The sequence below is a fragment of the Lissotriton helveticus genome, chromosome 12 (assembly GCF_964261635.1).
Source record: "Lissotriton helveticus chromosome 12, aLisHel1.1, whole genome shotgun sequence".
NCBI classification, from domain to species: Eukaryota; Metazoa; Chordata; class Amphibia; order Caudata; family Salamandridae; genus Lissotriton; species Lissotriton helveticus.
Window position 1 is genome coordinate 156696354 of NC_136073.1, and position 144179 is coordinate 156840532.

At 45.0% G+C, this 144179-nt stretch overlaps 1 protein-coding gene across 1 annotated transcript; it reads right to left on the reverse strand.

The window, feature by feature from the left end:
- Positions 1-99017: 99017 nt before the first annotated feature.
- Positions 99018-99893, reverse strand: LOC144798342 (dicarboxylate carrier UCP2-like). The gene is made up of 2 exons (XM_078669177.1): positions 99325-99893; positions 99018-99223 (listed from the first exon to the last, which is right to left on the reverse strand). Exons 1-2 carry the CDS (start codon positions 99866-99868, stop codon positions 99018-99020), a joined length of 750 nt encoding a protein of 249 aa, XP_078525303.1. The 5' UTR covers positions 99869-99893.
- Positions 99894-144179: the final 44286 nt, after the last annotated feature.

Here is a 144179-nt window from a genome sequence, read left to right on the forward strand (position 1 = left end):
TTTCTTTGATGGAGATCTTTAATGATGGGTAAGAAGTAAGGGAAAAAGCACACAGGAGAATAATTTTATCTGAAAAATATTGTATTGAATAAATCATGAAAGAAATATACGGGGATATAATGCACAAATCAGTAAAAGCAAAAAATGTTATGGACAGATGTATGTACAAAACAACAGGTCAGTTCATAACAGTTCATCAGCTCCTTGAATTCATAGGCAATAACCAAGTCAAGCAATGTACGATGATTAATTCTTGGTGCAGGAAAATTGCTTTTGGAGATGATGAAGAGGTCGACGTTTCGGTCTTGGTTACAGATGTCTAAAAGACCATCATCAGGACAGAAATGTTTTTGCAATGAGTGCCCCCTAAGTAAGAACAATATATTGTAATTACTTGTAATGTCAACTGAGAAGAATCAAAGCATGGGCACATGCAATATTTTTAAAAATTAGACAGAAAAAACCGTGTACTACACATCCTAGCAATGTGACCTATACTATTTACATTCCCATTTGATTAAACAATTCTAAATCAATAAAGGCTAATCCTTCAAAGGCCATTGTTACTATGACACGACATAAATCAAGTTTATCAGCTTGAAACCTTACAGTTTTATCCTTAAATTCTGACATTTAATACAAGACTAGCATTGTTTAATGCTGAATCATGGTTGTTTGAGCAAGGTATAAAGCAAGTTGATGGACTAACAATCTTGACGTAGTATTTCATACAAAGCCAAACAGATTTTTTAGATGGCTAATAGTAAATCAATCAGATATCAGTATCAGTTTGATATGAATGTCACCAGCATTCCTTTGAAAAGTCAACAAATTATAGACTTACTCAAAAATCAGAGGACATATATTCAAAGGGATGAGTCACTTTGGATGGATCACAGCAGGGCTCTAGTCTGAAAAATAGAGCAGCTCATTATCTCAATGCTGTGTGTGAAACCTGGCGACTGTTTGTGGTTAATAGGTGCTTGCACTAGTCATACCTGTGGCATAGGATTACACAGATCCAATGTTTAAGTCTATGACCGGCAAAAATGTCATGTCAGAGGAGGGCGCGATCTCTGTGGAGAAAGAGGGGGGTACATAGTATAAGTTGTAATCCACCTCGTGAGTCAGGCACAATCTACGGATCACGAGAAATGTAGTCGCTCACGTGCGTTAAGGTGTGTGGCTAGGTTACTTGCCAGAAAAGTTTCAACACGTGCAAAAACATGAAAAAACGGGTGCCCTGGTGAATCGAAAACCAAGCAATGGTCCTGCCAGTGGTCAGGGAGTTACTAACAGGGAGCCTCGGTGATTTATGTCGTATTGGCTGCCAACCGGCAATTGGTAAAATATCAACGGATTTGAAATAAACAATAAAATTGCTTAAATTATATTAACAAAAAGCTAGGCTCAATCGGCGTTTAGAAATAGCACTAGCTTGGGTCTAGGTCGCCAGAATCAGCGAAGTTCTGGGGGGCTTCTAACAACCTGTCTTTTTGTGAACCACAAGCAGAGTGTGAGGTAACTCATAGTACCGAAGCTGTCGCCTACATCGTTCTAAGCCAGAGATTTACGCTGCCGCTTCAATCAGTATGGGCACCGCACTCGATTTACTTACGTGGTTCAGCAAGCGCTTATGCAAAGTGGCGTGTTCCGTGTTCGGGCTGTATAGCATCGGTCCACAGTGGATAAACAAGGGATGACACCTGACTGGATTTTAAATACAGCCACCCGGAAGTAAATTATGGTCGGGCTAGGGACAGAGAGGAAGGACTTGGCCCCTATGTTTATCTACAAGCTAAGGAAACGTCGGCCATCTTAGAGTGTCTCAAACACTCCAATGGGTCAATGTGGTAGGAATGCTGGTGACAGTCACAATTCTTTGTCAATGAAGCCCGACAAAAGTATTTACACACAAGATGTTTTACTTTTAAGAAGTTTCTATAGGCAAGTTATACATTTAATGTAAACGTTAAAAATAGCAAATATAATTGCTGCAGTCACACTTATATGCTAGAAAAACGGTAAACAAAACTCCAATCAATAAACATAATCAGCAATCCAATGAATAATTGTATATACAAATTGCATATCTATGTAGGAGTTAAAATTAACATTAACAAATATGGTCGCTGCCACATTTATAGATGTAGGGGGGTACACCACACCACTATAATTGTTGTGCCACCATACCTTCATAACATGTCTGGGTAGGGTACTGATGCTGTGAGATGTATCTAAGGTCATACTTGTAAATTGAAATCTGTATTTGAAATGATCTGTAGCTTCAGTTGTGTTCACATTTCATGGTCTGTTTGTCTCTAAGAATGTTGCTTTGTGCATTGTGACCTGACACCAACTGTGTTTACACTCTACACATAGGTATCGCAGACTATCTGCAATCTACAGGCCCTTTCCAGACCTGGCAAACATGGAAGAACGTGACACCATCAGGTAGTACCAATTCATAAGGCCAATCATTGAACAGTTGACTGCGCAGTTGTCACCTCATCTGCAGCCTGGTCGGCCATATCCAACTGCACTGATGCCCACAGTGAAGGTTATGGCTGCTTTACATTTATTTGTCACAGGTACATTTCAATACGCAGTGGCAACATCTAGTGGAATGTCCCAAACGATGTTCAGCCATGTTCTGCAAAATGTGTTTGTGGCATTGCTGCGTTACCTGTGCCAATATATTAAGTTCCTAACACCTGGAGAATTGGCAGACCTCAAGGGGGAATTCTATGCATTGGGACAGATATCCCATATAATTGGCTTCATTGACTGCACCCACATTGCATTGGTGCCACCACAGGCTAATGAGGTTGTGTATTGCAACCTCAAACATAACCACTCGATTAATGCCCAGGTGGTATGTTTGGCTGACATGTCCATCTCCCACGTCTGTGCATGTTAATCTGGATCTGCACATGGCGCAGACATCATGAGGAACAGCGCCATCCCCGTTTGATATCCCAGCTACAACCTGACTATGCCTGGCTTGTTGGTAGGTGATGTGGCATGTGCGAGCTGTGTTGTCTTTAGATTGTATGTCAGATAATGCTCTGTCAACCAACAACTGAATCTATTTTCTCTTTTCAATGTCGGAGACTCTGGGTACCCCAACCAACCTTGGGTACAGACAACACTTCGTAACACAGTCACCCCGACCAAAAGGAAAGATAATGAGGCACATTGTAGGAGGCAGCAAGTCATTGAGCGGACCTTTGGCCTCCTGAAGACGAGATTCCGCAGTCTTGATCGGAGGGGAGGAGCCTGACAATATGCACCATTGAAGGTGTGCAATATTATCACCATTTGCGGCATGCTCAACAACCTGGCTATATGGCGGGAAATACCACTTATAAAGGACGATGAAGACCAGCAGTCACCAGCGAGTGAGGATCCTGGACTGGGACATGACATCAGTGGGGATGATGTTGATGGAGTGGATTTGAGACAACAGCTCATCCCGAACTTGTTCACAAGTGTAGGTATGTAGGTGAATAGCCCCAAGTGTTTTTTGGTGTGTTGCTGGTGCACAATGAGTATGTATGCTTTGAGAGTATGAACATTGCCATGATGTTAGTTGTATGATAGGTTTTTGTGAGATGGAAAAGTTGATATGTACAGTGTTACCATGAATCTTGGGTAATGTCCACACTAAAAATCTTGTGCTTCAGATGACATTGTTTGCTAAATTGAAGATGTTTAGTCCTGTGTGCCTAACTCTGCTCCATGTTTCTCCTTACAGGGTACTTTGCCATGGCAACCATGCAAGTTTTGATTTCACCAGGGCCTGATTCTGTGACTTAGTCTAACATTGAACTTGTTTGTAAATCCATGGCACCCACTTACTATTGGACTGATGGACTTTTTTCTTCACTTCAGAGCATTTTCTTACTGTATGATGACCTTTGGAATTGGGTTAAGACACCAGATTGTATCAGGAAAATAAGCCTAGGCTACACAATGACTGTTTTCACACATCCACAGGTTATTTTAAAAGTAATCGTACTCCATGATTTACTGGTTTGCTAAAAATGTTTGTTTATTGTGCTTTAAAATGGTGCTAGTATTTTAAGCAATAGACTTGCATTGTATCTGTAATATGTCTTATGCGTTGTGCATGACGTGATTGTGTCTATCTATCATGCTGTGACAATGTTCATATACACACAAGCCAGTAATGTACTTTTTCAAAGTGATGTGTTACCAATGTTGTGGACACTTTCTTCATTGACTTTTTCAACATCATTACAGTGATTACATTTGTTATTCAAAGTAACAACATGACCACATTTTTTGTGCAGAGTGATTTATTTTGGTACATAACGTGATGATATCAGTCCACAGCATGGTCGTGTACTAAACAAAAACACACTTAGATAAGTGCAGATAGGAGTTAGTGTTTGTAGATGATGTATTCCAAAATAGATCTACTGTTATTTGAGTCCATAGTCCAACGTACACCCTCCAGCCAATGTGGGAGAGTTCAGTGCCAGTCAACAAAGTGAATGCTTGGCACACAATGTAGGATATCGGGATCAGGTAGTCACTTCATATGGATGATGCGTAGACATCTGTCTCTCACCGTTTCTTCTTTGGATGACCAACTCCACGTTTTCCGGGGGACCCTCAGGTGCAGGCAGCGACGGTACAGGGTGCTATCTGACAGAGTTCACATCCCTCCCTTTGGCTGGTACAGACGTTGTTGCACTGGATGTGGTAGGCACACAGGGTGGTGTGGAGATGTTGGTGGCAATCTGGTGGAGGCAGGTGACAATGTCCCTGTACACCACAGTCTGTTTATCCATTTTGTCCATAAACCTGTCCATTTTGCTCTTCCTGCCGATGTTGCATGGTACTAAGGATCCTTTGACCTGGTCCATCGCTCCTTGTGAATCCTCATACGCATGGAGGATTTTGGAGAGGTGTTGGGTCTCCAAATCAACAGCACCAGCTACATGATGGTGCCGGTCCCCATGTTGGGCAACTCAAGAGTGCCAATTGTAGCTGTGCTGTTGATGCTGTCTTGGGCTGCTGTGTCCGTGTGGGTAGGGGTCAGGTGGGTATTGGCAGCGGGAGTGGTCACAGAGGATCCGGATGTTGCTGCCACTGGTGCTCTGGGGTGACCCACTCATGAAGGGCCAGTTCTATTGTCCTTGTCCAGAGAATGATAAGAGTCATCAACGCTGGAGGGATCCTGCTCAACCAGAGTCTGGGCCTGGCTGTCCTGGATGGTTCCAGTGGTGTCCTCAGCTTGCCCTGCAGGTACAAACATAACACAAAGACGTCTATGGATGTCCACTGCCCCTCAAATCATGTACATTACATAGGCAACAAAAGTTCATGATGAGTTACTGTAGAAGGATTGGACTCATTCATCCATGATGCAGGCCTATTTTCTGGGATGACTATGTTTTTGGGACAAGAGGGGGATTGATTGACATGTGCAGGTGTATGCATTAATGGGCCTGTTGTGTTTAGTTCACATTCCATGTCAGAAGACATTGACTGGGTCCTGACTCCCTGTGAATGACACAGGTGTGTTTAGGTTGTCCACATCTTTACTCTCACAGTGAGATACATACCTTTTCTCTCCCTATGTGTGTATTTTGTGTGCCTATGTACTGGTCTTAGTGCATGTCTTTACCAGTCAGATTGGTGTGGGTGACTACACACTCACATTATATTACCTTACCCAGCAAGTTGTGGGAATTGAGTGAGGGAGGTGCTTCTTGTTATTATCTCAATCTACACATGTGAATGGCTGTAAGTAGCAAAATTGTGTGACTGTTTAACTTTTTGGCTACACAGATCCATGTACTTTGTACATTTAGTCCATGGTCAAATGATTTCATAAACTCAGATTTGTGCCATTTTGTGGCAAAGAACTAGTACAAACTGTTGCTTGAATGCTTGTTCTCTATTTGTAAAATATATACCCCTCCTCCCACCCAGCCCAATAAGTCCACCAGGGAGAGTGTTGTCCAGACAATATATGTAAGTGTATTTGAAAGATTTTTGTCTATGTTAGCTGGTCTTTGTAGCACATAGGCAAATGTGTCAGTCATGATAGGTTCATACAGCATTCCTCAGTGTTTGCCATCTTGCTAGTACACATGAACTCACTGTGAGATAGACATAGTAGTTGTGGTGTGTTTGTAGCAGTGTGTGCTGTTCTTCTGACTCCCATCAGGGCCAGTCCGACATACACCTTCCTGCTCAGCGCAAACAGGCTAACAGGGAATAAGCTTATCTCACAGTGTGTCAGAATGTCCCTACCGGCTGATTGGCACTGGGAACTGGTGTCCGACTTGAAGACAACTCGATCATCGCGCGCACCTGGTGCCTCTTCCCGCCCCCTCCTCCTCCTACTTAGCTTTGCTATCTGACGCGAACGCGGGACGAGCGCGGACAAAGCCCGGGCAAAGGGCGGGCCCTCTGAGGCCCTATGAGGCCGAAGTAGGCCGTGCTGTGCCCTCATCTCTTTGAAGGATATTACAAACATTACTAAGTCTGTTTGTTTTATATTTGATAAATTGTGGTTTTTCTCGCTATTTGCTTTTCGCTTATTAACGCCCTAGATCTTTTATTGTTCATTTAATAACAAATGACGGCCAAAAAGCTTCGGTCTGGCAGAATCTTGGTTGGTAAGGCCTGTTCTAAAACAAAATCTAATCCCCTTCGAAACAAGGATAATCATGTTAAACAACTGAAAGGCAATTGTCAATTGTTTAATCTTTGGGAAAGGGGAAAGAATAAAGTGGCCATGGCTGATTCTGCACATACGCCTCTGGTAAAAGCTCCTCCCGCTCAAATGGGATTGAGTCTTATGGGTTCAGGGTTTGAAAATAACATGGAGAAGGAAGTAACTCCTGTAGTTGTACAGGATTCCACTCTTATTCCTTCCTCTACGCATATTCCCTTTGAAGACAATCCACAAGCGGTGGGAGGCTGGGATCCAATCTCTTCGCTCAAAACCGGAGAGCGACCTCCTGAACATTATTCATCATCCCTACTTTCCGCCTCCAGGGAAGCTCAAAATAACGACTTTGTTTTATCCGCTTCGGATTTGGAGGTTTGTAAAAGATATATCGAGGTTGATCCTGTTAAGAGCAGGGAGTCTGTAAAAACACCTTCTACATCAATGCCACCGATTTTTCACTTATATAATAGCACTCCCTCAAATATTTCTCATTCACATATCTCAATGAGTCCCACTCTCAACATATCAGGTATTGACTCCTTACTCCCATCCCGGAGGGACAAATCGGATAAACCTGTCTCTGACTTTTTATCTTCCCTGGAACATCTGCTGTCGTCCATTTTAGTATTATTAGAGAAATTTGTTGGGGGATCAGATTGCGTAATGGACACAGTTACCCAAATACTAAAAGTTTTAGTTCACGGTAAATTAGAGAGGGAGTCTGCTTCCAATCTTGATGTGGTTGCAGAAAAGTTTTTAGGCCACAAAAAGGTTGAGATAAAGACTGGGACTGTTAATATTTCCCATCCCCTAAGCGCTGAAGAACAATCAGTTCACCTTGTGGAACAACAACCCTCCTCCAACTGTGTAATACATTTAGTTCCATTAGTAGAGGTGTTACAAGAAGGAGCAGTTAAGGAAGATATAGTTCCTCCCCCATTGAAAATGGATTCATTAATATTGGATCCGTCAATAGTGGTCCCTTATGTAATAGACCCTAAGGACGATAGGGAACTTTTTCCTATTTTCAATAAACAGCAGGGTGTGGGTGACAAGGAGGCCCCCGATCCAGTTGGTGTTGGAAATAAGGAGAAGCCTGGGAAAATTAAAAAACTTGGGGCAAAAAAGAGGCGTTTAATCAGAAGAATTGAAAAAAATAGACGGCGGAAAATTTGTTGGAAGGAAAATTTGGAATTAGTTTGTATTCAAGAATCTCATCAGTCCCCTCTGACGGTACAAAATGATGAAATTCAGACTTTAGTTCCTCATCCTTTGAATTCATGCCCCCTGGAGGGGCCCCCAAATACTATAGGGGTCCAGCAAAATTTGAAGCCGAAGAAAAACGAAACCATCATCATAAACTCTGGCTCCCCTAGGCTTAACCCCTTGGCTAGCCCTTTCTCTGATAAAAGGGATATTGCAGCAGTCTGTCTAAATTCCCCTGAAACATTTATGGATGAGAGTGTAGACACTCTTATCCTAGATTTTCTTCCTCTGTTTGATGCAGATTGCATCCTAAATAGATCACTGCTTCTTAAATATTTTCAAGAGTCTGCAAACTTGAAATTGTTACTTACCTCGGACATAGACTTAGTACGGATTCTGAAGATCGAGGGGGGTAGCTTAACGAGGGTGAGATTCTACTCAAAATTAGTGGTGAATCTTATTCTACAACGGTCGGAATACTTTCAGAGTAGAGGGATCGATGTGACGCCCTTTTGGGGAGATTTTTCCTTTGATAAACCCTCTAAATCTTTAGGGCCCTTAAGATCCTCCACCCCCCTTCCGAAGGCAGTACTAGGAAATAAAGAACAAGATAGAGGTTTTAATGATCTTAAAATTCAACTATCAAAAGATCTCCGTTCAGTGTCTTACCCTAAGCCATCAACATTCCATTCACAGGATAAAGCAGAAGATGCTTCTGTCCGTTGGGACTGGCTGCCTGGCGTTCTGTCAAAGAACTTGACAATCGTTTATCCCCCTAATTCTCATCTTTAGCGAAAATATAACGCTACTATCATGGAATTGTGCAGGGTTAAAGAACTGTCCAGAAAAAAACAATTTCCTCTTGTCATTAAAAGCTAGTGTGATTTGTCTCCAAGAGACTTGGTGCTCGGAGAAAATCCTTTTAGGAAGGGACTATTTTGTTCTTGATGGTCAGGCGGTTCCCTCCAGGAGAGGACACGCAAAGGGGGGAATTGCCTGTCTCCTATCCACTGAGATAAAATGGAATTTCTCCCACTATATGGATTCTAGTAATCTCTTTCAAGCTATAACGCTGTTTAGTTATGAGAACGTAAAAATAGCTAAACCTCTAGTATTGATCAACGCATATATTCCCCCTGAAGTTAGTTTTAATGTAATCTTAAAAAGAGTTTTTGTGTATATTCAGAGCCTATGGGAGAATTTTTCTTCCCCTAATATTATTTTCGTAGGGGACTTGAATTGTAAAATTTCCAATACAAGTATGTCTTTGTTTCAAGATAAAGACAAAGAAGAATCTTATCATATCCCACAAGCTGTTCTTCCCGAGAAATCTAAAACAAATAAGCGCGGGAAGATGCTCCTCAAAGAACTTTTTGAAATGGAAGGGATTATAGTGAACGGAAGACTCCCCTCTGACTCTCCCGCAAATTTTACTCATAAGTCCCACCAGGGAGAATCCATATTAGATTACGTTATAGTCGAGAATTCTTCATTTTTTTTATTTAAAGATCTTAGGGTCATTGATACGGTTTTCAGCGACCACAAATTACTCCTCTCTACCATGAACATAACTCCTCAGAGACCTGATCAATGGTCTGTAAATAGTGATCATGTAAGTTTTGAAGTAAAATCAGGAAGGTGTCATTGGAACCCTCAAGCTGAACTAAATCTGGAGAGTGTCCTTGATACTGCAATTGATGATCTCGCCAATTGGCAGGGTTCAGAAATGACGTGCTTCCAAGATTTTATGAGGTTAATAACTTCACTTACTAAAAAAACGAATAGGAATAGGCGCTCTGCAACTACCTCTTGGCCCTTACGAGCCATTAATATAGAAAGAAATAAACTTGTAAGGAAACAATATCTGAATAGAACTACCGAAAGAGCTAGTGAAGTAACCTTATTAAAAAGAAGGAGGAAAAGGTTGAAGGAAAAACTACGGAAGGATGAGGAGGATGAAATTTGGATCAAATTAAGAGAGGCTACTTTTAAAGGGGATATGAGAAAATTCTGGTCACTTATAGGTGATGGGTGTGGATCAAGAACTCGCCCACTCCCTATTCCCATAGATGAGCTTGTATGGGTGAAGTATGTCACATCCCTCTATGCAATAAACGGATTGTTATCACCTAATGTAGCAGTTAATGATAAGCATCAGCCTTTGATTCCCCTATCGGAAAAAGATATTAGAACAGCTATAAGGGAAATGCGTTCATCTGGCGCAATGGGGCCAGACGAATTACCTATTTCGGTTATAAAACATAATAGTGAAAAATGGAGCAAGTTGTTATGCCCAGTGTTTAATGCTTGTCTTTGTAGCGGAAAGATAGTTTCCTCATGGAAAGGTAGTATTTTAGTACCCCTTTTTAAAAAGGGTGATCGATTAGTCCCCCAAAATTATCGCCAAATAGCTCTGCTTGACGCTATTGGCAAGGTTTTCGCTAGATGCCTCCTGAAACAAGTTAATGACTGGGTAGTCCAGGCAAATATTCTCCCTCTAGAACAAACGGGATTCCGTAGAAATCATGGCACCCTCACAATTTAACCGCTCTCCAGGTAATAACGGATAAATACGTCAAGGTTAGAGGTGGGGGAGTCTATGCGGCTTTCATAGACTTCTCCACGGCCTTTGACAGAGTTGATCGCCCACTATTGTGGAGGAAATTATTTGCTCTGGGTATGCCAGTCAAGCTTTTGCATCTAGTTCGGGAACTTCACTCTGAGACTTGGTGTAGAGTGTTGTTGGGGGGGGAAAGAGGCCTCTCCCAAGTAATTCCGACAGCCAATGGTCTTAAACAGGGCTGTTTATTGGCACCCTTGCTATTTTCCCTTTATGGTTCCGATCTCCCACAGATCCTTTCCTTGAGTGAAGGAATTGCCCCCTCTTTAGGAGACAAACAGGTAGCATGTTTAATGTATGCAGACGACATACTTCTTCTTGATCTTACGCCTAAGGGCCTTAATAGTCGCCTGCACGCTTTGCATTTATTTTCGAAAGATCATCATTTGAAAATTAACATGTCTAAAAGCAAAGTACTGTGTTTCACGGGGAAGAAAAAAACTAAATTATGCAATTTCTGTTGGCTCTTAGGGAATGAGAAGTTGGAGGTTGTAAAGAGTTATGTTTTCCTGGGAAAAATAGTGTGTGGCAATTTAAGTGACAAAGCACATATAGATGGTAACTCCAGGAAAGCCATGTCCCAGGGGAAGGGACTGGGCGCTCTTTATAAATCCACCGGTAGAAGACACTTTGCAATTCTCTTGGAGGCTTTTCGAGCGAAAATTCCTGCTTCCCTGCTCTATGGCACTGAACTGATAGATCTAAGTCAATGGGGTTTTTTGGATACCATTGAGGGTAGACTTTTACGTTGTTTATTGTCACTCAACAATGCGTGCACAGTTGAAACCCTTAGACTTGAATTAGGCCTACGAAGCAGTTGGGTTCAGGCACTGGCAGGAGTAATACGTTGGGTTTTTCATTTAGCCAAGTGCAACCCCGACACATTAAGATGCCTAATCAAAAAAGAACTATTGGGCCCTATGAATGAATATTCTTTACTTATAAAGAATTTTAGAAGGGCAGTTACGTTATTAAAATTGGAGGAATCATCGCTCTTTTTATTATCTTTGCATCAGCTAAAGCTGACTTTAAAACGGGCAACATGGGAGTTAAGTTTTAAGAGGGACAGAGATATTTTTTGTACAAAGAAAGGTGTTACTAAGGTTGTTAATTCTTACATATTTAAAAAGTCACAACCCTACGCATCTTGGTCCTTGGTCCCTCCCCCACGGCTTACGCCGCTTTTGGTTTCTTTTAAGATATGACCTTCTCCCTTTAAACAAATTATTAGCCAGATGGCACGGTTGTTCCGATAAATGTAATTTATGTAGCGTTGATTCCTCAATCCAGGATATCACTCATATCCTTTTTATATGTCCTGCCCTAAGGGCTCAGCGTCGAAAGTGGTTGAGACCAATATGTTTAAAGTTATGCATTTCTTCCTCTAAATCCCTATTGGACGCTATGTGTAATCCGCCTAATGAAATGTTTTGTCACAGAATTTTTAACTTTTTCAAATGTTTTTTGGCTTTATATTAATTGAAATGATTGTATGGAAAAAAAAATTCGCTGTAATTGTATGTTTTTATCTTTGTAAATATGTGGATCTCTGTTGAGTTCCAAATCATATGCAAATAAATTGAATTGAAAATTGAATTGAAGACAACTGCCCTCATGGCCTTCTGCTCCATACACCAGGCCCCAGTCTCTGCCATTTTATAGTTGGATGTCCACTTACTGTTAGGATTATTGTTCTTAGTGGTCTTGTATGGCTATGTGTGAGGAGTGTTTGCAATGGCCAGGCATCCTATCAGGCCCTGTACTACATGCACTCTTTTTTTCGTGCAAAAATGGCATCCCTGGAATTACGCTTTCCTGTGAGGGAGGGAGTGAGTGAGTGAGTGAGTGAGTGGATATGTACTGACAAGGATGGCTGACACTGGTGCCTGGTGTTAAACACGAATCCAAATCACAGCAAGATCTTGTGACCAAAACACCATGCACCAGTGTCAGGCATCTTGCTATTTCACTTTGATTCACTGTCAGGTAGGCACAGGCCCAGATGAAGTGGTTGTTCATGGTGGGTGAAGTAGTGTTTGCCATTAGTCCAGCTCACATCAGGCTCTGTCCTTCACACACTCTTCCAACCCAGAGACAACTCACAACATGTCATAATGGTTTGTGAGAGTGATTGATAAGGCATTATGAAGATGTGTGAAACTTGTGCCTGGTGTCGGATTTGACCACACATCCCAACAGTGCTTTATGGTCCACACAGAAGTCCCCAATGTCATCTATCTTACCAGTACATATCCACTCACTGTCAGGTATGCTTAGGTACAAGGTGGCTCTTTGTGCTTGGTGAATAGAGTGTGTGCAGAACAGGGCCTGCTGGGAGATGTAGTGAATGCTCACACTCCTCCTCCCACCCATCCAAACAGCCCACAAGGAACCATGCTTACCTGACAATGAGTGTAAATGTACTTTCAAACTGACTGACACTGGTGGCTGTTTGACTTTGGCTGCAACACACAACAAGGCCTTGTGCTCCAGACACCACACAGCTGTGTCAGCGACCTTGCTAGTCCACTTCCCCTCACTGTGAGGTAAGCATGGGCCCAGAGTAGTTAGCATGGCTGGGTGTGAGGATGAGGATTATGCAATGTCTACAAGTCACATCAGGCCTTGTTCCACACACACCTTCCCAGCCAACAGCAAAAGCCTACCTGTAACTCAGCTTCCCTGACTGTGAGTGTGAATGTACTCGCAAGTTGTCAGACACTGATGCTGGTGACTGGGGCTTATTTGTCGACGACTCCCAGCAGGGCGTAGTTGTTCAGACAGAATTCCCCAGTGTCAGCTATTTTTTCTGAAGATTTCCACTCACTATCAGGTTAGCATAGTTCTTGGTGATCTGTTTGTGCTGGTTGGGAGGAGAAGTGTTTGCCCTGACTCCAGCTCCCATCAGGCTTTGTCCTCCACACACCTTCCCAAACATCCTAAATACCTTATCTGTGAGTCTACCTTTCTGACTGTGATCCAGTGGTAATTTCAAGGTAATTTCTCAATGCAAACCCTAATTTACCTCTATTTTACTGGTGTATAGGTGAATGGACCTTTGCCACCGTGTATCACCTACAGGAGACTTTACATAAACATGAAAAATCAAAATGCAGTTAATATTTAAGCCAATAAAGAGAATTGTGAGTATTTGAAAGGGTTTTATTTTGTAGTTACAAGTTAAGTTTCTCTGACCCTTTATTCATTAATCAAATATCAATCAGGTTACAGAATTGAAAATAGGAAAAATACAATTAATACTGAACATATTACAGACTGGAGACAAGGCATTCCATGAAGGAAGGAAATGAGGCATCAAATGTCATTCAGAATACTTTAAAGAGTTCGGGAAAATATAATTCAAGAGTGAGTTATTCAAGGCTAATCAATAATAAAAATTGGCAAACATCTCCCATAAAGAGAAAAAAATGCATAAGACAAATAAATCTTTTCAAAACGAGTTAGTTAGTCAAAGCATAAACTTAGAGTTTTAGCATCTAAATCTAAACCTGTTCCATCAGCTGCACTCTCTGCCCTGGCATGTTCATCTGAGAGAGGCTGCCCCTCCCTTCACAACACCACAGAGGACTGTGATCTGCCTTGCCAAAAATATGACATGCAATGCTAGCCTAGGCCTCTCTGCCCCCTCCTCCATCTATCTCGGACGCAATCTCGTCCCAGGCTGCACCCCGACGTTCACATACCTAACCTATATGATTTCTGGTCTCATCTGCTTCTTATCCTCCCCTCCCTCTAAGACTAAAGCTTAAGGCTGACACGCCCCCATGGGGTCATTTTTTATACTCTAATTCTTGGCTGGCTATACTAATAATGTTGCAGTTTCAGTAGAAACTTGCACTGTGATTGGTTAGCATAGATGACATGAGGGTCTCCCCATCCTATTCTCATTGCAAATCCAACCCTCACCGGTTCTGACAATAGGGGCTTAATGCTAAGAAAAAAATACATAACATGTATAAGTAAGAAACATTTCTTGCAACTAAATGTATCACTCAATTTCCTGTCTCTCTTTCACATCGCACACAGGGATGACACTTTCCCACAAACACTGGTACATTGGCATGATGACAGGAGTGTACTGTTCACTGTGGCCTTGACCCATGTGTCTTCACTTGAGGCAGCTGGCATAATCTTCTGCACTTGTCTCTCATTCAGCACAATTCTCAGCCATGCTGAATTCCCAGGCAGCCATTTTATGGTGGGCCCAAAAACAAAACAATCACAAAAGAGTATACATTTAATAAATAAAACCCATTATGTTTACATTCCCCATACTAGTACCCTGCATTAGTTATCACATAGCAAAAACTATTAGTTTGAAGCAGCTTTTCTATTAAAGACTAAATATGCAACAAAGCCAAAGTCACCTGAGACGGGAACAGGGAGTGTAGATTACAAGGAAAAGGAGCTGGGAGGTAAGAACAGACATTCCATTTTATCTTCAAAGCTTAAAGAGGAAACTGAAATCACAAGTTTTTCCACACAGCAAAATCACATGTTAATTGAGCACAATTATCTAAACTCAACACATTAACAATCATGAATAATTAATTAAACATGGTTTTAAATGAAAGCATTTCAGACTGAAAGCATTTTGACCAGGCCTCATTTCATGTCTTTCACTTTGCATGCACCAAAAGTGCCACTTTTAAAAAGCATTTGACTAGGCCTCATTTCATATTTCATGTGCCATGTTTTTTCACTAGCACCAAAATCTGCTTGCCAATTTAAATGCAGTCTGTCTGAAACACAAAACAGAGCAATGCTTAATCTTGACGAAATCTAGCTCTATCCTAAATACCTTACATGTGAGTCTACCTTTCTGACTGACCGTGAATGGCAATGTGCTTCAGAGTTGTCTGACACTGGTGACTGGTGTCTGATTCGTCCACAACTCATCAGCAGTGCCTTGAGCTCCAAACAGCAGTCCACAGTGACAGCCATCTTGCCAGTAAATTCTCATTGACTGGCAGAGAAGCTCAATTATATGTAGTCTTGTTGGGCTGTGTGTGAGGATGAGTGTTTGCACTGACTTCAACTCCCATCATGCCCTGACCTACACACACATTCACAGCCAGCACAGACAGCAAACCTGTGACTATGCTTATCCTTGCTAGTGAATGGAAATGTGCTATCAAGAAGGCTGACACTGGGGACTGGTGTGAGGAGCACAAGGCCATGATGGGAGTTGTGGTCAACTCTGACACCATGCACAAGTGTCAGACATCTTGCAAATATACTTCCTATCATTGTCAGGACTAAGTCTGGGTGGTAAACTCCGCTCCGCTTGTGGTGTTTGCAGAGTTTTCCACACTCCACGTTACACATCAAGTTGGTGAATGCGAGCTAGGAAAATATACCTCCCAGCAAGATTTTTCCTTGTTCCTGATCGTCAACATCATGTTGGCAAGTGTGAGCATGGAAAATCAACCTCCTGGTGAGATTTCACAACACATGTGGTCAGATTTGTCATTGCGAGTGATTGTGTTGAAAAACTGCTGCTCGAGTAAAAATCTACTGTAGTGGCAGAAAGTAAGCAGCGCCCGCTTGCGCTGTGCATGGTGCAGTTTGCAATGATTGCACAGTGCGGACAAGCAACTGGTGCTGGAAATCAGAGCGAACAGCTTTTATCTAATGCACTCCGACACTTGCGGAGCTCAACGTAGTGCAGGGGAGTCTTTATTGCACTTCATGGACTCCGTGAACTCCACACAGGATAAGTCAGGACGCCACGCTCCCTGGTGGCCTAGTTGGGCTGTGTGGGAAGGTGTATGTAGAATGGAGCCTGATAGGAGATGTTGTCAGTGGAAACAATTCACCTTCCACAGTACCCAACCAGGTCATCTGGGTCTATGGCTACCTGACAGTGAAAGGAAGTCTACTATGAGATGTCTACCACTGGTGCATGTTGTTTGATTTTACTACAACTCCCCCAGGCTTTGTGCTCCTGACACCATGCGGCTGTGTCAGCCATCTTACTAGTACATTTCCACTGACTGTGCGGCTCACATAGTCCCAGTGTCTGTGTGAGCTGTTGATCTGTGTGTGAGGAGATGTCTTTGCAGTAACTACAAATCATGAGGCCTGTGCCCACACCCACCTTCCCAGCCATCCAAAACATCCTACCTTGATCTGAGCTTTCCTGTGAGTGATTGGAAAAGTACAGGGCCAAAATGTGTGCCAGCGGTGCATGTTTGACTTGACTACAACTCCCCTTAGGCCTTGTGCTCCTGACACCATGCCGCAGTGTCTGCAATCTTGCTAGTAAAGTTCCACTGACTGTGAGGCTTGCATGGTCCCACATATTACATCACTCATGACATAGTCAGTGACATTATTGATGACATAAACTACCTTTAGTTTGCCTCTTTTTGCTTGTTTCTCACCTTTATCATCCTTCTTGCTGCTCATTTCTGACCTCTGTTCTTCCTCTTTGAGCTTGTTTTTCACCGTTATGTTGCCTCTTTCTGCTAGTTTCTCACCTATATTTACCCTCTTTCTGCTTGTTTCCACTTTTTTTGCCTCTTTCGGCTCATTGCAGACCTTATATTTTGCCTTTATTTATTCACCTGCTTTCTGCTTCTTGCTGACCTTTATTGTGACTCTTTCTGTTAATTTCTGACATTTATTATCCCTCTTTCTGCTCATCTCTGTCCTTTTTACTGCTTGTTTCTCACCTTTATTCTACCTCTTTCTACTCCCTTCTGACCTGTATGTTGCCTCTTCCTGCTTGTTTCTGACCTTTATTCTGTTTTTCTTATCTCCTCTGACCTTTATTCTGCTGCTTTTTGCTTGTTTCTGACCTTTATTCTGCCTTTTTCTGCTTGTTTCTGACCTTTTGTCTGCCTCTTTCAATTTCTGACCTTTTACTGTGTTTTCTGATGGTTTTTTACCTTTATTCTGTCTCTTTCTGACCATTATTCTGCAATTTTCTGCTCCTTCTTTCTGACCTTTGTTCTGGCTCTTTCTGCTAGTTGTTACCTTTATTTGGCCCCTTTCTGGTCATTTTTGACTTTTTTTCTGTCTCTTGTTGCTCGCTTCAGACCTTTATTTTGCCTCTTTCTTCTCGTTTCAGTGTGATTCTGCTGGTTTCTGACCTCTATATTCTGCCTCTTTCTGCTCGGTTTGCAACTTTAGTCTGCCTCTTGCTGCTCATTTCTCACCTTTATTCTGCCTTTTTCTACTTGTTTTTGACCTTTATTCTGTTTCTTTCTGCTAATTTTGACTTTTTTATTGTGCCTCGTTCTTATCTTTACTGTCGTTTATTCTGCTTTATTCTGCCTCTCTATGTTTGTTTCTCACCTTTAATCTGCCTCTTGCTGCTCATTTCTGACCTCTATTTTGCCTCTTTGTTTTCATTTCTGACCTTTACTTCAGACCTTTATTGTGCCTCTTTCTTCTCATTTCTGACCTTTATTCTGCGAGATTCTGCTAGTTTCTGACCTCTATTTTGCCTCTCTCTGCTCATTTTGCAACTTTATTCTGCCTCTTGCTGCCCATTTCTTACCTTTATTCTGTCTCTTTCGTCTTTTTTCTGACCTTTCTTCTGCCTCTTTCTGTCGCCCCCTAGACCACTAGGGGAGCCTCAAGGTCCCCGGGGTTCCAGCCAGCTCCCTTCCTTCTGTAAGAGCTGGCATTGCTGCTGCACAAAGGAAGCTGCTGGAGAGGCAGTTCCCTCCATGTAGGACCAATCTGTTTCATCTCAGGACCTCCCCATATGTCTGTAGGCAGGAAAAGAGCTGAAACCTCCAATTCCAGTGGGTGGGAGCACTGTAACTTCTGCAACACGCTGGAACCAGAGTGTTTACCTATGTTTGGCAGGCGCTGTCAAAGCTAACGGCAAGCATAGGCATACTACGTATGTCTTGGAGCTGGGCGCCCCGGGACATAGCAGGAGCCGGCCTCAGGAGATACTTGCCCCCGGGGCCCAGAGGGGTCTGAGGAGCCCCCGGGGCCCAAATGGGCCTGAGGAGCCCCCCATTTTCTATTGTTTAGCCCCAGAGAGGTGGTGGTCCCTGGTGCATATAGAGCCCATGGAGAAGGGACCCCACAACCTCCTCCTTTTTTTATTAATTAAGCCCCTGGGGAGCTGGTCCACCAGTGAGCATTTTTTTTAAAATAAGTGCGAGAGTCCATGCGGTTAAAAAAAATGCCTTTGCTGCAAACTCACAAGGGTCACAAATTAGTTTTTTGTTTAAAATGCTGTTCTGCCATGGTGGGGTTCTTTTCTTTTTTAGACTTGGCTGAAGCCAAATCCCGAGATGGGCAGCCAACATTTCCTGGATGGTGGCAACCAATCAGAGCTCCGCATTTCCCAGCACAAACTCCTTATTTTTTGTCGAAGTCCTGGCAAATGTCACAAACGTTTTTTCTTAAATTACAACTACTGAACAGATTCACATCAAGTAACTGAAAGCATGATCTGCACAACCAAATCTTCCTTTCTGTCAAATTTGGTGTAATTCTATCCAGTGCTTCGACATATTGTCCCATGGGAATTAGCATGAGAAATGCACTTTTTTTTTGCCCCCCTTTTTTTTGGCCCCCTCTTGACGGATCGACCCGAAACTTATCATGCACAACAAAATTCATGGGGCACTATTTTTGAAAAATGTAGTGAAAATTTGTCAAAGATATAGAAAAGTCAGAAACATTTTTTTTACCAGTAGGTACCATATGTATCTATATATTCTTTTTTTCTATTGCTAGAAATTCTAATTTATCTTTCATACTAAAAGCTTATGCAAACTGAGATGAAAACACAGGCGTCAACAAAATGATGTACATAAAAGATGAAAAATTATGTATTTGTTCCATTGTTTGATTAAGGGGAGTTTTAAGGTGGTACTTAACCTTGAAATAAGCTGTGTGAGAGCAACACAATGGAAAGTACCTGTACTTTACAAGCAAAAAATATAAATCCAAACAATAGAATTGTATTTTTATAAAAATATGCTCCCCTGATAGTACCCATGCAGTCCAGCAATCACCCTATCCCTCCCCGTGCAGTCCTCCAGTCACCCAGCTACTACCATCTACAAATCCAAACCCTCCGCCAATACCCAAGCACCTATAAATTCATTCAGGAACTCTCCTTGTAGTATTCTAATCTTGTATGCCCTGGTATAAGAGAATATTTAAGGCCTACCCTGCATATTACTGGTTTGGTCCACCTAAGAAAGCCATGGGATCTGCCATTCCTGGTCACAAGACAAGCGATCATCAATCACCTACCTGTTAATAGTGGTCTGATGGTTACAACAGATTGAACACCATAACAACATGGAAGCTAGGTTGATATTGTACTGCACATACATGAAACCCAACTCCTCCTAAGTAGCATATGCAGAACAAATGGCTGGCAGTCCCAAAATACTCATGCAAACTCAGGGGTGTTGATACGGATCTGTATTAAAAACTCAGCGGAGTAGCCACAATGCCCTATTTGTTGAAGGAGTTTCCCATTACATAGGGATAGAGGTCCTGTATAATTTGATGGTATCAATAACCACTTTAAAGGTCGATTAATAGTGGTTTGGAACCTCAAAGAAGCTTTAGCTGCATTAACTGATTTACTAAATAAGTATCTCCCAGTTTTCTTGGGCTGTTTATTTGATGGAACCACTGATGACCTATCGCATCACTATCAGCAATTGTGTAGTATTATTAGGAACTCCCTATTGAAACCTGTTAAACCAATAATAGTCCAACTACGTGGTTTGATAAGAATTGTTCTATATCCAACCACCATAGAAAGATGATACTAGACTCCCCCAGTGATATAAGGGCGATCGGGGAGGCCTTGCAACTCTGTAGGACAACCATTAAAGAAAAGAAGCTTTAATTGTTTCTCAAGGACAGGGAGGTCTAAGAGCAGGCTGCTAAGCATAATTGCAGTAAGGTGTTTAGGGGAACAGCACGTAGGCTTCCCTGGCAAGATACCCCCATGAACCCCATTTAAAAATGTAATATTTCTGGTCAGGATTGGGTGGAACATTTCGATGGCATTTTCTGTTTGGAGAATGACAGTGAATACGAGGTTTTATGGAAGTAGTCTTTAATCCCTCTTTCTCCTTTGCAGTTCACCATTCAGGAAGTAGACGTCGCCATTCGAGCAGGAGGCAGTGGCAAGGCACTGAGTCCCGATGGGATCACCATGAACCTGTTTAAATGTATCCCCAATCTCTAAGGTTCCCTTTTAGTGAACATCTTTAACAATTCCATGTGTTATAAGACCCTAAAGTCTTTGGCCAAGTCAATAATAGTGCCATTTTATTAGAAAGGTGACAGGGGTCTCCAAAATCCCACAGACCAAGCTCATTGGTGGATAGCTCAGTAATTGGGGAGGCTTATTTTTAATTGTTTTCAAACATTGGCTCTGGGCACCAATATGTTTTTTATCCTGGGCTGTGTACAGTGGATCATGGCCTGAACCTACATCTGATAGTAAGTATACTGTTGCCAGGTGCTGTCCACTGTACCTTGCCTTTATGGACCTCTCCACAGCATTCAATTGCATAAATAGAACTAAATAATGGGTGATGTTGCGCAGATTAGAGGATTGATATCGCACTGCTGAATTTTTTGTATGGCCTCTACAAAATTTGAGGGCTAAGGTAAGATGTAGCCAGTTAGGATAACTCTCTGATTTGTTTCTTTTAGCTATCGTTGTGCACCAAGGGTGTGTGTTGGCATTGTTGCTTTATATCTTGTACCTAAATAATTTGGAAGCTTGTTTAGCAGAATCAACTTAAGATATGCCGAAAATTGATAGCTTAGCCACCCCAGCTTTGTTGTATGCTGATGATGTAGTATTGATGGCTGGAACACCACGTGCCCTACGTAGTTTGGTTGACTCATTTGTGTCCTTCTTAAATACATTAGATATCAAAATCAATTAGAAGAAATCTCATATAATGGCATGTGGCCCTGGAAAGAAAACTCTATCAGTACTTAACTTGGAAGACAAATAGCATAGAGCAGTCACACGCTTTCGCTATTTAGGCTTGGCGTTTGATGCAAGTAATTCATAGCACACACAAGTAATTACTGCATGTTGGAAACTAGGGAGGACAGCAGGTTCTCTTTTTAATATGGCTTAGAGGGATGGTAGGTCCACTATTTCTCCTTTCTCAAATTATCCAAAATGCATTGTGCCCCTATGGCCATTTATGGCGCTAGGTGTGCGGTTTTTATAATGCTGTCCCAGTCTAGGTGGTAGAAAACAGACTCTACAGAAGATTGCGGAATCTCCCTCCATCTAGTGCAACTTTTATTTTCCATTTTGATTTAAACCTAGTACTCATACTCAATATTGTTAAATTGGCCCCCATGTTGCTCTGGGTTAATATTTGCAACAATAGGGAGGCCAATTTTATTAGGGCAGTCATCAATGATTGCCTGAGTCTGGACGAGGGGCTATTCCCCTAGTTGCGATATGTGCGAAATTCCTTGATCATATTGGCCTTTCAGAATTGTTCAGCACCCCCAATATGATCAATAAAGCTAACGTAGTGAAATAGGGATTCACTGACCATGCTTCTTATTTGTGGTTCCAGGAGATTGTAAACGTGCATATTATCTAATACTATTACACTATGTTTGCTAGGGGTTATATCTCTCTGTACCTTACATTAGAGCTAACGCTTTGGGAGAGGTCACTCCTATTTAGATTTATATCAGGGTCAGTCTGACATCTTGCTTGTTTCTATGAAACGGAAGACGCGAGGTGTAAAGAGCTTCCCCCTGCCCTTGAAATGGCTGGGAGGAACAATCTTTGTTACGCTTTATGTTTTTTCTGGGTTTTTATTGTCGGTTCTCAAAGTTATGTCTTAAACTCCTGTTGAGAAAATTAGCCTTTCGGAAATGTAAGGTGGCATTTACTTTTCTTTAAATGTTAAACAGCCCAGAAATGTATTTTAACATTTGTTAGTTTTTTTGGATGTCCATCCATAGCAGAAAATCAATGGAGGGGCTATTAGGTGTCTTTTAGTTGCTTTAGCTGTTTGTGATGGCATTTTTTATTAGTGTCAATTATGTTGAGATTGTAATGCTTTTAACACTTGTCCATTTACAACAAGGGGTGGTGATGGACAGAGTCTCTGAATTAAGCAGAGTACTCTCACCCAGTCAAGAGATCAGGGCTAGATCCAACACCGTTTTTTAGCTCATTGCACCATCCCAGTTTCAGAACCTGGCTGTATGCAAATTAGTCTGTCCCTGGCCCAGTGCATCATGGGAACAGGGCAGACCAGACTACAAAAGCCAATTCTTACACTGGGAAGGAAACAAGCTTCCGGGGACCGGTTTCTGGCATTTCAGCCGTCTTCGGCCCGGCTTGCTTGAATCCTGATGGTGCAATGAGCAAGGGACTCACATCTGAGTATACCCTTCCACGCTTAGGGTGGACAAAATTATTTACAACAAGGGGTGGTGATGGACAGAGTCTCTGAATTAAGCAGAGTACTCTCACCCAGTCAAGAGATCAGGGCTAGATCCAACACCGTTTTTTAGCTCATTGCACCATCCCAGTTTCAGAACCTGGCTGTATGCAAATTAGTCTGTCCCTGGCCCAGTGCATCATGGGAACAGGGCAGACCAGACTACAAAAGCCAATTCTTACACTGGGAAGGAAACAAGCTTCCGGGGACCGGTTTCTGGCATTTCAGCCGTCTTCGGCCCGGCTTGCTTGAATCCTGATGGTGCAATGAGCAAGGGACTCACATCTGAGTATACCCTTCCACGCTTAGGGTGGACAAAATTATTTACAACAAGGGGTGGTGATGGACAGAGTCTCTGAATTAAGCAGAGTACTCTCACCCAGTCAAGAGATCAGTAGTTTGGTCTGCCCTGTTCCCATGATGCACTGGGCCAGGGACAGACTAATTTGCATATAGCCAGGTTCTGAGCTGGGATGGGGCAGTGAGATAAATAACGGTGATGGATCAAGCCCTGATCTTTGGACTGGGTAAGAGTGGTCTGCTTAATTCAGACACTCTGTTCATCACCACCCCCTTTTCTGAATCGTTTTTGGCCACTATAGATGTGGCAGGGTATACTCAGACATGAGTCCCTTTCTCACTGCTCCATCAGGATTCAAGCAAGCCGGGCCGAAGAGGCTGAAATGCCAGAAACCGGTCCCCGGTAGCTTGTCTCCTTTCTGGTGAAGAATTGGCTTGGTAGTTTGGTCTGCCCTGTTCCCATGATGCACTGGGCCAGGGACAGACTAATTTGCATATAGCCAGGTTCTGAGCTGGGATGGGGCAGTGAGATAAATAACGGTGATGGATCAAGCCCTGATCTTTGGACTGGGTAAGAGTGGTCTGCTTAATTCAGACACTCTGTTCATCACCACCCCCTTTTCTGAATCGTTTTTGGCCACTATAGGTGTGGCAGGGTATACTCAGACATGAGTCCCTTTCTCACTGCTCCATCAGGATTCAAGCAAGCCGGGCCGAAGAGGCTGAAATGCCAGAAACCGGTCCCCAGTAGCTTGTCTCCTTTCTGGTGAAGAATTGGCTTGGTAGTTTGGTCTGCCCTGTTCCCATGATGCACTGGGCCAGGGACAGACTAATTTGCATATAGCCAGGTTCTGAGCTGGGATGGGGCAGTGAGATAAATAACGGTGATGGATCAAGCCCTGATCTTTGGACTGGGTAAGAGTGGTCTGCTTAATTCAGACACTCTGTTCATCACCACCCCCTTTTCTGAATCGTTTAACACTTGTCCTGCACTTAGTTTGGTATTTGTGATAATGAGCTATGTATGATTTTTATTGTACCATTTTGTGATTTTAATATTTTTTTAAATATCCAATAAAGAATAATTGAATTGAATTGACATCTGCAAACTCTGTTTTTCCTCAGTCTCTACAACTCTCACGTTCTTACATCCCCCAATCCTGAACCACAGGTTAAACCAGGTAGACACTTTTTCTTGTAAACTTTTCGAACCGGGATCAAATGTTTACTTGAGGGCGCAAATTAGACAGAAATAAAGCAGCATTTGAAAATATCTGTATGTTTTATGTCAAACACAGTGCCCAGCAACCCTGAGTGTCAAATATTACACCCAAGTAGGGAAACTCATGAATTCTGGCAATGGACTTACCCTGTATAGCCAGACAGAGACAATTAAGATTTCTAGGCTGACATGGCATGCAAAGGTTTTGGTCAAATTTGTTTCAAGATTCAGATAGGCCATAAAATCAAGAAAGGTGTCCAACAAGAAATTCTCGTCAGCAACATAGTGTCATCTGCATACAGTATTAAGAGCATGGTCCTGTTCTTTAAAATAGGCATATTATTTCCCAGCATAATTAAAGCTTCTTCAGGCCCATTAATGTTCAATAAAATAGCACAGGGCCGAACACACACACACCTGCCAAATCCACCCAGGACAGTTTAATCATCTTTGTACATTTGCTATTCGGCTCACATCTGTGGCTTCAAGATTGTAATGAAGGGCTGGTAAAAGAGTAGCAATGCCTTATCGATCTTCATATATTCTAAAATATCCCATAGCTTTGATCTCTCAACAGTATCAAAGGACATGACAGATCCATGAAGGCCAGGTAGATGAAACTACGCTTAGCAATTGTTTACTTACCGATCTGAAGATGTAAATTAAGACATTGTTCCATTGTACCTAGACCTGCTTAGAACCCAAACTGCACCTTTTATAAGTCTTGATTCTCATCTATCCAGGATGTGAGACAATCAAGCAACATCCTGCCCATAATCTTAAGAATGAATCTAGAAATGAGATTGGATGATAGCAACTGAGACTCCCTTTTTTCAAAGGGGTTGCAATGATCTCACAATGCCAGGAATGAGGGGCTTGATTGTTGTATTTATAAAATGAACAAGTAACAGTGCCCAAAGTTCCAGATTTGTCTCATATAGATCCACGGAGACTCCATCCCATGCAGAAGTTTGTAACAGCCCTGATGACCTCATCCAAGGTAGGAACAATATCAATGGGAAAAAAGGGAGAGAAATGATCAGTGGCCATGGTTAAAAATGTATTGGGTTATATAAGTAAAAAAACACATTTGACCCCTTATTCAGGGTCTATAGCAACACAAACACTGCTGTTACTGCCAGGGGCCAGTTTATTATGATTAAATACATGCCAAACAGAGTGCTCTTTAATCTGACACCCTAAGCAAGAAAATTAACCGGGCCATCTGTAATTCTGCTCTCCGATGTTATCAGAGTAAAATGTATCCCCTCAATATTTTTTTTTCAGAATTTTATATAGCAAACTTGACCTGAAAGTATCAGAGTGCTTTACATGAGCACCAATTGGGTTACATTAGAACACGTTCATTTGTGTTAGGCACAGTGATTTGCCCGGAATCACATGATGTTGAGCATCGTTGCCGAGACTCAAACTCGGTTCCCCAGATTGAGGTCGACTGCCCTTGCCTTTAGGCTACATCCTCTCCCCAAATTGTACAGGTACAAGGTTTTCTTTATACAATACGGTGGTTGGATTTCACCTAATAGAATCTGTTCACATGGCTGTTTAATCTTCCCTCTTCTTCCTCACAGGCTCACATCCGCCAGAAATGTTGTCTACTTAAGCAGAAATTAGTGCAGGCCCCCTGGTATTATTGTACTTTAAGAGCTACATTGTGGGCAAAGTTAGAGAATATTAGAAATAATACAAACAGTCACCTTGAAGCCGTCTTAGAAGGACTGGATTTACTAGAAATACATCAATTCTGGGAGGGCACACAATTATTGACCACATTTTAAACTGCTTTCAAACATCAATTATGTTAAAATAACTTAATTTGGAATTAAAAGTTAATTCACTAATAAAACACGTCGGTATAGTTTTAACCCATATATTTCAGGCACTCTCCAACCATACCTCAAAGAGGCAATAGCGTTAATAATTTCTTCAATCGAGGGTCTGGAAATGTGTAGAGGTGTAAGTTATAGAACGACATTTGGGAGCGACCTACAGCATCTTAGCTATAAGTCATCTGGCGCATGCGCGATCATTGCTAAAGGCAGTAAGGGCCTCTTCAGCGTTTAAAATTGAGGAAAACTATTATGTTACAACTTTTTAAGTCCATACTTCAGGGAGTAAACCCACCACCGTCTTGGTCACTAGCAAAGATCATGATCTTCCTGAAGAAAAATAAAAATCCCTTGGAAATGGGTTCGTATTGCCCAATAACTTTGATTAATGGAGACTCAAAGATCTACTCCAAACTCCTTGCAGGGCGATTGGCACCTATAATCCATAAAATGGTATCAGTCCGACAACATGGATTTATCCCCGGCAGATCAACAAGTGACCATATACAGAGAGTTATCTCTTCATTTGATTTTGCAGAAACTACAGGAGACCCTATGGCCCTTATTCTTCTGGATGCAGAAAAGGCATTCGATAGGGTCTCCTGGAAGTTTTTGTGGGCAGCAATGTCAGATCGGGGAATAACTAAGGGATTTATTAAAGCTATCCAAGGACTTTATGTCAATCCAAGTGCCAGCGTCGTGATAAACGGGAGTATGTCCGAGAGTTTCATGATCACGAGGGGAACTAGGTAGGGGTGCCCCTGCTCGCCTCTCCTATTTGCGATATACATCGATCAATTTATACGAAAACTTGATAGCCATCGTTGCGTGCCATCTATTATGATTAATAACTATGAAACCAAAGTCCTAGCTTTCGCGGACGATATTGCTCTAGTTACCACCAACCCCAAAGAGGCTATCAAGATTGTTGAGGAGGAAGCAGCACGATTCGGCACAACTTCCGGTTATAAACTGAATACGGGGAAAACTCAAATAGTTATTATTATTATTTATTATTTATCGATTTGTTGAGCGCGGTTGCTGCCCAGGGGCGTCCAAGCGCTGAATTTAAACAGAGACGAAACGGAGCAGGGAAGCAGGAACTAGAGGGGCTTGGCGAATAGTACTGTTTTCAGTTTCTTACGAAATTAGAGCAGGTCAGGTGTGGATCGAAGAGCGAGGGCCAGGGCATTCCAAAGCTTGGCGGCGTTCAGCGAGAACAGCCTACCCCCGGACCTAGCTCTCTTCACTCTGGGAACAACTGCCAGAAAGGCACCCGTGGACCGGAGGTTCCTATTAGGGTGGTAGGGGGTGACAAGGCTGTTGTTAATTGCTGCTCCGGTCTATAAATTTATAAATGACAAAGTGACAAAGGGGAAACTTCTACGGAATCTACCGGCGTTTGGAGTATTGTGTGTCTTGCTGCTGCCCTGCAACGCCTTGCCGGACCCGCTGCGTGGGTCCCGCTGCGTCGCGTGACTCTCTCTGTGTGTGGGAGGAGAGGGGAGCCTGCTTTCATCACCAAGTCTTGGACCCCTGCGGGGCTGCGAGCTGCCTAGCAGGGACTCCAGTGACCAGGAGTCCCTGCGTGCATCACCTGTGGCTGCTCTCCCTGCCGGCACCGCCCCCTGCCCTCCCCCTATTTCCATAGGGTGGTGCACCCGCTGCGCGGGAGCGACCGGGGCGAAGACCGGGCAAAGAGCGGGCCGTTTGAGGCCGTTCGAGCACGGCAGAGCCCGGCCTAGGCCCACCCCCCCTGGCCGATCGGAAGGTCTTAAGGTAGGCGGCGGGCTTTGCACTTATATCTCCTGCCTTTTGGTGTTGTTAAGACAGCCTAAAACTCTTGTAAGACTCTCCTATCCGCGCCCCTCGCAATGCCGCTACGGTCAGGCAAAGAACGATCGGTGCAAATCCACACCACCAAGGGAGTCGTCTCTGGCCCCCTTGATGCATTTATTTCACGGGCTACTGGAATCCTAGAGAAGGAAATTGCCATGGTGGAGAAAAGACTTTCAATAGATCTTATTAGTGGCAAGCGATCATCATTGGGGGCTCTAGCTACTTCTATCTCCCCTGCACCCACCGCTCCACATGCTGCCTTTAACTGTGTCCATATCTCTTCCACGGACGCTATTGTCCATCAAGAAAGTGTAGGGGTGAGTCCAACAGCCTGCATCTCGAAGGAAGAAAGGCACAGTATAGATGTCTCTCAATGTAGCCAGGGGGATGATTCACGGAATAGTGGGGGGCCCGAGCTCAGTCAGCTCTCCGGATACCTTCTCCTTAATCACTCAAACAACTCTAATCCTGCCGAAATTACAAACCACCCCGCACCCAATCCTGGTCCTAACGTTAAAAAGAGAAAGCTGGATTCCAGAGTGTCGGGGGAGAGAGACCGGAAAATCCCTAAAACAAATGATGCCCAAGACGAAGGGAGTCAGGGGTCTGAGTTTCCTCCGGACCCTCTAAACCCTTCTGTATTCGCCAATATGCTATGTCCTTCCCTCTCGGCCTTGGGTTCCTCTAGCACTTGCCCCATGTGCCTTAATAGTGACGAAGTTTTGTTAGCAAAAATGGAGGCCATGTTCAAAACCTTATTACTACCTGTTTTGGAGCGGACAAGGCTCATGACCTCAAAAATTGATAGCATGGAGGCTATGACTAACTTAAACCATGCTATGTTACAAACCTTACTTGGCACTAACCATACGGGTGCCAGCAAAATACAAATAGCCACTAAGGCCCCTGTTAGTAATAACATGGCAAGGGGTAATCCACCATCTAACAAAACTTTAGGGCCAAACACCATCACATCTAAAGGGGGAGAAAAATTAAATAACACATCTTCCAAACCAGGCACTAGCACCCTTATTCAGACTCCCAAGCCAAAGCCAAAATCTATGGATAAGCAAAATACTGGTGGGCATCAAAGCGCGGGACCTCTCCCACAATCTTTTACAAACCCTGCCCCCCCCAGCACACAAAGAGACCAACGCACTATCCACAATAATCACAGGGAGGGGGGACGTAAAAGAATATCTACCCCTCGTGCTGACTTACCACCCGAAGCAGCTCAACACACTATTGTCCTGACAGGTGTAGCCCCGTTAAAACCAGGCAGCAAGGAGTCATATGGGGACCTTCGTAATAAAGTCATTTTCTGGCTAAATAAAAATCGCCCTTTACCACCCTCCTCTCCTACGGAGATTCTATTTGTGAGAAGAGTAGATTGGGTGGGTCATGGGACCAAAGACTTGGAGGGAGATTGCATTTTATTCTCGTTCAAAGATATATGGGTGGTAGATGCCATCCGAAGGGAACCTAGGTTTGCAATCAATCAATCAATCAGGACATTTATGTAGCGCACTACTCACCCGTAGGGTCTCAAGGCGCTAGGAGGGGGGGTGCCGTTACTGCTCGAACAGCCAGGTCTTGAGCTTCTTTCTGAAGGCGAGGTGGTCTTGGGTCAGGCGCAGGTCGGCCGGGAGGGAGTTCCAGGTCTTGGCGGCTAGGTAGGAGAAGGACTTCCTCCTGTTGTCGCTCTTCGGATGCGCGGGACATCGGCGAGGGCGTGGCTGATTGATCTGAGGTGGCGCTTGGGAGCGTAGAAGTTGATTCGGTTGTTGAGGTAGCTCGGGCCTTGGTCGTGTAGGGCTTTGTGTGCGTGGGTGAGGAGACGGAAGGTGATTCTTTTCTTGACGGGGAGCCAGTGCAGGTCTCTCAGATGTCCGGAGATGTGGCTGTTTCGTGGGAGATCGAGGATGAGTCTGGCTGAGGCGTTCTGTATCCGCTGGAGTCTCTTCTGGAGCTTGGCGGTGGTTCCGGCGTAGAGGGCGTTGCCGTAGTCCAGTCGGCTGGTGACGAGGGCCTGGGTGACGGTCTTCCTGGTCTCGGTGGGGATCCACCAGAAGATCTTCCGTAGCATGCGTAGGATGTTGAAGCATGATGAGGAGACGGCGTTGACTTGTCTGGTCATGGAGAGGGAGGAGTCCAGGATGAAGCCCAGGTTGCGTGCGTGGTCCGTCGGTTTGGGTGCGGTGCCCAGGGCGGGGGGCCACCAGGAGTCGTCCCAGGCGGAGGGCGAGGAGCCCAGGATGAGGACCTCCGTCTTGTCTGAGTTCAGTTTCAGGCGGCTGGTCGTCATCCACTCGGCTACATTTCTCATCCCTTCGTGCAGGTTGGTTCTGGCGGCGTCGGGGTCGTTGGTCAGGGAGAGGATCAGCTGGGTGTCGTTGGCGTAGGAGATTATGTTGAGGTTGTGTTTGCGTGCGATGGCCGCGAGGGGGCTCATGTAGGCGTTGAAGAGGGTGGGGCTCAACGAGGATCCTTGGGGGACGCCGCAGATGACTTCGGTGGCCTCTGACTTGTACGGTGGTAGGCGGACTCTCTGTGTTCTTCCTTCTAGGAAGGAGGTGATCCATTCCAGTGCCTTCTCCTGGATTCCGATGTTGCCGAGGCGCTGTACTAGGGTGCGGTGGCAGACAGTGTCGAACGCCGTGGAGAGGTCTAGGAGGATGAGGGCCGCTGTTTCTCCGTTGTCCATCAGGGTTCGGATGTCATCGGTGGCAGCGATGAGGGCGGTCTCGGTGCTGTGGTTGGCTCGGAAGCCAGACTGTGATGGGTCGAGGGATCCATTCGTCTCGAGGAAGGCGGCCAGCTGGTTGTTGACGGTCTTTTCGATGACTTTGGCCGGGAACGGGAGGAGCGAGATGGGACGGTAGTTCTTGAGTTCGGTGAGGTCTGCTGTGGGTTTCTTGAGTAGAGCGCTGAGTTCCGCGTGCTTCCAGCTCTCCGGGAAGGTGGCGGTGTCGAAGGAGGTGTTGATGATGTCCCGCAGGTGGGGTGCGATGACCACGTCGGCCTTGTTGAAGACGTGATGAGGGCAGGGGTCGGTTGGAGATCCGGAGTGGATGGAGTTCATAGTGCGGATGGTGTCTTCGGTGCTGATCGGGGTCCAGGCGCGGAGGGTGGTGGTGGGTGGCGTTGCTGTGGTCGTGGCGTGCATCGGTTGGGTGTTGAAACTGTTGTGTATGTCCGCGATCTTGTTGTGGAAGAATGAGGCGAGGGAGTTGCAGAGGTCTTGCGACGGGGTGATGTCGTTGTTTCCGGCGTTGGGGTTGGAGAGCTCCTTTACGATGTTGAAGAGTTCCTTGCAATTGTGTGCGTTGTTGTCTAGCCGGTCCTTGTAGGCATTTTTCTTGGTGGCGCGGATCAGTTGGTGGTGTTTCCGGGTGGCGAGCTTGAGGTTGGCCATGTTGTCCATTGTTGGTTCCCTTCTCCACACTTTCTCGAGGGCTCGGCAGTTCTTCTTGGAGCTCTTGAGTTCGTCGGTGAACCATGGGGCTTTTCTGCTGCCGGGTCTGCTGGGCGGGGTCCTCAGAGGGGCGAGTTCGTCGGCGCAGTTGCTGATCCACTTCGTGAAGTTGTCGGCGGCCTGGCTGGGGTTCGTTGAGCCGGCGGGAGGGTGCTGGCTCAGGGAGGTGGAGAGCTGGTCGGCTGTGATCTTGTTCCAGCTTCTTCGGGCAGCCTGTTGCTGGTGGTGGTGGATCGTCGTTCTTTTGAAGGTGAAGTGGACGCAGCTGTGGTCCGTCCAGTGGAGTCCTGTGGCGTGGCTGAAGGCGATGTCTTTGCTGGATGAGAAGACGGCGTCGAGTGTGTGTCCGGCGAGGTGGGTGGGGGTGGATACCAGCTGTTTGAGTCCGAGGTTGGAGAGGTTGTCGAGCAGGGTGCTGGTGTTGCGGTCGCTGTTGTTCTCCAGGTGAAAGTTGAGGTCTCCCAGGAGGATGTAGTCGGCGGAGGGGAGGGCATGCGGGCTAATGAAGTCGGCGATGTCTTCGCTGAATTGTGTGCGTGGTCCCGGGGGTCGGTAGATCAGGGTGCCTCTGAGGGTTGTTCTGGGGTCCGTGTGGATCTGGAAGTGCAGGTGTTCGGCGGTGGTTAGGGTGTCGTCGGTGTTGGTCGTGATGCGGATGGTGTCTCTGTGGATGATGGCGATGCCTCCTCCCGTCTGGTTGGCGGTGCGGTCACTCCGGGTGATCTTGTAGCCCTCTGGGATGGCGATGGCGATGTCGGGCACTGAGGAGGCGTTCATCCAGGTCTCAGTGAGGAAGGCGACGTCAGGGGCTGTGGTGTCGAGGAGGTTCCAGAGTTCGATGGCGTGTCTGTGGACGGAGCGGGTGTTGAGCAGGATGCACTTGAGGTGGTTGCTGCTGGTGTTCGTCTTGGCGGGTGTTGGTGCGGGGTAGGTCCGGATGCAGGTGAACTTGCAGGCGTGTCAGCTGAAGGGTCCGTGGGTGTGCTTCGGGGTGGCTCGGTGACATCCCGGGATGCCGCCGGTATTGAGTGCGAGGAGGTCGGCGGCGTTGTAGGTTCTTCGGGTCGGCTTCCGTCGGTGGGGCCAGGGGTCCTGGCGCTGGGCGCGGTCCGGTCGCGGACGGGCGCAGACGGGCTTACCTTTGGCGCGCCTTCGGCGCACAATCGGCGCGCCCGCTGCGCGTCAACGCTGCGCGTTCGCACGGTCGCCATATATGGCGAAGTGCGCGGGTGGGCGGAGCAGCTGGGAGGCGGGAGCGGGGAGGGTACAGAAAGAAAAGGGGCGGGGTCAGTGGTGGAGGCGGGAAGCGGGAGGGATGATACGGCGGCAGAAACTAGGCTAAACAGGCAGAAATTGGGGGACAAAAGTGCTAAATAGACAACAAAACTAATCAGATACACAGTACAGTCAGAAACAGTGATACAGCGCAAGCAGCGAGCACAGACCACGCCGCTCGATGTTAGGGGGCGTGGTCACGCGGCGGAGCCGGGGCAGCAAGGCAGAAGGCGGGGAAGCACTGCAGCAGCTGGTGGCCGTGCGGCGCGGGGGTGTCCCAGGACTGGGTCACACTCACCTGCGTCGCACGGTCGCCATATATGGCCAAGTGCGCGGGTGGGCGGAGCAGCTGGGAGGCGGGAGCGGGGAGGGTACAGAAAGAAAAGGGGCGGGGTCAGTGGTGGAGGCGGGAAGCGGGAGGGATGAGACGGCGGCAGAAACTAGGCTAAACAGGCAGAAATTGGGGGACAAAAGTGCTAAATAGACAACAAAACTAATCAGATACACAGTACAGTCAGAAACAGTGATACAGCGCAAGCAGCGAGCACAGACCACGCCGCTCGATGTTAGGGGGCGTGGTCACGCGGCGGAGCCGGGGCAGCGAGGCAGAAGGCGGGGAAGCACTGCAGCAGCTGGTGGCCGTGCGGCGCGGGGATGTCCCAGGACTGGGTCACACTCACCTGCGTCGCACGGTCGCCATATATGGCCAAGTGCGCGGGTGGGCGGAGCAGCTGGGAGGCGGGAGCGGGGAGGGTACAGAAAGAAAAGGGGCGGGGTCAGTGGTGGTGGCGGGAAGCGGGAGGGATGAGACGGCGGCAGAAACTAGGCTAAACAGGCAGAAATTGGGGGACAAAAGTGCTAAATAGACAACAAAACTAATCAGATACACAGTACAGTCAGAAACAGTGATACAGCGCAAGCAGCGAGCACAGACCACGCCGCTCGATGTTAGGGGGCGTGGTCACCCGGCGGAGCCGGGGCAGCGAGGCAGAAGGCGGGGAAGCACTGCAGCAGCTGGTGGCCGTGCGGCGCGGGGGTGTCCCAGGACTGGGGGATGGACTGCAAGACAGGGGGATGTACAAACCTTAGCCCTATCATATTTCTACCCACATAGGCAAATACCCCCCCAATCCTACTCTTTATTTCGCCAGGTTCCAGCTATAAGACACCCCTTGGCACTAACGCCTCTCGACCGCCAGCGCCCTTTTCTTTTTAATCACTTTGGCCCCCTTTCTGACCTTGAGGCCATTGACTGACTCCACGATCCACCCAGTGAGCTTTCCCCTGATAAAGCAATGGCCCAAGAGCTTATTGGGCACAGTATGGTAAACCCATACCCACTCTGTAACTCAGTGGTTGTGGGCGGAGGCCCAGAGTCTAGGTTACCCAATTTACTGCTCCATAGAGATACTCAAGAGACCTCGACTAAGGATGACCCTATAGCCCCAATAGACCACGTCAGGCACATTGAGGTTAAAAAGGATAGAGGGTATCCACAGGCAGTTATGCCGTCTTTACCTTTGCAACCTCCCCCTTTGGTCCAATCGAATGACAACCTGAAAATCTTGTCTTGGAACATAGCAGGAATCAAGGCCCGCCTCGCCTCTATTGACTGGTTGAACTTTGTGGACGACTACAACATCATCTTGTTGCAAGAAACTTGGGCAACTGAGCCAGTCTACAAGTTGGGTTTCATTAACTTTTTTAAACCTGCGATTAAAGGGGGCAAAGGGCGTGCCTCAGGTGGTCTGACGATTTGGGTGAAACAGTCTCTGGGTCTCCACCCAACTGAGCTCTCTGTTCAGCATCCGGATCTCCTTCAAATTAAATTAAGCAAAGACAATCAACGACATGTGTACATTTTTAATATTTACTCTAGAAGTCTGCCCGGTGGTCGAAGTTCGCCCTTGTTGAACATTATCGACTATAAAATCTCGGAAATGGGCAGCGAGAATGTCACTATCCTAGCTGGAGATCTAAATTGCACCATAGAGCCATTGTTTGACATGGGAGACAGTTGGAGCATGGATGAGGACTCTGTTTGGGACATCCCCGATCTAAAAGTGGCCAAGAGGGCAAAAGCAACAGAGGCGGCTGTGTCCTGGATGGCATTCTGCCTAAATAGGGGCTTTCGTGCATGTAATGGCCGCTCAATTTCGGACAAAGAGGCTAATTGCACCTTCGACAATGGGCGGAGCCAGAGCCGTATTGACTATATCTTGCTAAATATGGAACATTGGCCGTTATTAATTGACATGGCAGTACTACAGCGCCCGGAAAGCGATCACAACCCGCTGTCATTGTCCGTGAAACTACCAGGCCTAAAGAGACAAGAGGAGCCTACCACCTCTCACACAGGGGACGCACTACTAACTAACGATAGGAGGAGACTGAAATGGTCCCGGGTAATGGAGGATAAATCTTTATGGGACAATGTTAATACAGTGGCAAATAACTTGTATAATGAGATGTTGCAAATTGATTTGTTGGGGACAGACACTGGTTTGGCTAACAATGTTATGAAATTACATATTAGATGCTTCGACCAGTTAAAATCCCTTCTTTCTCTCCCGTGCAGAAGTGCTTCCACTAAAACCAATCCCTTGCCCCAGAAATGGTATAACAAAAAATGCAGGGAGGCACATTCGGCTCTTATTTTGTCTATTAAATCACGGGACATGGTTGCAGTTAAGGCGGCCAGGCTCCATTATAGGAAAACCCTTCGGGAAGCTAAACGGGAGTGGGAAGATAGGTTCTGGTCTGATCTTTTGGAGGCGTCCACCTCAAACAATCAAAAAAAGTTCTGGGATCTAGTTAAATGGGGGAAAAACCCTTACTCTTCCACCCCGGCTAACAATGTGCCTTTGGAGGATTGGGTATTATTTTACTCTGCCCAATTCAGAGCCGATGACCCCAAATCTATAAATCCCTTGGGTAGGACGCTCCCGCTGGTTCCCCACGGGGAAAAAATAAAAATAATCTTTTCAGTTGCTGAGGCCGAGCTGACCCTGGCCCTGACTCTACGAGGGAAAGCCCCCGGTATGGATTTGATTCCGGCGGATTTATTTAAATCCAACCCCGCCGTGTGGCTTCCGTACATAACTATGATAGCTAACTCCCTAGCCCACGGAGCCACAGTCCCAAAATCGTGGAAGGGAGCTGAGATAGTCCCGATTTATAAAAAGGGCGACAAGTCCATACCAGGGAATTACCGCCCGATCAGTTTGATCGACTCTATTCAAAAAATCATAGCACGTATGATCTTGGGGCGGGTCCAGGGATGGATCAAAACAGAGGGCATTCTATCTCCCATGCAGGCGGGCTTCAGATCAGGAATAAGCACCATAGATCAGGTGTTTAGACTCTGCCTGATCTATTGGAAGGTGGTCTGGCTTGGCGGCGGTACCATCTTTGCTGCATTCATTGATCTGAAGTCCGCCTTCGACCTGGTACCAAGGGACAAATTGTGGGGTGTGCTGGAAAATTTGGGATGTCCATCAGAACTACTGGACCTCATCATTAGATTCCATGAGGATAACTATGCGAGGGTAAGGTGGGGCGGCCAGGGACAAGTGACGGATACATTTCCCGTAACTCGAGGTGTCCGTCAGGGGTGTGTTCTGGCCCCAACACTCTTCCTCCTTTTCATTGACCAAGTTGTTAAATTCTTCATGGATACCCCCACTGATGCCCCAATGTTGGCTGGGATGAGATTCCCCCTTCTCATCTTCGCCGACGACACTTTACTCCTCTCAAGAACACGCAGCGGACTCCAGCGGGCTTTGGACCGCTTTGAGGAGTACTGTGCTATTAACAACCTGGTGGTAAATGTGGGAAAAACGAAGTTTATGGTTTTTACTCAAAATCACCCAGTTCGGAGCTCTGTGAGGTTGAACGGAGTTAACCTCGAGCAGGTTGATACCATGACCTACTTGGGGGTCACCCTTGACAGCCGTTTGAGATGGAAAGACCAAATTAACATCCAACATCTCAAATTTGCAAGGCTGACTGGCTGCCTCGTTAAAGAGCAAAAGGAATCTACCACAAAGCGGGTTCTACCGGCCCTCAAGATCTATGACGCTAAAATCTCTACCGCCATTCTTTATGGCGCTGATCTTTGGGGCTATATGGACCTGCTCAACTTATTTAAAACCCAATGTAAGTTCTTTCGTAACTTAGTAGGTCTTCCACAGTCGTCCCCCTCGATTCCCCTCTGCCTGGACCTAGGGTCCCCTCCGATCAATGAGATGGCTAGCTTTAGGATGGTGGCCCTGTGGAGACGTATATGGACGTCTCCAGATTTATTTCTTTTTGCAAAAGAATTGGCTGAAGTTAGGTCTATCACTGGATCTGGGAAAATTCCATGGTTTTCTGCTGTAAAAACCATCCTTACTGATATGGGCTTAGAACATCTTTGGTCATCCCCCCAATCCAATGTATTTCCCTCCAAACATGAGTTTAAATCCCTGTACTGGGCCTCGATCCGTCTAAAAAGAGTTTCACTCTCTAACAATAATAGTCTTACGGGCCGGTTTTTAACATTCAAACTTGACCTATTGCGAGAGCCCTATTGGGATATAATAACCAGACCACTAGATAAAAAACTGTACCATCAGTTTAGAGTGGGTTCTTTGCCTCTGAACTCTTTCTCAAACAAATGGTCCACAGGGTCATCAACCAACTGTAAAAGTTGCCCTGGTCATAATGAATCTGAGGGACATTTTCTGTTTGCTTGTCCTAGATATGCTGTACCCCGAAAGAAATGGCTAAAACCTCTGTTTCAAAAATTACCATTTAAAACATCTGCGGAAGCCATCTGGGCGCTTAAGACCAACACCTCTGAACTTATTGTTGTAAGTCTGGCAAAATATTTGGGCTAGGCCTGGCTCTTAAGGCTAAAACAAATGTTATAGCTCCCTTGGCCACTCATACTGTCTCGTAACTTGATAGAATATGTATCAGTTTAAATCACTTGTTATTAGTACTTTCCATCTGCATCCCTTGCATATCTGGCAAGAAAGGGCTCACTGATGATGAATACGAATTGAAATGTTTCCTTTTTTTTAAAAAAAAAACATAATTCATTTCTTCTTAACTTTAATCAGGTTTTTCACTAATTGATATTTAATACTTTTTTACATATTCTCCTTTTTGGTCTGTTTCAAATGTGTTTTGTATCTGTCTTTTGATGGTTGTTTTTTCTTTCTTTTTTAGTTTGTTTAAAAATTTGATTTGTTCGATTACTCTGTATTTTAATGTGTCTTTTATGATTTGTCAAAAAATCGAAATAAAGACTTGAAACCTGAAACCTGACAAAGTAGAGATGGAGGACGTTAGAGTTGTGGAACACGCTACTTATCTAGGTGTCAATATAAGCGCCAAGATAGACAAAATTGTACAGATAAATCTTGATCCATTATTAGGGCGCACCAGAAAAGATTTAATTAGATTAGATAATTTACACTTGACTATTGGCGGCAGGTGCAATTTGATTAAAATGCTGATCCTACCTACATTTTTATACTTCTTCAGAACAATTTGTCTTGAGTTTCCCCCGTATTATTTTAAAAACATAGAATCTCTGTTTTCTAGATTTATTTGGGGATTCAAGAAACCACGAAGGGCACTAAAATGGATTATGCTACCAAAAGAAAGAGGGGGGTTAGCGATGCCAAACTTCAGGATCTACTATTGGGCAACAGTGGCCAAATATTGTACAAATCTGATAGCTATTGATTCTAGTAATCTTGCGATCCCGACCCCTCAGGAAATGGTTCTAGGAGATAGAAGCAAAGGGTGCTTATGGCGACATATTAACAACATTTTTTTAAGAAAACTAAACTCAAGACTATTTTGGGAATTTGGAACGTTTGGATCAATATCCGTAAACTCCTAGGGTTGGGACGTTCCTCATGCTATACTCCAATTAGCGGCAACTCTGATCTCCCAGAGATTTTTCATGATGGTTGTATGTCTAGGTGGGTTAGGGCAGGAATTACCCAATTAGGTTGCTTCTATATCGTAAATCGATTGAAAAGTTTTGCAGAGCTTCGAAATGATTATAATGTCAATAATAGGGATTTATTTAAGTACTTACAGGTTAGGGATTTTTTGTTAAAGAAAATGGGGGGGCGCAGTAATTTCCTAAATATCGCAGCAATAGATAAAATATGTTCGGAAACTACCCCTAGAATCGGGGAAATCTATAAGGAGTTTATTAGTACTCTCCCGGAAGATCTAGACAAACATCTTGCTAGGTGGCAGGCTAAACTATCCGTACAGCAAACAACACCGGATCGTGCGCTTGAGCTTGCACAAACATCGCTAATGTCAATAAAACTGCAAGCACAATTCTACAAAACATTTTTTGCCCTTTACTACAGTCCATATAAAATGGGCAAATGGGCCAGTGGCTCTGGAACTGCTTGTCCACGCTGTTCATTAGTGACAGCTAATGATATTCACATGTTCGCCACGTGCTCAGCACTTACCAACCTTAGGACAGAAGTATCCAATTTCATTTCGGATATATTCCAGTTAGGAATCACTATTTCCACCGAAGAAATGATCTTAGGAGTGGCTGCAACTGAGTGCCCAATATACCAACAGGGGCTGATTTTTGTAGCTATGGCGGCTCTCTGATTGTGTATAGCCTCTGCATGGCTGGACCCCCATCCGCCATCTTTCACACAATGGAGGGCTAGATTACTAGCCATATGGAGCGCGGAGGTGGCCATATATAAAAATAAGGGATCAAAAAAAAAAGGGTTGATGATTTGGGAACCGTTGCTACTCTGGATAGAAGCCTACAGCTAAGAGAAATATATTTAAGGGAATATCCCTAAGGAGAAAGCTGATGTGTGAATCTCTTTCTTCATTCTTTTCTTTTTGTTTTTTTTGTGTGTTTTTTTTGTGTTATCAAATTTTGTGAGTCTATGTATGATCTAATTTGCTCTGGAATTCTACTTCTTTAACTTATATACTTCAGGTGGTGCAATCGAATTATGTTTCTTGACCTTGGTCTGCTAGTGGGGGGAGGGGAGGTATGTACTGTATTAAAATGTCAAAATGTGAATAAAACTTTAAAAAAAAAAAAAATGAGCAAATAATTTATTTAGCTACATATTGCGAGACACATACTTGATTTAGGGTTAGCCTATTTCTCAACATTGTGTCAAAAATGACCTAAGTAATGTATGGGTCATCTTCGCCTGGTGGCACAATGCACCAAACTATAATTATTTCTAGGAATTTACATAATAGGAATTTCTTCTGTTCCGTGGAGAAATCAGTTCACCATTTTAGTCCCATCAGGGTATCAAAAAACTGTAACTTACAGAGGGCATGGAGTGAGGAAACCATTGGGTAAAATAGATTTGTAAGAGCCTGAAAAGTGTAATGTTGAAGACATTTCAGAGACAAGGAAAAACTCACCGGAGGAGATTACATGTCCGTGTTACAGCAGGATAACAGCTGTTATTAAAAGAATATATAATTATCAAGGAAAATGCAGTTTGGGGAAAATTGTAAAGGAAATAATCAAGTAACGAAAAAAGTGTCAGCAAATTGTTCTAACAGAAGAAACCATCCTCAATCTACTTAAACAAATCTCTTTGAGAACAAAATATCTCTATGGCAAGCACAGGCATTAAAGCAATTATCTTAATTGCACAAACAGATACACTGTAACTCATGTGTGACATTGAAATATATCCTTCATGTCAGTAAATGCAAAGGTGGTGTTAAAGATGCTGGTGTGAAGGGGGATAATGCCCCCCAAGATAAAGTCTCCGCTCTTGGTGTACCCCTCTCCCTTCCGGTCCTGCATCCTACATCCGGGCTCCCCAGAGGTCAGAGGGAGAGCTGCAGACAGGGCGAGGAGGACACATACAACACAGGCCATAAACCTGTCACCCCTGAAACTTCTGAAACTTCTGAGAATCATAGAAGGGTCCCACAGAGAGGTGCGCCTAGAGGGCCTACTTCTGAGCGCGCAGTAGGGTTTTTAGCATCGAACATAAACCTTCACAGAAGCTGTGCAGGGTCACTCTGCTGATTCTGCTGATTTTAGAGAAACCCTTCAAAGTCTCTGGACCTTAGCCTTCAATTGGGTGTAAAAAGGAGAACCTCTGCTCGTGACCTCGGTCTGGGGGATGCCAGTTCTCAGGCCAGAAAGCTCTCAGGGACATTTATATTCTGTCCACAATCCCTGCAGACATCCTGTCCTCCGATGGCTCGAGAAAAATAGTCATCTTTATTTTCGTCTCTAATGGCTGAAGAAAAACCTCATCATTAAATTTAATAGCAGTGCATGAAATTCCTACTGAAAGAGAACCATGCATTGTTTAGGACCCAAGATACTTCTTTGATATTGAGTAGTAGCTCAGGCTTCTGAAAAAAAATGAAACACCTGCCACAAAATCTCAAAATGGCACCAAAGTGGGTCCAGGCCTGAGTGGCAGGGAGTGTGGACGGCCCTTGGGCTAGTGATGGATAAGTACTTTTTCCAAAATAAATGACTGGCTTCAGGTTTCTATGTCCACTAGGGCCATAAAGATGCATGAGGGAGCAGACAAAAATCACCAGCGTTTTGGGATAACCACTGTTTAAGACACTGAGAAGATCTGTAGAGTTTCAGCATGTTGAGAAGAGAACTTGTTCCCTTTAGTAAGAGTCATGTATCTCCATTTAGAGTGCAAAGACCAAGAGTAATCACAATTAAACACCATCCTTCATGTTCATGCTTGTTACAAAATGGAGGCAATAAGGATCTTAAAGTGCAAGTGTAGCCTTATGAAAGAAAGAATACATATGTTGATATGCGAGCGAGTACGATACATGATTCGGTCAGCTGTATCGTCTTGGTTTTAGCAAGACAAAACGGCTGTCAGAATTGGACTTCAGGGGGCCATAGGAGGCCCCCTTTCAGCCAGAGCCCTTCAAATCGGTCTCTGGGGTGCCCATGGGTTCACCTGATCCATTCATGCACAGTGTGGTGGGCAATATGGGGTGCCCACCATAGGGTGTATGCTCTTCCCCACCCACCCCTTTTGCTATGGGAGCCTGTGTACGCGTTGGTACTGGGCTCCCATAGAGTTCAATGAGAGTCCGAGCGAACCAACTCCGTCAGCATACGGCTGCATCGTACTCGTTCGGTCAGACTTGTACCGAGTAATTTGCTTGGAAAGCCTGCCAGATCAGAGTTGTACGGAGGGCTTTCCTAGTGAGATCATAATCTGGCCCTAAGTGTGTAGACTACAGAAGACAATGCCTATCAACTTGCAGCAAAGTATTTACTAATTTTGTTTAAGCTAACTGTGGATTTTGCGAATAGAGTGAGAATTGAACTACCCCTGGATAATACCAATCCTAGAGTTATGTATTTGTAGTGTTAGTGATCTATCCTTTAAAATACACGCTAAAAAAACATGAGTCTCTATTTAAGTTTATCACGCCACTTGTCAAGTTTTCCAGATCTAAATTTGACACGCCCTGTTTACTTGCCTGGAAGTTGCAAAGACAACTTGCTCCATTGTGTCTCATCTCATGAGCCTGTGTGCCTCCTAAAATGTAGGATACCCAGCAAGCTACATAAGGGAGCACTCCAACTTTTTAATGGAGTCAAATAACCGGGACAAAAAAATAAAAATAAATCCTCTTATGTCTGTGGGAACAAGGGCAGAAGGGAAGGTAAGGCCTAATTCTTTTCAGATATGGCTTGTAAGATGTCCCCCAGGGAATAAATCTCCCCTCCCCTATTGTGTGCCCCGTCCCAAGACCTTGTGCCCTGGTCAACTGCTGTTGAGCTAACAAGTAAGACCGTAAAACTTTAACTCCACCCTCCCTGCCACACTGCACTGTGGGACATGAACTTCCCACGACCCCATTTTGGAGAGTGCCAGTCGCCCTTAACTGCAAACTAACAATCACAGGGGGTTGGCTGCCCCAGTGTAACTGCTCCGCATGCCCACTCGGCCCGCAAGTTCTTCTTGCCCATTGTTTGAGGTGCCCCCACTCCTCTCATTTCACCCCCTTCCCCCAAACCAATGTTCGTTACACATTCTGACAACTAATCAGGGTCCAGAATATCCATCAATTGTACTTATGTTCCCACCTGTCGCAGCAGGCCCACTGCCCAGTCTGCTTCTCTTACTCCTTCTTGTGGTTGCCATCAGGTGATCTCTTCATCATGCTGTTAGTCCTACCAGTGTTGGGGTTCAGGGCTTCCAGTGTTGGCCAACTCCCCTTTTTTTAATCTAGGACACAGTCGGGGACTGCTCCCTGTTCCGAATGTTGTTTCCAATTGCTTGGGAGTCTTCATCGGTTGAGGTGTGAGGGTGGGTCCTCCTCAGAACTCTTGGTTGCTTTGGCCCCTTAGTGCGCCACCCCTCCAGCCACTCCCATACCTCCTCTGGTGAAGTGAAGAACCAGGATTTCCCTTATGCTATGACTTTTAGTTTGGCTGGGAATAACACCATGTATTTGATGTCTCTTTCCCTGAGGGTTCTCTTGACCTCCTTAAAGCACCTCCTTTGTTTTTGGACCTGGTAGGATAGAATTGAGAAAAAACGATGTTGTAGAGTTTCCATATTCAAGATCTCCATGTGACCGTGCTGCCTGCAGGATTACATCTCGGTTTCTGAAATTCAGCATCCGAGCTTTGATGGTGCGTGGCTGGGCCCCCGATCTTAAATGTGGGACCGGGACCCTTTGTGCCCTTTTAACTGAGAAGAACTTTGACAGGCATTTGGGTTTCAGGTGTTTTGTAATCAAGTCCTCTACAAAGAGGTCGACACATTGGGCTTCTGCTCCCTCAGGGAATCTCACTATCCGAATGTTGTTTCCCCTGGATCTGCCTTCTTGGTCCTCGTCTCTTGCTTCAAGGTCTTTCTGTTGTTTTGTTAAATTACACACTTGCTCCTCAAGCGACTTCAACGAGGACTGGCGCTCACAGATATCTGCCTCTGCTGTGTGTACTTTTTCCGACATCTTTTGGAAGTCTGCTCAAAGGAAACCCACTTCCGTAGTTACAGAGTCTATTTTAGGCTCCACAGATGACTGGAGGGTTTGTATCACCAACATTATTGCTCCTAAGGAAGGCTCTTCTGAAGTCACTGGACTGGCAGGTCTGGTGCCCTTCTCTTCATGGGAGCTTGGGAATGCATACTTGTCCATCTTGTTGGATTGTGGTAGTATGTTCCCCTTGGGCTTCATCTTCTCTCCTGTTCTGAATTCCGTGCTGAGAGTGCCTCTGGGGAGTGGGGGGCTAGTTACATCCTGTCACGCTTCTGTGCCTGGGCACAATTGTGCTCCAGCCTCCCCGGCTCATGGACCCACCGCCTCTTCGAACAAAATCCCCGGGCAAGGCTCCCAGGCTGTATTCCACCGTCTCCATTTGGGACCCACTCACAGTGCCGGGGGGACCTGTGTCCCATGGCCTCATCTCTGAGCTGGTATCAACAAAGTTTTGGCAGCCGCGGACCGCCTCCACAAGCTCTCTGTGCTGGCCAGATGAACTCCCAGTTCCAGCCTTATTTTGATGGCTTACCCTCCCACAACCAGGGGGATGTTTGCTCCTAGGCAGCACCTGTGCCCAGTGCAGGCCTGGGGTTTGTTCCACCCACTGGGTGTCCTGCATGAGAGGTGCTTATTTCTTCTCCTCTCACATCTCCATTGTGAGTGAGGGCAGGTTTGGCTGGGACCCAAACTACGGGCTTCCAGGTCTCAGGTTCCCTTGATGCTCCACTATGGTCCCCAGGGCACTCAGGATGGGAAAGGCCCCTTCGTCCTCATTCAGGTCGTCTCCACATGTTAGGCTACGTCAGGGCTCTCCCAGGTTAACTGCGCAAGGTTATTTATCAATGCTGTTCGCAGGAAGCAAAGTGACTCCGGTACTCCTCCCGCTCATAGCAGTTTTCCCTCTGAGCTCGGACCCAGCCTACCTCTCTTAAGATGAACCTCACTGTGTCCGCTGCACTGTCAGGCGCCGATCAATCAGAAATATCCTTCCAATATGGCCACCGTTCTGGGTGTTCCGCTACAGCCCAGCTTTCATGTGTGTGCCTTGAGGGCCTTTAGGGGAGCTTGATTTAGCCTCACAGAATTATGTTTACCATCGCCGGGTCCCGGCTTCACCAGCCTCCACTATGTCGGCAGCGGGCACTCTCACCTCTGCTCCTCTGCAGGCCATGCTGCACTGGAAGTGCCTCAGCCTAGTTGCATCACCCTCCTTGCCGATCTTGTTATCTCCTGTTCTGGGGTCTCCCCGGTCCCCATGGGGCCCGGCACTGAGCCCCGATTTATCACCGTAGGTATGGCTTTCAATGCGTGCTCTTCCGAGGCTGTGAGGGTAGGATAGGGCTATGGATATTGGATTGTGGGCCAGTTATTCAGTGGAACTCTCTCGTTAGGTGGCCATTACTTTTCGCACCAAGTCATGCCCCCTGACCCTGAAGAAACTTTTTTAGGAACATTCGGTGGCATGCAACAGTGGCCATTTTAGAAATCACATACAGGGGTAAACATCTTGGAGGAATTTAACAGCAAGTTGTTTGAATGGCTGTGACCCAGAGGTCTCAGAATTGGATTTGCTGCCACGAACAATGGCAGTAACATAGTCAAGGCCATGCCAGATTGAGGCTATTTCAGGGTCCTGTGTTTGGCCCGTTGCATCAACTTGGTAGTACAAGACTTCCTCAAAAAAGAAGACATAGTCGGCAACATACTATTCACGTGTAGAAGAACCTGCACTCATTTCGGTCATTCTTTTAATGCCCTAAAGCAGTTGTGGATTATTCAGAATAATAAAAGAGAAACAGTTAATCCCTGATAAAGGTGGTGCCAACACTTTGGAACTTGACCTATTACATGTTGCAACGTCAGTTTGAGCAGTACAAACAGATCCATGACTATGACATTCTAAGATGAGGGGATGCAGTTGAGAAACGTATTACCATGGATGCTAACAAATGGGACCTAGTCAAAAGCGTGACATAGATCCTATCCCTTTTGAGGTTTTCAAACCGAATGCAAGGAGGACAGTACGATGGGCCAAGCTGTCACGTTGTTGTATTTCCTCCAGGACCATGTAGAGAAGGTGTCTGAAAGGTTTGCCCCTACAGGTGTGAATGAAAACACAGAAGCACATGCCTTGGTTGAGAGCTTCATTTGTAATACAAGGTTACAACATAACATATTTGCATTCAAAAAGCACATCTGAGTCTCACTACTTTTAACTTATAGTACAAAAAAAGTCTACCCACTTTCAATCCTTTTTCTGAAGGGGATGCTTGAAAATATAAGAGGTGATTGTATAGCAAGCCGTAGACTTGGAAGAAGTGCACCTGCAACTTTAAGTCCCACCCCGCAGTTCTGGGGTGCCATCTTCAACTTCCAGAAAGGGCATCAACCAGAACACCAAAAACAATGGCAACAAAAGGACCAGACCCAAACTCTGTATTGTATTGGTTTCAATCAGCAGGGCTTAAATCCAGGGCAGAGACAATGGCAAAACATGCTGAGCATGTGGCAGCAGCAATGACCATCAACATGATGTTCCAGGAGTATCTGGATGATCCAAAAGAAGTCTATGTGGATCACAATCTGTTGATGCATTGGAGTGGGAAGATGTGCCAAAGGCTATAGCTCTTCAGGTTGGCAATAAAGTATCTGGCTTGTCCGGTAGCCAGTGTGTCTGCTGAGCATGTGATCAGTGCAGCAGGCACAGTTTTTATACTGAGAAGGACCAGGATCTTGCATTAAAATGTTGCGAGATTGACTATGATGAAAAGGAACCAACATTTTATAACACACAATTACACTGTTCCTGAAACAGCAGAGTAGGAAAAAGAGGCAACTGAACAAGTTTGTTAGCTGATCAACCTCTGGGTGAACCACCTGAGCTTAAAGATGAACTCTACTTCCCAGACTAAGTATATCAGTTCCCCTTTATAACTTTTTAATTATTTGTAGTTGAGCATTTATCTTTGAAACAACAAAAGTAGCTAGTGGAACATTATTATTTTTTGGTCAGATATATGCTGCCCCACCATTTTTTAGTCACATGTATTTAAGAGATTGCAGTTGGACCTTTGTGCATTGAAGAAGCCTCCACAATTCCTTAATGAGACTGGAGACCAACCCCTCTTGCATGCCTATTTCCTATCCTTTTTCGCATCACTTAGCACTAGCTGGAATGCCCCAAAAGTTCGCTGAATTGCAAGAGTGCTGCCAATACCATATTCTAACATGTTGCCTACATCAAAGATGAACAACTTGTAGCTAAACTATCTGTGCTTGGTTTGGAAGAGGTAACAACAACTATTGCTAACAGTGAGGGAGTGACTGTGTGAGTGATGATGATTTATGATCCATCATGTGGTGACTGACAGTGAGGGAGGGGGTGTGTTGAACTGTAATACGGGATCTCTCTCAAGATGATTGATTAGCAAAGTTTGGGGCCTGAGTGATGGGCAGTCATTTTCCCCTGGAGGTGATTGACCTTTAGAAACGTGCTTAGCGAAAAATAATTGACCTGTATAGTCCACTCCTATGATGCTTCTGTTTTTTTCATCATCTAGGACGGATGCCCAGACAACTGTGGTATTTACAAGACTTCCAATCGGTTGCTTGCATCACAGGGGAGATAGTGTACCTACAACTGTGCCTAGATTGTAACAGGTAACCATTGCATCAATGAGTGATCTGTTTATCAAGTATCTGTGAGAGATGATTGATGTGGTGGCTGACAGTGAGGGAGGATATGTTGAACGGTAATGCAGGAACTTTCTTGAGGTTATTGATTTGCAATGTTTGGAGCATGAGTGATGGGTGACATTTTCTTCCCCTTGATCTTTCACACTTAGCCAGATTTAATAGCAGGTTCCTCTCATTCTTTCTGGTTCTTCAGAGACTAGACAGTTACTTTAGTTAACAATCAAAAACCTATGCAAAATACTGCAATTGTGTTTCTCTACTTGTTCTTCAACAGCATTGCTCTACACATCCATCTTGCTTGGGTTATGATTACTAGTCTGGGACAGAGTTACTTTGAGTCAGGAGGAGGAATGAAGAACTCTGTTTTTGAGCTGCAGACTACCTCATCAACTATTAGAAGCAAGAAGTTATTGACTTCAGTTCAAAGGTAAACCAAGGGTCTGAGGCCTAGTACTCAGCTATGTGGAATGGAGAGATGTGCCTTTATTGGTGAAATGCTGCTGTGTGTGTGTGTGTATGTGTGTGTTGGACTTGTGACAGAAGTGAAACTCTGAGTCCCCTTCTTGTTTGTTTTTTTGCTCTGCCTCTGAATCTTCTTGAGGCAATCCTCATAAAGCTTACCTTCCTTCAGGCCTTCTCCTTGACTCTAAAATACAGTTTCTGTTTTACAATCCACAAGCCTGTCTAGTCGCCTGCATGAACGAATGGCGAAAGATGGGCTCAACACTTAGTGATGGACATTCCTGAGGAGATGCACCATCTAATTTTGCAATACAGTGTAATTTTTTTTAACACTCATATTTGGAGAGCTTTGAGGGTGCGTTTACAACTGACCTAGAAGACAGAATATATATATATATCTGATAACTTAGATCTTGGGGTTATAAGGATTGTTTGCAATTCATTTACCTGTACTCTGTCATACTCATTCCTTTGTTTCTTCCACAACAAATTGATGGCGAAAGATGTGCTCCTAATTTCCTAGATTAATGTTGTCATTCTGTAGTGTTTGTCTTTGTCAAACCTTTCCCGAAATTCCCTTTCCCATCCATTCATCAATCTCATGACCCTCTTCCTCTGGGCTGCGTGATTTATTGAGATGCGGCTTAGTTTACCCCATCAATGGATCACACACTAGCGGATGTGGTGAAATCAACACCAAGTTACCATAGGATCTTCTAAGCAACAGCCCACACTGTCCCCATTTACCCACCTCTGCATTAAAATTGATCTATATTTTAGATAAAGAATGAAGGACATCAGTCGTCAACATTATCATTCAGGCCTTGTGTTGCAGAACTATAAACAGCTAGCCAAAGCGTGTCGACTCTAGACTTTGAATCCATTTTTTATGACTCAAGGATTTCGTAAGTTACTACTAGCTCCCCAAAAGCCAAAAAATACTTCTAGACTATTGCTTTTATTTGTACTTTATAATTATCTGGAATTCTTTTTGTGTCATCATGTATTATTCTGGTGCAATTCTTTGGGAAGCTTTGATATAACCATTACTCTGGTGTCAATTCTTTGTAAAGCTTGGATATAACCCACTAACTCAGTCTTTGTATTCCCATTTAGTTGCCTACAATGGATAATCAATCATTCAGATTATTCCTACAGTAAGAGCTCAACTTGGTGGTACTGGAAGTGGGGCATTGCTTGTAAAGAGGTGATTTTTTCCAATGGAGGCTCCCCCATTGGGGCGTTGGGGCATTGCCCCACTGCTTTCGCAGTGCGAGAAGGCAGAAACATAAATGGTAATAACTACCATTTAATGTTTCTGCTTCTCACACTGCGAGAAACCAGAAGTGCCTGTTTGGGGGTGGGTGGTCCTGCTCGAGAGCAGGGGGGGAGTGGCTTGCCCACTGTTGTTGGTATTGACAGTTTGGTCGGCCAGCTCCCTGGTGGGCCTCACCAATCACAACGCTGCCATTGAAGAGTTGTGATTGGCGGAGGGGACAATGAAGGCTGCCTTTCCTGAATGACAATGAGAGCTGCAGCTCGAATTGGAAAATGCAGGACGGCGGTAGTCGGGACCCATCCAGAACCTGAGGTGGCGCAGGACTGTAAGTTTTAGTTTCTATATTTTTTTGTTAAACCTCTCCCACCTCCCCATCCCCCCTGCGATTACCCCATTTCCCCCCCACCCGCCCATCCTGCCGGCCGCGACTGTTGATCGTTATTCTTTATCTTTTCGTTGGAGTTTAGTAGAGTAGATTAACTTTCATTAGACAAATTTGTTTTTCTTCCAACAAGCGTAGGGATCTGTTTCCATCATTTCCTTAGAGTTTGTGTGACATTGAATGACTTCCTATTTGAATGCATCTATATTTTGTCATCAGGTAGCTAGCTCGATGTGTGTTAAATCAAATAAATCCCAAACATCGAATTAAGCAACATGATCTACAGTAAATGTCAGTCATTTGCGTTACAAATTCTCTAAATGTACGAATCATGAGGTGAACAGTCTGAAGAATAACCAGGCATTTCCGTTGTGTGATATTCTGCAATACACACAAGGGCTATTTAAGCGGGATGGAGCGAACTTAAACACAAAAGGAGAACGTCTCCCTAAGTAAGCATGCTGATGACGAGGGATTTCGAGAGGGAGGCCAGGATAGTTCACAGGGTGGGACATGGAGTACAATACATCTGTGTATGTATTTCGAGTTCTATATTCAATTTCACTCCAATGAGATAAACGCACTAAGGTTAGCAGCATAAATGCATCCCCACCAGAGGGAAGAGAGCAAAGGATGACGGGACAGGTAGGACACTGACATTGACAGAGCTCTGGTACTGGCTAAGCAGAGGCTGTTGACCCTTCCTCGTAAGCCGGTTTGTGGTAGGGAAAAAAGGAAGTAGTCTCTTGGCTCCAGCCCTCTTTCTCTCTTTTGATTATTTTGGCATGGAATCCTGGGAAATATAATGCCTCTGTAAGGAAATTGGAGTTACAATAAACATACAGTAGTTCCCAGTGGTTTTGTGCTACGGTGGCTGAGTTCAAAAGGGTAACAGCCTGCAGTATGTGTTGTACCAACACATCGTCTACTTATAAGTGTTATTGTGGTGTTAGAAAAATATGGAGGCTGCTGCAGTTTTGTCATTTGTCATCTGTATTGATATACCACACTCTGGAAATGAGGGTGGAAAAATACAGAAGTTTCTAAACGATGTTACTGCAATTATTAATAGGCTGCGTGACTCATGAAGCCCTCGGGTCAAAGATCTTTCAGGGAGAGTGACCGTTCTAAATTTCACCCAGCCCTACTTTACGGCTTGCAAGTGGATGCGCTGCACTTTTTCTATTTGGATATTTAAATATATCTAGGATTGGCACGCGGCCTCAGAAAACTTTAATTTGCTCTTTAGAGACAGTTAAAAATGGTAACCCATAAATCCTCTATTTCAGTGACCCTCCGGCCTCCGTAGTTGTGAGGTTCTCAAGTCCAGATCAGGTGTTTTATTTTATTCATAGACAGCAGTGGGCTTTGTTTCCCTTTCTGGTAATCAGAGGGCGTGATCAGCATTTGTAATCAACATGCAGGTATGCAGTTCACTCTCCTGTTTCTGCCCCCTAAACATGTCGTCCTTCCATCCATGCTGTATCCACAGGCTGCATTGGGTTTAGACTCTGGTCTGTGAGGAGGCACCAATTTCTGTGACGTTTTGCTTCTATCTTCTATTTCAGTGTATAAATATGTGAGAGATGTCTGTGTTCAGGGTGAAAGGTGTAAACGACCTAACTCCCTTTACAAAATTGTACATACATAGATGTGTGTATCCCAGTTCTATGTGTTTGGGAAGAATATGCTATAGCTGTTGTATATTTGTATGTGTGAGAGAGAGCGAGAGAAGCTTGCACTACCGCAAGTGCTTGTGCTGTTCCTTGCTGTTGGCGATGTTTTGTCTGCGGCTGTACTCCCTGTTAGTGAATCTAGTTAAAACCCTTTGAATGATGTGGGGTTTTTGCAAATTCCTTTCCTGCTATAATTTTTAATCCTCTTAAAACTGTCCAAACCAAATGAAACTACAAGTCCCAACATGCACAGTGGTGTTTGTGCAAAGGCCAGGTCTAGTGCCATGTTATGACGTGAGGCTCTGACGGGTCTCTTGGATGATTTTTCATAGCCAAGCTATGTCTTATGTCACAACACTCTACTCATCCCTCACAGCTGCCTTTAAAATGGCCTTCCAATCACTATACTGTGCTGAATCCCTTACTGCTGCATTTAGCATATCCATCAAACGCTATACTGTGCTGTATCCCTCACAGCTGCCATAAGCATGGTCCTCATCACTATTCTGTGCTTTATCAAATGAAACTACTTTTTTGCATGGTCTTCCTCCCCCATACGGTGCCTTTTCTGTTACAGCTGCCATTAACATGGTTTACCTTTACCTTACTGTTCATTATCCCTCTCCACTGCTTTGGCATAGTCTTCCATCACCGGGAGCTTTGAGGGGCAGAGAAGGAGCTACCTCAGGCTTTAGCTCCATGTGCATCTAGTGATGATCGGCCTTGCTCCCTACGCTCCCTCACCATTGGGCACACATCCCGAACCTTTATGCCCTACCACTTTCTAATGTCACCAGCTGCCACTGATTTCTTCCCTGTTATTGCTTCATCTATATACAGGAAAGACAACTATGGAATGAGGTGAACTAGTTAACTTAGTAAGTAAGTAACTAACTGCTACTATCATTAATCTAGGTTGTTGTAGACAATATAGGTCATGGCAGCATACCCCTAATGGTCGGGATAGTTAGAGAGGTATAACTCTATAACTAAGTGCTACACTCTCTCTTACAAGCACAAGAATAGGCTGGATAAAAGCTGAAGGCAGCAAAGTAAAATTAAAACAAACTACTTCAGGCATACATTTTAATAACATAAGTTAGTTACCCCTTTATTTGTTTACAAAGAAACCAAACCTTCCCACCCACACAACATGCCCACCCCTCTACCCGAACAAAACTAACCCTAGACCCAATGTTCAAAAATTCAAAATGTCCAAAGAAAGTCAGACCCGGACCCAACTCCCTTCCCACTCTCTCCACCCAGCACCAACAAACAAGTCCCTCCCACCAAAACAACATGTTTTTAAAAGGGCAAGAAGAGGGCATTGTGGATGCCTGTCCAGACCTGGTCCAGGATTTGCTCCATCATGGTGCGCCGGCTCTCGATGGTGTCAAGCCACTGCAGGATGTGGAGCAGCCATAACCTGTTAACAGTGTGTGATGGGGTGGCAGCAGTTGATAATCTGAGCTGGCGGCAGAGCCAGGAATGGGAAGGCTGGTAGATTGGAGGCTGAGGGCCACTGGTTGCACTGGGACCTGCCTGAGAGACATTTGTTTCCTCCTCCTCTTCTTACCGGATCACCAGGCACCAGTATTCTTGTTTGATACTCTCCAGCCTCTGCCACCGCAGCAGGAGCAGCCAGAGTGAGAAAAACATAAAGAAAGAAGATGAATTGCAAATAATTTTCTGTGCGAACAATTTTTTTACATTACTGGGTGGCACAGCAATAGCACATTGCTGTTCTCCTAGGGCATAAAAAAAACTGACTGTGTGTCTGAAATATATTAAGGCAGAATAACACCAGATTTAAAAACAACAGTAATTATTTTTTTTTCTTTCAAAGGCTTTTCAAGTAACTATAAACAGACACATTGAGTGAAAAATAAATTACCTCTCAATAATGAGGATGTCATTGTGCACTATGGAGTTCAAGTAATGTGTTGTGCTAAAATAATGTAGCCATGCTTGTTGCTAGCCAGCCATCAGGTATTTAACTACTGTCTGCAGCTGGGGCAGCTGTAGTTGACAATTATCTATTTTTAATTCCAATGGCCATGCACTTCTCCAAATGCATTTGTTTTTCCACACTTTTGAGTGAGAGTTTACTTAAGTTCAGAGGCGCCGAGGGAGGTGCAGGCGTGGGCGGCTTTTGGGGCAATGCCCCAGCGCCCTTATGGACGCACCGCCCCAGTTCCTTACGCCTCTTCTTCCCCCAATTCCGTGTCCCCATCTTTACCTATTTACCACTCTGTCCTCTCCAACACTCCCTTGAGGGCCTTGGACCTAACTTCGGCCCCCAGTTCTTATTCTTGTAACCCACACCTACCTTCCTCTTCCTCCTGTGCATCCCCTATCGCTTTTGTTAAAACCACCTTGCCTTTTACTAATCCTACTCTAGGATCTGCTCAGCACCCCTTGCACCAAATCTTACTACCCTCCATGCTAATCCTCCTCCCTTTGTGGACATCGAGACCATTCTCAAACAGGATTCTATCTCCCCCCTGTAACTGTGGTAAGGGATATACTCTACTATCCAATACCCCTCTCACAATTGAGTCATACCCATTGTCTCATTCTGGACTGGCTGCGGAGGACATTAGCCTCCCTTACCTTGAAGAAAATATAGCTGACCTCAAGCAGGATCTCCTTGCTGTCAAAGAGATTATGCAGACCCTTTTACAGTTCTCCATGAAGATGGAAAAGCTCTGGAAAAAGTACCCCTCTCCGGGAACCAATCATCACAATCCACCAAAAGTTTTTTATGACAGGTACGAACAGTCCTTTATCTTCTCCCCACTTAGCTCCAGTTGGAGTTCTAGGCCTCTCCCTAACCATCATTCTAGGCTCCGTAGGTTTTAGCCTCAGTAGTCCACTGAAGACACTCTCGCTCTTTTATTCTCGTACAGTGGCTTGGGGGTTTTCTCCTCCTCTAACTCTACTATCAACATCCCTACATAACCTCGGACCCTGATAGGGAACCTAGGGTCAACCTCAGATTGGTTAATAAGTAAAACCTACTTCAAATAACTACCTCTCATCAAGAAGTGGTCACTACCAACCCTCACATCAAATCAATGCTGTTTAACTAACTCCAGATCAGCTGTGAAACATTCAGCAGCTATTTCTGAACTCATCATTTTCCAAAATGTTGACCTATTGCTTCCCACTGAAACTTGGCTCAATTATGCCTCCACCGCTGTTCTCGACATCTTAATCCCTCCTGATTATGCCATTAGCAGATGCGATCGACTCGTTAAAATGGGGTGGGGTGGGCATTGCTTGCATTCATTGCTCCAGCCTCACCATAAAACAATCTCAAAATGCTTTGCAGTCTTCGTGTGAGCAACTAGTCACCGAAATCTGGAATAAGGGCAAGATTGTTTGTGTGCTCTAAACGATTTATCATCCAGTGGGTGATAATATGCTCTTCATAGAGCAAATCATGGAGGTCATTGTCTCTTGTTCACACCAACTCTGCCATATCTTCATCGGAGACTTTAACCTCCATTGGAATGACACAAAGGATCCTTTAGTATGCTCCTTTAAGGCTTTCCTTTCCGATCTCAACTTCTCACAGGTCTGTAAGGGACCTACACATAACAAGGGCGCCACCCTCGACCTTATCATAGCTAAAGTCAATATCATACAACTGGGTAACATTGTTCCCTGTGGCTGGTCGTATCATCTTCAAACTTTCTTCCACATCCTGGAAAAGTTCACGCGAAGACAGGGCCAACCTCTTAAAGCTAAAAAACTGACATGCAATCTGAGAGACATCAACATTAATGTTCTAACTTCCATCACCAATAATAGGCTTCAGCCACCACCTAACATGACCAACCTGGACAATCTTTCTGATCACTACATTAGCTCTGTGGCTAATATTTTTGACACTACTGCGCCAAAGTAACTCAAAAGGATTCCAGTCAAACAATCCAAACCTTGGCTTAATGGAGCCCTAAATGATGAACCTTGCAACCTTAGGCTCTCAGAGAGGCTTTGGAGAAACTCGCCCCCTACCACAAGCCTCATTCAGCTAAGGAAGGTGAGAAGCACTCAAAAAAACACATTTGCATAGCTAAAACTGACCATTTCAGGGCTAAGCCAGACGGCACTAAAAATAGACCCAAGAAGCTTTTGAAAACATCAAGCAACAAGCTTACCACTCTTCCAACTGGATCGCAACACCCTTGACCTTGCTTCCTAGTGTGGAGGACTTCTCAGTGCAGTTTTCTGAAAAAACTAGGAAAATTGAACTGGAGCTGAAACCTGACACTCCCATATCTGAACTACACCGCATCATCGGCTGAGCTTGCAGAACCTTTGGCGGTGTCCTTCCACATTGGTTGTTCTCCCAAAAATGACACCTCTTTGAATTCTTTTCTCCTTCCAGATGTCACGGAGCTGCTCTACGCTATGGCATCCTTAAAACTTTCCAATCATTTCAGTGATCCACTACCTGCGACGTTTTTTAAAGATCTGAATTCAGCCATTCTTCCTCTTTGGTCCCAGATCATTCATGAATCTCTCCTGCAGGGAAGGATCCCGGATCGCCTCAAGATTGGTCAATTCACTCCAATCCCTAAGAAGCCCATCACTTATTTATCTGATCCTAACAACTTCCAGCCTATCACCAGCATCATGACTTTAGCTAAATTGCTCAAGAAATGTGTCCACACACAGCTCTGCAACCACATAGAGAAATTTCAACTACTTGACCTCTACCAGTCAGGTTTCAGAGCAGGATACAGTACTGAAACAGCACTAACTCACATTGTAGATGACACCCTGAGATCCCTTGATCAAAATGCCCCTTGTCTTCTGATGCTTCTTGACCTGCCCTCAGCATCAACCATAAAAACTTTGATCTTCTTCAACATAGGATGGGTCTCTCCGGCCCTGTCTTAAATTGGTTTGCCTCTTTCTTACATAACCGCACACAATAAAATCAAAGTTAACCATTGCCTTGCAACCAGTACCCCTGTCACGATTGGAGTTCCTCAAGGATCTGCACTCTCACCCAGTCTTTTCAACCTCTTTATGGAACCACTTACCGACATTCTGAACCTTTCTAACATTCATTACCATATGTATGCGGATGACATGCAACTGTACTTGAAGATCTCCTCTCCAGAGGACATAAACAGTTTAAATGATGTACTTTCATAAACTCAATAATGGCTAGCCCAGAACCATCTGTTGTTAAATACTCTCAAAACAGAATTCCTTCTGATTTCCCCCCGCAACCATTCTGCACCTACCCTGGACTGGCTTAAACAACTCACTGCTCTTAACTGCACCCCTGATGTGGTTGATTCCACTAAATTGTTAGGCATTACCGTAGACAAATACCTAAATATGCAAGCTCACATCAGTGCATCTATTAGGGGAGCCAATTTTCAACTCAACACCCTCGAGAAAATCAAGCCTTTCCTTCCGCCTGAGGACATCTAGCCTGCAGTACAATCCCTGGTTATCTCTCATCTGGAATATGGTTTGGTGACCCTTGCTGGGCTTCCTAAAGCTAGTTTGGCCCCACTCAGAGTCACTCTAAACGCATCAGCCAGGCTCATCACAGGCTCCAGAAAGCATGACCACATCACCCCTGACATTTTGCAACTAAATTGGCTGGGTATCGAAGCTAGGATACATTTCAAGATAGCTTGCTTGACGCATAAAGACATACATTACAACACCCCAGTTTACCTGGCAAAAAAGCTTGAACTATCTTGCTCATGTCGGAACTTAAGAAGTACGTCCACCCTACTTTTGAAACCTCCCAAATTTAAAAAGAAAAGAACGTACAATTGTGCCTTCACCGGTCTTGCTCCAAGAATTTCCTACTGAGATCAGATCCAATCCTTCCACTGCATCTTTCAAGAATGTGTAAATGTAAATGTAAATGTAAATGTGCTGGATTTGTAAAGCGCACGGCTGCCCGTAAGCGTCCCGGCGCTTGCTTAGGGAACCTGTCCTGGTATTCCCCTGTGAGAAACCCCGGCAGGGTGTCCACAAGGTGAAAGCCAGGCATCCCGCCGCGAGGGGCCATAGTGGAGATTAAGCAAGCTATTGCCCCGAGTCGCAGAGTGTGACCCCGTGAGTTGAGTAGGCACCAGAGCGAGAATTGTCGAGTCCGTGGAATTTTTGAGCCCGAGACCCACAAAGGCGGGGAATCGAACCCTGGTCCACGGTCGATCTCAGCTTCCAGGTCTGCCGCCTCTAATCACTGAGCCACGCTTCTCCCGTGTCAAATGGCTCAACATGTCAAATGGCTATTCTTGAGGGAACATTACCAGCATCAACCTGTACTCCTTCTCAAGCCCCACCTGTCTACAGATTTTAATACTTATCTTACACTGTTGATTCGATTTGTCCTATGCTGGTCTGTTCAATTGTTATCTTGTTCTTTGGCCCTTCTGAAACTGTACTGGTCCCTCCAGTCGGGCCGACTACCCTGGCCATGACCTTCCTTTATTTTTTTCTCCCTGTGTTTGACAGTGTGTTGACTTAACTACATCATTTGTGCCATTGTGTTGGTTTATTCATGCTTTCGTCAATTTGTACAGCTCTCTGATACCCGTTAGGGTCATGTTCGAACTTTATAAAATTTTTCAAATAAAATAAATTACATATCACATTTGATTGGTTCACAAAGTTAAACAAGCCAGGTGTGGAGAAATGGTCAATAAAAGACATATGGTGTTGGTTGGTAAATGCAATGGGAGTAGGACCTCATACTTTTTTCCCAGCCATGCTGCACTGGAAAACTGCTGGTATACTGTATAAACTATAAAATGAATAAGACATCACACAGCATTGGAGGGTGGGTGGACCATGATGACCATGGCCACTATCTCATAAACTGAAACATTAGAGCATGAGCAGAAAAAAGAAAGCCTTCTCAACATACATATGGTGAAAATTGTTAATATTACCAACTTACTTAGGGATGTAATCTTAGCACAAGACTGTAGAGTATCAAAATGTATTATTCAAAGTCTTACTCTTACAGTACCACATGAAATATAGGAGAGAGGGAAACATTACCAACATAGCAGAAGATAAGTGAACTAGTGACTAGAACAGAGACCGGAAAAAGTCTGCTTTCCCAAAAAAGAAAACCATATAATATAAGGGAAAAAAAGATAATGCAGGGAAAACAGAAATTGAACAAAAACTCAATCAATTGTGCTTTGCACGAGTGAGCTCATAATAATATCCTGTCCTTGTCACCATATGGAAGGAAGACGGCAGACAAGGGTGTCAGAGAAACTTTCTTTTTCACTAGCAACACCAGTCACCGGGCAGCAAACCCCATCCTGAAACCCAATACCAACATTCCAATACCCCAAGATTCTACACTAGGCCTACAACATTAGGGAAATAATAATGATAATAAATAATAGCACTTACTGGGGTTAGAAGAGTCTCGGCAGAGGAGCTGGTGCTCGGCACCTCCTGCTTACCAGCTTCTCCTGGACCTTCAATGCCCCTCTTTTTACCATTAGGTGCAGGTGTAATAAAGAAAAAGATTTTAAAAACAGATTAGGGATTCAGTTACTCTCCACAAAATTAATATGACAGGCAAATACATTCACATAATAGGTCACCTATAGTATTAGTTCAAACTCATGTCTATTGACTTATAATTGTTGAGTTGCCCATGACAAAACACATCGCTATGAAATAGCTTGGATCTGTAGGAGCTACATAAACAAAGTCATACAGAGAACACACTACTCACTAATATCACTGATGCGCTATAGTGACAGAAGAACAGTCCAAAATAGTGTCTTAATTAATTAGTCAAAGCAAGGGCCAAAAATGAGTACAATGAGGTAGCGCTGAGCACCTGCAGAAACTAGAAAGTGGATCACATAATGATATTCCAACGTAAACTGAATATAACTTACCTCTGAATGTGAGCCGCGTGCTATTCGTAAAAAAAGTTAGCATTATAGAAGACAAACACAACAAATAATAATAATTAATACTCACCGAGCCCAAGAATCTCGATGCCTAGCAGGTCAAGCAGGTTCTGTTTGCAGTCCATGATATCCCCCCAGCAGTGCATCAGCTGCTGAATGGTGCGCTTACCCTGGCTGGTGCACCTCACACACCGGTGCACCCTCCCCAGTACAACCGGTGCTCCCTCAAGGAGTATCAACTGCCGGGCCTGCTGCCTGCTACCAGCATGGAGGGGAGGTGGCGCTGCACAAATAAAACGAGTGCTGCCACTTCCTGCTCTCTAAAGATCGATGGGGCTGCACACCTGGGTGGCAGCGCTGCCTGCAACAGAGACATACTCCCTCTGCCATGGTGCTAGGTGGGTTAAAAATAAGGAAATTGATAGGAAAGAAGAAATAAGGAAGTACAGGGAAATAAACAAAATACAAAAAGTCATGACATTTTCTTTCTTCAAAAAAACGTAAAATATACAAACACAAAGATGCACACTAACATAATAAATAGAAATAAGGGGTAGATACATTTTAAATAGGGAGGATTAAAGAGATTAAGACAAATTCAGCAAAATTGGCCCAGCACCATAACAGAAAGTAAAAATCAGGCTGGCTGCTCCGATGCGAACTGCATGGTGCAGTACATGCCTGGCTTGCATGTGAGGACGCACATGAGAACCGCATACTGCTGTTTGTGTGTGATTTGTAATGCGAGGATGCAATCTGCATGGCAACGCAAACAGGTGCCCAGCAAACTCCACAAGCATGAGGAACTCTGGATAGCATGGAAATGTTTTTAGCTACTTTGCGGAGTTCCGCATAGCAAACCTCTGCAAACTCAGCCCAGGCCCAGTTCTCTCTCGTGCTATATAGACTTCCAGGGACAAGTCTGTCTCTCTCTTTCTTTCTCCTCATCTCTGTCTCGCTCGGGTTGGGGTGCCTGCCTTCTCTTGTACAAACACAGTAAGATTGAGCAATCCCCATTAATACAAAAGGAAGCTGTCCAATGGGCAGGGTCTTTCTGGGCGTCCTGCTCAGGGCTTGTAGCCACTGACCCTTTGGAGGGACCTTTCTCTGGGTGTCCACACTCTCAGGCCTAGCCGAGCATGGTAGCCAAGGTGCAGGTCCTAATCCAGACTGGGAAGGGGCCCTGATTTAGTAGTACAAGACAGTTATACTTTTGGTATACGGGATCCCTTTGACTACTGCACCTCTGTGCCACTGCACCTGCTGCTTCATGCCAGATAGGCCCTGGGCTACCTGCAGTTTGGGGTGACATAGGTGGGGTGGAGGGTTGTGTGTCTGTTTCACCTCTCCAGTAGCTACCTTCACCCCTGCAACCCCCATAAATAGGGTCCAGCAGCAAACGTTCTTGTTATCTTAATGCCCTGGGACCATTTAGGGAGAGAAATTAGAGCGACCTTTGAGAAGCACCCCCCACATGCAAGAGCCACTAGCGAGGAAACACCCCCTGCACCCCTGGATCACTGTCCAGATGTGCTGGGTTTAAGGCCAGTTCCAGCACTCACCAGGATGGAAGCTTTCATTAATCCGCCGCTGCTCCCATTTCTACACCCTCACTGCTGCCCACCACACACACACCCCAGCCTGACAACTTTCAGGCCCCACACACCCAGAAACCCTCGGCCCTGATCTGATATGCATAGGGATGTGTCCTGGCATGTGAAGTCCTCACTGATATCCAATGTGCAGTCCTTGCAGCTAACACTGAGAACATCTTGATTTAATACTTATACATGACACCGTTTGCTCTTGCCTTTTCTGGCATATGGGGCAGAAAACATTATTTTACCCACTTTACAAAAATCAGTGTCATCTTATCGTCTGCACACCTAGTATAGATACATGTATAAAATAAAGAGTTGAATATGTTTATGTATTTCCATTCTTTGGTTCGACCAATAGTCCTCTTTACACCATGCCTTTTGAATATAAAAAATGAATATCTGTTTTTTTTTAGCATAAAAAAATACCTTTCACCCACTCTATGGCACCTCTAATTTTGGCATATATGAGAACTGAGGTGTTGAAAGGGCTCCACGCAAATCAAAATGGACTAAAACATCTTTTGCAAACATATGGGCTGGATGGATGTTTGACATTAGCTACAAAGGGGCAGATGTCCCGTGCACCTATTTACAAGTTCATTGATGTTCTGAAAAAAAGAGAAAAGGTTACAGAACGTTATAGTTAAGAAATGCCATTAAAAAATCTTAGAAATTCTCTGAAAAGAACAAATATTATAGGGACGCTATAGTTAGGAAATAGAACTTCAAAAACCTGAGAAATTCACAGAAAACAACAAAAGGTCACAGGGACGTGATAGTTATAGTCAGATTTCCCTTGAAAAAAAACAGTGAAATTCAGCTAACTATGAGGTACACCCCACAATGCACTGCTTATGACCTTACAAATTACATCACTCATGACTTGGTCAGTGACACCACTCATGACATCTCAAATGATACCATTGATGACAACACTGATGATATCATCCAGTGATTTAGAGTGTTATTGAAAAGTTTATGAGAGTTAAAAATATGTACTATGGTACCACAAAACGTGAATTAGCATAGTTTGTGTACTGCTAATAAGTGGTGCTATTTCTAACATATGTTATATGAGTGGCACAAAGGTAGCAATTGGTAATTAACCAGAAGAAAGAACTCCACTTGGGTAGATATTTTGAGCAAAACTATGGACTCTTGTTGCATAAATGGGCAGCCCCGGGGACACCACCTCCCTGGGGCTTTGTTAAAAAATTGGAGTGGGGCACACAGACCCCCCTCTATTGCCCTGAAGGGAGCCAGGGACCACCACCTTCCTGGGGACCAACTGAAATGTAAAGGGGGAGGAATGCCATTTACGAAACAGGGACTACCACCTCCTCAGGGCTTGGTTCCATTTTTACAAGGAAGGGGCCAGCAGGGGTTTCCAGGTCTTGGCAGTGAGGTAGGAGAATTATCTTTCTCCGGTTCTGGTCTTGTGGATCCTGCGGATGGAGGTGAGTTGGAAGTATCAGAGTTATCTGATGGGTACGTGGAATGTGAGATGGTTGTTCTGGTACGCTGGTCTTTTGTCATGTAGAGCTTTGTAGGCGTGAGTGAGGAGCTTGAAGATGACTCTCTTCTTGACAGTGGTGTTGCGTAATATGGCTGCAGTAGGGACTGTTGAAGACGAGTCTGGCAGCGGCATTTTGGGTGTTCTGTAGTTTCCTAAGCTATTTCAGGGTGATGCTGGCTTAGAGTGTGTTCCATAGTGTGTTGCCAAAGTCGAATCTGCTGGTGATGAGTGTGGGGGTGACTGTCCTTCTGGAATTTGTGGGGATCCATCTGAAAGTCTTTCAGGGCAGGTGGAGCCTGTGGAAGTAGGCTGAGGAGACTGCGTTGATTTGGCAGTTCATTGTGAGCAAAGAGTCCAGTATAATGCCAGGTTTTGTGCGCAGTCCATATGGGGGGAGAACCCAGAGCGGCTGGCCACCAGAAGTCATCCCAGGTCAACGTGGAGGGTCCCAGGATGAGGACTACGGTCTTGTCAGACTTGAGTTTGAGGCAGCTGTCTTTCATCAATGTAGCCACGGCCTTCATTCCACTGTGGAAGTTGGTTCTGGCAGTTGAGGGTTCACTGGTGAGGAAGAGGATCAGTTGGGTGTCATAGGTATAGGAGATGATATTGAGTCCATGGCCTCTGACAATGACTGCGAGATGGGCCATCTAGACATTTAAGATGGTGGGGCTCAGAGAGGAACCCTGGGGGACTCCACAGCTGATCTCCGTGGGTTATGAGAGGAGGGGTGGTAGTCTGACTCGCTGGGTCCGGCCGGTGAGGAAGGAGTGGGCCCAGTCCAGGATCTTATCTCGAATGCTGGTGTTGTAGAGTCTGGTGATTAGGGTGCGGTGGGAGACGTTATCGAATGCAGAGGTCTAGTAGGATGAGGGGTGTGTTTTTGCCCCAGTCGAGGAGGGAGCGGATATAGTCTGTGGCGGTGAGTAGTGCAATCTGTGTGCTGTGGTTGCTTTGGAAGCCAGATTAGGAGGTGTCCAGGACATGGTTTGCTTTGATGAACTTGGAGAGCTGGGAGTTGGTGGCCTTCTCCAAGACCTTGGCGGGGAAGGGGAGGAGGGAGATCGGTCTGAAGTTCTTGAGGTCTGTCAGGTCTCAGGATGGCTTCTTCAGCGAGGGGTTGATCTCTGCATGTTTCCAGTCATTGTGGAAGGTGGCGGTTTTGATGTAGCAGTTGATGATGATGCGGCAGCGCTAAGGTGCGAGGGCAGCAGCTGCTCTGTGGAAGATGAGGTGCAGGCATGAGTCTGTCAGGGCTCCTGAGTGGATGTTCTTCATGTGAATGGTCTGTTGAGGGGCGGCTTGGTTGTGTGCGATGGTGGCGGGCGTGGCAGCCGGGTCTATGGTATCGAAGCTGTTGTAGATCTTCTTGATCTTGTGTTAGAAGAAGGTGCTGAGTTTGTTACAGTGGTCATGGGAGAGGGGAATATCTGTGGTCTTGCTGTTGGGCCTGGTGAACTCCTTGACCATGGGGAAGAGCTCTTTGCTGTTGTATGCTTTGGCATTGATTCTGTCTTGGAGGGCTGTTTTCTTGCAGGTTTTCAGGAGGAGGTGGTGTGCGTTGATGTTGGATTTGAAGGTTGTGTGAGTTTTTGGGGGTTTTGTTGCTCCTCAATATCTTCTCAAGACATCTGCAGGTGCGTCTGGACTCAATGAGGGCGGGGTAAACCAGCTGGCCTCCTTGGAGCATTTCTATACTGGTCTTCTATTGATGGGTGCCAGGGTGTCTGTGTGGTTGGAGATCCATTGTGGAGGTTGTGTTCTGCAGAGTTGGCATCTGAGGGTGTGGAGTGGTTGTGCTGAGGGAGTTTATGAGGAGTACTTCTGTGGGTCATGATCCAGCCTCGGCTTGGGTAGCGATGATGGCCGTGGTGTACAGTGGGCATGTCGAAGGCGAGGTCTATGCAGTGATGGTCGGTCCAAGGAAGTTCAGTGGTATGGCTGTAGCTGATGTTCCCGCCAGTGGGGAAGACAGGGTTGAGCTTGGGTCTGACTGTGTGAGTTGATGTGCTGATTATCTGCTTGAGTCCAATGTTGGCAACGTTCTCGCAGGAGATAGGGGGTGTTCTGGTCACTGGGGTTGCTCAGGTAGAAGTTGAGCTCTCTGAGTAAGATGTAGTCAGTGGATGCGAAGCCTGGGGTGTGATGAGGTCTACGATGGAGTTAGCGAAGGGGACTTGGGGGACCGGGGGCCTATACACAAGGGTGCCACAGAGGGTGGTGTTGGGGTTGATGTGGATTTGGAACTGGAACTGGAGGTGTTACAGGGTAGTTTTTGGGTTGTTAGAGTGCGTGATTAGTTGGAGTGCCCCTTTCTGGATGATGGCGATGCCTCCTCCTGGGTGGTCGGGCCAGTCCTTTGGGATGATCTTGTAGCCATAAGGAATAGCAATGGTGATGTCCAGTCCAGATCAGGGGTTGGTCCAAGTTTCAATGAAGAAAGATGTGAGAACAGGTGGCATGAAGGATGTCCTAGATTTTTTTGGTGTGTTTGTGGAGGGACTGCACGTTGAGGAGGATGCAGTTGAGGCAGACGGGTGCCCTGTTGGTCAGCTGGGTGGCGAAGGGAGTTGATGGATAGCGTGGATGAAGGTGCGGTTGAGTTCCGGCAGGCAAAAGGTCCAAGGGTCTTCTTTGGTGATGCTAGGTAGCAGGCAGCATTTGTTCCCGGGTTGAGGGCAAGGAGTGTGCTGGCATTGTAGTGGAGGTGGGTCTGAGAACCAGGGCCCCTGGCTCTGAGCATGGTCCAGGCACGGACGGGCACAGACAAATTTGCCTTTGGCGCACCTTCAGTGTGCGCAACTGCCATTAAGTAATGCTGTGGGGAGATTGGATAGCTGGGAGGGGAGGAACACAGGAGTGGGAAAGGACACTGGAGGGTGCAGGGTCATGGGGGATCGCAGTGGCAATGAGGAAGAGGGCAGCAAAAAATGGGAGAAAAGGAGGGAAAAGTAAGCAAGCAAGATAAAAGCAAAAACCAGAGGCAGAAAAGCAAAAAAACAGAGCGAGGGCTGGAAAGCGGCAAAAGAAGGGACAGGAGGGCAGTCATGTAGCAGAGCAGTGACGCTCTTCCACTGGACCACCAGGGAGGAGGTGCAGGCATGAGCATGTGGGAGGAGGAGGGCCTCAAACGCCTGACCTCCGGGTCAAAGGCACCAGCAGCAGCAGAAGGGGACTGCAGTAGCAGCTACCAGATCGCACTGCGCTCTGGAAGGAGCAAGTCCGCTAGTGCTAGATTCAAAATTGATTACTTAGGCCATTCACTGTGCTACTCTTAATACCACACTGATTATTTCAAGTGTTTGTGAACCTGCGAAGAGCACAGAAATAGAGCAACAGGTGAGAACTTTGCATAAAAAGTGACAAAGTACCAAAAGAATATACAGAAAAAACATGGAATACAATAAAATGATCTAAATGTAATAGTGCACTTGCATTAAAAATATAGATACAGCAACGGAGGTATACTTAGCAACTGCCACAGCCAAGGGGGACCGAGACGTTTAGAGACTCTAATGAAACTGGAATTGAAATGGACAGAGCAGTGAGCCTAATAATTAAGTTATCCCAGATAAATTGAAAATATCTCTCCTATATTCAGTCCATTGGGGACCTTCGTGTTCAGTTCAATTACAAGTCAAGTCAAGTCAAATTTTATTGTTTAAAATTATTAAAAATTATTACAACATGCATTTGAAATCATCGTTAAAAATTAGTAAATAGTGTACTGAATTGTTCACAAGGTAAATGAATAGACTATACCATCAATAAAATCTCAAATAATTCATTTTGTTTGTACACTTCTTACTTGGCTAAGCTTTTCAGTATACACTTTCCTATTCACTGTTTTCATGGGTCCACTTGTTGTAGGAGAGATTGAACTTTCCTCATGTATTTGACCCCCCTACATGCCAACATAGGAGATGATCCATCCAGCCATCGAATTACAGCTTGCCTGCATGTTCGAATATTCAGTTTATTAAAAACGTTCTTTAAAAGCTGTCTCCTTAGATCTATAAGAGCTGGGCAAGCACATAGCAGGTGAGTTAGTGTTTCATTTTGAAATCCGCATAGACGACAATAAAGGTCAGTGTGACTACCTTTCCAGGATGGTAGCAAGTCCTTTGAAAACTGTAGGCCCAGCCGATGTTCTATATATCTTTGTTTTATTTGTATATTGAAATGACTTTCCAAATATGGCTGTGGTTTTATCCCGGAATATGAGTTTATTACTGTCCACCCGTGTCGTCGTTTTGCGGTGCTTGATTTGTCTTCCAGGTAGGATTTCCATTTGACCGCATTGTTTGTAATTTTATCGAAATTATTTCTATCTGGCATCAAGTGCCATGTTGAATTGATTCCTAAACAGGTCAAGGATTGTGACAAGAAGTCTCCCCAACTGTGAGTCACGTGCTGTTTCTGCTGGATATCGATTTCTTTCCAACACAGGTTATCCAGTGAGCCTTCTTCTGATGCACGTATTTTATGACAAAGTTTTGCATAAGTACCCATACTGCGAAACCTCTGTTTCAGCAGGCCAAATTCTAAACGGACCTGCGCCGGTGATGCTGATTTTGGGAGATTTAAAGCTGCCTTGTATACCTTTGTTTGCAGGCTGTTTAACAGCCCCGCCTCTTTGCCACACCAGGTGGCCAATGCGTAAGACAAGGTAGGTAAGGTTTGCGCTTTTATCACTTTCAGCAGGTGTGTGTAGTTTGGGCAACTTAGTTTTTTTTGTAGTTGCCGGTATGCATAAATCAGGGAATGTGCTTTTGCCTTCAGGTCTAATTTGTGTTCCTTGTTTGTTGGGCCTCGCCCCAGTTTCAGACCTAGGTACTTGTATGATACTTCCTCCTTTATTGGGGTGCTGTTTGCGTACCATATGAATGTTGGTTTTTTCGGGTCTACGATGCGGACCACTTTGGTTTTCTCTTTATTCAGTTCCAAGCATTCATGTTTCAAGTAAGTGACCAAATTGTTGATCATCCTTTGCAGGCCTATTGGGGTTTGACTCAGAACAACAATATCGTCAGCGTACTGCAGGAAGGGGATTGGGATTTTTGACAGGTGCGGTGGATGACCTTCCCCGACCTGCATGTGACTGACGATGTCTGCCATGTAGAGATTAAATAAGCTTGGGGCCAGTACACAGCCTTGTTTTAAGCCCTGTTGTGTTTCAACTTCAGCCGTGATGCTGCTACCGTCTCCCAGTTTGACTCGTGCCCAGGTATCACTATACAAGCTTTTTATTGCCTCCAGTAGGTTCTCCGGAAGGCCCCATGATCTCAATTTGTTCCATAGTCTGGTTCGATTCACCCTGTCAAAAGCTGCTCGCAGGTCTATAAAACAAGCATACAATCTCGTCTTCTTTATTTCCGCTTTTTCCTTCAGGAGAGCCAGAGTTATTAAGTTTGTTAATGTACCAGTCCTTGGCCGGAAACCCGTTTGAAACATAGGTATGATCTTTGTGTCTTCCATCCAGTCTTGAAGGTGTGACAGTAGGCATGACCCATATAATTTTCCCTCCACGTCCATCAGCGATATCAGCCTATAGTTCCCCGGCTCGTTATGATCACCTTGTTTGAAAATGGGATGGATTATACTCCCGTTCCAGGACTTGGGCAGCTTGTTCTGTCTGTAAATTGAGTTAAAGAGTGGTGTTAAGTATTCTGCCCAGAACTCAGGGGAATGTTTGAAGATGGCGTTTGGAAGCCCATTAGGACCTGCTGCACCCTCTTTTTTCAGGCGTTTTATTATTAATTTTAGCTCGCCAGCTGTTATTAGGGTGTCTGATACTGTATCTTCTGATTGTTCTAGTGTTATAGTTGATTTGTTGACAAAATTCCCTATATTCCTATTTTCGCAGTCCGGAAATGGCTTCTTTGTGTCTTCAGGTTGAATGTTTTGTGTTCCCAGAATTTTCCCCGCATGTTCAGAGTTTCTAGCGCATATTTCGCACTCTGTTTTACAGAGCCACTTTTGATCCTCCTCCCTGTCAAGAAACATGTTTTTAACGTGCTGGATCCACTTACTTTCTCCAATGCCTGCCTCCTGTTTTAGATAATTGCCCTTTGTAAGTTTATTAATGATACCCCAAAAAGTTCGGGCATTTTTATGTTTCCCGGCAATTAATAATTTTGACCAGATTTCAGTTTGGTATGATTTTTTTGCTTTATTTAGCAGAATCTTGTATTTTTTCCGCATGGCCTTTAATTTCGCCTTATACGGTATTTTTCCACTTTTTATTGCTATTACTTGCTTCCGTACTTCGCGTGTGATTTTCCATTTTTCCTCTCGTAAGGTATTATTATACCAAGGCTTCTTACCGGTGTCATACCTTCTCATGGTCTGTTTTGTAGTTGGCGGATTTCTGGTTAAGGCCTTACATAGATATTCCCATGTTTTTATCGGATTTCTTTTTCCTCCGGTGTTAGTCTGAGCAATTCTTTTTTAAATTTGTCCATTGTTGGTTTTATGTCATTTCCACTCCATTTCAGTTTACGTAGATTGAATTTTACCGTATACTGAACGACGGTTTTTTGATTTTCAGTCTTGTTGGCCAACATTTTTATTTTGGTGATTAATGGGAGGTGATCGCTTTCTATGCATTGCTCAACCGAGAACGAGCTTACCATCGGTGTCAAATTATTGCTTATTATTGTGAAATCTATTGATGACTTCCGATTTCCACTTACAAAGGTTATAGGTATGACTCTTCCCCCGTTTTCCTTCTTGTTCAAAATGGAGAGACCCAGATCTTCGAGATCATGAATTATTTTATCGTCTATTGTTAGGTTGCTGTTAAAGTCTCCTGTAATGATCATGGAATATGATTTGTAAGTGCTTTGCAATGCCCTGATCAAGGTTATCAGTGTTATCAGTTTTTCCTTTTTCTGTTTCTTTTCCGGATGTACGTAAACATTAAGCACTAAAAGGTTGTGAGTGCGTGAATTTGAGTCCAGCCTCTCTGTAAGTTTTATTGCTTGTAACCAGTTTACTCCAGTGTCCACTTCTTCCACTTGCCACCTATATTGTTGGGTGATGTACGTTGTTAAGCCTCCTCTCGGGTGACCAAATTTTGAGAATTTTTCGGCGAGGACATGAAACACTATATAACCAGGGATGGAAACTTGGCACAAATTCCAAGTTTCTTGTAGTAATATTAGGTCATGTTGTTCCAAGAAGTTTGCGGTTTCATGGTCTTGCCCAATGTTGTTAAAGCCATCAACATTCCAAGAGCAGAGGCTGATCGTGTGTGTGTTTGAGCCAATGGGTTGGATATTAATCACTAGTTTTCCTGCCAATTCCTTTGGGGTACCAACTGTTATCCGTAGATCTCGTTTGTCGTTCTCCTTTGTGTTTTCGGTCTTGCTAGGAAGACTTATCGCTCAAAACCTTTGCGACTCAGGACCAGTCGGTGGTCTGTTCCCGAGTGCCTCCTTGCTCCACTGATTTTACCTGTCTATTTTTGTTTTGTGATATTTTTTGTGGAGTTACTGAGCGTGCACTCCTTAGGCATGTTTTTTGGCCGTTTCCCTCTTCCATTTTAGATTTTCCCACAGTTGTACTTTTTAAGAGGGGAAATGGATATTTGTTCCGTTGATGATGCCTCAGCTCTATGCCCCATGCCTCGAAAGACATACTCATAGCAAATATTCTATCTACTATGGCCTTGGATGACCAGGTAGTTAACGACTCCTCTATCTCTGGGTTGTCTTTTGTGCATTTAAATTCTACAGACAGGAGGTCTTGGGATGATATGTCGTCCAATTCTGGGATTTCTCTCAGCAGCCGCATTATATTCCCTCTGTTCAAAAAGTCTTTTCCCCCTGTTGTCTGATATTCTGGTATGAATGACAATTTTTCGTTGGTTTCTCCATTTGATTGAGGTGGCACTTTTGTTTCTTTTTTTTCTTGCCATTGTGTATCATATGTTATTTCACCCTTTGCGTTTATTGTTCGCCCTTGCCCTTGAGTATTTATTGTTCTTTCTCCAGACGTCACCGCTGTTCTTTTAGGATGGGCACTGGGCTCATTGATTTTACTTGTATTCAACTTAATATCGGTGTTGTTTTTCTGTGTATCCGCAACTTTATCATTCTTTGTATATTTGGATATCTGAATACATGCTGTATGTTGGTCTGTTTGTTGAAGCCTGCAAGTACGCCCGTGTTCATTTGAGTTTATTTTTATCGGCGTTCTTATTTTATCCCTTTCGTCGGAATTTTTTGTGATTTGCATTTGGTTATTTTTGTCGCCTACATCTTGTTTTGTTTCTTCGTTGATTGTGGCGTTTTTGGTCCGCATGTCTTGATTTGCTGAATTGGCCTCGGGTATTTGGTTTTCGTCTGACTGATGAATCATGACTGTCTGATATACACGGGCCTCTTGGCCTAAAACCCTTTCCTCGACCTCGACTTGAGGCTTGTCTTTGCCCTGGGATCGTTTGTTTTTTTGTTTTTGAGTATTCAAGTTTTTATTCCCTTGTGTGTGTTTTGGTTTTTCGGAGATGGGGCAGATTGATAATTCAGTAATCAAGCTATTCCCATTCTCTTTATTTAGTTGAGCTGATTGGTCTTGGGCCTTATCTGTATGTTTTGAGATGATAACTTCAGTAACTAATTTCTCTTTCCTTGAAGTGGTGTGGTGAAAGATAGGATACGTATGAGTATTTGTCGAAGGTTGGATTTTGAGCTGTACCCTCCCTTTCCTGGCGTGCTTTCTTTCTTGTTTTTTAAATTGTTTTTGTTTTGACCGTTGTACCTTTTGTGTCATCTATTTGGCCGGTTCTCTGATCTGAATTTTCTTCACTTGTCTTACTTATCTCTTGTTCCAATTCGCTGTTTTGGTTAAGATCTTTTACTTTATTTGGACTCTCAAATTCCGCTTCGGCCTTCTTTACCCCACTGGGACTCAGTTTATTTTTAGTTTGTTTTGTTACAGCTGATGATTGAACTGCCCCTAGTATATCTTTTAGTATTTCCGGTAGGTTTGCCAAGTTGTCCACTAGTTTGCCACATACACAGCTTGGCTGGTTTGTCTCTGTGTGGGGACCCTTATATACCCTCCTTGGCATCAGGGTTGCCATGTGGTCCAGCTTGGTATTAATACCTGAAATGTGACCAGCAATAAGGGTTATTAGGTCAATCTGAACGTCCATTTTATCAGACTGGAAATTGAAGGCCTTAATTGCCTGGTCCAAGGTGTTTAATAGTGTTTTGCTCCATGGGGCCTTATAGAGCTCTCTGGGCGGTATTTCCAGGACATCTGACTCCTCTTCTGACCTACTCATGGATGATATTGTAATTGGTGATGCTAGGTTTAGTTTGCTTTTTGACCATCCTTTAGTTTTTTCTTGACTTTTGTCCCGTTTATTGGGGTTGTCGTCTGGGTGTAGTGGAGTAGATTCCAACCTTTCATTAACACTTGTTCCCTGTTCCTGGTCTTCTTCCAGTATATTTTTTACTTTCGGAACTTGGTATTCTTCTAACTGGGATTGGGTTTGTTTTTCTATTTCTATTTGTCTGACATGACTTATGTCATCAGGTAGGGAAAGAGAGGTTAGCCATGTGTCCTCCTGTATAGTGATGGGCCCAGCCCCCGTTTTTCCCATTATTATTGGTTTTTCCTTGGCCTGGCCCTTATCCTTATCCACAATCTTTGTTTCCTTGTCTTTGTCGGGAGTTTGGGAATTATTCTTGTTTATCTGGGCTAATACCACTACTGGCTTGCAAGTGCCAGAATTACTCTTTGGCTTGACAATGATCCGAGAGGTTTGTAGCTGATCTATTGTATTATTTGTTGAGCTGTTCCCAGTGTGGAATTTTTGAACTTCTTTTTTTTCCTCCTTCTTACTATTTGATTGCAGCTGCTCGTTCTCTTTTATCCTTGATGCTGGTGATATTGGGCTGGGAAGGAGGGCTTGTTCCTGCGTTTGCCCGTAGATGGCAGCCATGGGGTCCTTTAGAAAAAAGAATTTTTGTATCCCAATATTGTTTTGTTTTGGGCTAGTTATCGCTAGATCAGGTGCAGACACTAGTCGCTCTCTTTGTTGTATAACTTTCTTCTTTTTTCTACCAGTCTTTAGTGTGTCCTGGTTTGTATCTTCTTCGTTTCTTTGTAACCTTACACTTATATCCTGCTGCACTTTCCCGGATCTCATTCTTCCCGGCTTGTTTAACAAAGTCCGTCAGGTTACGTGTTTCCCGGCTCTCCGGTTATATTTTTATATTCTCTTTCTCTCTCTTTCTCTTCTAATTTGGATGATTGACTTATGCTTATTGTTTTTCTTTTCTTTATATTTTCCGTACTACTCCTCCGGTCTGCTTTAGTTACCGGGCCTCCCAAGACCTTCCACAGTGCTGATGCAGCTGGAGTCTTGAGCTTCCACTCCTAACACTGCTTCTCCCGCTTTTGTCACTGGTGTTGCTGGTGTCGCTAGTATCTGAAGGTACAGATCCACGCCACCTCACGCTCTGTTTCCGGCTCTGCTACCCGCTCACCTCCCAAGCCTATCTGCTCCTCTCTAACTCCCGCCGTGAGTCCGCTCCCTGCCAAGTCACCACCTCAGCTTTCAACAGCCTTGTGCTAGGATATGGTACCAGGAACTGAGGGGCGGCTAGGTCCCGACACACATGGAGTTGGAGCAGCTGCCATCAGGGAGGTACAGCGATGTGTCGTTGCGGTATATAGCGGTATATGGTGGAGTGACTGCTCTCTCTGGCGTTGCAAAGTGCTTTAGCGTCAAATCTCGACCGGGCAAAGCCCTTCTAGCAATCAGTATCACCCGGGTATCTGCACTCAAATCTCACGAACATCAACTATTATCACACTGTCAGTCAGCTTTTATCGGCGCTCCTCTCCTCTACTGCAGTGAGCAATTGGCAATACTGAACAATCCGAAAAGATGATTAAAAATGCCTTCAATACAATCGCGCCGCTTGCTAAGGCTGACCTCTCACCCGAAGTTCTGCTGCATGATGAAGTCCTGCCGGCTGTAGTCCGTAGCCCGGCCCCCGTGAAGGCCCCCACAGGGTTGAAGAACCTGATGTTGCCGGTCCTGGCCCTCCCGGCCCCCTGCGGACACCCCCAGTGAACCTGGAAAAATACCGGGAAATGCCAATCAGGCTCCGTCAGCTCAGGTGGACCTCCGCCTCCTCGGCTCTTGGTTCTCGCCTTCTGACCTTCTGGCGCCTCCACATCTGTCCACGTCTAGGGGGGGCACAGAGTCTCAAAGACAAGAGCGGGGGCTTTCTTTGGGGGCTTCTCTGCTCGTGTCTTCTCTGCTCGTACTGCGGAGTATGCTGGCGTCCCACTCGGCTTCTGCCTCGTTCACCTCGTCACCGTCTGTTAAAACCTGATTCGGGTCGGGGACAATCGATATTTGCCCGGCGGTATTGCCTCTGTGACCCTCTAGTTAATTAACCAATGAAGAGGCAGGCGCTGGAGACTGGAAAGCAGGAAACAAGGTTTTTATTTTCTCCGGAGGAGAACACAACGAAACGGACAGAAGGTATCGTTCTGAGGTGCTCTAGATTCATTTCTGAGGCCTGGCCTCTTATACACTGGTTTATGACTTTATTGTAGATTACACATTCATGTTAAAGCTTTGATGTATGGAAAAGACATTCCCGGAAATCCCCTTTGGGCCCGTTCCCACACACATTTACAGTTGAAGTCCCCACCCTAGTCATAACAGGTGATGAGTATCACGCAGCTGGATGTTCCGCCGATTCACGGAATGTGGGGGGTTTGATCGGATCTCATGGAGTGGGGGCTTTGATCAACCCGGGGATCCTTTGATGGGGGAAGCTTTCTATTGTACGGGGAGGGGCAAGGAATGGTATCGGCAGAGCTGGGTGTCGGCCTGGGAACGGGGAAGACAAAACGGGCACACGGGGAAAAAAGGGGGTTTTGCATCTAAGGGCCGGAGATCGTGAAAGGGAAGCAGGGAGGTGTCGCGCTGGGAACAGGATGAGGGCCTGGGGCAGAGCAGCGCCGAAGAGGGGTTTATGACTCAAGGCAGGTGCAAGCAGGGGGGTGGTCAGCGTGCAGGCTTAGTGAAGGCGAAGGGCTATGTCAGGGGCCAGCGGCATGCAAAAAGGGTCCGTTCTGATCGGGGCATCTAAAAAAATGGCGGGCGCGCACGACAAAAAGTGTGGCATCAGGGGAAGAGGCAAGATGGCGCAGATAATGTTCACCAAAACGTACTAATTTTCAACAGTCCTCCCTTTAACATATTCAAGACATCTTGCTGGTTCATTTTCTATTCGGTTCTATTGAGGTGGGCATGAGGAAGAAAACGGTAGGAACCCTAGATGAAAAGAGTCGTAAACAATACATTTTAGCAGGAAAGTCATAGGAATGCAATACGAAAATGATTCTGTAGCGAGAGCAGCAAGCATATTTCATACTGGCAAGTTATTACATATATATCAGGTTCGGATTGGAGCATGGTCAATATAATGGCGGCTGGGAGAGAAATGAGGTCTAGCAGAAACGGCGATTGGAGATGTCAAATGTTCGAAGTGTAACGAGTTCTCATCATTCTTTGTTGCCTTTCGTTGGCGCTGTTGAGCACCGGCGGTGGAGCTATAAGTCCAGCTCTGTTCTAAGTTCTGCGTTGCAGGGCACGACCCTTTCCTCGCGTTTCTGGTCGAAAAGGTCCTTTTCGCCCTGTGTCCTTTGAGGTGGTTGTCAGAAAGTTCAGATGGAAGAAGAGCATACAAAACAGTCCATAGGGTAGGTCAGAGGAAAAGGGGGATGGAGCAAGGCCAAATTAGGAACAAAACTAGGGAAACGAGAGACTTCAAATAGGCGGGCGTGTGACCGAATTCAGAGAGCGGGGACTTGTCGACAGACACTGGACATCGAGCAGGGGCATCAGGTCGACCCTTTCTTCTCATGTTGTCGAAAACAGTGCCTCGTCCTGCAGCTCTTTTCTGTCGTGGTCTCGCCTTGGCTAATGTCGCAGGTGTTCCTTAGTCTGTAGTCAGGCCTCGTGCTCCCACATCCGGTCCTTCTCTCCTCCAACAGCAGTACCCTTAAACAAGTTTGAAAAGACAGTCTTTAGAGAATTTGCAGATGAAGATAATCAAAAAGTCTATTTCTCTCCCAGCTCCAGGCAAAGAATGAAAAATGCCCGTTATATTAGTGTTCACAACTGGCATATGAATGACCGGTGACGGGCCTGTTGGATTTACTATGACTTTCCTTTACAATTATTTATTACAGTTACGACAGTTCATCTGATGGTGACCCACCTTCGTGAGACGAACCTGGCAAAGATATGTCGTTCTCTAGAGTTTTTACATTTACAAAGGGTACTGTGAGTCGTCAACATGGTACTACACAGGTATTTTGCTGAGAGACGAACATGGCTAAACATTTCCTTTCTATCGATGCATCCTGCCTTTCAACTACTACGGGGTTCATTTCGATGATTTCTTTACCTTGGACTAGTCTGTTAACCTTGTAAAACATCACTCTAGATCCTACGTAACCTTTTACAGCCCGATTACTTAATTAGGAAGGACAGGGGTTTTATGGGGAACAACCAGGGGCATAGGAAACTTGTGGTAAGGGCATAAATCGACCCATCTCTCACAACCGGAAATGAGGGGTAGTTTCATAATTCCAGTTTTTGGGCGGCTGATACAGGGGAGGTAACAGGGGTGATCATTTTTCCGGTTTGGGTATTGCGACAATTCGGGGAGGGGAGGGTCGCGTATTCTGAGGTCCTTGTTTTATACCATAGGAGCCGTTGACAGGTAGTTCCCTTATTTCGGGGTCAGATTAGGGAACCTCTGTCGTCTTACCTGTCCTTTCCCTTACGGCCCAACCTCGGTTCATTGACCTCTAGCGGAAAAGGAGAGGTAATGACGCGGCCTCAGGGTGATTGTATTAAAGACAAGTTTTTGTGCAAATACGGACGGTATTTGAAGCCAATTAGGTGGTGTGCTAGGGGTGGCAGTCTGCCAATTTCGGGGCTAATCACTCGGAAGAGTGGGAGTGCAAAAATAGAGGGAGAGAGAGAGAGAGAGAGAGAGAGAGAGAGAGAGAGAGAGAGAGAGAGAGAGAGAGAGAGAGTGCAACGGCAGGCTAAATAGTACACGTGCAACAGAGAGGGTGGCAGTGTATTCAAGAAAGGCTATTTAGTGCATTACACAGTAAAGGGCATTCACGGGTCTGCGTTAGAATCTTGTAATCATGCAGTTTGAGCATTAGACAGGGTAGAGGGGACGTGCCTTGAGAAAAAGGAAAGAAGAAAGGAGGTACCATTTTGTCGCACTTCTCGCATTCTCGGTCCTTCGACCAGTTGGGTCGACGCCTCAGTCACACACACACATTCCCTCATAGTTTCGCATCATACGTGACATGGGTTCATTCGTCCGGTCTGGTTTAAGGGTGATCACTTTTTATCAGGTTGTGCTAATTTTTCGGGTTTGTTCGATACGTGAGTAGTTTGCAGGCGCGCTTAGACACCACCTTGCGGTGCTAGTCCGCTTCGTGTATTAGACATGGCAAGGCTTCAGATCTTCGCCACACCTCGGCTGTAATCTCTGATGTAACCTGCAGAGGGAGGGAAAAAGGGGGGGTGGGGGAGACAGCATTCGCGCATATTCAAATACATGGATTCATAAGTCCTTTACTTACCTCTTACTCGTCTTTCCTCCTCGGGGCAGGGTCCCCGGGGATATGGTTTCTGGAGTCGGGGGGGGGGTAGTGTGTCCATATAGGTCGTGTGCGGGGAAACGTAAAAAGGAAACCAGAGGTGCTTAGTGCGAGGTATCTAGTCAAAGGATGTATCTCACTATCGGGATCCTTAAACCTCTTTCAACGCTGTGGCGTTCTAAGGTTCTTCGGTTCTTGGGTCAGCTCCGTTCCCTGATACTTTGGAACGTTGTACTTTATCACATTTACATTATTTCATTTCACCCTCCTTTTACATTCCCTCATTTACACCGTTCGTTTTACCCATCCTTGGGAGTCAAGGTCTTCCTCTACGCGAGAGTTCATGAGTCAGTCGCGTACTTTGAAGGCGGAGTGTCGTGTCGTCGATCCGATCCGTCCTCCAGGGCTGGGCAACCATCTTCTTTTAACCTTAAAGAGAGAGCAGAGTAGGGTGCACAGAAAAGAACTTTCCCACCGATCCCACATTTTTTAAAATAACGCATGCAATACCCGTCCATAGTTTCAAAAACTTTATTTTGCAAAATCATTTCAGCATGAGGATTATGAGGGTGCGGTCGTATTTGGCCGGTCGTGGCAATGGCTAAAGTGCGTACAGTGGGGGGTGTCGTTTGCAGCAATAAAAACATCGGAAAGTTTTACTCATTCATTTGTAAGAGACTAAAACGTCTATTAATTGGCTGGGGGTTCGGGGGCATTTATTTTCATAATTTAGAAGCATAATCATAATAGTGGTAATCAGATTTCCTATATGCATACCGTACGTGTGCGTCGTAAATGAGGTTTACATCAGTTATAAAAATATAATATATTGTACATTTGTAATCAACATTTGTAACGGGGATCCTTTCATACTGTTCGTCGAGTGAGTTCTCCTTGTCTTTTCTAGCCAAGTGTACAAAGGATCATATAAAATCTCAGAACATCAAGTTTATATTAGTGCGAAGGAACACCACGAGGTGTTCGTAAGTTCCGACTGATACCAGCGCCATTTTGGGCGGGGCCGGCTCAGTCCGGAAGCAGCATCAGGGGGAAATGTTTCCCATTACTGGCAGTTTGGACCAGAGTCCTTTTCGGCAGTTCTAGAATTCATGCTAACAGAAGGAGTGGTAATGTCATGTTTGTTTCGTTGGCGACCAAGGCAGCCGTCCCTTACCGGAAGCCTGCAGAGGCCGAAGGTTCCGCCGGGGACCTTTGTAGGATTTTCAAGGCTGCGGAGATGCTGTCGGAGATGGGGGCTCGTGCTCCAGGGGGCAAATGTTCGAGTTATATTGCTGGTCAAAGTTACTCTAGTGGCCGGGGCCCGCCTTCCAGCGGACCCAGACGCCATTTTGAGGCCCTACAGGGGCCACTCTCGTCGAGTTTTGCAAGAGTGGGAGAGATCCTTCGGAGTGAAAGGAAGAGGTCCCTGTTGTGTGAAAGCGGGACGTTCAGCTGGGGTGCAGCTGTGATGCCCCCACCTGGGGGGGCGAGGGAGACTCGTCCGCATCGTCTCCTTCTCCCGGTGCACTCCATGCCGCTCCTTTTCATCGCCCCGCATGAAGGTCTCTCCACATCCGGTGTTCCCCAAGTCCTGTGCTCAGTGCTGTGGGAGTATGGCCACCTGTGGCGCGCATTCGGCGCGGCACGAGTATCAGTGCAGTCATTGCAGGTTTGGTGTTCCGAAAATATGGCCACCATTGCACGTTCGGTGCTGCGCAAGTACTGGGGTGCCACCATGGTGTGTTCGGTGCTGTGGAAGTATTGGCACCATCGCCTGACTGGGGGTGTTCGGCGTCGGGCCGGGGGCTGGGAGACCTCCTATCGGTGGAGGTGGGAGAGGCTCGTCCGCGTCGCCTCTCCCTCCCAGCCCAACTTGGACAAATTGTTGTGGAGGTACGTGCAGGACATCCCGCCGTCCAGAGCTGCTGCGGCTGTTACGGAAGAGAAAAGGAAAAAAAGGTGCCTCGTTCTCCTCTGGACATGTGGCGGGACTACTTAAGTCTATCCAGGCCCGTTGCGGCTGGCCGAGGAGACATGTGGCGGGACTACCTACAACTGCCCGGGCTGCTGGCTCCTGCCTCTCCTCCGGCTCCCCCATACGTTAAGATTTCCTGACCAAGAGTTGGCGACCGGGCCCGCCTTATATGGGTTGCCGTTGGTTGGGCGTAGCCGTAACCCTGCCCTACTTTGGAAGGTTCCAGAATGGGGGGGGGGGCGAATGTTCTGTTTGACTTTCATTTTCTACAGTTTACCGTTATTATTCCTTGTTTGTTGTGCTAAATTAAAAGTTCTAGTTCATTAATGGTCTACGGATTTTGTTTTACCATTTCTTTCTTTTCAGGTTGTTTTTATGCTAAGTTTCTGCTAACAGAGGTTGAGTAACACGGAAACACGTGTAGAGGGATGACGCAGATTTGTACATTACATACACACAAACTCAGACGGGGGGACAGTACAAGTACGACATACAAAGACCCAAGACGAATATAAAACAGTTATTGGTCATAATTATCTCTTTCCGTCTGTGAATTTGAAACGAGGCTGGGTTCCCGTCTTGACGTTGCCCGACCTAGGAGAACTTGAGCATGCCGCTGAAATTGTCCTGGCGAAATCTGTGCCATCGGGCATAATCAAACGTGGTGGTTCTGTCTGGTCTGTCTATGTAAGTCGGGTTCTTCTTTGTCTCGCGCTTCTTCTTGTACTGTCGGTCTGTCGTTCCTGTCGGCCCTTTGCCTTTACTCACGCTCAGTAGAGTCGGGCATTGGGCTTTCCAGTGTCCGACATACCTACAAAAAGCGCATTGGGCTGGCCCTAAGTCTGGTCGTCTTTTGCATAGTGTCGGGGGATAAGTTGTGGGTAGCGATGTCCTGGGGTTGTCCTGTCGGTATATTTCTCTATTTGGTTTGTCCTCGTCCTTTTCTCTGTCGTTGCATAGCCTCTCTGCGCCACATACCGAGACTGTCGAGCATAATTGGCGTTGTCTTATTATTTCGAAGGGCTATTTCTAACGTTTCTATTTTATCAAGGTCAAAGGATCCTGCCAGTGGCCACTGTTTGTCTTGACTATCTTCGGTATACCTGTGCCACAATTTATTATAGGCTATGGTGACTAATCCATAGTTTATGAACATGTCCTTATTAGGGGTGCCTTCTAGTGGAGCTATATGGTCCACCTCTAATACTCGGTCCGGGCTAAACAGGCTATTAATCAGTGGGGAGAAGACAGACATGACGGCTCGTAACGAGGGACTAAAAAGTCAGCACTGCCTATCTTATCACTAGGTGCAAAGACCGGACAGAATATTTCTATTCAACGTTGTTTGCAGGCAGTGAATACCTCATGGATCAAAAATAATAAAAAAAGACCAATAAATAACAATGGGGAGAATGAGTAGGTCCGCAAAGATCTGCGTTACCTACCCTTTTCACTATCTGCAAAAAGGGTGGTCTCTTCCCTGTTTGCAGACAGGGAATCTCCAGGAAACAATAGTTTTGCGAACAACAGTTCAGTTTCAAGTAATTATTGAGTGGGGGAGAAAAATAAGCACGGCTGCTGCCCTACCTATCCTCCACTGCTTGCAAAGAGAGAGCCCGTTGTTTCTCCGTTTGTAGACAGTGAATCTCCAAAATAAATAAGAAGAGCAATACTAGTATTTTTAAACAATCAAGCAATCAAGCAATCATTTCGCAACTTGTCGTGATTACACGACCTTACCCGGACCATGTGGACAGTTTCTTGTCTTCCGAATCCAGCGCCCGATCGTCCTCTTTTTCTCGTATTTCTCACGGCACTCCTGATGGTCCCCAGTCAGGACCGTAGATCACTCGAGAGAGGTCTGTTCGGAACTAGTGAAGTTCGGATGATCGGCTGCCAGACGAGGGTCTATCAGGCAAGAGCTCTCCCGATCGTTGCAGTCGTTCACTCTGTCGTCGGGACCTCTCCCACTGGATCCACGAGTCGCTGATGGGCCCCACGCTTGGGACGCCAATTGTTAAAACCTGATTCGGGTCGGGGACAATCGATATTTGCCCGGCGGTATTGCCTCTGTGACCCTCTAGTTAATTAACCAATGAAGAGGCAGGCGCTGGAGACTGGAAAGCAGGAAACAAGGTTTTTATTTTCTCCGGAGGAGAACACAACGAAACGGACAGAAGGTATCGTTCTGAGGTGCTCTAGATTCATTTCTGAGGCCTGGCCTCTTATACACTGGTTTATGACTTTATTGTAGATTACACATTCATGTTAAAGCTTTGATGTATGGAAAAGACATTCCCGGAAATCCCCTTTGGGCCCGTTCCCACACACATTTACAGTTGAAGTCCCCACCCTAGTCATAACAGGTGATGAGTATCACGCAGCTGGATGTTCCGCCGATTCACGGAATGTGGGGGGTTTGATCGGATCTCATGGAGTGGGGGCTTTGATCAACCCGGGGATCCTTTGATGGGGGAAGCTTTCTATTGTACGGGGAGGGGCAAGGAATGGTATCGGCAGAGCTGGGTGTCGGCCTGGGAACGGGGAAGACAAAACGGGCACACGGGGAAAAAAGGGGGTTTTGCATCTAAGGGCCGGAGATCGTGAAAGGGAAGCAGGGAGGTGTCGCGCTGGGAACAGGATGAGGGCCTGGGGCAGAGCAGCGCCGAAGAGGGGTTTATGACTCAAGGCAGGTGCAAGCAGGGGGGTGGTCAGCGTGCAGGCTTAGTGAAGGCGAAGGGCTATGTCAGGGGCCAGCGGCATGCAAAAAGGGTCCGTTCTGATCGGGGCATCTAAAAAAATGGCGGGCGCGCACGACAAAAAGTGTGGCATCAGGGGAAGAGGCAAGATGGCGCAGATAATGTTCACCAAAACGTACTAATTTTCAACACGTCCTCTGCTGCCCTCTGCTGTCAGAAAGCCAGTTCCGAAATTCGGGTGATTTCCTCATTGCTCCGCTTCCTCCACTCCTGGTTCAGGGAAGGGCAGGTCTGGTCAATTACATATTGGGACTCAATCTATCTAAGTGCTTTTACTGTGACCCCTCCTCTTTTATCAGCAAGAATTCTATCAATTATGAAGGACATTTGCTTGGAAACATCTCTATTATGCAATGTGTTGAAGTGCCTTGCTACAGGATATTGGTGATCTGCATGTGTAATTGCTCTAATATGTTGGAGTACCCTTTTGTTGGTGGGATGTGTGCGATGTGTGGTGCTTCTTATGTACCAAAGTTTACATGGGCATGGGCATTCAAGAACATAGGTTGAGAAATCAGAGGAACAGGAGTAGTAGGACTTTATATTGATAGAAATGTCACTCAGTGGAGAAATTAATTTGCCGACCGGTGTACTGTATTTACACACATTACATTTGAGGCAAGAGAAGAAACCTTTTGTGTTCCTAGTGAGATTGTCGTTTCCAAACACATCACTTTTGCTTAGTCTATCCCTGTCTGCATTGCTCTACATTGACTTATTTTTACATTTCTCTGTCCATACTCTTCCCTCCTATTTACAGGACAGAAGAGACTATAAGAGCTCAATACCAAGATAATAATGCGGTCACACTGTATTGATGACATTTTTTGTTAACTGTAAAAGGTACAAAAAGAAAATCAGAAGCATTTGTTAAACAGCTCAATGACAATTCGTACAGGGATTTGACTTTACGGTGAAACACAGACATGGGGAGACCACACCAATGCTGATGGTCTTTACAGGTTCTTCTGTGAAGAGAACTCCCACGATGTTGGGTAGCACTGCCTACTTTCAGTTGGCGGGTACACGTGTTAGATCTGTCAGCCTTAGGGTGGTTTTCCCCCAAGCTTTCAGCCTGCTTGCCTCATATTTTGCTGATTTCTTGTTGTTAGCCTTACGACTCTGCATTTTACCACTGCTAACCAGTTCAAATTGCTTGTTCTCATTCCCCTAAACATGGTTTGATTGACTTATCCACAAATGGCATATTTCAATTATCTATACGTCCCTAGTACAGTGTACTACATTTGCCCAGGGCCTGTGAATTAAATGCTACTAGTGAGTCCTCCATTAGGGAAGTTGCACGTGGGATAATAATATATTGTTTTCATGAATGAGTGTTTATTTTGATTACTTCATGTAATACTCCCTACTACCTTTTCCATTATTTTATCTACAGCCCATTCCCTTACATTCAGTGTTTTAAAGGGCTTATATTAAGGTCAAAATATTAAACTATTGTTTCTGATCAGTTTCTATTTATTTACTCAATTTTCTGTTGGATCTCCCCTGTGGGACCCTTACTGATTGGTGCAATTAATTTAATTTAGAACGCCCTAAAGACAAGCTAGGTTGCCATCTTTTCTACCTCTACAGGCACTCCATGGAAAGCCTTTTTTCATGCGACTCAAGGTGAGTTCCTCCATGAAACCCACATGGCTTAGAGAAAACACACTAGCCATATTTAATTGTATTTATTTAATCACATACTGTCCTTACGACACAGGTTGCCCCTCCCCACATCCTGATGAAGGCCCTCTGAGAGGTTTTCAACCTGCCACTATTGTTTGGGTCAAAATGTCGGGAAACAACCATTACAACGCAGTCATTACAACGCACTACATTTACAACGCAGCTGTTGCAACGCAACTGCCTTTACATCTCATGCCATTACTATGCATGTCATTACAATGCATATCACTACAACGCATGCCATTACAAAGCATACCATTACAATGCATGCCATTAAAATGCATTATAAGGTAGGTAATGGAGATTTTTTGGTTTTAAGGGTGATTATGGGTTTTGGGGAACATGAGAATAGTCATTTTAACACCTACACTATCCAACACTTTTCCTACTGTTGCACTCACTGGAGTAGGAATAGTATTTTTTACCCCAACACTATCCAACACTTACCCTACTGTTGCACTCACTGTAGTGGGAATAGTCATTTTTACCCCTACATTATCCAACACTTATCCCCACTGTTACCCTAAAAGTATTATGCGTTGTAATGATATGCATTGTAATGGTATGCGTTGTAATGGTAGTCTTTAAAAATACATTGTAATGGCATGCATTGTAATGGTAGTTGCGATGTAAAAACCATGTTGTCAAGGCATGCGTTGTAATTGTTTGTGTTGTAACGTCATATATTCCAAAATGTCAACAGTATCTATTGCCTGCACTAAAGCAATAATCCCCCTTGAACTTCTAATAACACTTCTGGAATTCCACCTGGATGAGGATAGTTTTTTTTTTTTTTGGGTAGTCAGCTTGCAGGCTGCTGTAGCACTGTGTCACACGTTTTATTTAGTATTATGTGTACAGTCACTTTATCTCTCACATGTTTACTCCACATGAGCACTTGTGTCACTGTGTTCCCATTTTTTGGAGCAATATTTAATTCATTATGTATAGATAACTTCATTTACCTGTTGTAAATAATTGATTTTCATTGGTTGTGTCTTCTTTCTTCTGTGTAGTTGTTGATCAGTTCTCTGTTTGACCTTGAATTTTTCTTGGTTATTTATGCAATTGATTACCGATAGGATTTTTATAGTGTATACTAACCATTCCCCAGATCCTGAGTTTCACTGTGTTACCCCATTAGAAAGTAATAGATTAGTGAGTCTGCAGCACTGATTGTGGCACTCACTCAAGGAGCCCTTTAAACATCCCTCAGGCTAGTGGTTGCAGAGCCTATGTGTATAGTTTATACTGCCATGTCAACTTCCATTTAAAACCACTTCCAAACCTTAAACTCCCCTGTTGTTACATATTTGTGACCCCTAAGGTAGGCCCTAGATAAGCTATAGGGCAATTTGCTGTGTAAACAAAGGTTATGTTTTGCACATGCTGATAGTGAAAACACCCAGATTTGTTTTTCACTATTTTGAGACCTACCCCTCTAAGATAACATTGGAGATTCATCATTACACTTAATAAGAGCTGTAATTGCTGATTGAGAGAGAGTAGATATATCATGTGTTTTACCTCTGGAATGGTTATGATAAATACTCTTCACTGGTAAAGTCAGATTTATCATTACCTTTTAAAAATATCACTTTTAGAAAGATTATATATTCCTGCTCTTAGCCCTGCATACCTACCGCCTGTCTCCAATACATGTCTGGGGTGGGTGACAGCTAGACTTAGTGAATTAACCCTAGAGAGCCAATCACAAAAGGAGCTTAGATGTGAATTGATTGGCCTTGATGGGGCATCTTGACAGGATGGGAGGTAGATTCTAGGCACAGCCTCACACTTATACCTGAATGGGCTTTATCCTGTCTACACAAAAATGGGCTGCATACACCCATGCATTGAGTTTGGAGCCAGGACTGGGAGGGAGAACCTCTGTGCACTTCCAAGCCTTATTTGTAGTGTCCCCCACATCAAAGACACCACTAGGTATAAGAACTGGACTACTGACCCTACAACTTCGGTACACTATTGGTCCAGTGCAAACTCTGCTAGGAGGAAGGACTGCTGTGCTGCTAAAGGACTGCCACTTTGCTGGACTGCTTCTTTGGAAGAACTCTCACCTTAACCAAAACATGCTCTCATCAAGTACGGCTCCGAAGAAGAGTGTTCCCCTTTCTATAATTTTCTCATAAAATCAAGACTGCCAAATCCTTTGTCTATGCGGGACCATATTATTAGAATAAATTTGAATTAGGCAGCCCTTAAGTCTCAATCAAGTGTCACCAAAGTTTCTAGACATCCCTAGTCAGCTTAGGAGGTTTGAGTCCAACTCTAGTCATCTACATTTCATTGGCTGCCTGTCAAGAAGAGAACTCTTTCCAAAGCGGCTTGCACAATGTTTAAAACCTTCATGATGAGAACCCTTCCCCCAACATTGGAAACACATTCAAAAATATCAGAAAGGTCACACTTTAAGATCAAACAATAAAATGAGGATGAGCGTTCCTCCATTCAAGTAGTCACATTGCGGAAGCTGTGTCTTTAGGGTACGGGCCCCAAACTTTGGAACTCTATACCAGTAAAATCAAGCCACATTTAAAATGCTCATGTTTAGAAAAACCCTTAAAACCTAGCTTTTCAATCAGTAAACTAACCTTTCCTGATCAGCCTTGCAGAGCACCTAAGAACCAAGAAACTCTACTAGAGGTTTTTTGAGCTATTTTGAGCTATATAAATCCCCACTTAATAAAATAAGTAAGTGATTATATTGTTTGCGATGAAATACATTTGATTAAATGAGCTAGGATAGAAGATGTAAGCATAAAGCTTGACCAGTAAAACTGTTTACTACTTTTGTAGAATTTGGCATTGTTTGTCTAACTTAATGTAAAGTATGTGAGTGCTCATTGTGGACTGATGCTTTTGGAAAAAAAAAATACAATCGAAAGAGTGAAATGGAAGATGTGAAAGACCACCACCTTCAGTGAGCAATGGCGACAAAATAGGCTGAGCACTGCTTTCTCTAGTTTGTTTTCTGTTTCTGTTCCTTTCATTGAATTTGTGATTTGAGCATGGTAGACATAGCTTTATGGTGCGACAAAAGCCAAGCTTCAACTTCGGATCAAGCCCAGCCTGCCTCAGTGTCTCTGGGTAGACAACATGATGCTAAATTATTAAATAACTACAGCCACATGAATCAGAAGGATGGCAGTGCAGCCTCACATGGGTGGATACAGTTGCACATTGCTTTATGTTGTTTTCCAGCAAGGCACTTGGTCACTACAACACATGCACAAACCAGATAATTAGCCTAGAATGGCTGTGACAGCTTTGTTTCTTCAGTGCATTTGCCTGTCTGCCAGTACATGAACCTAACAATGCTCCTTGCTGTGTAGGAGGTTGTGTTGTCAGGATGTTCTATTCCACTGGCTTTTGTGTAATTTGTCTCAAGTCCATTCCTTCCACTCCCCTCAGCATCCCCCATTCATAATTCTGGGCCAGGTAGATTTGTTGACATGAATGACTACTAGTGAAGTTAGTCAACAACTCTGACCTGAGATCCAATCACTCGCTTTTCTGGAGGGTGCTGGCCAGCGGCTCAGGTTGTCTGGTCCCAGCTGCAGTGGCAGAGAGCACACACAATTATAAAAAATGCTGACCAGTCAGCCTCTACCCTGATGATGGACCTGAGTCTAAGAGAGACATAGAGGGTACATCCTTCCTGCATGCCTACCAGTGTGAAAATGGCACCAGCAGCTAACAGGCAGGCAGAGCTGGCATTACGGTGGAGCAGTCTTATGACACAGACCCACAACCAGACCAGAAGTTAGGTCTAAGCGCAGGCTTTTTCTCTGGAAAGCACCAAGGTCCTGCCTGCATTCAGGACAGCACTGTGGAGCACAATCTGCAGCTGGGTAAGTGGTTAACAGAGTGAGAAACTTCTGGGAAAATGGGGTGAAGGAGAGAAGAGGAGCGATTGAGACACTCCAAATACCACTACCCCTTTCACAGACCAAGAATTGTTCAATTCACAGTCTAATCTTGTCAGAATTGAAGCACTTGCAATAGTAAGTTTGAACAAAATCATTCTTGTTATTCATTGATCCGATACTGCTAATAATCATTGGCACACCAATAGGCCTGACTTATTTTAGACAAATATTCATTGCTTCATGATATGTCTGGAAACAGTGAAAACTCAGAGATTTACCTACAAATGTTGGTCATTGCTTTGATTTACTCATAAGAAAGTGTCATTCAAAGTGTCACAGTAGAATATCACTCATAGCCGAAAAGAAACAATAGAAAATTCATATAGGAGATCTAAAGACTTGGCAGTTATGAACTGACCATTTCCTGAGAGGTCTTATTGGCATTTGTTTGTCAAAGGCTTTTGTCCAGATTTAACACCCTAAGGCTGTTGGAGGGGTTGGAGGAAAATGAGAATAGTTGTAAACCACCACTTTTCTAGGGGTGGACCCTCAGTCTACTCCAACGGTGAAAACCCTTGACTCAGAAGTCCATACAGCAAAATGGCAGCCGGTTCACAGTTGCTGTGTCCTATTTCTGGCAAGGCGACAATCACTAAAACCCTGCCAGGCAGGCGAGAGATATGAAAGCACAACAATACGCCCTATGCCTGAGGAACACTTTACCAGCCCCTCCTGAATCAGCCCTCCTACAACCCCAGCAAGATCCAGAACTACCAGCCCAACTCATTGCACACCTTCCAGGCCAAGGTCCTGGAGAAAGCCATCGCCTCCCAGTCATGCTTCTGCTCCAACCATAGCACAAGACCACCTTGATAGCCACAACTGACAACATCAGAACCATCCTTGACCATGCTGAGACAACAGTCTTGGTCCTCCACGGCGTCTCAGTGGCCTTCAAACCGTATCACATCCTCATCACCAGACTCCATCACATTTCACATTAGCATCAAAGCAAATACCCTCAAATGGATCACGTCCTTCCTCTCAGGATGAACACAGGAAATCTGCCTTCCACCATTTACATCGGAACCCAAAAGCATCATCTGCAGAGTCCCCCAGGAATAATACCTCAGCCCCACCCTCTTCAATGTCTACATGACTCCTCTTGTTGACATCGTCTGCACACACAGACTCAGAAGAAATACCTCTGCATGGGTGGACACATGATGGCCCACTGCACTTAGACCCTCTCCTACTCCCACCAAGCTTACCCCCAACCTCGGCATCATCCTGGATAGCAATCTATCCATGAAGTGTCAGGTCAACGCAGTAACCTCCTCCTGCTTCCACACCCTCCATGCTTCACAAGAATTCCAGGCAGATCCCTGTCAGCAGCATGAAAAATGGGTAAATCATGCCCCTGTCATCAGCTGACTGGACTATGGGAATGCACTTTACACCACCACTCACCTCCTCAAACGAATACAGACCATACAGAACACGGCAACCAGACACATCTTTGACCTCTCCAAACAGACCAGCATCATACCCACCTCAGAAGCTGCCTCTGGCTGGACAGATGCCAGTTCAAACTGCTGACCCTCACCTATAAATCCCTCCACAACGCCAGTCTCTCTTATATCAACCCCACCTGACCTCCCACCAACAGACCGGAAAACACCAAGCTACCTATCATGCCCTCGCACATGTCCCCACTTCTGAGAAAGCTGCTCTGAAGGTCATTCCTTCTCCTATCATGCTGATAAGTCCTGGAATGACCTCCCACTCCACCTCTGAACCTCCTCCTCGATCAACAACTCCAGGAGGGACTCAAGACCTGGGTCTTTGGCAGAGGCTCACCATACCCAAGTGCCTAGATACCCCCGGGGTGACAAGCCACACTGCACAAATACTGATGAACTCAGCATTTTTGTGGGCTACCCACCAGAAGGTAAATGAGTCCCAGGCCTAAACTTCAATTTGGGTTACGCTTTCTGAGGCAGAAATTCAGATTATAGAATCTATCCATGTGACCAGAACTTGAGTAGATGCCCCTGCCTTGATGGAAACTCTGGTGATGAGCGATGCGAAGGTCTATAAATCCTTTGACATAGGTCCTAAAAGATTCTTCTCATCTGAAAATATGCATATTTTGCATTGATGGCAGTAGAGTCACACAACATTCTTTGCCACACTCATTTTGGCCTCCCAATAAGCACAGGAGGTTCATGGGTGTATATATTCTTTTTGTCTCAAGGTAGGGTTCTTGATAGATTTACAGCAACACAGGGCCCCCACTGTGGGGTTCTCCTGACTCTCCTACATGCCTAACAAATCCTGGTTTGTTTACAGCAGAGTGAATTGTGTGGCGTTTATCTTTCTTGCTTCCATTATTTAAGTTGGGACCCTGTCCCACTGCTAGGACCACAACTCTCATGAATCCTTGACATGCCTGGCCATTCATGATGAGGGCATGTCATCACATGCATGTCATCATGGGCCCGTCACTGTACTCCACTTGGTGGATTTGTCCCAGACATATATTGTGATCTGGTCCAACTCTCACCAGGATGTCCTTGAGACCCCGCACTAACTACAGCAGGAAATCATGTTGGATACTCTCACTCTCACTTTCTGGGCTATGGGATGATTCCCTCCAATGCGTATGTTTAGCATCATTATGTGGGCCATCTCCTCTGTGACACCCAGTAACTGTGGCATTGAGAGCCTTCTTGTTTTGGTTGTTATGTTAGGTATCACTGTGGGTTGTTGTCTTTAATTTAAGACCCGATGGTCACTGACACCACAAACCTGCTGTTAGGGATGAGGACCCCATCAGCCATATCTCAGGTTGACTTGATGTTTCCCCGTTCACAGGACCATGAGATACCAGGTATACCGGCTGCATTTACCCTGGCTACCCTTTGAATCACGATTCCCTGACCTCCCTGATGGAGCATGGTTCTGGTTTAGTCTCATGCTGGTGTATCCAGCACTGTTACTATACCTGGATGACCCTGCCGCCGGGTTTTGATTTGATATTTTTTTGTGTTTGTGTAGCTGTGTGCTCTCTGAGCATGGTCTACATGAAGACATGGCCGTCCCTGTATCTCATAGAGATAAACGTTGTACCCTTTTGTATACATGATACGCTATATACATAGGATATAGCTCGAAATCAAATTATTCGCAACATATACCATCAGAGGAAACTGTACCTGTGGGTGTGAATGCAAACTCTCACATGCTTTGTTTCTTTTTCTGTTGCTAGGTTAGTTCCCTGTTGTTCAATATGTATGCTTGAGTTTATTTTAGCTTGGAGGTAGAGATATAGCCAATGGCTTGAGAGTGGGTATTCTTCTAATTTTATGTAACATGACTCAAGAAGTGGACTCACTGCACATCACCTTGATCTGTCATACACACTAGATTACCACACTGATTGACAGTATGAGTTTATACCATGCACCATTGTCTAAATATAGGATGTCATTTGAGAGCTTTTTCTGTGTTCTTTCATTGTTATAATACTTTTTATTATTTTTCCATAGAGCCGATGGACCCAGAATACACATGAGCCATCGCCATCCTGGTCAGTTAAACATTGTTGTGGCCAGTATATCTCGATTTATTATCACCTTCTCTGAGCAGAGCGATTAATTTTACAAATCCTGATGAATGCTCCTAAACCCTGTTTTAGGTCAACCATGGGCAAAAACATATTAGCCATCTACTAGGATATATTTGATTAAATCCACGAGTCCTCTTGTTTTAACCCTGTCCCAGAAGAACACTGAATAAAACTGATTTGGCCCCCTGGAGATAGTTTTATTCACAACTCTTCATGGCACTCTGCCCCTCACTGGCCCTCTAACATCGCTCATTTCTAAAGCACCTCAGCTCCTCCCTGTTGGGAAGCTGTAGCCCACATCATGGACTTTGCAGTCCAAGTGTGAGTAGGGAACCCAATGATAAAGTATGTCACCCTTGGGTGACTGAAGGTTCTTGTGATAGAAGTTCTCTTTTGACAGTTATATAACACACAACACACACGCACACACACACACACACATATAGGACTATATAGGTGTGTGCATTGCGTTTTCTTTCTTCCATCTTTTTGATCAAAAATACTTTTTGTGAGTTCTAGGACAGACAGGGAGTAGTACGCATTTCTTTGGGCCTCTTCCGCTAGATCCTTTGTGTGAATGTGGCAAAATAGATCCAGACATCATTGCATAAAAGTTGGCACTGTTTTTCACCTTTAAATGCAGATAAAGAGATAGCAATGGGATGTCTGTAATGTATTCTCCATTTAATTCAGAATTCACATCATTTTATCAGTTGTGTTAAAACAATTATCAGAATGGGACCTGCAATCTCTTAACGAAGGTTGTGCATTTCTTTATGGGTTCAATTGGTTCATGTCAGTGGCTGAAGCTTCCCCTTCAAATAATTTCTGCTATTCAGGTCAGGCCGGATGACAATGATGTAACACTTAGGAAGAAATATGCAAACCACAATCCCCATTGAGGATGAGATGATGGTGAAGACCTCCACAGCAACCATGTACTTCCCTTTGGTGTTCTGATAGGATGGAAGGAACAGTGTCCAGACAGTTAAGAAGGTTACCATGCTGAAAGTGATGAGCTGAGCCTCATTGAAGCTGTCAGGCAACTTTCTTGCTTTAAATGCAACCAAAAAACTGGTGAGTGCCAGAAGCGCCATGTACCCTAGGACACACCAGAAGGCTGTGGGAGAACCTTCGTTACATTCAATCACAACTTTCCCAGTCTGGGACTTCATATTCTGTTCAGAATAAGGACGGAACGAGCACAACCAGACTGTGCAAATCAGAGACTGAATAAGTGTGCAAACAAATACTATCATGGCTGGTATCTTTGTTCCAAGTCCACTTCTCAATGGCGTGTTTGGGTGAGTGGCTTGGAATGCCATCAGTACCAGAACAGTTTTGGCCAGTAAGCATGAAATGCACAAGACAAAGAGGATGCTAAATGTGACCTGGCGAAGCATACAGGTAATGTCAGTAGGACGTCCTAGGAAGAGCAATGTGCTTAGAAGGCAGAGTGATAAACTAACTAGAAGAAGGTAGCTCAGGCCCCGATTGTTTGCCTTGACTATTGGGGTTTCACGGTGCTTGAAAAAGATAGCAAAGATTGCGATGGGAACCATGGTACTGGCTGTGGCCACAGCAAGCAAGATGAAACCCAGGGGCTCTTGGACGGAGAGAAACTCCACATATTTCAGGACACATCTATCCCGTTTTTCGCTGGACCACTGATCATCTGGGCACTTCAAGCAGTCAGGTGAATCTAGAACGAGAGACAGATATCCATGAGACAGGACCAGACACACCATCTTGATTTATTCGTTTGGGGTTAGAGTGGAAATATTCTACAGTCATTTTACTGTTAAATTTCTGTCAGCATCTGGTTTTGATGATCTGAGTGAGGTGGCATGGAAAATGGTAAGCATGTTTTACATAAATGGCATTTGAGTGCAGCAGGCTTCCCCAACAAGTATCTTCTGAGCTACTGGTAGCTTTTCAGATACCCATAAGTAGCTTCTGTGTGTATTTCAGCCCCTAAAGTAGAAACTTTGGAGTTTTGGAGTTAAAATAGCTGACATGCAGCTCCTGTGTGGAAAAGCAATCAGTTTGGATTTTGAAAGAGAGAGCAGGTTCCCCTGCTCTAGCTTCCAAAATCCAAAGCAAGTTTCCTATGTGCTCCTCCCCTGTCATAGCAAACAGCAGTGTCCCGGGGGTGGGCACTCTGGGACACTGCAGGAGCCGGCCCTGGAGGGTGGCTGTCCCCAGGGCCATCACGGACTCCAGGAGGGGGGGGTGCGCACCCCCCTCCCAACATGAGTGAAACCCCGGGGTGGTGGTGGTCTCTGGGGCTGCAGGGGCCCCAGCGGGCCCCCGTTATTATTTTTAAGAAATTCCCCGTGGCCTAGCCCACCTACAGAGTCATAAAATGGCTGCCAAAACTTCCTGGTTTGGAGTGTTGACAGCCAATTAGAATGAAGCTTGTGGTTGCGGCAGCCAATTAGAATGAAGCTCATCGTCTGGAAGGGTCGCGACTCCACTGCTGCCCTAGATATCGAAACTTAAATTTTTTTAATTTCTCAGCAACTACTTAACAGATTTACACCATTTAAAAAGAGGTCACTTTCTGAACTAAGCACTACCTTGTTGCCAAATTTGGGATAATTCTGTTCAGCAGTTTCAGCTGTAGCCTTGCTCAAAGTTTCCTATGGGAAATTGATTTTTTAACATTTATGTTTTGAATTTCTCAAAAACTACTGAACGGATTTACACCATTTAAAAAAAGGTCGCTTTCTGAACCAAGCTCTACCTTTTTGCCAAATTTGGGGTAATTCCATTTAGCAGTTCGGAATGTAGCCCGTTTCAAAATGTCAAAATTAACATGGAAAAAACACGTTTTGGGACCCCCCTTTTCTCTCAGCCCCCGCTTGATGAATCACCCCCAATCTTTAAGGATAGGAGCTGACCTGGATAGACTTTTTTTGCGGGAGAGTTTCGCGAAGATTCGTCAAACAACGCCAAAGTTATTAGCAAATCACAAAAAAATCCTATGGAAACTAGGTTCTAACTCTAACTAAATATATATTCACTGAAAAAAACAGGTTTCAGAGACATTATAGTTAGTAATAGGCATTTAAAAAACCTTAGAAATTCACTGAAAAAAACACAAGTTTCAGGGACGTTATAGTTAGGCTGATTTTTTACTCGTTCAAAACCAGAGAAATTCAGCCGTTATAAACTTGTGCCCCCGAAAAGCCCTGCAGATGATGTCACATATTACATCACTCATGACATGGTCAGTGACATCACTGATGACATCACTGATGACATCTCAAATGTAGGGCTGGGCGTAGTTTGCGTAGTGCCACTACGCACACTACGCAAAATTTTGGAAAAAAAAAATTGGAAAACGGGGGCGGGTCCTGAGGGTCCGTGTGCCCGGGCAGGGGTCCCTCGTGCCTGGGCAGACTCCCTGATCTCCCCGGCCTGGTTGGAGCTCCGGAGCCCTGCAGCCACCGGGGCCCTGCAGGTCCTGAGCCCTGGAGCCACGGAGGCATGCAGCCTCAGAGCCCTGCAGTCCCTGGAGCCCTGCAGTCCCCAGAGCCCTGCAGCCCCCGTAGCCCTGCAGTCCCCGTGCCCCAGAGCCCTGCAGCCCCGGAGACCTGCAGTCCCCGAGCCCCAGGGCCCCGGAGCCCCCGAGGAGGGCGGTTCCCTGCCGGGGACCAGATGGGCTGTGTTCCCGGGCAACACCTCCCAGGCGTTCGGGGCTCCCTCCTCCGGCCTGCGGCATGGGAAAGTACCCGGGAAGGGCTCCATGGGTCCTGGGCCCTGCAACCCCGGAGCCCCGCAGCCCTGCAGCCCCTGAGCCCTGGAGTCCTGGAGCCCTGGAGCCCTGGAGCCTCGGAGCCCTGCAGCCCTGCAGCCCCCGAGCCCTGGAGCCTCGGAGCCCTGGAGCCCTGGAGCCCTGGAGCCCTGGAGTCCTGGAGCCTCGGAGCCCTGGAGCCCTGGAGCCCTGGAGCCCTGGAGCCTCAGAGCCCTGCAGCCCCAGAGCCCTCCCACCGAGGCTCGGGGCAGGCAGATTGGCGTCATTTCGGTCCCGGCCATCTGGTCGCCCCTCTCCCCTCGGCCATCTGGTCACCCGCAATGCTTTCCTATGGAGCGACCAGATGGCCGGGTTTCCCTGGAAGTCCCGATGAGGTGCCATTCGCCTCCTGGATCCCAGCCAGGGCTTCAGGAGGTCGGGCACGTTCGCGCCTAGGGCCCCCTGAGCCGTGCGGTGCGCACTTGTTCCCAGAAAGAGGGGTAGCCTTCCTCCGGATTACTAGGGACAAGGTCCTCTGGGACCCCTCTCGGCCTAGCGGTCATCAGCCCGCAGCTAGGCGGGCCAGGATGCCGCCCAGACCTGGGTCCGGGGTCCAGAGGGCCCGGGGAAGGCTTCCCCTGTGCCTCCGGGCCCTGGGAGCCAAGGCTGGGTCCAGTGGCCCCACCGGTCCCCGGGTCGGGTGCTAGGGCCCTGGGCCCTGTCCCCCGGCCTGCCGCACCGCCAAAGGCCCGGGACGGGGTTCCGTGGTGCCTGGGGAGCCTCCCCGTGCTTGACCGGGTTCAGGAGCTCCGTCCGGGGCCCATGAGGGCCCCGGGGACTCTGGCCTCCCCACCCGGGGCTCTGTCCTGGGTCCTGCCGCATGGCAGGGTGCCCGGGGCGGTGTCCGGCAGGCCCGGGGAAGGCTTCCCCTGCGCCTCCAGGCCTAGAAGCCCAGGGTGGGTCCAGGGGCCCCACCGGGCCCCGAGTCGGGTGCTCGGGCCCTAGGCCCTGTCCCCCAGCCTGCTGAACTGCCAAGGGCCCGGATCGGGGTTCTGTTGTGCCCGGGCAGGCCTCCCCTGCTTGTCAAGGGGCCCGGGGGCCCTGGGAGCCTCCATGGCTGGGGCCCAGCTGGGGCTCTGGGCCTCCGGTCCGCCATGCCCCGGAGCCCGCTCACTCCTTCGTTGGGGCACAGGGTGTCCAGACTGCTCCCCTTTCGTGCCCGGCCATCTGGTCGCCTAGATCCCCTCGGCCATCTGGTCGCCCGGATCCCCTCGGCCATCTTGTCGCACGCAATGCTTTCCTATGGGGCGACCAGATGGCCGAACTTCCCTGGTGTATGTGCTTGGCTGAGGAGCCAATGGGGCGAAGCTACCATCTGTGGGATTATGACTGAATGCCTCTAAGTCAGAATCCCCCCTAAACCGTAACGATACCGCAGTGCCGTGGAGCCTCGGTTGGCCTGGGATAGCCGGCCTCTCTCGGGGGGCCGGTGCGTAGAGCCGCTCGCTTGGGGACCGGAGCGCCGACGGAAGGGGGCCGCCTCCATCGCCCTTAGTGCACCGCATGTTTGTGGGACACCCGGTGCTAAATCATTCGTAGACGACCTGATTCTGGGTCAGGGTTTCGTAAGTAGCAGAGCAGGTACCTCGCTGCAATCTATTGAAAGTCATCCTCTGAGCCAAGCTTTTGTCTCTCCGTGCGTGGGTGCCCGCGGATGCCTCCCTCCACCACACCCAGGGGTGGGTCCCTCTGCCGCCGGGTCGGCGGGAGGGACGCGGAGGGGGTAACACGGGTCCGTGGGAGGCTGCCTCCACCACGTGCCCTTCGGCACGGGGGCCTCCCCCTCCTGTCCCTGCCCCACCGGGGTGCGGGGACAGGGGCCACCATCCCTTGCAGGTCAGCAGGGTGACCAGATGGCCCCCTGCTCCCGGGCTGGGAGGTGAGCAGCAGCCACCCGGGGGAAGGAAGCTCCAGAGCGGCTGGGTACGACAGCCTCCAAGGCCATCTGGGTGCTGGGTCGTCCCGGGCCATCTGGTCGCCTGGCTGCGTGAACAGATGGCCCTGCGAGCTGCGCGACCAGATGGCCCTGCGGGCAGGGTGACCAGATGGCCCGGCGGGCTGGGTGACCAGATGGCCCTGCGGGCTGCGCGACCAGACGGACCTGCGGGCTTGCGGCCGGGCTAACTCCAACTTTTGTCCTTCCCCAGAGTTCTGTAAGCCCCCACTACGTGGGGGCTTAATAGTCGAGAAAATGGGCTCTCTGGGCAGGCCGTCAGGGAGTGGACGTGGCCTGGGCTTAACCCTCCTTGGGTCCGGGCGCTGGGGACAGGGCTCCACCGGGGCCCGGGGAGACTCTCCCCGACCTGGCTAGGGTTCGGAAGGTGGGACCGGGCCCAGGGCTTGAGCTCCGTCCGGCCCCGGGGAGGCTCTCCCCAGCCTGGCTAGGGTTCGGAAGGTGGGACTGGGACTGGGCCCAGGGCTTGAGCTCCGTCCGGCCGGCCCCGGGGTGCGCGAGCCCCCCCATCCCGCAAGCCACCAGAGGGTCCGGGTGCTGGGGACGGGGCTCCACCGGGTCCCGGGGAGGCTCTCCCCAGCCTGGCTAGGGTTCGGAAGGTGGGACCGGGCCCAGGGCTTGAGCTCCGTCCGGCCGGCCCCGGGGTGCGCGAGCCCCCCCTTCCCGCAGGCCTCCAGAGGGTCTGGGCGCTGGGGTCGGGGCTCCAGCGTGGCCCGGGGAGGCTCTCCCCAGCCTGGCTAGGGTTCGAAAGGTGGGACCGGGCCCAGGGCTTGAGCTCCGTCTGGCCGGCCCCGGGGTGCGCGAGCCCCCCCGTCCCGCAGGCCACCAGAGGTTCCGGGCGCTGGGGACGGGGCTCCACCGGGGCCCGGGGAGGCTCTCTCTGGCCTGGCTAGGGTTCGGAAGGTGGGACCGGGCCCGGGCAGCAGGTGTGGCTGGCTTCATCCACTACGCCGTCAGAGCGGAGTTTTCTGCCCACCCCTACTCAAATGACATCACTGATGAAATCACTGATGACATCATCCTGTGACTGTGAGTGTTTCTAAAAAATGTAAGATTGTTATATATATATATATACGCCAAGGTGTATTTGAAGAATGAGTGTGTGTATGAGTGTCTGTATGGATGATTTAGTGGGTGCGTGAGTGACTGTATAAGTGAGTGGTTAAACGTATCTTAGTGAATGTATGGGTGAATGACTAATCTGTGTGAATGTCTGTATCAGTCTGTCAGTTGGCGTGTAAGTGGCAGTATGGGTTGGTGAGTAGCTACATGAGTGTCTATATGGGTTAATGATTGGTTGTCTGAGTACCTGTATTGGTGCCTGAGTGTCTGTATGGGGGGGTGCGGGGTGTGACTTCCTGCATGGATATTTGAGTTGGTGAATCAATGGGTGTATGAGTTAATGAGTGCATGTATGAGGGGCTGTATGGGTGCGTGAGTGCACATATGGCTGTTTTTGTGAGTGAATGTATATCTCTGTGGTATATGCCCCATCTTTTATAAAAGTGACAAACATTGGGGTACCATTGCTGCAATTTTAAAAGTAAATTATCTGCCCCTTATTTCAATAAAATTCAGCTCCCCTGTTCTTCATGCACATATGTTATTAATCACCTCCCACCCAACAAGACTCACCACCACACGCCTGCCACAGACGACCATTCTTAAAGTAGACAGTAAGCAGAAGGGAGTGCCAGCCAGCTAAACAGCTAAACATTAAATACAGCAATGATGAAAGAACAAGACAAAATAAATAGAAGGGTGGAGCTCATTCTACATGTAGGGAATGTTTGCTTCACGTGAATTAATGTTTTGCGTACTGAAAAGCTAAACTCCCAATACTAGCAAAGCAGAAGATACTGTTAAAAAAATCCCCATTTTAGGAGACCCAGCTGTTCTTGTTAGTCTTAAAATGCACAAAGCACATGCTAGGACAGCAGACAATCCCTAGAAACGCAAGAGAAGTCAAGTCTAGAGGTAGAGGTAAACCAATTCTGAGTGCAAGATCTGGAGCAGCCCAAACCATGCTTCCAGCAGGCTCAGAGGGGAGACTCCCACCAGACCTGGGCCTGCAGCATGGCCCTCTTCAGCTAATCGTAGGTGAAAACATGACCACGTTTCAGGATCCGAGCAGAAGGAACGAGGGCATTAATCCCTTGTAGAAGGCCAAAGTCCTGCCCTTTCTTACCTCGGTGAGTGCGTAGTTTAAGGTACTGCCGTACTGGCCCGGGGCAGAGTTCATGTATCTTGTCTTCACTAAATCCACTGGGGAGGCAATCACAGTTGTGCAGAATCCAGCACCAAAGGCAGAGGTGAAGTGACAGGAAGAGTATCTGTCATAAGGTTGGACTTCAGCAGCACGTCTTTTGTCGGATCGTAGGTGACCAATTCAGTGCAGTTCACAATGGCATTGCAAGTGATGTTGGGAGCAGCACCTTTCCAGAGGCCCTTCATGCCTTCCTCCCATGCGATGGTTTTATAGGCATCCATGGTCCCCTTGTATCTCCGGCTGGCACTGGTGACGTTCTTCTGGACCTGAAACCTCACCTTCACCATGTCTGTTGGTTGGGCGATGGCCACGGCCAGTGTTCCGGTAGTGCATCTGGCAAGGAGCCTGCTGCCAATGCCAACATGTTCAGACCACTTGGTGTAGAACTTCTTGACGGAGTCATACAGCCCAATCTGGACTGAGCCGAAGCTCATCTGGCACTGCAGCCCGGCAACTCGGCCGTTGTAGAGACTATTGGGAACCTCTGTCTTCACCATGGTGCTGATGGGCCCAAACACATCCCTGTACTGTGCTGCCCTAGAGTGGCTGGACAGAGACTTGCTCTCACCTTGTATCTGGAGTCGGACATTGGCAGTGTCCAGTGGGAAGGTGAACAGGTCAGCGATGCAGGCAGCGGTCCCAGCCCCTACGAACTTCACAGCCACAGTGGGAGGCACATCTGTAGGCTTGAATCCAACCATGTTGATGGACGAGAGGTGATTAGGTTAAAACTTGGAAAAATAAGTTGATGGGAAGGAACCTCAATGGATACAATGTAGTGATAAGACAAGGCAGATGAACTCTGGCCCCAAGTCTTACTCAAGTGTTTCAGGACAAGGTGGTACAGGATCAGGATTCCCTAAGTGTGTCAAAACTTTCTTTCCCGGTAGCCCTGATATTCCATAGGTAAATGTTCAGAAAACAAAGTGCAAATGATCATACTACTTATCCTGGTTACAATAAATTAAAAGGGGGGTTGAGAGAAAGTGGGACGGAGCCAGGGAAGACTGGCGATTGAAAGCAGCAAGATTGGAAAGTGCTGTTTCTGGGTGAGTGGTATATGTGTGAGTAACTACATATGTGAAAGGCAGTATATGTAAGTGTTGGAGTATATACGTGACTATATGTGAGAGTGAGGATTGTGAGAGTGACTGTATGGATGAGTATGTGCTTGTGTCCGTAATTGTATAAGAGAATAAGTATTTGTTAGTATCTGTATGAATAAGTGAGATGGTGTTTGTATAACTATATAGGTGAGTAAATGGCAATATGATTGTTTCTTTGTGTGACTGATTAGGTGTGTGAGTAACTCTATGGGTGAGTGGCGGGTTGTGAGTGTCTGTATGTGTATATGATTGCATATATCATAGGCTGTTTAGATGAGTGACTGCGTTAATTGAGGGACTGTTTTTGTGAGTGATTGGATGTGTGTACACCTATGAAACAGTGAATGGGCATGTACTAACTGGTATTGGTATGTCTATGGTTTCAAGAATGGTAGTCTGTATTTTAGAGTGGGTGTATCAAAGGTTATATTATAGTTATATTATGGTGTGAAGAGGTGCATCAGATATTACGTGGTTGATGTCATCAGTGATGTCATTAGTGATATCATTTGAGATGTCATCAGTGATGTCATCAGTGATGTCACTGACCATGTCATGAGTAATGTAATATGTGACGTGCATTGCGGGGGCGTGAGTTTTTATAATGGCCCAATTTCTCTGGTTTTGTACTAGTAAAATGACAGCCTAACTATAACGTCCCTGAAACCTGTGTTTTTTTCAGTGAATTTCTAAGGGTTTTTAAAGGCTAATTCCTAACTATAACATCCATGAAACCTGTAGTTTTTTCAGTGAATTTCTAAGGTTTCTTAAATTCTAATTACTAACTATATTGTCCATGAAACCTGTGTTTTTTCAGTTAATTTCTAAGGTTTTTTAAATGATCATTTCTAACTATGCCTACATAGGTAGGACATGTGCAGAAAGAGGAAGGAAGGCGCAGAAAGAAGCAAGAAAAATGCAGAAAGAGGCAACAGAGGTCCAGAAAGAGGAAGAAATGTGCAAAAAGAAGCAAAAGATGTGCAGAAGGAAGCAACAGAGGTGCAGAAAGAGGTCTACGTTGACTATACCTTTCCACAGATTCATATAAAGTAGCCTAATCACTAATCCTTCCCCCAAGATGTCTTAAACCTCATTTTTCTCTTGAAGGTTCAATTTTCATCGATTGCTCAAAATGTTAGGCCTACCAAATATAAAACAGCAATCCTAAACATATCATGTTTTAAGTCTCACCAAGTTTGTGAAAGTATGCATGCGAGTGTCTGTGCTTTTACCTAGTGACATATTACATAAAAATAAACATACAAATACTTCAATACCTGTGTTTCACATAACATACTGTAGATTTGTGTACAAAAGGTGTATTCGTTTCTTTCTGCTCATAATACAGGTCACATGGGTATTCAATAGTATATTTGATGGGCTCTATAACACCTATATACCTAAGCCATGTCTACTTGTGCAACCGAATGACAGAGGAGAACTGAAAAGATTTGACCGCATACGGAAGCTACCCACTTTTTAAGCTTCCATCCGCAGATGCATAACACTTATAAGAATATATGTACAAGTAGACATGTACCTCAGTCACGAGAACATGCAGATCTTTAAACTTGACAGCTTCGACTTCCCATTTGAGTAAACAAAAAGAGGCAAGTCAAGTTCAGAGAGAAGTAAGAGAAGTGCAGAAAAAATAAGAGAGGTGGAGAAAGATTAACAAATGTATAAAAAGAGGCAAGAGAAGTGCAGAAAGAGGCAGGAGAGGTGTAGAAAGAGGCAATAGAGGAGCAGAAAGAGGCAAGAAAGGTGCAGAATGAGGGAAGAGAGGTGTAGAAAGAGGCAAGAGGGGTATAGAAGAAAGCACAAGGGATGCAGAACGAGGCAAGAAAGGCAAATAAAGAGCAAAAAAAGTGCAGAAAGAGACAAGTGAGGTGCAAAAAGAGGCAAGAGAGTGAAGAAATAGGCAAGAGACATGCAGAAAGAGGCATGATAGTTGCAGAAACAATAAGAGGTGCAGATAGATGGAACAGGGGTGCAGGCAGATGCAAGAGACGTGCCGAAAGAGGGAAGGAATGCAGAAAGAGTCAAGTTGGGTACAGAAATTTGCAAGAAATGTGCAGAAAGAAGCAAGAGCAGCGCAGAAAGAACCAATAAAGGTACAGAAAGAGTCAAGAGAAGTTCAGAATGAAGCAAAAGAGGTGCAGAAAGAGGCAAGCAAACTGCTGAAAGAGGCAAGAGAGGTGCAGGAAGAGGGGTGCAGAAAGAAACAAGAGAGATGCAGAAAGAGGCAAGAGGGGTGCAGAAAGGGGCAAAAGAGGTTCAGAACGAGGCAAGAGGGATATAGAACCAGGCAAGAAAGGTACACAAAGAGGCAAGAGAGGTACACAAAGAGGGGAAAAGGATGCAGAAAGAGGCAAGAGAGGTGCAAAAAGAAGCAAGAGTAGTGGAGAATTAAGTAACAGAGGTGCAAAAAAAAGCAAGAGGGTACAGAAAGAGGCAAGAGAACTGCAGAAGGAGAAGAGAGAGGAGCATATAAAAGGAAGAAGGGTGCAGAAAGAGGCAAGAGGGGTAAAGAATGAAGCAACAGGGGTGCAGACGGAGGCAAAATGGTTGTAGAAATTTGCAAGAGATGTACAGAAAGAAGAAAGAGCAGTGCAGAAAGAACGAACAGAGGAGCAGAAAAAGGCAAGAGGGATGCAGAAAGAGGCAAGATAAGTACAGAAAGAAGCAAAAGAGGTGCAGAAATAGGCAAGAGAACTGCAGAAAGAGGCAAGAGAGGAGCATAAAATGGAAGAACGGTGCAGAAAGAAGCAATAGAAGTGTAGAGAGATGCAAGTTGGTACAGAAAGAGGCAAAAAGTGTGCAGAAAGAAACAAGAGAAGTACAAAAAGAGGCAAGAGTGGTATACAAAAAGGGAAGAAGGACAGACAAAGAAACAAGAAAGGTACAGAAAGAAGCAAGAGAAATGCAGCATGATGTAACAGCGGTGCAGAAAGCGGCAAGATGGGTGCAGAAAGAGGCAAGCGGGTTACAGAAGGAGGCGAGAGGGGTACAGAAAGAGGTAACAAAGGTGCAGCAGGAGGCAAGAGAACTGCAGAAAAAGGCAAGAGAGTTGCAGAAAAAGGCAAAAGAGGTGCAGAAAGAGGGAACGGGGAATAGACAGATGCAAGATAAGTACAGAAAGAGGGAGGAGGGGTGCAGACATTTGCGAGAGAGGTGCACAAAGAAGTGAGAGCAGTGCAGAAAGAACCAAAAGAGGTATAGAAAGAGTGAAAAGGGGTGCAGAAAGGGGCACGAAAAGTACAGGTAGAAGCAAAAGAGGCACAGAAAGAGGCAAGAGGAATGCAGCAAGAGGCAAGATAGGTGCAGGAAAAGGCAAGAAAGGTACAGAAATAGGAAAGAGCCAACATCAGTGCAGAATGAACCAAGATATGTGCAGGAAAAGGGAAGAAAGGTGCAGAACGAGGCAAGAGGGGTACAGAAAGAACCAATAGAGGTGCAGAAAGAGGCACGAGGAATGCAGCAAGAGGCAAGATAGGTGCAGAAAAAGGGAAGAAGGGTACAGAAAGAGGTAAAGAGGGGTGCAGACATTTGCAAGAGAGATGCACAAAGAAGCGAGAGCAGTGCAGAAAGAACCAACGGAGGTGTAGAAATAGGCAAGAGGTGTGCAGAAAGAAGCAAAAGAGGTGCAGAAAGAGGCAAGAGGGATGTAGAAAGAGTCAAGAGAAGTACAGAATGAAGCAAGAGAAATACAGAAAGAGGCAAGAGAACTGCAGAAAGAGGCAAGAGATGTGCAGGAAAAGTGAAAAAGGGTGCAGAAAGAGGTAAGAGGGGTGCAGAAAAAATCAAGAAAGGTGCAAAAAGAGGCAAGATGGGTACATAAAGAGGCAACATAGGTGCAGAAGGAGTCAAGAGAACTGAAGGATGAGGTGAGAGAGGTGCAGGAAAATGGAAGAAGGGTGCAGAAAGAAGCAAGAGCAGTGCAGAAAGAACCAACAGAGGTGCAGAAAGAGGCAAGAGAACTGCAGAACGAGGCAAGAGAGGAGCAGAAAGAGGCAAGAGAGGTGCAGGAAAATGGAAGAAGGGTGCAGAAAGAAGCACGAGAAGGGTAGAAAGAGGCAAGGGGTACAGAAAGAGGCAGAAGGTGTACAAAAAGAGGCAAGAATGGTGTACAAAGAGGGAAGAAGGGCGGAAAAAAGAGGCAAGAGGGGTGCAGAAAGAAGCAAGAGAAGTGCAGAAAGAGGCAAGACTGGTACAGAAACAGGCAACAAAGGTGAAAGAGGGAGCAGGGGAGCAGAGTGAAGCAAGACAAGTACAGAAAGAAGGAAGATGGGTGCAGCCATTTGCAAGAGAGGTACACAAAGAAGGGAGAGCAGTACAGAGAGAACCAACAGAGGTAAAGAAAGAGGCAAGAGGGGTACAGAATGAGGCAAGAAAAGTGCAGAAAAAAGCAAAAGAGGTGAAGAAAGAGGCAAGAGGGGTCCAGAAAGAGGCAACAGCAGTGCAGAATGAACCAACAGAGGTGTAGAAGGAGGCAAGAGGGGTGCAGAAAGAGGCAGGAGAAATGCAGAAAAAAGCAAAAGAGGTGCATAACGAGGCAAGAGGGGTACAGAAAGAAGCAAGAGATGTGCAGAAAGATGTAGGAGGGATGCAGAAAGAGGCAAGAGTGATGCAGAATGAGACATGAGAGGTGCAGAAAGAGGCAACAGGGGTGCAGAAAGAAGCAAGAGAAGTGCAGAAAGAAGCAAAAGAAGTGCAGAAAGAAACAACAGAGGTGCAGAAAGAATCAATATGGAAGCAGAAAGAAGCTGGAGGGGTGCAGAAAGAGGCAAAAGAAGTGCAAAAAAAGAAACTGACATACAGACAGAGGCAAGGGAACTTCAAAATGAGGAAACACAGTTGTAGAAACAGGCAAAAGAGGTGTAGAAAGAGGGAACAGGGGTACAGACAGAGGCAAGACAGCTGCAGAAGGAGGAAAGAAGGGTGCAGAAAGAGGCAATAGGGGTGCATAAACTTATCATGAGAGGTGCAGAAAGAAGCAAGAGCAATGTAAAAGAACCAAAAAAGGTGTAGAAAGATGCAAGACGGATACAGAACGAGGCAAGAGAGGTACAGGGAAAGGAGATGTGCACAAAGAAGGAAGAAGGGTACATAAAGAGGCAAGATGGGTGCAGAAAGAATCAAGAGAGGTGCAGAAAGAAGCAAGAGAAGCGCAGAATGAAGAAACAAGGGTGCAGAAAGGGGCAAGAGCAGTGCAGAAAGAGGTAGGAGGGGTTCATAAAAAGGCAACAGAGGTGCTGAAGGATGCAAGAGAACTGCAGAAAGAGACAAGAGATTTGCAGAAACAGGCTAACAAGGTACAGAAAGAAGGAATAGGGGTGCTGACAGAGGTAAGAGAAGTGTAGGAAGAGGGAATATAGGGTGCAGAGAGAGGGAAGAGGGGTGCAGAAAGAGGCAAGAGGGGTGCAGAAAAACGCAACAGACGTGCAGAAGGAGGCAAGAGACCTGCAAAACGAGGCAACAGAGTTGCAGAAACAGGCAAAGAGGTGCAAACAGGGAGACCAGGAGTACATACAGAGGTAAGAGAAGTGCAGAAAGGAGCAGGAGGCAAAAGGGGTGCAGAAAGAGGCAAGAGAAGTACAGAAAGAGACAAGAGAGATACACATAGAGGGATGAATGGTACAGAAAGAGGGAATAAGGGTGCAGAAAGAAACAAGAGAGGTGCAGAAAGAAGCAAGAGCAGTGCAGAAAGAACCAATAGAGGTGCAGAAAGAGGCAAGAGGGGTGCAGAAAAAGGCAATCGAATTGCATAAAGAGGGAAGAGAGGAGCAGAAACTGGCTAGAGAGGTGCAGAAAGAGGCAAGCGAGGTGCAGAAAGAGAGAACAGGGGTGCAAAAAGAGGGAAGAGGGGTACAGAAAGAGGCAGGAGGGGTGCAGAATGAAGCAACAGATGTGCAGAAGGAGGCAAGCAAACTGCAAAAAGAGGCAACAGAGTTGCAGAAACAGGCAAAAAAGGAGCAGAAAGAGGGAACATGCGTGCAGACAAAGGCGGGAGAAGTACATAAAGAAGGATTGGGAGTGCAGAAAGAGGCAAAAGTGGCGCGGAAATTTGCAACAGAGGTGCAGAAAGAAGCAAGAGCAGTGCAACAAGAACCCGAAAGAGGAGCAGAAAGAGGCAAGAGGGGTAGAGAAAGAGGCAAGAGAAGTGCAGAAAGAGGGAAGAAAGGTGCAGAATCAGGCAAGAGAGCTGCAGAAAGAGGCAAGTGAGGTGCAGAAACAGGCAAGAGGGGCACAGAATAAAGCAACAGAAAAGTAGAAAAGGCAAGAGAGGTGCAGAAACAGGCAACTGAGGTGCAGAAAGAGAGAAAAGGGTGGCAGAAAGAAGGAGGAGGGGTACAGAAAGAGGTAAGAGGGGTACAAAGAGAAGCAACAGTTGTACAGAAGGATGCAAGATAACTGGATAAAGAGGCAAGAGATTTACAGAAACAGGCAAAATAGATGCAGAAAGAGGGAACAGGGGTGCAGAAAGAAGCAAGAGAAGTGCAGAAAGAAACAAAAAAAGGTACAGAAGGCGGTCCAGGGGTACAGAAAGAGGCACGAGAGATACAGAAAGAGACAAGAGAGGTGCACAAAGAGGGAAGAAGGATGCAGAAACAGGCAATAGGGGTACAGAAATAACCAAGAGAGGTGCAGAAGGAGGCAACAAAGATGCAGAAGGAGGCAAGAGAACTGCAGAAAGAGGCAAGAGAGTTGCAGAAACAGGCAAACAAGTTACAGAAAGGGGGAACAGGGGTGCTGACAGAGGCAAGAGAAGTGTAGAAAGAGGGAATATGAGTGCAGAGATAGGCAAGAGGGGTGTATAAAGAAGCAAGAGCAGTGCAGAAAGAACAAATAGAGGTGCAGAAAGAGGCAAGAGGGGTGCAGAAAGAGGCAATAAAATTTCATAAAGAGGGAAGAGAGGAGCAGAAACTGGCTAGAGAGGTGCAGAAAGAGGCAAGCGAGGTGCAGAAAGAGAGAACAGGGGTGCAAAAAGAGGGAAGAGGGGTACAGAAAGAGGCAGGAGGGGTACAGAACGAAGCAACAGATGTGCAGAAAGAGGCAAGTGAACTGCAAAAAGAGGCAACAGAGTTGCAGAAACAGGCATAAAAGGAGCAGAAAGAGGGAACAGGGGTGCATACAGAGGCAAGAGAGCTGCAGAAAGAGGGAAGAAGAGAAGTGCAGAAATTTGCAAGAGAGGTACAGAGAGAAGCAAGAGCTGTGAAAAAGATCAACAGAGGTACATAATGAGGCAAGAGGGGTGCAGAAAGAGGCAAGAGAATTGCAGAATGAGGGAAGACAGGTGCAGAAACAGGCAAGAGATGTGCTGAAAGAGGCAAGTGAGGTGCAGAAACAGGCAAGAAGAGTGCAGAAAGAAGCAAAATAAATGCAGAAAGAGGCAAGAGAAGTGCAGAAAGAGGCAGGAGGGGTACAGAAAGAGGCAAGAGAGGTACACAAAGAGATAAGAGACGTGCGCAAAGAGGATTAAAGGGTGCAGAAAGAAGTAATAGGGGTGCAGAAAGAAGCATGAGAGTTGCAGAAAGAAGCACAAGGATTGCAGAAGGAAGCAACAGGGGTGCAGAAAGAGGCAAGAGGGGTGCATATAGAGGCAACAGAGGTGCAGAAGGAGGCAATAGAACTGCAGAAAAAGGCAAACGAGATACAGAAAGAGAGAACAGGGTTTCAGACAGAGGCAAGAGAAGTGCATAAAGAGGGAAGCGGAGTGCAGAAAGAGGAAAGCGGGGTGCAGCAATTTGCAACAGAGGTACAGAAATAAGCAAAAGCAGTGCAGAAAGAAGCAATAGAGGTGCAGAAAGAGGCAAGAGGGGTGCAGAAAGAGGCAACAGAGTGCAGAAAGAGGGAAGAGAGGTGCGGAAACAGGCAAGAGAGGTGCAGAAACAGGCAAGAGGCGTGCAGAAAGAAGCAACAGAAATGCAGATAAGGCAAGAGAGGTACAGAAACAGGCAACAGAGGTGCGGAAAGAGGGGAAATGGGTGCAGAAAGAGGGAAGAGGGGTGCAGAAAGAGGCAAAAGGGGTGCAGAAAGAAGCAACAGACGTACAGACGTACAGAAGGAGGCAAGAGAAATGCAAAAAGAGGCACCAGAGTTGCAGAAACAGGCAAAAGAGATGCAGAAAGAGGGAACAGGGGTGAAGAAATTTGCAAGAGAGGTGCATAAAGAAGCAATAGCAATGCAGAAAGAACCATTAGAGGTGCAGAAAGTGGCAAGAGTGGTGCAGAAAGAGGCAAGAGAAGTGCAGAAAGAGGGAATAGAGGTGCAGAAACCGGCAAGCGAGGTGCAGAAACAGGCAAGTGAGGTGCAGAAACAGGCAAGAGGGTTGCAGAAAGAAGCTACAGAAATGCAGAAAGAGGCAAGTGAAGTGCAGAAGGAGGCAAGAGAGGTACAGAAATAGGCAACAGATGTGTAAAAAGAGAGAACAGGGTGCAGAAAGAGGGAAGAGGGGTGCCAAAAGAAGCAAGAGAGGTGCAAAAAGAAGGAAGAGAAGTGCAGAATGAAGCAAGCGACGTGCAGAAAGAGATAAGAGAGGTGCAGAAAGATGGAAGAGAGTGCAGAAAGAGGTAAGAGAAGTACATAAACAAGCAACAGAGGTACAGAAAGAGGCAAGAGAGGTGCAGAAGAAAAAAGCAAGGGAGGTCCAGAAAAAGCCAGAGAAGTGCAGAAAGAAGGGAGGTGTAGAAAAAGCGGAAGAGATGTGCCGAAAGAGTCAAGAGAAGAGCAGAAAAAGGAAGAAAGATGCAGAACGACTCATGAGTAGTTTGCACACCATTAGTACCAATTTAACACCCTCATTTACCAATAAGTAACAGGTGACCATTTTATGTTTGCAAAGTACCTTCCACCACGCTGTAACACTTGTCACTGCATTTTTGGTAATGTTTGAGCTGTTTGAGCTAAAAACATTTTTTTGTTCAAATCTGTTGATTATGAAGCAGATGTTGGATTATGTGGCAAATGCGGAAAATTTATAATTGTGCGAAAGTCAGTGCAGCCAAACAGTTGCATAGTTCCAGTGGCCCTGCTCATACCTCTGACTAGGTCCAGAAGTGCTCCTCAGTGGTTCCTTCTTTTTTTGTCTCATTGAGTTTATACTATAGCTTTTATAGAAACAAGGAAGACTAAACCTTTGGTTACCACTCCACAACACATACTACCATGCAACATAATTAGTTTCCATAACACATAATTCTACTCTACATAATTCATATACACTAAATACAACATACTTTCTATCAACATAATTTCACTGCATAACATACCACATAATTTCACTACACACAACGTACATCCATTTCATTCCAAAAAACGCCAATAGCTCGAACTCTTGCAAATCCGAGACTTATTACAACTAGTAGTCACATTTGCAGAGTGGTGGAGAAAGGGGACTGGGCCTCCGACCAATGCTCAGGAATTCCACTGTGCAGGAGGTACCAGTACTTCTTGCCCCCAAAGTCCCTCAGGAGTAAAGTGGACTTGATGCCCCAACCCGTAGTGTGCCAGAAGGTGCGTTTGCAGAGTGGTAGAGAAAGGGGGCGTGGCCTCCAAAGACCTGTGTGGGACTTTGTGAAGGTAACAGGAGGGGTAGTTCGCCCCCAAGGACAAACTTGGGGTCCAACTACCCCTCCTATTACCTCCAGTAAGTCCCACACAGCAGCATTGGTAAGTTCTTAATGCAGGCCACGCCCCCTTTGTCCACCAGTATGCATATGCGCTCTCTGGTGGGGATTAAAGTCCCCTTTGCTGCTGGGGGTTTTTAGGGGCCAACTAGCCTACCTGATACCTCCAGTTATCTCAGATAATGGGATTTCTGAGAGGTGGGCACATGCCATGCCCCCTTTCTCCACCAATCTATAAATGTGCCACCTGGTGCGCTCCCGGTTGGGGGATGAAGTCCCCTTCCTCTTGACGGTCCCTGGGGGCCAACTAGACCTCTTGGTATCTCTAGTAACCCCACACAGCTGGATTGCTGAGAGTAGTCTGAGGCCACTCCCCCTTTTACACCACTCCTCAAATGCTCCTTCTGGCACACTGCTGCTCGGGGGATGAAGTCTACTTTAGTCCGGAGGTCCTCAGGTCACATGAGGACGTCATCCCCCACCGTAAATGTGCCAAGAGGAGCGTTTGCTGAGTGGTGTAAAAAGTGGCATGGCCTCGGACCACCTCTCAGCAATCTCACGGTGTGGGGCTTACTGGAGATACCTGGTGGGCTAGTTGGTCCCTAAGGACCCTTAAGATTCTAGGGGACGTAATCCCCCAACCCGGAGCACGCCAGAAGGTTTGTTTGCAGAGTGGTGCAGGGAGGGGGTGGGGCCTCTGGCGAGATGCTGGCTTTTCTTTTCTTTTTTTATTGTTAGAAGGGGGTTGTGTGGCCCCCCTTCTCATAATATTTTGTGGGTCCTGGGGATCCCACCCTCCAGGGCCTGAGACACTTTATATAAATATATTTTTTTAAGCTGGAAGGCGGCTGTGCGCCCCCCCTCCCAATGCCGATTTCAGCCGCGGGGACGCCATCCCCCAGGGCATGGCCACTTATTGATAAAAATTTTTAAATTTCCATTTAAAGAAGGGGAGCTGTGTGGCCCCCATTCTGAGGCCATTATTGGCCCCAGGGACCCCATCCCCCAGGGCCTGGCCTCACGTTGGGGATCGCTCCAATGTCCCCGTGGTCCCTGCCGGCTCCTCACCTCCTGCGGGAGCCTGCATTGCTTTGGGACAAACGGAGCTGCTGACATGCAGCTCTCTTTACCCAAAGCAAATCTGTTTTGCTTCATGGAAGCAAGAGCAGTTTTTCTGCTCTCGCTTCCATGAAACTAAGCAGAAGTTTGCAATGGCAGGATGGGAGCAGGGCTCCCGCCCTGCCATTGCAAACTGCAATTTCCCATGGGTGGGCACCCTTGGAGATTGCTGGAGCTGGTCTTGGTGAGTGGCGGTCCCCAGGCTATGTAGGGCTCCAGGAGCGCGGTCCCTCTCCTATCAAGTTTGAAGCCCCAGGAAGCGGTGGTCCCCGGGGCCAGGGGTCAACTACAGACCCCCGTATTTTATTTTCTCAATGCCCCGGGGTAGTGGTGGTCCCTGTGTCAGTGTGCAGGTGCAGGAGCCCCCACACTACTTTTAATGTATTACAGACTTGGGGTGTCGGTCTCCAGGGCTTGGGGTGTCCTTGAGGCCCCCACCCATAGTACACAAATGCCCTGGAGGAGTGGCAGTCCTCGGGCCAGTGGTGGGAGGCAGGAGTCCCCCCTGCAGTTTTCTTTAAATGCCCTGAAGAAGGTGGCTGTCCCCAGGGATGCGTAGGGCAGGTGCCCCCTTATATTATTAATCATGCCCTGGGGAGCTGGTGGTCTCTGGGGTTGCAGGGCCCCCCGTGGGCACCCACATAATAAATCTGCATTGCCCTTAGGACCGGGTCCACCCCGGGGTCTACTAGAAAATGAAACGCGGAAGACCACGGTTCATTTTTGAAAAATGTTTTGGCAGACGTGAATTCTGCTGAATGGAAAATAATGCTTTTTTGGGACCCCCCTGAACAGGCCTAGGGGGTAAGGGTGTTTCTACCCTACCCCTTTTTATGTTTTTTTACCTTTTTTGTTGTGACTCAGTTCAACCGACTCACAAGATGGCTGCCAACACTTTTTTGTTTGGAGTGTTGGCAGCCAATCAGAATTAAGTTCTGGAGGGTTCGCGGATCCACTCGGGTTACTAGATATCAATATTTTTGAATTTTTTTATTTCTCGGAACTGCTGAACGGATTTACCCCATTTGAGTAAAGAGTGTACTCTGAACCAAGAGCTACCTCTCTGCCAAATTTGGTGTAATTCCCTTCAGCAGTTCAGGCTGTAGCTGCAACAAAAGGTTTCAAGGTGATCTGTGAAGCTGGGGCTGAGAAAAAGGGGAGTCCCAAAACACTTTTCCTCCATGTTAATTTCCATAGGAAACTTTTGCCGTGGCAAAAGCCCGAACTGCTGAACAGAATTAAATAAAAATTGGCAAAAAGGTAGCTCTTGGTGCAGAGTGCACTCTTTTTGATAAATGGTGAAAAATTCATTCAGTAGTGCCTGATATATTTTTAAGATTTCTCAGATATACAATTGTGGCGACAGTGGATCCGGGAACCTCCCAATCTCATGCCTGAGATCTGATTCGCTGCCTACACTTCAACCCAGGAAGTGTTGGCAGTCATCTTGTGACTCGGTTGAGCTGAATCACAAGCAAAAACATTTAAAAAAGAAAAGGGGGCAGGCTAGAAACACCCTGACCCCCTAGGCCTGTTCAGGGGATCCCACAGGGACCCGCAGGGCCCAAATAAAGTTGAAAAAAAAGAGGAATTCAGCGGTATTTGCATTAGATCCACAAATCCGTCCGAAACTGTTTGAAAAGGTGAAGCGCTGACTCCTGTGCTTGTTTACTTTAGGCCCCTGGGTGGGCCAGATCTTTGGGGCAATAAAAAATGAAAATGCAGCCCTGGGAACCACCACCTCCCCAGGGATAAATGTTGAAGTGCTGGGGGACACACAGCACCCCGCAGCCCTGGGAACCACCACCTCCACAGGGCTATATTTTATTGTAGTGCGTGGGGGACTCCAGCCCCCCCATGCTGCCCAGGGGATTGCCACATCCACAGGGCTAATTGTGTGAAATGTGGGGGGGCCACATGGCACTCCTGCAGCCTTAGGGATGGCCACCTCCCCGGAGATATATACAAATAAGATACGTGGTGGCTGGGGCATTACTAGAGAAATACAGAGACGTTAAGGAGGAGGAATTATTTGTGATTATATAAAGATACAGGCAATTGCTCAAACGTTTGAATGTGTCTACTTAATTAAAAATAGATCATTTGTACATGCAAATATGGTCTGTTTATTAAAAGCGACAGAGACCTTTAATTGGTAGACTTTTATCACAGTCCTTTATTAATTAAATAGACCATTTGAACTTGTGAATATGTCCTTTTTAGGTCTCGGCCCAGCGGTACACTGCGCAGCAGTGTTCGCACAGCCAGAGTCCTTTTGGCAGGGTTTTGCAATTAGACCTGGAAATTCCACACGCTTATGCATGTGAATTTTCATTTGCGGCCTGCTATTGGCCTTTCACTGGGTGTTTTTTGTGAAAGAGACACCAATAGGCCAGAGGTGGGCACATAGCTCTGCCCCTGGCCTATTGGTGTCTATTACGCGCATTTCCTGACATATGCTTTCAGTTATCGTGCCCAGACATGTGCGCGATAATTGAAAGCATATGGCAGCGCGCGCACCACTCGCGGCTTCCGAGGGGATCTCAAGTTACCCCCAGCACAGTTTTTGTTTCCCGGCTGTATTTTCAGTATTGTATATTCAAAGTACTGGTCGGACGGGGGCCCACAGGGGGAGCGGCGCGGGGGCTTCAAGTAGCCCGAGAGGTACGACGCGCCTGAGTCCTCCTTCTGCTGTGGGACCTGCGGCCTGTGCTACTGCTGCTCGGCGTGTGTCAAGGTTTACTTTCACAATACTGGTCTCATGGCAAGGACAGTGGTGCACAGTCCTGTGTCTCTCTTCTTCTTGTGATTGCTGTTGTGACCCTGTGCCGCCTCTGTGCTCTTACTGCTCGCTGTGCTCATCCTGTTTTCTCTTCATCACTTTGTGCCTTCTCTGTGCCCTGACTGATGCTCCTCCTTCCTCTTCTCACTGTCTGTGCCTGCTTCTTACCCCATGTCTTGGTGTTCCCTGCTTCCTCCCCGTGTCCTGTTGCTCCCTGCTTCCTGCTCTGTATCCTCCTGTCTGCATCCTCATTGTGTGCTAGCATTTGAAACTGCCTTTCTTTATTCCATAAAACGTTGGTACATATTTTTTTAATGTAGCGGAGTTATGATGCTTGTACATTTTGTTGGTATCCAATGTACGGGAAGACGCGTTGCAGCTTTTTCGTTTGGTAGAAAGTGCCCCATGTGACCCCATTGGCATGTGGTATCAGGGACAGATCCTAGTCCATAGTTAGGTTTCTCAGTTCTCTTGCCGCAGCTCGCGGGGCATTGAGTTTCTTCGGCCATATGTTGGTCGGCTGGTGTTCATGCCATAGTAAAACTGAACTATAGATCGCAGGGCGTGAACTGTTTCTAGTAATTACAACGAGGGTTTTGGCATTTGGAGGCTCGCTTTTTTTAGCCAAACAAACATTTTGGGAAACTAATATTTGATTTTTAATCTTAGGGATTTATTCACTTTTTAATCGGCTTGGTCCACTTACTTGCACATTAAAAACTGAAAGCTCATACTCGCTGCTTTAGCGAGAAGCCAGTGTCGCTATCTTTCCCAGGCCGGCATCTTGAGTCAGGAGGTTGACGGCGGTGCCGGTTGGGGGCGCACACTAGTGCTGAGACACAGATTGGCAAGCGTTGGACTATTTAATCAGTCAAATGCAAGCACGCAGTTAGCTAAAACTGAACTATAGATCGCAGGACGTGAACTGTTTCTAGTAATTACAAAGACGTCTGGGCATTTGGAGGCTCGCTTTTTTTAGCCAAACGAACATTTTGGGAAACTAATATTTGATTTTTAATCTTAGGGAGTTACTCACTTTTTAATCGCCTTGGTCCACTTACTTGCACATAAAAAACTGAAAGCTCACACTCGCTGCTTTAACGAGAAGCCAGTGTTGCTATCTCTCCCCGGCCGCCATCTCGAGTGAGGAGGTTGACGGCGGTGCCGTTTGGGGGCACGCACTAGTGCAGAGACACGGATTGGCGCGCGTTGGACTATTTAATCAGCAAAATGCAAGCGCGCAGCGGACGCGCCGATGGCGTGCCGGAGGCGCGCCAGAGGCAAGCCTGTCTGAGTCCGTTCGCGCACCGGTCGTGCCAAGTGCCAGTTATGCTGCTCGACCTGACTCAAATCACTGCCACCACAGACACAAGTCTGACCTCCTGCTGCTGAGAGTCCTTCCAGCGAGGGTAGGATAGTTTACTCGAGGGAGAGTCTGCTTAACATTGGTAACATTGGAGAGAGGGAGGGGGGAGCTTGCACCTTCAGTAACTGCGAGGGACGACCAGAATATTTTAAACTGCGGGCTATTGAACTGTAGATCTTTGGTAAAACACCATACAGAGATCTCCAGCCTGGTAGAGGACCTGGACCTAGATGTCCTATTCCTTACAGAGTCTTGGACTCACACTGAGTCTTGGACTCACACTGGCTTCGTGGTAGAACTGGGCCTTGCTTGTCCGGAAGGCTTTAAAATATTTCACAAACCCAGAACATCGGGGAGAGGATTAGGAGTCGGGGTGATCTTCAAGGAGAAATAGGATTTCTCACCCTTAGAGATAGAGGTGGTTACAGGGATAGAAACACTGGGCTTCTCTCTGCAGGAAACGAATGGTTGGCTAGTTACGGGCATGGTCTGTTACAGACCACCAGGATCAGATACTCAGTATCAAGAACTGTTTGACACTATCACAGACCTTTCCCTAGCCCATTCCAGAATGATTATACTAGGGGATTTTAATTTGTGGGACAACGGGATCCTAGATATTCATCTGAGAGAGTTAAGCCAAACATGTGAGAACTGTAATCTCAACCAGCTGGTTCAAGAACCGACACATCAGGGAAGGCATGTGTTGGATCTGGTTTTCGTAAATCAGACGAATACCAAGTTAATGGACAAATTGCCGCAAAGCTGGTCGGATCACTCTTTAGTGCACTTTCACATTTTAACCCCCCGACCGGAGACTAGCAATAGCCATCGGACTACTTTCCGTCAGGGAAGAGAATGGGCCAGGAAGCTAATTAATAATAAGCTATATTTGACACCGCCTAACCAAAATCTGTTTGTTCCATCTAGTTCCATCGAGGAAAACTATCAGAAATACTGCAATTTTATTGACAGAGCCCTGGATAAGCTATTCTCTATTAAGAGACTTAAAAACAGGAAGAATGTCTCTGCTCCATGGTTTAGTGAGGAATTGAAAGCTCTACGTTCTTGCTGCAAGAGGGAGGAGAGAAAATGGAGGAGAAACTGCATGGATATAGATAGAAAGGAACTAAGAGTAGTTCAGGCCCGCTACAAGGAAGGCATTGCTAAGGCCAAAGCAGATTTCTACGCCAACTCTATTTTGCATGCTCTGAATAGCACTAAAGCACTGTTTAGCATCGTGAAGAATTGATCACACCCAACATGTACAAGTAACAAGGTGGTCGCCTCACAGAAACTCCGTGATTCGATCGCAGCACATTTCGAGGAAAAAGTTAGTAAGATCGTGGGCGAATTAGGCCCCAATAATAAAAACAACTGGGTTGACCGGATCGGAAGATCAGGAGAAGATACTATTGCAGCTACGGTTTGGAAAACTTCCAGGTTCCATCTGAGGACCGGTTTAATGAGTTGGCCCTGAGCATTACATCGGGCTCTCCCCGGGACCCCTTACCCCATAGACTATGGAAAATATCTGGTAAGGAGACCATCCCTTGGTTGCGTTTAATTTACATCCAATCCTTAGAAGAGGGAGTGGTCCCGGAAATATGGAAGAAGGCAATAATCACGCCTCTGATCAAAAAACCGTCCCTTGATCCCCTGGTTTCAGCCAATTTTAGACCAATATCTCTCCTACCCTACCCGATTAAAATCTTAGAAAAAATAGTCAGTAAAACCTTGTCTGGATACTTGGAGGACAACCTCCTACTAGACAAGGATCAATTTGGCTTCCGCCCGGGCCACAGTACTGAGACCGCCTTGGTCACCGTTACGGACAATCTTCGGATGCGAGCAGACAAAGGAGAATCTTCTGTTTTAGTATTATTTGATATGTTGGCCGCATTTGACACTGTGAGCCATACAGTACTGTTGGAGAGATTAAAAACGACGGGGGTAAAAGGATGTGCCTTGCAATGGCTACATTCCTACCTTACCGGAAGGCAACAGATAGTGTCACTCCCTCCATATGAGGCGTGCCAGTCGCTAGTTGCGCATGGGGTTCTGCAGGGATCGGCGATCAGTCCTATCCTTTTCAATATCTATCTGCGTCCCCTTCTCTCTTTGATCAAGTCCTTCAATATTGATCTGGTAAACTACGCAGACGACACCCAATTGGTGTTTTCCCTGAAAGGGAAAGGGGCGGTACCGATGGATAAGTTTCAAGATTGTATGCGCCAGACAGCAGGATGGCTCAGGCAGAACTCTTTACAATTTAATGGGGGGAAAACAGAGGTGCTGTTCTGTCCTTCTCCTAGTGAGCACCAATCGCTAATTTCAGAGTTCAAGCTCACCCCAGAGGACGACCCTTTGACCCCGGCCAATACTGTGCGTAACCTGGGGGTACAACTGGAGGGAGATCTCCAGATGGAATCCCAGGTTAACAGAACGACCAACGTATGCTTCGCGTTGCTGCGACTGCTACGACAGATCCTTCCACTCCTGCCCAAGGATACTCGCTCCCTTGTGGTACAGAGTGTAATTTTTAGTAGACTGGACTACTGTAATGCTCTGTATTTGGGAGCCCCACAGTACATCATACGGAGATTACAGAGAGTCCAGTCTATGGCAGCTAAATTGGCTCTAAATAGGCAATGTAGGACCTCGACGACTGCAGCCCTGAGAGATTTACATTGTTGCCTGTTAAAGAGAGGATCTGTTTCAAGTCTCTATGTATAGTGTACAAAGCGGCACACGGCATGGGCCCTATTCCACTACGACAAAGACTCTCTTGGCACAAGCCGGAAATGCAGCTTCGCTCCTCCAATGTAAACCTGGTAAAGATCATCAGCTAAAAGAGAGTAAGGATGGGCAGCAGAGCCTTTGGAGTGGCGGCGGCTCAACTCTGGAATAATCTTCCCCAGTCTATCAGACAGTCCTGCACGTTAATCGGTTTTAGAAAGCTGATGAAAACATGGCTATTCCCGAGGGGCGACATCTAGCCCCCTTGCTGTAATGATGGATTGGTTGAACTGTTTTTTACCTTCTGAAGTTCAAGCGCCAGGATACCTGTAGGGTGACAGTTTTGCGCTATATAAATGCTTGATACAATACAATACAATGGTCTGCTGGTCATGATCTGTCTTTGCGGGGTTGAGCTATAGATGGTTAATCATCATTCCTGCACTCAAGGCACACAGGCGATCACTACATCTTGAGATGTAGAGGTTTTCTGGGTCACATTTGATAGGCTCATAATTGCAACATGTAAGGTTAAACAGTCCATGCCTTAAAACATCTCTGTTTCAAAGCAAGAGCTTCTCTTCAGTAAAAGCTGCAGAGCAGTTCCTAAATAAATTCAGGTAAGTGCAGCAACAAGCCCTGGTGACAAGTATGCCAGTATCGGAGGTGATAATAGAATCTTGCTCGGTAGGGTTCAGAATTTATCAGGTGTGATAATTCTCACCTATTACTAGGGGACGGACATGCGGATTTTGGTGCTTACCACAACTAAATCCACATGTTCTAGTATTTACCGGCCCTTTTTCCAGAGTTGAACTCTGACAAGTTTGACCTGCTGAAATAGGATTCCGCGGTTTCGACTTTATTCTATTGCACCCAGTAATTACCAAGTATGATAAAACTAAGGCTTTCCTGTGCATACCTTTAAAGGTTTTACTCGTTCAACCCTATTGATTTGGAAAGCGATTAATAGAGAGCATTCACATGACAAAGCTATCATTCAATGTATAGCGCCACACGTCACCACAAAAGCTTCTATGAGCCAGCCACATTCGGGCCATTTTTATGCACTGCTACACACCATTAACATGGCAGCCCACAATATAGTGCCAAGGGTAGCTAAAGAACCTGTAACCGCCAACTAATACTGGGACCACTAAACGTTCAACCCCTACTCCCTCGCCTCCTCCCCCAGGAGGTAAAAGTCTGTCATTTGGAGTTGGTTGTGTACATAACAGGTACTCTACTCGCCAAAAAAAAGCACTTAGACGCCTCTTCAGGGGTAGTAAGAGCTATATAAAATGCAATTCCAATTACCAATGATTTTAAAGTGATGTAATGGGTTTTTAATCTGTACAGTGGGTACTTAGAGGCACAGTGACGTTTGTGTTCATGTCGTCAGGCAGGTTTGGCTGAGAAGCGTTTGGGGACATTTAAAAGAAGCTGGGCTGCACAGTTTTGAACAGTCTGTAGTATTTTAGTGGTGGACACAGGAGCTCCAAGATAAATAGCATTCGCATAGTCCAGCCTCGACAGGATCAATGCTTGTACTAACAGTTTTCTGGCCAAGAAAGGTAGGATGGGGAGAATTTTCCTGATCACCCGCAGAATGCTGTAGCAGGTGCCTGCCACTTTCCGCGCCTGTTTCTTAAAATCTAGATTGACGTCCAGTATGACTCCTAAACTTTTTATGGAATTTTTCAGGGTGTGGGTGAGCGGGTCCTAGACTATTAGACTACCAAGAGTCTATATTCAAAGGGGCCGCCTTGCCAAGAAGCATCATTTCTGTTTTAGCTCCGTTGAGCTTCAAATAGGAAGTATCCATCCAGCTAGCCACTTTTTCTAGACAGGACGTGAGGGCACCTCCTGATTTGTCATTTTTATTCAGTGAAACAACTAACTGAGTATCGTCTACATAGGTGACGATCTGCACCCCAAATGGTGTGACAATATGTGCCAGAGAACTCAGGTAGATGTTAAACAGGGTAGGGCTTAATGCGGATCCCTGAGGGACTCCGCAGGTAAGAGGCACTGGTTCTGAAATACAGTCTTCCTCAAAAACCGCTGGCCGTATGAGCGTGGTCACGTGGGGAGCCATTTCAGTGCCACTCCTTTAATCCCAACATCTCGAAGTCTACTAAGCGAGTGGTTGACTGTATCGAAGACTGCGCTGAGATCTAATAAAATAATTACAGCGCAGCATCCGTTGTTAAGAATCTTCCTTGTTTCCTCCACTACCGACAGGAAGGCAGTCTCAGTGCCCTGCTGTGATCTAAAACCTGTTTGAGAGGAGTGGAGCAGATCATTATTTTCCAAAAAGCTCGACAGGGCAGAGTTTACATGTTTCCCTGCGATTTTACTTATGCCAGGAAGCAGGGATATAGGTCAATAATTCGCCCAATCTTCCGGATCCAGGTTGGGCTTCTTCAGCAGGGCCTTGACCATTGCTCTTTTCCACAAGGGAGGTACAGTTCCCGTGAGGAAGGAGGCATTAATCAGGTCAGCTAAAACTGTAGAAATAGTCTTACTGATCTTAAAAATAACAGTAGGCGGGGCTGGGTCAGAGGGTGAACCTGATTTAAGATGGGTTAGAATTTCGACTAAAGAATCCTGATTCAATAGAGGAAACTCCTTCAGTGAAACTTGTTCCTTTATCGGATCAGTTTGATGTACCAGCTGCATGTCTCTTTCCATAGGGTAAGATTTATATTTAGTTTGCTGAGAAGAATTCTGCTAGCTGAATACACCGAGATTGAAGATTGTCTATGATCAGTGAGGGGGCAGGAGGAGTCAGGAGTGATTTAGCGATTGAGAAAATTTCATGCAGATAGTTCACCGCTGATGCTATTTTCTCCTGATAGTAGCAACTTTGTGCAGATTTTATTTCTAATTTGTAGTGTTTGATAGCTTCTCTATATTTAGCTTTATTGCAAGATGAAAAATCTTTTCTCCAATTCCTTTCCAGTACATTACATTCTTGCTTAAGCTTCCGGAATCCCGAGTAGTGCCAGGGGTTTTTCTTGGTTCCAGTTTTTATCTGTATCTCTTTCTTTGGGAGAATAATATTTAACGAGGACTCTAGCCAGCTATTAAAGGAGTCATTGGCAATTATGGGATTAGAGTGGGGTGTAGGTCTTGTGATTTCCAGTTCATTCTCCCACACATTCCATGGAAGAGTAGACCAGGTCCGAATAAGTTTATTTGTTTTCTTGGCCGGGGTACTTATTTCCTGCCTGACCCACGTAAATGGGAGCAGGAAATGATCGGACCAAGGTAAGGGAATAGGTTGAGAAACGGTCAAAGATTGAATATTAAAGAAGATAGGGTCTAATAAAAGACTTTTATTGTATGATGGCCCTTAGACTTTTTGACTAAACTGAAAGGCCGCTAGCCCCTCAACAAGATCTACTATTTGGGGAGTGGAACTTTATCAAAATGTATGTTAAAATCTCCCAGTACCGTGAAACTAGGTAGGGAGCTAGCCAGATAAGCTACACTTTCCGTCAAAGTCTGACAGAATGAGCCAGTAGGGCCTGGGGGGGCGGTAAAGTAAAATACCCGAGAGGGTGGTGACAGGAGATACCCAGATCGAAAACAGGATACTTTCACAGTTAGGGATGGGATTATTTGAGATACAGCATTTAAATTCCTCCTTATAGATAATAGCAAGGCCCCCTCCTCGCCTGACATCTCGGTCTTGCCTCTGTATCATGTAATGGGGTGGGAAAATTTGTATAATGGCATAATTCATATCTTTATCTAACCAAGTTTCCTTAAAAAATAGAATATCAGGTTTTTCATCTTCCAGTAGAATGTGGATCTCCACAGCATGTTTGGTGAGGAAGCGACAATTAAGTAGGAGCATTTTAAGTTCCCTTTCCTCCCCTGAACGCTCAGACCCACGTAAAGGAGAGCTAATTCCAAAGTCACAGCTAGAGCATTGTAAAGGGTAATGCTCACAGCAGATAGAATGTTTACACTTACTATTGAGCTCTTCTTTAAGACATATCAGTTGGTCACGTGAATAGGCAAGCCTTAAATTATTAAAACCGGCAGGGATCCTGGTCCCAGGTCCCGACCGGGTGCAGACGGGTGCAAACGGGCTAGCCTTAGGCGCGCCTTCAGCACCCCAGCGGCGCACCCGCTGCGCGCGTCCAATGCGCATTCGCGTCAGCATCTCCCAATGAGGCCGAGCATGGTCACGTGGGGAGGCTCTAGCGCGATCATGGCAGCAACTAGAATGGTAACCTACTCGGAAGTCACCAGCCCTGGGAGCATTGAACACAGCTCCGAATCTAAGATATAAGTGCATCAGTGTTTAACCCCTTCCATGCGCATGACGAGCTGAGCTCGTCATGAGTTGCGCCGCTCGCATGCTCATGACGAGCTCAGCTCGTCATGTAACGCGGCTTTTCGCAAAAAGCCGCACAGCGCGAAAATAGCATCCGCACGCATGCGGTTAAACAGTTTCAAGTTTTAAAAGCAATTTTAAGCAAAGCAATTTATCATAAAATAGCCCAGTTATATGTACAATTCTCCTTAGCACTTCCCACCAACGTTACTCATCAACAAAAGCTTCCTTCAAGGTTGCGTCTTTGGCTAAAAATAGGTTCTACTTTTATTTTGAAATAGACCACTCAATGACAAAAATTTACTTTGTGGATTCTCTCGATATAAATTTTTAAGGAAACAATAAGCCACAGATTCCTACTCTGCAAAATAAATCATTGTACTCTACGGCAACTCGCAGTTCATGGTTTGCCACAACCTATAACTTGAAAATGGCCATAAAGTCATTGGAATCCTGTCAGTATTAGGTTGAGTAAAACAGTTACAATGAGCTTGAGTAAAACAGTTACATCGCATTCAAAGCAGTCTCCAATTCAGTTTTAGGCTCTATGGGCAAACCTCCATAGACTTTAATGAAGTGGTCCTGATGCAAGGAATGCAGGATACTGAAAGTGCTCAAGGATACTGAGGATACGGAGCCTAGGATGGAGTTCTTCCTGAGACCACCCCTTGGTCCACGAACATGGTGGGTTTACTTTGGCCACAGACGTTGAAGTCCCTCGGAATCTGGGTAAAGTCTAGTCAAAAAAACAGTTGCCACTGGTCTACTGGTTTCCAGCTATAGGAAAACCAGCATCTCCAATGTAACTGGTGGTACCTCCCTTGCTGGGCATCCAAACTGTCCTCCACCAACTCTCCTGGGTTCAGCAGACTTCGGTAATAACTTTGAGGTTTGGAGGTTCTCCTATGGCGTGCTTTGGTGGTCAGTGATGAACAGCCATTTGTGAGTACCAACTCACCAATACAAGCTTCTTCAGCATTTGTGGCCCTGTAGCTGTGATAGGAACCCTGCCAATTGACTCTTGAAATCACATCTTCTGTTCGGCCAAGGGGACCACTTTTAGTCCAGCAGGGCACCACCACAGGCATAGTCCTCTCTTTGCCAGCACAAGGAACAGCAGGTGCAGTACAGCCTTATGTGCAGAGTCTCTTTGCTTGGCCAAGGAACAACAGGGTAGTCATTTTGCAGTCCTCTCTCCAGTTCAGAGGTAGTCTGACCTCTGGGTGCCACAGGTGCCGTGTTTGTGCCAAGAGTGTTCCTCATGGGATGTAGCAACTACTATCCAATGGGTTACTAGGTTCCCTCCCACCTGGTTTTGACTTCCTGTATAGTGTGGCATCTATCTTGCACAGATTGCACCATACTGCCCACTCCCAACATGGCAAACCCTTCTCTTGGTGTTTGAAGCTCCCTAGCCCAACCCTGAGGCTTGGCTACCTCAAGGAAAACACTCTTTGGCAGCGTCTTCCCCCACTTTGTCCCAGATACCAGTCTGTCTGCAAACACAAAAGAGCAGCCACTCTTCTTTTTTGTCCACCATTTGTTCTTCAAAAGTGACTACCCCTTTTTAGCTCTGCTTTTGGGAATGCACCTTGTTTGGCGTTTGTTCCAGGAAAGGTCACACTCGCTCCACTTGCAGTCCTTTGTGTTCCATCCTGAGAGTCGGTCACACCCCTCAACACCTAAAGGGCAGAAGGCTGTTTCGTAGCCAGCAATTGTAAATGGTCAATGGAAAACATTGGGCAACAAAGTGGCAACTTTTTTAAGTTGCCATTTGTGCAAATGTTACATTAAATTCAACTTGAGCATTGTCTGGTTTAATTCAACAATTCATTTGATATCTTGCAGTATCTGATTTACTAGCTTCAATCAGAAGTTAACACTGATGAGAGCTCAGTGTGTAGCTCTCTACTTGGCAGTGGGGCTACTAGCTTTTCCACAGTAAAAAACACAATACAGGGATTTTACTGCAAGGACATGTAAAGTTAGAAAAGACAATGCCCAACCTTTAAATATAGTGCACCCTGCCTTTAGGGCTCAGTAGACCTGCCTTAGGTATGACATGTAGATGTTGAAAAGGAGTGCTTGTAATTTGCCAGTGTTCTAAATTTCAAATTCGAGTTTGCAGTTTAAAAACACTCTGCCAGCAATGGCGGGCTTGGAGTCATGCTTTGTTTTATCACACTCATCGTGACACTTTAAGTGCTGCAGTCCACAAGAGACACCTTAACTTACAGGCCCTAAGAACCACATGTACCATAGAGCAGGGACTTATAAGTAAGTTAACTTATTCCAATTGTGGGTCAGCTAAAAGGACGTACACGTTTTAAGGTTCAGATCACTGACACTGAGGTCTGGTTGGCAAACCCAGTGCACCTTCAAAGGTAAACAACCAGTAGCAGCAGCCTAATACCTTGAGGGTAATCATGCAAAAAGAGTAATTTCCTTATAGTGCTGCATACATATTCATGCAGTTGATTAGTGCTTAGCTGTTAAGGCAATATTACTTGTTTTTTCATTTGCTCTGGTTTACTGATGAAATTATACATTTGCTCACACCACAGTGAGTTTGTACATTTCATAATTTCATATGTGAAAATAATGTATAAAAACCCTTAATTCTGGGGGTGAGCCAAAAGACTTTGTTTTTCTACTAGAAATGCTGTCTGTTGTTCTCCCGATTTTTGCTATCTATTGTAATAATTGTTGGTATTTGCATTCCCTGTATAACTATATTGATTGTATGTTTCTCATTTTGATGCTTAGGTGGTTCCTTAATATGGGGACACATTGCCTCATGAAATTGACATTAAACACCGTCTCCGATCCAGTAAATGTGAGAACTGTGATTGAGGTAAATGTTGGGGTGCCTAAGGTTTTGGGATACTGTTTTGCTCCCACAATGGCAACAACCAGATTTTGTCTGATGTGGTCTCTGTTACACTAATATTAGTAGTTCAGGGAGATTTTTACTGAACATAAGAAGCTCTTATTACAGAAAAGGTTGGAGACCAAGGGTGTAGTGGTAGTAGTAGTGTGACAAAATACATGACTGCTTGTGGGAAATACCCAGTTTGGTTGCTGGTAGAACCACACAAGACCAAATCCAAGTCCGAACATAGATGGTAGTTTAATCCACAGAAATGAGACTCAGTCAGCTGAGCATACCAGCTAGTCCATGAGAAATTAGCATTTATGAGCAGATTTTCTGATTAATCCCAAACTAACAGTAACATTCTAAGTATTTTTTTAAAGACATTAAAAGCATAGTAATAATTCAATAAGATATAGTGGATACTAGTCAGTCAGTCAGTCTAGTATAACTTTATTCGGCTAGATTAAAACCATCAAAGTGCATACAATCAAATCATAAACGCATACATTATTGTTCTTATAGTAGATACTACACTTTGACACTCATGTGATATAAATTAAAACTAAAAACTATTGGTGACTATACAGGTGCTTTGTAGACCTGCCTGCTAGGAAGCACCCAAACTTTTCCTTTACAGTTATATGCAAAGGTTAATTGTTTTAAGTATCATATTTTTATTGCAAGCATATGCTGCCACTTTTAGGTAGTGACATGTTTTCTTTTGTTTGATTTTGTGGCATATGTTTTCAATAAAAAAATAATTATTGCAACAGCTGTCCAATGCCTTACATAATTGTCTTTGCAAATGCTTGATTAAAATTCCTTCTATGTTCGTCATTCAGTATTTGTTTGCAGCCACTTCTATGGACAAACATCACATATTTCAAAGTCACTCCTCTGACTGTATCCTACGACAAATGACTGTGAAAATCTGGCGCAAATGGTTTGTGGGTTGTTTGGTCCCATTTTAAAATTGCGCCCATTAGAGGATTTTTTTTGAGAAGCCCATTTCCTTTAAGAAAATTGCCCAGCTCTGAAAAAAAATAAAGATTTTTTTTAAGTTTCATACTTCCCTTGAAAAGGGATTCCTCCATTTTGGAAAACCAGTTGCCAACCCAACTTGAGAGTCTGCCATTCTTCAATTGAATGTGACTTCTTTATTTTGGTTGCAAACCATCAATACACCTCATATGAATCACAATTTTGAAGAGGCACCCACAACATTCCCCTTCCCAACTGCGATTCGGTATCCAGTCGCTAACCCATTTTAGGAGTCTGTAAAACTTTAACAAATCTTTAAATGGATTTAGTACACTTGAAAAGTATTTCTGCAGTCACCAACACTGAAACCTGAGTGTTTGTAACACAAATATGTTTAATTTCTGGGCCATTATGACCCACTAAACAAAAAATAGTTGTAATAGGGTGCAAAAACCAAGCTGATACAGTGTGCAAATGGTATTTCACCAGGCAACTGTAGAGCTCAAAATCAATGTGTCACTTGGAAATAAGCTTATTATGCACATGCTTGCTCAGGTGAATGGCCAGTTTCCAGCAGAGGGAATTGTTTCAGCTTGTGGTTGCTCGAAATGCAATATCACGGGGTTCCTACAAACCCCCCCCCTTCTTGGGTTCCCATAATTCAACAACAACCAATCAGGAGTTCTTCTTAGTACCTCTTGGGTTTCTGTAAACAGACTCTATATCCATGTTTGTAAAACAGCCACCCTTCTAAGATTCATTTAAGTTTGAGATTCCTGTTAAAACCCTCCACAGGAAAAGCTCTCTGTCACAGGAAGGATGTGGAGGATGAACAGAGACATAATTCTGGACCTCTGAGTGGGCCCCACTAAACTCACTGGTGTGATTGGAAATCTCCCCTTCAGAGCATGGGATGCAGTCGTAGCAGCAGACTCCTTGGCCCTCTCGAGTGGATTTTCTGAATCCAACTGTGCACATTTCACTGCAGGAGGATTGAGGGATCTGGAAGAACAAAAATACATGTTGATGTACAGGTGAATTTGAATCAGGTTTATACAGTTTCTTCTGCTGAGTCCATGATGATGATAGTTCATATTGCATCTCAGATTTTTACATAGAAATGAGCTTGTGTATATTCTTCCACATCAAGATTAAATTGTGTTGCATTGAGGCTCTGTCTGATCAGCACTTGTCTAGGACTGCTGTAAAGAGTCGTTGACCAATTTTAGGCCCATGGGCAAGTGCTCGTGTGAGTCAATGCAACTTAATTTCTTACTGTGTAGATCTGCCTTTAGAATGGTGAGTACATTGATATCGTCTTTTGCATCACATTAACCGCATGCGCGCTAGCGGTTTTCCCGCTGTGCGCTGCGTTTTTCTAAAAGCCGCGTTACATGACGAGCTCAGCTCGTCATCAGCGTACGAGCGCCGTAACTCATGACGAGCTGAGCTCGTCATGAGCACGGAAGGGGTTAAGATTTGTGATTACCCATGCAAAATGTTAGTAAAGGTGGACTCTCTCAGGGACTTATCGATAAACTGCATTTTGTAGTTCTCTTAGTAGCCGTACAATAGTACAACTCACATACTATGAAATGCTATTCACAATCCTAAATACAGAGATCTAAGCGGCTGATTACGATGTCGGATGGACTACAGTCTGTCCACCATCATATAGTAATTGGGACCATCCACCTATGAGGTGGCCGTCCCACGGGGCAAATTATGTTGCATTACCCTTGTTTTGTATTGCAGCAAAAGCTGCGCTCGGCTTATGTCCCTGGCCCAGAGGCTTAGAGGGGCCTGGTACATGGGCCGCTTTGCAGCGAGTTGACCCTGCAGAACGACCTGCAGAAAGGGATATTGTAATCCCTACGGCGGTGCCTGACAGGCACTGCCACCAGTCAGGGACTACAGGGAGGTCCTACAGGAATTCAGATTAAGACCAGCTGTGGGTCCTCCCAACCACAACCTGTCCACCCACCATTGTAATCTAGTGGGCAGAAATCTGTATTAAGATGGTGGAGGGACCGCCACTGGCAGCCTGTCGGCGGCGGTCCCTCCACCATCGTAATCAGGCCCTAGGTCTCTGCATGTCCTATCATTTATATGTGAACATCCTTGCCACAACTGAAGAGATCGCTGCATCAGTATACCTTCAATTTTGTCGTAAATATGGAAGGGACAGGGAGGAGGAGGAGGGGTCTAGCGTGGGAAAAACACCCACCCATAAAACAGTAATCTTATTTCTAATCACAAACTGCATTTGTATAGTTATTACAGCTAAAAGGTCCCAAAACAGTTGTAAATGTATTTCACCTCAGAATTGGAGTTAAGTTCAGCACCAAACATGACCAAGCAGTTGTACTGAGACATCCTTCCATAGCAAATAATGGAGGCAGGGATTTGGAGTCCATAGGAAATAATGTTACATAAATATAAATTTTCATTCAAGTTAACAAATCATATATAACTACAAAAAAAATATTGTTTTATTATTAAATATTTTAATGGCGGCATATAATTTAAAAATAAATGGAACTACTTTTCTCAAAATAATTAAGTTAATTTAAAACAATTCTATGTATAGCATATACATTTTCCTTTATGGGGATTTAAAAAAAATATATATTTTACCTACATTTAATTTCGTATATCTAAAGTACTTAAATATTTAATTGATAATTGTTGATAGTTCTGTAGCATTTTCTTATTTTGTTCTACATTTTAAACAAATATATGCAATAAATGTATGTGAATATTTAACTTAAATATGTTTTGCCTATTTATTTTAAATATAATACACTTTTTCCAGTGATTTTGTTTTAAAATTCTAAGAACAAAGCAGACCCAAAAAATCATTTAACAATATAAAAGTGTAGGTGGCAGAAGCTAAACATGAGGAGAGAATAGCTGCATCATTGACATTAATAAATACCTGGCAAGAATTTGACAGGAAAAATTAGCACATCAGGAGCATTAGAAAATAAATTCTGCAAACTTAAAACAAAACCCAGCAATGTGAGCAGAAGAAATTCAAGTGCCCCTGAAAATCAGGTTAGTGAAGTGTGATGTCAAGCAGTCTTGATGCATCTAGACTGTGTCAAGAGGGCAAACCTAAAAGCAGCCGTGTGAGAGTAAGAAAGACAGGTAAGGGGATGGTCACAGACAAAGACATAGAGGTTGTTTGTCACCAGGGTAGGAGGAGAGGGAGAGTGAGACGATCAGTATGAACCAGAAGAAGCAGTAGTAGGTTGAGTCTCTTCGAATTTTTTACAAATTTTCTTAGACATGGTGGGATGGCCTGTGTATTTATATGAGCAGGTGTATGTGCTATGTAAATATGTTACACAAGTCATTCAGGTGTGAAAAGAGACAGGCTTGCATCATTTTCAATCTAGCAGTATGAATTTTATAGCAATTGTTAATAGTAAGTTAAGGAATGCAAAAGCAACAACCGAGAGTTCAAAACAGGATGAGGCCACATGAGGTCCTAAGATTATAGTAATAAAATTGAGGTTTTAATTTACATTTCAAACAAATATATAACATTAATTTACATTAATATCTACCATAAACGCATGCATACTCTTTTTTAAATGTAATAAACTTTTTTGTAAATGGTGCCATACTTTTCCATAAAGAGGACTCCACCCCAGTGCTACAGGCTACAGCCCACAAGTGAAAAGTCACTGGTAATAACTTTATACTCTTAAATTTGGCTTCAGTGATGTGTACACAAGATTGCAAGATGCCGTATGGTAGGGATCCCACATAATTTGGATGTCATGAAGAATATTATCAAAGTATTTGTAAGCAACAATGTATTCACATAGGGACATGTTGACATATTTGGAAAATGGTCTTTCACTGTAATGAACTTAAGAGAAAAGTAAAACCAAGAAATGACACTAAGCAGCAAGTAACAGTAATTGCAATCAACTGTAGTCAAAAGTAGATTTTTATTTTTTATTAAATGGAGTATGTACACATGTGAAACACAATTAGGTGGTTCACTTTACCTCTCAATGTTTAAAAAAAATTAAGTTTCAGAATTTTGTTATGAACTTTTGGTTAGTAGTTAAAATGTACACCACCAAGTCCATCATAATTGACTATATCTTGTAAAGATCACATACTTACATGGGGAAGGTGTGAACTGGGTTCTCCCCAAAAGATGGTTTTACCAATGTAACTGATAATTAGACCATTGGAATGTTGACAGCCTCGTTGAAGACATTGGCGAGCTGGGGATTATAATTGCCAGTCTAATCCTGGAGCTCTAACATTCAAATGTCTGTCTTTATGTTTCTCCCTTTTTAATTTAGAACATTCTACCCTCAGTGTTTGGAATGTTCCAATAGCCTTAAAGATCTTATTCATCGGGCTGTACCAGTTGTCAAAGGCCCTCTCCCTCATTATAGGCCTGCTGCTCTAGTCTATGACTTAGGTTTAGAGCCTCTAACAACTAGTATAGACACTGCCAGTGGGTTATAAGGCATTTTGTGCATTTCTCAATATTTTAAATAGGTAACAAAGTGAAATAATGCAGTGCTTTATAGATATTCATACATATACACATTTCTTCCTTTTCCCATAAGTAACTAAACAGTCATTTTAATACTCTTACAATATCTGCTATATTTGTCCTTTTGCACACTCAAAACAGATGGAGAGCTCCTCTCTGAACCCCAGATGGTAAGGTGTATAAGGGTAAAGGGGAGTGAAGGAAAATTGTAGTCAACAGGAACTTTGAAAACAGTTCTAAAGATACAGCATTTGGCCTAGCCTACTCCACGCCCCAAAAGAACATATTGGGTGCTACTAGGCTACTACATAAAATGATGAACAACACATGTAAATGGTTTGCCAGTGATCTGCACTGTGTTCTTTTTCTTCCCTTTCTTTCACTTGTTCCTCCCATGTGTGAAAACATTTTTGGACCTAAAAAAAACCATCAGGACTATAGGTGGAGTAAAGACTACTGTCCTGAAGAAAATAACAAATATAAATCTATCAATAATGACTATAAATCTCTAATCATTTTGAAAAAATTGAGACTTCACAAACAAATTCAATACTGCAAAAGACTCCACCAAGGAGCTATTTAAATCAGCAACATCGTATCTAACAGTACGAATAATAATGTAATCAGTACTGACCAATCCTTGTGAAACAACTTAGCAGATTTCTTTCAGTCTAAGGGAAATCAATTTTTTCAGGATTTCACCTCTATTCATAATGTTACCTCTATAGATGTTCAGACCCAAACTGCTACATCTTTAGAAGTCTTGGAAGCTAATATATGTGCTGCTCATTATATTCTTACTAGCTTTACCCCACTCTCCGAGGAGAAAGTAGTGAAACTCATTGAAACTACCAAATCTGGGAAACCATCTGACTCCTGCCCTCCCTATGATCTACATGGGGTTTGCAACACGGTGCCCGTCCATCTTACTGAACTGCTGATTAAAATACCGGTGTCAGGATATTTTAGGTAGCATGGAAAAAGTTTTCTGCATCTCCTTTGATAAAAAAAACACTCCTTTGACCTCCAGGATGTGAAGAGCTACTATACCATTTCACAGATTTACCTGCCAGCCAAGATATTGGAGAACACTCTGAATGAGGAGATAATTTCTATTCAGGATGATAACCATCTCTAGACTCTTTACAATATGATTTCAGCCCAAATCACTGCACTGAATAAGCCTTAGTGGCTGCCACCGAGGAAATCAGAATGATAGTCGATAAGGCAGGCAAGGCTTCGTTAATTCTACTCAATTTGTTGGCTTCATTTTAAATGATTAACCATTCATTACTTTTCAACCAGCTGGAGAGCATTGGCATTGGAATTAAAATCTCAGCACTTTCCCTACTCAGTTCCTTTCTGTCTGACATAGAGCAATTGGTTGCTCTCAGAGACTATACCTCAGAACCCTTATTTCTCCTGCGTGGAGTGCCACAAAGATCTTCCCTAAGTTCTATACTTTTTAATGCCTATGTCACGCCCCCCACCCAGCCAAATGGATCCGTTCTTAAAATTTTCTGTTGTTTCTTATGCTGACAATACATAAATAGTAGTGTTACTCACAACAAATGTTGAGGAGGTGGCCAGAAAGTTTAACAACTGCTTGGCTCAAATATTTAGTTGGATGCAGAAAAACTGTCCTACATTAATCTCAGACAAGATGGAGGTGCTACTATTTGGAAAACCTCCTGCTGTCCTCCTAACCTAGATCCACTCCATCCACCAGTGCAGAAAAATTAAAAATGTTGGAGTCTTTTTTTAAATGGAAAACTCTGATTGTCTGATCAAATCAACCAGGTTACCTCCGCCTGTTTCTTTCTGCTGAAAACCCTGAAAAAGTTATTTCCCTTCAGTCCCCCAGACTTGCAAAAAATGGTCATCATGGCACTCGTCAGCTCAAGGATTGAATACTACAATGCTCTGCATATTTGCGCCCAGAAGCGCCTTCTGCAAAAGGTCAATGCTTCCAAATGAACATTCCTAAATTAAGTCTGGTCTCCCAAACCATATTTTGCCTCCACTGGCTATCAGTCTGAGAGTGGATTCAATTCAAAGTGCTCTGCCTGGTCCATAAAGCTCTTCATAAGACTTGCCCAAATATTTCCAAAAGATCTTCTGCTGGCATGAGCCCAGCTGCAATCTTTGGTCCAGTCCTACCAAGGTGGTGGCCAATAAATAAAGCCTGACGGGGTGATAGGAGTTTCTCCTATGCCGCCTGTAAACTATGGAACTCCTTGCCCTTTCAACTAAGAGCCCAGCCAAATTTGCAACAATTTGGGAAAATGCTAAAAACCTGGTACTTCTCACTCTCTTCCAAATAGGTTTCTGTTTTTGTTGGCTCTCTCTCAGACACTGGCGCCAAGATGGCTCCGGGCATTCACACTCTTTGCAAGCTGGTTACTTACTCACTTAAATGTGAGAATGCACCTATTCTTAGGAGGTTAAAGGAGAAACATATATAAACAATGACCATGGGGCAGCTCTTCCGCATTGGAAGAGGAGCGTTGCACCACTGGCTCAGAACCAGCAAGTGAAAAATAAAACAATTCCCCATAATCTTTGTATTTGCTGGCTTTGAGACAGCTGGTGCAGGCAGGGGCAGGGCCGGGGCATGGGAGGGGGGACTTCTAAGTGCACATGTGTGTTTGGCTGGCTGTCTCAGGGCTTAGGTTACTCCAACCCGGCTGTATAGAACAGCTAGGATGGCGAAACAGCACAGACACCCTGTCCTGAGCAAAGCATCCTTTCAGCCCACTGGGAGTCTGATGCTGCCCCAGTGCCTGATGGGACCAGGAAGCAGCACAGCACAACACAGAGGTGCAAGGAGCGATGTGGCTGGCAGTTTCAAGTAAATGTTTTTTTAAAGTGCTTATTACCTAGCACTCTCTTCTCCTGCACTCCCTCCGCCCCTTCCACCCACTCCACCGCCTCTTTGTTGTGTCGGCCACCAATGCAATGACCAAGATAATATACTAGCATGGTGATAGTAACCTGGTGTGGGCACAGTTGAAAGTTTAAGAACTCTGTATCTCAGCTCCATTCTAGGAGAGGTTCACCACATTTAATGCTTGGATAAAATGGAAGACTCACAAGCATTAGTAATGTATTAAAAATAATTAATGCTGAAAGAACTATTTTGGATATTCTAAATGAGTTCTGAGCTATCTCCTCGGAGGGTTGAAAGTCCTGCTCCTGATGACAAACAAATTAATGTACTATGGTAATTCCACATATGCAGATTTCTCCAGATCATATTTTTACAGTTAAAACTATGAGAAGTATAGTTTGATGGTAAAAAATCATGAAGGACTTAGTGCACAAACAGTGATTTCTGTAATTATTTACAACCACCCATGAGAAACATTGTAATGATGAGATGGAATTGAACTCGTGATTTAGCACAAATTACAGTATCACTAATAAAAGGCCCAATATACTCCCACCAAGTAATCCAGCAAATTCACATTCCAGACCCTAACTTAAAAATTGAGATATCCCATGATAGCTTTGTCAAACATTGCTTTCAACCTTTTTTACAGTACCAAAATTGCTTATTGCCTGATTAACTCACATCATGTTAGCAGAGATCGCTTCATACTGCAGTAAGTATGTATTAAAATTAATATTATTACTAATGTATTTCTATTTGATTGTCTAAACTCCAGATGTGTTTATGTTACATGCATTACTTGCCTTACAATACATAGCATACAATAAATTAAATTTGAAAAAAATTTCTTTTCCTCCTTAATACTTAACTCTTGTCTTCATCTGTCACAATACAGTACATGGCAAGGGGATATTCTTAATATATTTGTTTAAAACAGTGTTTAATTCTAATGGATACACTTTCTATAACGCAACTATTTTGTACATGCATAAATTATTAAATATTGTACCTTGTATAAAGTTTAAAATGTTAATAACTGTGAATACAATGTCATTACACACCATGATATATGCAGGCCTGACCGTGGCAATTGCAATGGATGCAATGTCGATGCATGTCATAAAATGTGCATGTATAACAACGTCTAGATCAGTAGAAACAATGTCAATTTATCACATAATCTGTGCATGTATAACAATATTGATACCACTAGAAACAATGTCAATATATGCCATAATGTATGCATGCATAACAATGTTAATATCAGTAAAGATAACATCAATGTATGCTATGACAACTGTATGCGCAATACTGAGGATGTGGGTAAAAATTGTATCAATGACTGTCATGTTAATTGTACACAATTTAGAGAATTCATATAATTTCTGTAAGATTCACCCAAGATGTACTTCCATCAACTGTGAGTCAGAGATACGTGGTCTGACAGGCCCTGCGACCTAAACCTGAGACTACCGACAGGTCAAAGGTGGGGTTACACTTAGACAAAAGAAAAACGCACAAACAGGGAAAACCCTGATCGATCCCACAGATAGGCAGTTACACAAAAACAGGTCCAAGGAAATTGGTCCTAGAAAAACATGTTTGCAAAGGCATGCATTTCCAAAATACCACAAATATAGAAGCCACATACAGTAAGGAACAATCAGCCAATCAGGACACATCATACACACCACATGTAATGATTACGTTTTCCCCATGGTGCACATCCGGACACAGACACACTGGCCCACACTATCTCTCCTTGGGGTCAAGAGCCACCTGTGTCCCCCTTATCAGATGGTTGTACTTGCTATTTATCACTAGGCCAGGAATGCAAGATTGGTTTATTGTACCTCACGAATAGTATAAAGGATTGGCCAAAACGTCTGTACAATAAGAGACTTTCTTCAGACACTACTCTGTTCATACTCTCCCAGCCGCCGCATTTAATTAAACCAACTTGTTCCTGTTTTGCCAAACACGTCTTGTCTTTTTATTTTTTAAGGTAAATTTATATCTGAGCAACAAAAACATGGAAGTTGCAACTGGCAAAATATACGTTTTAAAGTTATTCAGTCTTGAATATGAAATTATAACCTCTGATAAAAAGAATGGAGATCTTATAGTATTGCCATTATAAAAATTGTAGAATAAATGTGAATGTTTGTTTTTATCAATGGTGAAAAGGGCATGTTAGAAATTCGGTCTCTAGTTGGCAGAAGAATTCAATCTGTTCAAGTAGGGACCACAATCCTAGTCAGGGTAAGTCAGATACACACCCTAAATAAACTTGAGCCCACCCTTTGTTAGCTTGGCACAGAGCAGTCAGGCTTAACTTAAGAGATGATGTGTAAAGTATTTGCGAAACACTTAATACAGTAAAACAATGAAGACACCACACATAAATATACCACACCTGGTTAGAACAATAGAGCTTAATCTAGGAAACCAGACAAGATCAAAATGACAAAAATGCAATAAGTAGAACTGGAGTTATGCTTATTAAAGATTATCCTTACATATATAGTGCTTAGAAACATAAAGAGCCAACCGGGGCCATCTGGTCTTGCTTGATTGAGTAAAATCTGAAAAATCAGGAAAATCGCAAAGGAATACGTACTTGTTGGATACAAGGACCAACATTGGCCCACTAAAAATGTACCTTTGGATGGAGGATGCGTCGAAGACCGATGCGCGGAGCAGAGGACTTGATGCATCAGCGTTGATCCCTTCAGATGTAGGTGGTTTGTCAGTACCGATCCACAAATTCAGAGATGCATCGTTGGCAAACCCTTGGGGATGAAGGCGTTGTGTTGTCATCAGGCCGTTCAGCAGGCTATGTGAGGTCCTCGAGCATTGATGAGTCGGTTCTGACTGGTGCAATGGCGGCAATTCATGGTTTTTACTGGCTTTAGCACAGAAAACCCACTTGCAAGGGCCCAGGACTGGATTGGCATAACTTGGCAGGGTAGGACTCACAGATGGCGGAATCCAGGTGCTGTTGCAGGGTTGGTGGAAGTCCATGATGTCCCTGGGATTCAGAACAGGAGGCAAGTAGACGAGACCTTGGAGTCACTCTGGGTTCAAGTCGTGCAGGTCCAATCCTTCTCACCCAGGCAAAGAGGGCAACAGGCAGGTCAGCACAGCAGAAAATCAGTGTTACCAAAGCAGCAGTCTAGCAGAGTAGCAGTCCTTCAGCAGCAGAGCAGTAATTCTTCCTGGCAGAGTATCCACAGGTTCAGAAGTATACTGAGTTGGTAGGGTCAGAAGTCCAGTTCATGTACCCAGTGGTGTCTTTGAAGTGGGGAAGACTTCAAAGAGGGGCTCTGAATTGCACAGAGGTACTCCCTTCCTGCCTTTGCTCCAGACACCGTCCACGGTGTTTAAGCAGTCCTTTGTTTGTGAGCAGGACACAGCCCATTTAGGTGCAAGTGTCAGCTCTGCCCTCCCTTCCTGTCCAGGATGACCCATCAGGTCGTGAATGGCCCACTGTTCACACCAAAGATCCTTTTGATTGTGACTGTCTAGAGGAAATGCACAAGGCCCAGCTGTCACCCACCCCATATGTGTATTGGCAAGGGGCAGCAGGCACACAGGGTTGAAGAGAAGAAAAATGCCAACTTTCTAAAAGTGGTGTTTTTAGAGTTGCAACAATAAATCTAACTTTACCATGAAAAAGGGCTTAATATTTCAAGTCCATAGGTACCATGCATGACAGTCCAACTCCTTCTCAATCAACAATTACACTTATTAAATTAATAAGAAATCCCCACTGTTAACCTATGAGAGGGGTAGGCTTCACAGAAGTGAAAAACGAATTTGAGAGTGTTTCCCTACCAGGACATGTAAAACTAAAACAAGCATATGTTGTGCCTTTTACTTATAAAGCAACCTGCCCTATGGGCAACCTAGGGTCTACCCTATTAGGGGTGACATATGTGTAATAAAGGTTTTTGGCTTGGCAAGGGGTTTTAAATGTCATGTCGACATGGCAGGAAAACTGCACATACAGGCTCTGCAGTGGTAGGCCTCAGATATGTTTAAAGGACTACTTAAGTGGGTGGCACAATCAATGCTGCAGGCCCACTAGTGCAAAAGGAACACCTGATCGACGGAATGCTGAACAATACAAACTTTCACCCCCAGTCACAAAGATCTGGGTTTAATCCATCGTTCTTTTGCTCACCACACCACCCCAGTTTGGACTCAGCCATATGCAAATCAGTCATGACCTTGTTCCTCATGGGAACAGTCCAGCTCGAACTGCCAAGTCAGGTCCTACCTGGACCGGAAAAAAGCATTCTGGGACCGGTTTCGAGGCATCACCCCTCATCAGCCAGGCTAGCTTGAATCCAGTGACTCAGTGAGCACAGGACCCACGTCTGGGCATACTCTTCCCTCTAAGGGCAACAAAAGCAAAAGGAACAAATGATGGACGGAATGCTGAACAATGCATACATTCACCCCCAGTCACAAAGATCTTGGATTAATCCATTGTTCTTTTTCTCACCACACCACCCTAGTTCGGGCCCATTAGTAGCATTCCATTTACAGGCCCTGGGCACATATAGTGCACTTTAGTAAGGACTTATAAGTAAATTAAATATACCAATAGTGGATACACCAATGTTACCATATTTAGGGAAGTGAGCAAATGCACTTTAGGACTGGTTAGCAGTGGTGAAGTACCCAGAGTCCTAGGGCCAAGACAAACAGATCAGCAAAAAGTGAGGCAAAACATGCAAAATGTTTGGGGGAAGGCCACCTTAAGGCTGACAGATCTAACAGTGCAGTTCTTCTCAAATAAATCCTTCATGATGAAGACATCTTAAAGAAATCAGTATGAGCCAAAACATACATTGGTGCATCACTGTCAATGACTCTAAAGGTTGATTCAGGATCCTATTTATACAAACTGGAATTTTCTAGATTCCTTTCAGTAACTGTGGGCCATATGTATGAACACATTTTCCCATAGACACAGAATGGGTAAAACTCTTTGATACATCTGGCCCTAAATTTTCCAGAAAGTCACCATCTCATCAATATATATCTTTTACATTCTTCAACGGATCACATAGTATCTGACTGTCTAGGAATGCTGTTTTTTGTTCACTGTGATTCGATTTGGCATTGTGTTAATTAGCTTGGATGTTGTAGACAAAAAGTTAGCTTCTAGCACACATGGGCGTATTTACAATCTCCTTCTGCCACCGATGTGTCCATTTTTGTGACGCAACGGTGGTGCATTTTACTGCCCCATTTTACAAGGACAGGAAAAGCTACCCTGCGTGACTTTTCCTATCCTTGTAAATATGGCCCTTTTAGAAGCAGCACACAACACCCATGAAACCAGACACATTTTCAGATTTACTGGAATGCGTCTGAATGGTATGCCTTCCTAGGGGAGGCGTAGGGAGGCGCAACAAGGAACAATGTATTCATTTCTCTTATTTTTTCCTCTTTCTATGTGTGCTGCATTCTGCAGCACACATAGAACGAGGAAATCATGTCTGCTGATTGTTTATGTACAGGAAGGTGTCCCTTCCTGCACATAAACAATCATTGGAAAAATTAAGTTGTACTACTTCTGTGTGCTAATGCAGCACACATAGAAGTTGGAAAATGCCAGTTCAGATTGTTTATGTGCAGGAAAGGAATTCTTCCTGCACATAAACAATCATCCCTGTTACGCAGGCATCCTTGCACCATGGCGTAAGGGTGCCTGCGTCAGCGCATGGTAGCCCATTATGCTTTAAAAGTGCTGCAGCGTGGCGCAGCCAAATGGCTTGCCGTGCACTTTCTTGTAAATGAGGTCCTGAATTTATTGTAATAGATTCCCTAAATGGCAAGTAATTGAAAATGTATTGATTTTGACATTGCACCAGACAAGGATTCAGGGGCACAGGTTTGCTCTACACATTTTAAATGAACACATGCATCTGAAACCTCCACAAGAGACAGATCACTCTGTTCACCTGGTTATACCCGTTCAACTGGATTAGACTCTTGTTCAAGATCAGTACTGACTCTGATGTATGTCCTGGCAGATAAGTTCCCACCACTATATACTCTTCCTCTCCTTCTGCAGTTATTTTACAGTTCACTATTTCGTATGCGGGTGGCGGGTTCCCTCTGGCATCAAAAAACACTTCATCACCATTTGTGCTCCGGAAATGAACTTCTCTGACATAATGAAGCAACTGTGAAGAAAAAAAGATCCCCTTAAACCTTGGTATCCACATTGCCAGATGAGTTTACAAAAGCTCCACAACAAAGATCACAGAAACATTACGTACCCTGTGTTAGTCATTCCGCTGTTCAGTTGAGATTTTTCTATGATCAAAAACTTTGTGGTCACAGGTGGTTGCCGCCAGGACATAAAATCATCGTTTTAATTTTCTGTCCGCCCATTATCTATCTTCACTTTGGGTTTATGATATGTGGGCAGGCCCGTTAAAGCCAATAGTGAATTCAAAGTAACAAGCACACGTGGTCTTGGATTGGTCAGTGAAATGACTGCACTCTTATGTCAAATGCATGTAATTTCCTGATTAGCAAAGCATGTCTCTGCTATACATGATGTCTGTCAGCAAAGCATGAAGACGTGATATCACTCTTCTTTGTGTTTTATACGCTTGTGAGCTGTTTTACGTTACTGCCCTCCTCCCCTTGTTTTATGCCAGAGGAGCCTCCTGCCAAGTTTCCCTTCCCATGCCTTGTCCCAGATGGGCTTGGCTAGTGTTATTGCACTCAAAGTAAATATGGATACCTAGGCCCAGATTTACTAAGATTATTAATTGGTTTGCATCATTTTTGTGGCACAGCACTGATGCAAACTCATTTTTGACATTTACTAAACCATGCAAAGTCAATTTGTGTAGCGTTGCAAGGTTTTGTAAATACAAAGTAATGCAGGCCATAGCGCTGATTTGCGTTGCTCTGTGCCAGATAAGCATTCGACAGGTGGAGCATGGGCATTCCCATGTTTTCACCCATGAATCTGAAGCAAACCAAGATTTGCAAAGATTTGTAAACCTTGGATTGTGCCACAATAGTGGGCCTAATGAACAGAGGTGTAACAAGGGGAAATATCTTTTTTTTTTCATTGTTACTTGCTCTTTCCATGTGCGCTGCTTTCTGCGCAGACATAGAGGAATATGCCTCTAAGAACTGGTTTTGTGCAGACAAATATCCCTTCCTGCACATGAACAATGCTGCGTGTAACACTGGCACAATTGCACATTGCAAAGGTGACTGCATTGGACTAGGCAGCACACAGTGCACCAGTGCTGGGAGATAGCAGAAGTCAGCCATGTGTTAGCAGATAGGGCACATTCCTTTTCTCCCCCTTTCACGCAACACAGTGCAGCAGGTTGCCTTGCTGCTTTGCATTGCATGAAATAATAGTAAATGTGCCCTATGGCTTGATTGTGCTCAGCAAAGAACATCTGGGCTGCTCATTGCAACGTATCTGTATTAATTTAGAGTTACAATCTGTCTTTGGGGATTTGTTTGATTGTTGTTTGCATATTTTACCTGTTTGTAAAGTTACCACAACTATTGAAATAGTTGTAACTGTTTTTAAAGTGTTTATTTCCACCCACTTTTACTCAACATGGAAATGACACTGTCCCAAATGGCATATGTCCTATTATTAATTTTGACTCATATTGAAAATTTTCTCCAGCCAGTGCATTCTTGGGTATTTAAGTGCAAAATGGGGGAACCCCAATTTGGGGATGAATGCAGCAATTATGATAATTTAAACGCCTTCAAACGATACAAGCTCTTGAGTCTGCACACACATCTGGAAAATAACTTTTCATTTTGAGCAAGGTATCGATACAAAGATATCCTTATACTTCTAAACAGGTACAGCAATGTGTTACAAAAGAAGGCTGAGTACACCCTAGATTGTCTTCCCAAATAATTTGTTATGACGGCATCAAGGTTAAGACTCATATAGCTAAATATCCTTTGATATCACTGTGGCTCACCAGCCATGTCATTGTCACATAGTGTTATGCCTTAGAAGGTTAAATGGCGTGTGATGTCATGTCTGCTTTGTATCATCTTTTGTCATCACTGCAGACGACTTCACCGGATTTTAGTGCATACTTCTTAGAAATTTTGTTTCACTCAGAGCCACGGTTATGCTTAGAACCAAGCTTGTAAGAAAGCACCTTGTTGGGTTTATTTTATTAGTTTGGGAGATTTTCCATGTTTTATTATCTAAACGTGAGTGTTCAAAGCAGACATTTTCATTTCACTTCTGAAATTATCATTTGCATCAATTCTGTTAAACTCTATGCCTCCTCAATGTGCAAGAACATTACATGGTGTTACTATAGTTCATTAAAGTCCTCCCTGTTTAGGTCTCTGGCTTGAGGCCAAAGCAGTTGCTAGACAATATGTGATCAACCTTATAAACAGGCTTTAAGAAGCACCAGGGGAGGGGCTCTGGCAGTGCCCAAATGTTCCTAACCAGGATCCATGTTTTGATTGGTCAGAAATTGAGCTCTCCAACAAAAAAGTGTTTGTCTTCTACAGAACTGTGGTCATTCTGTTTATTTATCTAGCTGCCTGACCTTTAACTTTCATGGGCACACATGACAATGTCAGTGTTTTTCTCTGGCAGCAGTACAGATGGGAGGAGGGAAGAAATTATCTTTAGCCTTTAGGGGACATTTGTGTGTTTCTCACCCAAGGGATGCACTAGTCTGCATAGCTTTTTAGATCTGGCTTGATAGTGAAACTCTCACTTGACTTTTGTGATGAAGAACAAAGAGCTTTAAGAGCCCTACTGAGAAAGGGGCTTAGGCTCCACTCACAATGTTGGATTCCAGACTACAGGATTTGATTGTTTTGAATTTGTGTGCTGTCACTAAAAATATGGCTTGTATTACACCCCTGTTTCTTCAAAATGACTTACAAAGACAGAACATTTTCATTTCACGACCCAGCTGATCTCTGGAAGTTTATTCATACTCATCGAGAAGAACATATGGAACTTGGCAAACATTGAATGTCTTCTTATTTATTTCTTAGGTCATGCATATGTTTTATGTCATTGTTAATCGTTCTTTTGTCCGTTTTCAGGTGGTTCCTGTGCTGTGGTTGAAGACTCCTGATTACATCATCCGTTTGTCTATCATGTCTTACGTATCCAGTTGCTTTGTTCCCTAGTGTCTGGTAAGCTCCCTTTCTCCTTGTCTCATTTGTCTATTATTTCCTTTTTGGAGTATTTGATCCCTTCCTTTTCATCTGATGTTGTATAGTCGATTTTTGATCTCGGTGCTCCCCCCAGGGGTGTGGCTGTTTTGGTTTTGTCGTCCCCCCTCCCCATCAATGTTACTTGTTCTTTCTTTTTTGATCAACATGACTAAAGCCTTTTGGCTTTCCGTCATCTCTTCTTTCCTAATTTTTGGGGCGACTTTGCTACCCTCTTCCACCGTTCTTTTTTTCTTTCCCTTCCCTATATTTCCCTTCTCTCTTGCATTATTCCCTTGTCCTATCTCTTTCTCTATCTTCTTCCTTTTACTCTCAAGTTACGGTACTTTACTGTTTTCCATTCCTTCTCCGTTTGTGGCCAGTCTATACAAGTTTCTCCTTCTTCTATGCTTCTTGTGTCTTCTCACTCTTTAATCTACTCCTGTCCTCTTATATTTTTCTTCTCCCTCTCTCTGGCCAGTCTTTATTTTCAAGCTTATCAACAGTTGAAACATATAGATGAAAGGTTTTCATATTGTATCCTGGAATATCAAAGGTATTCGTAACCCTGTTAAAAAGCAGTGTCTTATCTCACTTAGCGAGGCTAAAATGTCATGTAGCACTGTTACAAGAGACACACCTTAAGTTACAAGAATTGTCCTCATTACGTAAACAATGGGTAAGAGAAGTGTTTTGCTCTCCGGAAGTGAATACCAAAAATGGTGTGGTTATATTATTCCACAAATCTTTAAGTGTTCAGTTACAAAATGAGTTTCATATTGATAATGGTAGATGGTTCATTGTAAATGCGAATGTTAACAACACTCAACTTTTTTTGTTGTAATATTTATGGTCCGAATGGTAGTGACTTTCAATTCTGGAATGATTTTTCTACCTTTCTCTCTTCACATGCTGTGGATGATTTGATTTTGGGTGGAGACTGTAATCAACTTATGGATCCTTTCTTGGATCGCAAATCACAAACCAAATATGTTCCCAACAAAGTGCAGAAAGCCTTTCATAAAGCAATCTCATCTAGAGGCCTAATTGACTCATGGAGAGTTTCTCACCCTGACACATTGAAATTTTCCTTTTTTCCCCGTCTATAAATCTCATTTCCGTATTGACTACATATTTATCGCTCAGCACACCCTACAGTTCATGACCAACTCAGAAATTGGCTCCATCCTTATCTCAAATCATGCCCCTGTCCTTTTAGACGTGGACTTTCCGTCATGTTCCCCTACTTCTCATTGATGCCGCTTCAATAACTCTCTTCTCTTAGATACCCAGTTTGTTGAACAATTTACACTTTTTATGGAAGAATTCTTTCTCAACAATCTTTCTTCTACTTCTCAATGTCATTCAATTTGGGATGCCTTTAAAGCCACTGTCAGAGGTTTCATTATTGATTTTGTTTCTCGAAAGAA

Excerpts from the sequence above, each read along its gene's own strand:
- LOC144798342 (XM_078669177.1), bottom strand. The coding sequence starts at position 99,868 with ATGGTTGGATTCAAGCCTACAGATGTGCCTCCCACTGTGGCTGTGAAG. Across the intron at positions 99,224-99,324 it reads CCTCTGGAAAGGTGCTGCTC|CCTGTCACTTCACCTCTGCC; the intron begins CCAACATCACTT and ends ACAGATACTCTT.